The sequence below is a fragment of the Mixophyes fleayi genome, chromosome 3 (assembly GCF_038048845.1).
Source record: "Mixophyes fleayi isolate aMixFle1 chromosome 3, aMixFle1.hap1, whole genome shotgun sequence".
Classification (NCBI taxonomy): domain Eukaryota; kingdom Metazoa; phylum Chordata; class Amphibia; order Anura; family Limnodynastidae; genus Mixophyes; species Mixophyes fleayi.
This window is the reverse complement of record NC_134404.1, coordinates 71620596-71764774: the sequence shown is the minus strand read 5'-3', so window position 1 is coordinate 71764774 and position 144179 is coordinate 71620596. Positions and strand designations below refer to the sequence as shown.

General features: G+C 40.5%; 4 protein-coding genes across 7 annotated transcripts; all 4 read left to right on the top strand.

The window, feature by feature from the left end:
- Positions 1-28792: 28792 nt before the first annotated feature.
- On the top strand, positions 28793-30841 carry LOC142143143 (nodal homolog 2-A-like). Its single transcript, XM_075200855.1, has 3 exons — positions 28793-29075; positions 29629-30353; positions 30679-30841. The coding sequence occupies exons 1-3, from the start codon at positions 28793-28795 to the stop codon at positions 30829-30831; spliced, it is 1161 nt and encodes a 386-aa protein (XP_075056956.1). The 3' UTR covers positions 30832-30841.
- A 5225-nt stretch (positions 30842-36066) lies between these two features.
- Positions 36067-102109, top strand: LOC142143681 (selenocysteine lyase-like). Of its 3 annotated transcripts, none has more exons than XM_075201719.1 (14): positions 36067-36115; positions 43014-43091; positions 49623-49735; positions 51136-51236; positions 52766-52931; positions 55925-56052; positions 57437-57601; positions 65723-65829; positions 69001-69037; positions 79780-79863; positions 80597-80696; positions 82248-82323; positions 86037-87516; positions 90878-92891. In XM_075201719.1, exons 2-13 carry the CDS (start codon positions 43024-43026, stop codon positions 86212-86214), a joined length of 1323 nt encoding a protein of 440 aa, XP_075057820.1. In that variant the 5' UTR covers positions 36067-36115; positions 43014-43023; the 3' UTR covers positions 86215-87516; positions 90878-92891. The 3 variants fall into 3 exon arrangements, with proteins under 3 accessions (XP_075057820.1, XP_075057821.1, XP_075057819.1); XM_075201720.1 differs by lacking the exon at positions 36067-36115 and adding an exon at positions 36803-36870; XM_075201718.1 differs by lacking the exons at positions 36067-36115; positions 43014-43091; positions 49623-49735; ... (7 more) ...; positions 80597-80696; positions 82248-82323 and adding exons at positions 96890-96992; positions 97846-97962; positions 98092-98262; positions 100091-102109 and having other exon boundaries at positions 86210-87516; positions 90878-92173.
- Positions 102110-102410: 301 nt separating this feature from the next.
- On the top strand, positions 102411-130114 carry KLHL30 (kelch like family member 30). Its single transcript, XM_075201721.1, has 8 exons — positions 102411-102512; positions 111755-112577; positions 114585-114747; positions 115660-115746; positions 117986-118141; positions 118264-118452; positions 123017-123162; positions 128519-130114. The coding sequence occupies exons 2-8, from the start codon at positions 111804-111806 to the stop codon at positions 128774-128776; spliced, it is 1773 nt and encodes a 590-aa protein (XP_075057822.1). The 5' UTR covers positions 102411-102512; positions 111755-111803; the 3' UTR covers positions 128777-130114.
- Positions 130115-130600: 486 nt separating this feature from the next.
- LOC142143680 (erythroferrone-like) lies at positions 130601-138818 on the top strand. 2 transcript variants are annotated; one of them, XM_075201717.1, is made up of 8 exons: positions 130601-131170; positions 132296-132481; positions 132718-132829; positions 134193-134344; positions 135034-135142; positions 137343-137427; positions 137545-137623; positions 138431-138818. In XM_075201717.1, exons 1-8 carry the CDS (start codon positions 131045-131047, stop codon positions 138527-138529), a joined length of 948 nt encoding a protein of 315 aa, XP_075057818.1. In that variant the 5' UTR covers positions 130601-131044; the 3' UTR covers positions 138530-138818. The 2 variants fall into 2 exon arrangements, with proteins under 2 accessions (XP_075057818.1, XP_075057817.1); XM_075201716.1 differs by having other exon boundaries at positions 132296-132502.
- The last annotated feature ends 5361 nt before the right edge of the window (positions 138819-144179 follow it).

Here is a 144179-nt window from a genome sequence, read left to right as displayed (position 1 = left end):
CGCTTTATTTTATTTACATAGGGCATGCAAAATCCTAGTTACCCCTGCACAGAGCATTAGAATGTTCATAATGCTAGGACAACAGGTAGCCAATCAAACATCAACAGACATCTGCATGAAAAACAGCAACAATCTATGTGAAATGTGATATTGATGAAGGTTGTCCATGTAACAACAGTACATATGTTTCTAATTTGTTCTCATAAAATAAAAGGATAAAATGATTAGTCAACTGCAACCTCTATTAATAATTATTATAATAAACATACCAGCCAATGAGCCTGACATACAAGCTAACAAAAACATACTGGGGTAACCCGTTTCTCTCACACACATAAGTACAGTATGCCGCTAACAGATTTCTAACAAAGTTCTTACATATTTACAATGAGAAATTCCACATTTTATCTTTCTCTGTCACATAGTTGTTTTATTGTAAGAAACAGACAAAGACTACAGAATAGGCTTAATATGAACAATAATATAAACACAACTCAGAATTCTAAAACTAGTTACAAAATGTAGAAAGGTACAATGTGCAGAATATTACAAATATTCCAAACATGTGGAACTATGCAAACAAAAAGGAACATGAGAAATACTGTATAAGCTTTATTTGAAGTTAGTTTTGTTTCATTAACAGTGAGAGATAAACATCTAAACTTCATCATCTTAAGTGATGCACATTTTAGAGGTGTACTCTTGCCAGTCACAAACTCTTTAGGGGAGTTTGCGTGTTTTTTTTTAAAAAATAAAGTATATATTCACAGATAATTTTGATTATAAAACTGTCTTCGGGGTGAAAGGGAAAGAGGGTAAGAAGAGTGATCCCTGTTACAAATTATTTAATGGATAAAACATGCAGGATGCTGAGGTAGGTAGTGGGTTACAGTTAGAAATAGAGTAGAGGGAAGAGTGTCATGGAAGTGACGCACCCCATTAAATATGCCATATTGGGGGTGTCAGTTCAGGACCATTGCAGCAGCAGGATATTAGCAACCTGTGGAATGATTGCTCCAGTAATGATGGGAACAAGAGTGTAGTGAAGGCCAGATAGGTGCTGGTTGTTGGAGATTCCATTAGTAGGACTGATAATCTGTCACTAGTGCTGCAAATTCAGTATATTATGGATCAGGTTAATAGATTGTTGGGAGGGGCTGGGGAGGACCCAGCAGTCATGCTACAGCTTTGAGGTAGATGGACATTCAACGAAATAGGCTATCAACCTAAAGCAGGGAGGGACCTTGAAGATAGTATTTTCTGAACTACACCTGTGCACTGTGCTACATTTGAAAGACTTCTTATACAGTAGGGACAGGCTGCATCTCAATGGGGGATTGGAAGAGATGTGTAAAAGTAATAATCTCAGTAAAAATATCAAATGTGTGATAACAAATGAAAGAAGTCTTCTAACAAAAGAGGTACAGTAGAATGAATGATATTGGAAGAGAATTATGATATCATGATTGTTTGGTGAACTTGGAAGGATGTTACCGAATAAGGCATGTTAAAGAAGTACAGGAAAGGGGGAGAAGTTTGTGTATATGTAAGAACCTGTTTAAGTTCTGCCCATGTGAAGATTAGGAAAATACAGAGTAATTATAGATACCAGCAGAAACAACGCCACCTTGTATAAACAATTGCACTGAAATTCAATTATTACAAATTGAAAGTGTAGCAAAGAAAATGTAGTTCTCAACATAGGTAATTTTAACAATCAGGACAGAAATTGGGACAATGAAATCAGAGATCTGGCAAAAAAAAACTAATTTGTATTTATTTTAAAATACAACTATTTTTTACATTTAGTAGAACCAACTTGAGTGGCAGTTAAGTACAGTTTTTACATCAGATGTACAGGCGTTTAGGGAATAGTTATCCTAACATTGGAACATTTTACTCTAGTTTCAGTAAACTAGTATCATCGTCATCACCTTTTATTTATATAGAGCCACTAATTCCGCATGCTGTACAGAGGACTCACTTACATCAGTCCCTGCCCCATTGGGGCTTACAGTTTAAATTCCCTAACACACACACAGACACAGACTAGGGTCATTTTGTTAACAGCCAATTAACTTACCAGTATGTTTTTGGAGTGTGGGAGGAAACCCACGCATACACGGGGAGAACATGCAAAGTCCTCACAGATAAGGCCATGGTTGGGAATTGAACTCATGACCCCAGTTCTGTAACTGCTTAGCCACTGTCCTGCCCTGTATGCATTTTAGAAAGTCTGAATTTAATCAGCTGAGAGAAGTATTGAAGCTTGTAGACAGGAAAATACTATTTAATTACAACACAGAAACCAAGTGGGAATTGTTGAGATATATTTTAAATAAATACTGTGATACACACAAGGTCGCAACAACATTTGTAGGCATAAAAGGCAGCCAAAGGGGGTTAAATAAAAAAATGTTGGAGGTAATAATGGAAATGGTCAAGTACCAACATTTCTCAAGTACATGAACAGCAAGAAAATTAAAGCATATAATATTGTGCCAGTAAGTGAAAATATTGGAAAATAGTTTTACAACATAAAGATGAAGCTAATCTTTTAAATATGTTTTTATCTATATTTAAAAAGAGAACAAAATCAGAACCAGGAAATTCTGAACTAGTGACTCTACAAAATGATCTAATTGGTAAATTATCTAAAGGGATTCTGAGGTATATTGCAAAATATTTCTAGACAATAATGTGACACAGTGTCAGTATGGTTTCACGAAGGACAAGTTATGCCTAACAAATATGATTAGTTGTTCTGAGTTTTAAACTGGATCTTGATAGTGTCATTGATGTGACTGAATTTTGTGAAATACTGTACCACATAACAGTCTAGTCGTGTCCGGGTGCCTGCAGTTACTGGCCGCCGCATGTATGCAGTGGCCATCTTTAAATGGACCCAGACGCCGGAGGGGTTAAGGTACCAGCACTAGATGTTAGTTTAAATGTATTTATTTAAATAACAATGTATTTTAACGCTGCAGTGCTGGAAAGGTAGTACCCAACGCCGCAGCATATAAGGAGGTAGGGACATATGTTTTAGGTAACGTAAAATAATAAATGTAAAGATGTATGTGTGTAGGCACTGCAGCGCTGGTAGAGAGCCGGCGTGCAGCACTGAAAGAGTTAATGCTAGGCGCCGGGATTGTAAAACAGTGTAAATATGTGTATTTTAAATGTGTGTGAAATGTATAAATGTTAAGTCTGAATGTGTATAAGTAATAAAATAAAAATGTACTTACCTGTCCCTGGGGGTACAGCGATGGCTGCAGGGCCCTGGATCCTTTACCCCCCAGAAGCCAGCTTTCAGTGGCTGCCAGAGGGACTAACAAACTAGCCTCCTGGAATCAAATAGATCCAGGAGGTGCAGCCATATACTGGAGCTCAAAAAGCTTCAGTTAGCGGCAGGGCAGGTGCTGCTGCCCCGGGATCTGGCTGCCTTCCCCTGGCACTAGTTTCGACCATTGGGGAGAGCCAGACCCCGGTGCAGGGTCCCTGGAGGTAGTTTTAGGTGGGAGATTTAAAAGATAAATATCCCACATCAGACAGATCGGCACCAAAGAGGAGAGTAGGGTAAGCCCCCCTCTCCCTGGCAGCTCATGGATAGGGGGGAAGTACACTCTCCCTTGCCACTTGCAGCAGTGTATAAAGGTGTTAATCTCTCCAGACTGATTCACATTCATTTGGATGGGTGAAAGGGGCAGGAGGCTGGATTACGTCCTGCCAAGCTAGTGTACCAAAACTGTATTTAAACAGCCCTGTGTTACACTGAAATATATTATTCCATCTGTACCTTTCTGGATATCACTAGTACCTCAAACTAGTGTTTTTAGGACTTCCTGAGCTAATAAACATCACTGTTTAAGAAACCTGCCTTGAAGACTATTTACCCTGCTGTAATTCCTGTGACCCACAGATTAGACCAAATCTAATCTGTTATCTGACTGATCTGAGGTTGGGACCCATCATCCAGTACCAATGCTCTGCCCGCTACCTGCAGCTCTGACCAGTGTGATATGCCAGGGGGAACCATCCACAGCAACCCTGATCTGAAGGCAAGAGGTCAGGGATACCAGCCCAGGTGTACCAGCAAGGAGTTGAGAGCGCATTTTGTATAAAGAGAAGGGAACGGTGACAAGGCAGGCCCAGCCGGTCCCCAGCAACACAATAGACAGAGTGGCATAGGAGGTCCATCCTGTCACACTGGTACATAACATGACTGCATTAGGTTTAGGGGGAAAATGATGTACAATGCAATAAATACAACTGAGGTCAGCACAATTATTTGTCTAACAAACTTTTTATACCAAGGACCATATAAAAGGAGAAGGGGTCATCAGTTGTAAATGGAAGAAAGATGGTGTCACCATGAGCATAGGAAAGGGTTCTCTACTGTAAGGGCGGTTTGGCTGCAGAATTCCTTGCCACATGGGGTGGTGATGGTAAAATCACTTACAGAATTTAAAAATAGATGCCTTTCTTATAAAAAATGATATATGTAATTATAATTAGTAGAGGATATTACAGGGTAATTTATTCGACTGTAATTTTTAAAGTAAACAATACATTTTTCCCCCTCTGTGGCTAAATTGTCAAACTGGGGGTTTTGCTTTCCTTTGGATCAAAACAATTAGAATGTATAAAACATTGCCTTAATGGACCTGTGATTTGTTTTCAAACTGTTAGCTAAGTTAATTATATATTTATTATAGTTTATATAGCACCAATAATATTACGCAGCACTACACAGAGAATATATAATAATTCACATCAGTCCCTGCCCCATTGGAGCTTACATTGTAAATGTTCTAATGCACACAATGCAAAAATGTAACAAGCTGAGTACTGTACCTGTTTGATACAATATAATTTATCAAACATTATCTATTTTTCATGCCAATATATTGCAATAACAGTGAAATTGAAGTCATTTCTCACAGACTACTTTGTGACTTTTACATGAGGCCTTAAAAGATTGTTCATTCAATACTCAAAATGAATGATGTACTTCTTGTTCAGGGTGAAAGGGAAAACTATTGCAAGGTGTCCTGACCCTCTGTACACAGCTTGGAGGGAAGGAGCATGTACACATTGTTAAAACAATGCACTTTACCTTCACATTTGTATCAGTTCATACATAACTCAGAGTGACTTGGAATGTGTAAACAGACATTTACAGAAATATATTTTTTCTGTTTTCAAAAAAAAAAAAAAAAGAACAAAATCAGAACCAGAAAATTACAGACCTGTGCGCCTGACTTATATCCAGTGCTTTTTTTTGTAAGAAAAAAGGTGCCGGAACTCACTTCATGTAGTCAATCACTGTACACACACCCACACACGTCAGTTGTGTAACGAAACATAACGGTCGCCGCCCGCAGTAAGCACTCAGCGCACGACCACACGACCAATCACAATCCGAGCAGTGTCATCACAACCAGCCCGAACGAAGTACGCATGCATCGGACTTGACACACAAGCAGCCCGCATGCACCGTTTTAATGATTTTGCCACCAACCTGCAACGCTCGACAGGGCGATTCAAGTCCACGTGGACCAAACATCAAATGTTCAAAAGTTACTTTTAAAACTTGGAAAATCTGACGAATAAAGGAACTGAGTGAGTTCTATGACCAGAAAAGCACTGCTTATACCATTGGTAAATTGTTTAAAGGTATATTTTGAAATGTGTTGTAGACAATAATTTGAGAACACAGATTCATGAAGGTTATACCCAAGTTATATGATTAGTTTTACTGAGAAATTTAAACCTGAATCTTGGGAGTGCAGTTGGTGTGACTGAATTTTGTGAAAATGTTTCCACATAAAAGTATGGTACATAAGCTGAGCGTATTATGTCCAGAGGGGAATTATGTACATGGGTAGAGAACTAGTTGAAGGATAGAAAACAAATAGTAGCTATAAATTAATATGTATTACTAGATCATCAAGATCAATACAAACAATACACACATTTGTCAATGAAGAAACAAGCAGACTTTTCAGACACAGGGCAAAGAGTAATCAGTTGTGAATTTAAGAAAAAAACTCACCATAAGCAGAATGTGTTAGTTACTGTAAGAGTGATTTAGTTGGGAAATTCCTTACCACATGAGGTACAATTTACAATTTAAGAAAAGTTGAACTTGGACCTGTGTTTTTTTTCAACCTTTGCTATATAAAGGCAGTTTATGCATTGGTCTGCTAGATGTCAGTCCAGTCCACTAGATGTCAGTGCAGTATCTCTAATAAACTAAAAATAAGGTAACAACATATTTTGATTGCATATGTTCTAAATACAACTATGATTTCATTGAATAAATGATGTCAGACAATAGCTGATATAGATTAGCACCTGGCCATAGGTGTGTGAAATGTTATTTCTGTACAGATGCCCTGTTAGAGATCCTGCGCATTGCAAGGTACATACTGGGTGGCTGACATGGTATGGTGTTGTAGTGGTGATCAGGGGCTTCCCTTAAATTGATTCATAAGCTAACTAATAGTATTTTGTGGCCTGGTGTAGAGTAAAAGGACAACTGTATCCTATACATGAAACTGGCTACTAGGTGCACTTCTCCCCTGATGTTAAGTATGGTGACTTGAAAGACCTTTCAAAAATAGCGGTAGATCTAGACCAGGGGTCAGCAGCCCTCGGCACGCGTGCTAGACGTGGCATGCAGACAACTTATGTCTGGCACGCCAGCGCTCTGCAGCTGCATGCAGCAAAATGGTGCGGCCGCGCAGCAGCACCTACCAGGATCTGTTGCAGAACTGAAGACGTGTGTGCTGACAGAAATGAGTCACATGTAAGACAAGAGTTGAATACATATTTTTGAAGTTGCACCCGGGAGCACTACTGCGTGGCAGAATATGCACCCTAAACCGTATAATATGTTTTTACAGCTTAATTTTGTTATGGTTTACAATTTTTTAGGAGTGTTACAGTAAGATTTACTGCATTCAGCCTGAAGCTGGTGAGATGTCCTCAAGCGCAGAGATTGGGCGATACATTAAGCAACATTACATTCATTTCAATGGTGTCCTGCTCCACTTTTCATCTTACTAAGCTGTAATACAGTAGCACAATTAGCGCTTACATTGCATGTAGCTCCCCTAAGCTGTGATGATCAGTGATAGTGACTATCACTGAGACACCAGCATTCAGTATCCATGAAGGAAACTCATCACCTTTCAGGTAGAAAGTTTCACGATTTCCTGTGCGTGTACAGGGACTGTTGCAATAGCTGTTCCATCACTGTCATATAATGTCCCAGGCCTTGTCATCCATACGTCCCTTCTATACTCTGTCTCCTGCCCATACTCAATTCATGCTGTCAGTCACCATAAATATACAGTACAGTGGTTGCAGGAAGGAGCACAGATAGTTGCTGTTTATTGAGTACGGTAAAAATCCTGATGGAAAATATATTGACATGAAAATCCTGACAGCCAAAATACAGACATGGATTAAATACCTAACAGTGTAAAGACAGACATGGTTAAAATACCTAACAGTGTCAATAAGGACATGGACAAAATTCTGACAATCTAAATACCTACATGGATAAAATCCCGACATGGATGAAATGCAGACAGTGAAATGCCGTCAGTCACACTGCCGGCATTAAAACGGCATTAAGTACAGATCCGGCGGCTATACAGGCGCCAGATTCTCTGGCAATAAACAGTGGCAAACAAAAAACATGTTAAAAAAAGACACACGAAAACACAGCATACCTCCCCTCCCAACTCATATTAACCCTAGTGCTGCCAGCATAGGGCAAACAGCATAGGGTCCCCCCAATTCTCTTCCAACCAGTCCTATGGTTAGCCAGCCAGTGCTGGTGGCACCATGGCAGGGGAACCCATAGCAGGGGGTCCATCTGCCATGATGACAACCAGCCCCAGGCTGGTCAGTACAGGGCTGTATTTCCTAGCGGTACCCAGTCCCATGCTGATAGCACAGGGCTCTACCCACACCCCTTGGCGGCGGGTGTGGGGTAATTAAATGGTTAACTAACCCTAATGCTGCCAGCCTAGGGCTGGCCAAAGGAAAATCAGGGGGACAAACAGCGTAGGGTTCCACCTATTTTCCTCTAACCAGCCCTAGGCTTAGCCAGCCAGGGCTGGTGACATCATAGCAGGGGAAACCGCAGCAGAGGGTCCCCCTGCCATGATGGCAACCAACACCAGGCTGGTCAGCATGAAGCTAGGTTCCCTAGGGAGAGGGGTCCATAAAAAAAATGTGCTGGTCCCCGCTATAGGAATACCCAGCCCAGTGCTGACAGCATTAGGGCTCCTCCCACACCCCTGGGCGGTGGTTGTCGGTTAATAATATGTGTAAAATAGAAAATAAATGTTTAAATACTATTTTAGTTTGTAGAACTACAAGTCCCAGCCAGCCTGTGCTGTTATTAACAGTCTGCTGGAGCCTGTAGAACTACAAGCACCAGCATACCCACGGCAGCCAGGGCATGCTGGTATACAACAAGTGCCAGCATGCCCTGACACCCAGGGCCCACTGAGCCAAGTAGTCCCACAAACTCAAATTTAAATAAACCAAACTCAAAACAAACAAAAACAAATCCTACTTGCCAACTCTGTAGTTTTCTTCTTAATGGTACTGTCTTGTAAGCTTTTAATCCAAAGTGATACCCCCCCCACAAAAAAAAAAGTAAAAACAATAAGTTTTATTTAAAAAAAATAAAATAAATAAGCCCAAAAAATATTCCAAACGAAAAACAAAAAAATAATTTTAGTTTATTTAAATTTGAGTTTGTGGGACTGCATGGCTCAGTGGGCCCTGGGTGTCAGGGCATGCTGACACTTGTGGTTCTTCAGGATAAACTCCAATTGCAGGGATAACAATGCCCTGGTTCCGGTAAAATTTAGAAACCACTTTTGGCTGAAATCACAATCTTATTAACCTGAGTTGCGGTCTGCGAGCTACAGCAGCCTACACAAGAGCCGAGACAGAGTGTGCTATAGTTACCTACTGGTCACGTTTAGTAACAGCTGACCGGGTGACCGCTCTGGGAACCTGATACTGAAAGACAGCAGAAGAAGGCAATTATAAATAAACAAATCTTTTTACTGCAGACGCGGCACAGAAAATGATGTTAGATGGCGATATAGAAGGGGGAGGAGCTCCTGTTTGAAATTTTTAAAATAAAGTCTCTACTCCTGCAGGAGCCCTCCTGTACCCCAAGGTTGCAGTGTCCCCCAGAGAAGTGGATTCAACGCAAGTACAAAAATCCTCCTTTTGACAGGAGATAACTCACAAAGTGCAAAATGTCGCAGACGCTCAGGGATTTATAGAAAAGCAGAAATTAGATTTTATTTTGCAAAGCAAGATAAATGCAATGACATAAAGAGGTGCAATGAGCAGATTTTCTGGCCCTCTTCCACTGCGGTCATTTAAAAAGCGTTGCCCAAAATCGTTGATTTTGCATTATTGTGTCTGAATAGTCTGCCCAGTGCACTTCAAAGTGTCCAGTTTCCTTCCACAGGCCAACAATACACTGGTCAGTTAATTGGCTTCTGATAAAAAAAAAAAAATTGTAAGCCTTCTATTTTTGCATGTCATGACATATCAACAAATACTCACGCTTATGTGCGACAATGAAATATTGTATAGATAGATAGATAGATAGATAGATAGATAGATAGATATGTCATTGAATAGTCACAGACAAACATATCCCTGAATGGTTTTCAGGACAAGCACTGACGACAATTTGTGGCATCCATACTATACACAGTTCTGCTTTCAGTATCAGAGTGTCTGGTAATCCTGATCAGAGACCATTTATAACAGAATATTTCACAATAAGTACTAAATCAGCCTTGTGTTATTGTAAGACAAGGAACACACACTTCACACCCCACCGACCCATCTATTGTGTGTGAAGCAGTGTAGTCTGGGTGATTTGCAAGTAAAAGAGAAATGAAAGAAAAGGGAAATGTGGTCTGCTCTAAGATCCTCAGACTGTCTGATATTCATGACAGCATTGTACTGGAATATACAAAACATTTAACAATGCTGATGGGCCTTGTAAAAGTTTTATCAGAGTGGTAGATTTATTATATATTGCTGAGCATCTCATAGTCTTGTAAGTCAGAGGATGACATGTATAGAGGCCTAGAGGGAGTTATAGATGGGAAAGAAAAAGAAGACTGCAGATGAGACAATAAGGACAGAATTGGGAAGAATCAATAGAGGAAATACCATTCTCTATTTATGAATTTATAAATCTGGAAGCGTGGATACAGCATTGGTGGAAATTGACCTGATCATATACTCTAAGAGACTCTTGACACTACTTTGGGTGCAGTAGTCTGTCAGGTCTTAGAAGATCTCACAGTTCCTTTTTATGTCTGGAAAGCCATTTTGCAAGCTAAGGTTAGTAGAGACTGAATTCTCTCAACAATGACTAAGGTGGGAATTTACACTGCCTGTTTTAAAGGTCACTCAATGCGTGGGACAGTAATGAAAGCAGCTTCGAAAGACCTTCCTTTAACCACAATTATGTATCTGTACACTAGTTTTCATAAATGTCCCCCAACTGTATCTGCTTAATAATGTTCTCTCAATTATAAATTCATATAGGGCAACATCTATGCCACTTTGTAAAGTACAAATTGACACAAGTTTAGTAGATTGCTTATATTTAGAAAATAATACCAATCAATACACTGGGCCTGATTCATTAAGGAAAGTAAGGCACAACAAAGAGTAGGTTTTCTCCCAGACAAAACCATGTTACAATGTAAGGGGAGCTATATTTGTTTATTATTTTGCACATAAGATAAATACTGGATGTTTTCTCATGTAGCACACAAATATTTTATAGCTTTATATTTACACTGAAATTTAAAGCTGATCTAAGTCATATCCTATCCCAGCTGTAAATCTGTCCCCACATGTTATATTTACCCCCCCCCCCCCCCCCCCGCCCCAAATGCAAAATGGTTTTGCCAAGGTGCAAAATTACAAATTTTTTTGCTTTACTTTCCTTAATGAATCAGGCCCAATGTTTTACACAAGCTTTCCACAAGTATTTCTTGTTCCAGTGATGTTAGAGATTTTACAGTCAGTTGTATAAATAATTATACTGTGTAAAGCAAATTACATAACACAAACAGAGCATGTTACATGATGGACGTAGGCAATGGCTGTTTCTGTATCATCCATTATTGATTTTTTTGTGTTGTATTTTGAAATTCTTGGGTTTACTTTGTATCTGTGCCTTTACTTCTTCTTATATGCCCAGTATAAGCAAGTGACCTGCCATTGAATAGAGGAAAATGACATTTCCAAGATGGTGATCAAATCAATATATAAATTAGGGATGTGCACCGGCGACTTTTGAGGTCTCGTGTTTTGTGTTTTGGATCCGGATTTTCATTATTTTTGGGGTTCGGATTTGTCTCGCAAAACACTTGACGAAAGGTCTCGGTTCGGATTTAAGGTTTTGGATTCGGATTTTTTTTGAAAAAAACATAAAAAGTTTAAAAATCAAGTTTTTGGGCTTATTTTCACTCCTACGCTATTATTAACCTCAATAACATTCAATAACAAGCATTTCCACTAATTTACAGTGTATTCTGAACACCTCAAAATATAGTTATTAGTCCAAAACATTGCAACGAGGTATCTTTCTGGACTGCGTAGTGGAGTGGTCCCCACAATATAATAAGAAAACCATCAACTGGTATAAATCGCACCGAATAAAATACCTGGACTGCGTAGAGGAGTGAGTCACCACAATATATATTAAAAACCCTGAACTTGTATGATTCGCACCAATAAATGTATCTGGACTGCGTAGAGGAGTGGGTCACCACAATATATATAATAAGATAACCATCAACTTGTATGATTCGCACCAATAAATGTACCTGGACTGCGTAGAGGAGTGGGTCACCACAATATATATTAAAAACCCTGAACTTGTATGATTCGCACCAATAAATGTATCTGGACTGCGTAGAGGAGTGGGTCACCACAATATATATAATAAGATAACCATCAACTTGTATGATTCGCACCAATAAATGTACCTGGACTGCGTAGAGGAGTGGGTCACCACAATATATATTAAAAACCCCGAACTTGTATGATTCGCACCAATAAATGTCCCTGGACTGCGTAGAGGAGTGGGTCACCACAATATATATTAAAAACCCTGAACTTGTATGATTCGCAGCAATAAATGTATCTGGACTGCGTAGAGGAGTGGGTCACCACAATATATATAATAAGAAAAGACTCAAGCTTTCAAGTGTAGTGTTTATAAAATATAAACAACTATACAGTAGTTTTAGTCAGAGCACGTCAATACCTCTTGTTTTAAATTATGACAGGGCATTTTACTTTTGGTTTAATTTCTTGAATTTGTTTAAATTTGGTTTTACTTTTTGAACATGGCAAACGACTGTTGATTGGTCACATAATGCAAAAAAAAAAGTTCCAAGATGGAATTGTCCTTGGGCCTTCACACCCACCCTTATGTTGTTGAAATAGGACATGCACACTTTAACAAACCAATCATTTCAGCGACAGGGCCTACCAAACAACTTTGGCTGAAATGATTGGTTTGTTTGGGCCCCCACACCAAAAAAGCTATTCATCACTCCCTGTACAGACTAAACAGGCTCTACTGAGGCAAGATGTCGTCCTCATCCTCAACCTCTGATTCCTCTCCCCCTACAGTGTGTACTTCCTCCTCATCACACATTATCTGGACTCCACAACCACAGGTCACTCTGTACTATCTGGAGGGCAGTGCTGTACTTCATTGAGGAATTGATTATTCATTTTTATAAACATCATTATTTCAACGTTTTGAGGAAGCAACCTCCTTCGCCGCTCACTGACCAGGTTCCCCGCTGCACTAAAAACTCTTTCCGAGTACACACTGGAGGGGGGACAACTCAGTTAAAAAATAGAGCCAGTTTGTACAGGGGCTTCCAAACTGCCTTTTGGAGTTCTACCACGTCACTACCTCTAGTTAATTTAGATTGCAAGGCTTGTAAATATAAATACTTTGAAGATAAAAAAAGCAGGCTGCACAGACTGTGGAGCTGGAAAGTGAAATTAAATGGACCACGTTACTTTGGTGGCTATCTATGCCCCCCCCCCCCCGCCCTACACTTGTAGTTGAATATAAATAAAGCAGCCTGCATAGACTGTAGAACTAGAAATTCAAATATACAAAGAAATGGACAAAGGCAGTTTGGTATCTGTCTGCATCAGATCCCCTCTCCACTAGGAGTAAAACAGAAAACTTTTCAGCCATTATATAATCTAGAATATAAATAGAAATTGAGAAAGGCAATTTGGTATCTGTCTGCATCATAATCATCAACATCCTCCTCAGCGCCAGCTACATCAATATCCTCCTCCCAGTGTACAACATTCACACCTTCATTAGCCAAATCTGTAACTGGACTGTGGGTGATTCTTCCAGCATATGCAGAGGGCGTGCTGCAAATGCTGGATGGAGTCACCTCTTCCCGTACAGTGATGGGAAGGTCAGGGTTCACAACCAACAACACCCTTGGACTCGCCTTGGGGATTTGTGATGTCATCTGTTTAGAAGGCAGAGTTCTTTGCTGTTTTGTTGTTGTTGCTGACAGCATAACTCTCTTAAATTTTTTGTAGGGGGGGGGAGGAGGGCTTAGATCCTTGGGTGAAGCTGGACCACTAGTCATGAACACGGGCCAGGGCCTAAGCCGTTCCTTGCCACTACGTGTCGTAAATGGCATATTGCCAACTTTACGTTTCTCCTCAGATGATTTTAAGTTTCTCTTTTTGCTATTTTTTGAGAACTTGGGCTTTTTGGATTTTACATGCCCTGTACTAGGAGATTGGGCATCGGGCTTGCCAGACGACGTTGATGGCATTTCATCGTCTATGTCATGACTAGTGGCAGCAGCTTCAGCATTAGGAGGAAGTGGGTCTTGATCTTTCCCTACTTTATCCTCCAAATTTTGGTTTTCCATTATATGTAGCACAAGAGAGCGTACCCCTAAGCCACACACACTCGGCAAAGCCTTTAAAAATTATATGCGGCACAGGAGAGTAGCACTGGACTTATACTGCTGAATCAGTGAACTTTGTAATAGCAGTACCACTGGACTTATACACTGCTGAATCAGTGAACTTTGTAATAGCAGTACCACTGGACTTATACACTGCTGAATCAGGGAACTGTGTAATAGCAGTACCACTGGACTTATACACTGCTGAATCAGTGAACTTTGTAATAGCCGTACCACTGAACTTATACACTGCTGAATCAGTGAACTTTGTAATAGCAGTACCACTGGACTTTTACTGCTGAATGTGTGAACTTGGTAATATTGCAGTACCAATGGGCTTATATACTGCTGGATTGGCTTTGCAAATTTGGTTATAATTATTTTTTTTTTTAATTTTTTATTTTAATTTTTTTATAACTTTTTTTTTATTTTTTAAAAACTTGGGAATAATGGGGAAATAACTATGCCCTTAGAAGCACAGAGCACAGGACACAGCACCACTGGACTGAACAGGACACAGCGCAGGACCCAGCAGCACTACTGAACTCAGCAGGACAGAGCACAGGACACAGCACCACTGGACTGATACTGCAGAATGTGTGAACTTTGTAATATTGCAGAACCACTGGACTTTTACTGCTGAATGTGTGAACTTGGTAATATTGCAGTACCAATGGGCTTATACTGCAGGATTGGTTGTGCAAATTTTGTTGTAATTAAAAAAAAATGTAATTAGTTTTTTGTATTTTTTTTAAATAACTTTTTTTTATTTTTTTAAACACTTTGGAATATTGGGGAAATAACTATGCCCTTAGAAGCACAGAGCACAGGACACAGCACCACTGGACTGAACAGGACACAGCACAGGACCCAGCAGCACCACTGACCTCAGAAGGACAGAGCACAGGACACAGCACCACTGGACTGAGCACAGCACAGCACAGAACTTAACTGAACAGCACAGAACTTAACTGAACAGCACGAGATATAGCAGGACAGAGGACCACCTAACACACCCTCCCTCTACCCTGATCAATGCCCGAGTGAAGATGGCGGCGACTAGCGGGGAATTTATAGGATCCGAGTATCGCGAGATCCGACAACGGGATTATGAGTCAGAGCCTCAGTTTCAGATTTGAATTTGGCGCCAATACCCGGATCTGTCTCGGATCGGCAACGTTCGGGTGGGCTCGGATTTCATAAATCCGAGTGCGCTCATCTCTAATATAAATAGCAACAGAGTAACATCCGGTAATACATCATGTGCTGTCCCATCAGGAGAAAACAGTGCTTGAGCTCACAGTGTCTAATCATAAATGACCTACATAATGTAACAAATATATGTAAACCAGTCCTGCCAAATGATGATATGACAGTCAATGTCTTACATAAATTATATATATATATATATTATGTACCATCTTTGTTTATTTATATAGTGCCTGTCATATGAAACATACATGAAAAGAGTAAGTATTATAACAGGTACATGGGTACAAATGAGCAGAATATTAAATGCATAATGCATGGATGCAGTTAACAGATCAATCTGCATTACATACAGAGGAAGAAACTCAGCTTCAGAGATGACAATGCGCATACAAGGTAGATGGACATGAGACATAAGGTAGAGAGCAGCATGTTTGTGAGAGCATGTGTGTGTATATAGATATATATATGTCATTGAACATATATACACACATTATATATATATATATATATATATATATATATACATACACGCACAGTGCGTCAGTCTCTTCTGCTTTCTTCTGCATTTATCCTCATAAATAGGATCCAGGTCTACCTCTGCCAAGGAGAGAAGATGACCAGCAATGAGCACATAGAGGTCAAGGACACGGTAGGCAGCCATAAGTCTAGCTATACTGGAGTGGTAGTAGAGAGGGTCATGCCGGTGGCGTTTTCAAACGACAAACACCTTCCAAGCATCAGTAAGACAATGGAGTCATCCAAATATGTCAGAACAGGTAAGAACACCAATAGGAAAACTGATTTTGGAAGACAATGGAGGAATTGCAATGAGAAATACAGCATCACAGTGTTACCTCTGTACCTGCACAAGATGATAATCTTCTGTGTAGGAAAGTGGACATTTTCTCACTCCTGCTCACCCATAGACCCTCTCATCCTCCCTCCTCCCTGTCATCCACTGTTCTCCATTTTTCTTTCTTGCAACCTTTCTCCCTTCACCCTTACCTCCCCTCTCCCCAACTCTTTCCCTCTACTGTAATTTCTCTCCAATATCTCAACTTTCTCTATCCCTCAACCCTTCTCCCACATCTATTTATTTTCTCTCCCAATCATCTTCTCACTGCACCTGTTCACACTCTCACCCCCTCTTCTCTACTGTTGTTATAATTCATTCAGTTTAGCGCGTGGGGTATCACATTGTATCATGTGACCTCCTGGTAGTTTGGGAAGCACAGCGTGGATCTGGGAGGTTAACATGCCTGGTGTCTGGGAGGTCTCCCAATATTCTGGGAGTCTCCTACATATCACAGGAGAGAAATGTACCCCATGATTTCTTCAGGATAACTGGCTAGTGATATTGTTCTGCACAGAATATAAATGTGAGATTTATCTCTAGATCTATACTGCATACAGGGTAAAAGGGGAATAACCTGCTTGCTGTTTACAGTGTAGATCTAGAGCTGAATGTCACTCTTATATTTCTTGTTTGTCAGTAGCTAATTATCATGGAGAAACAGGACAATGTCACTAGCTAGTTATCTTGGAGAAACACTGGGGAGAAGATGGCATGAATACATCAGCGTGCTGGAGAGTGGCGACCATTTTCTTGTACCACACAATCCTTACCGTTTAATGTTTTGCTTTTGCACATTCTATTAATGTTTTGTCTTTTCCTTTGAAAAGTTATTTTGCATACAAATACATTTTTCTTTTTTTTTTTTTTTTTTAATAAAGGAACCAAAGTTTAGTTATTTATTTTGCAAAGTTTGGTGAAATTGAAAGAGTGGATTTCCTTTACTGCTTCCCTGTGAAGATGAGACCAAAATCTATGTTACTGTATGAGAGGGGAAGGACTGAGTACATGATTTTGGGAGACTGCGGTTGTAGATGACAACATGTAAATGTAATTATATGTGATCATTAGTATTCAGTTAAGCGATTGTGTAAACAAAATGTATTTCTTAATAATAAATTACCGTATGTATATAGTGTAATCTTCAGACATCTGTATTTTACATCATATTAATTAGATGTAATAAAAAAAAATGGAATTTCCGCATTGTATTAACTTCTTTAAAAAACATTGGGTTATTTTGGCAGGCACCATTGGGCGAGAAACACACAGTTGTATGGTGTAGCCAGTTTACAATGGGTCCTACAATGCTAAAAACTGGGACACCCAAGTGACTTAAGGCTGGAAAGGTCTATAAATGTCACCCCTTGCTTCAAATGTCTCATAAACTTCTCCCCATTAGTCCTGATAATCATGGTGCAATAGGAGTCTGATTTCTAGGAAAATGAACATATAAATTCAGATGTTCAGTGGCAGAAAACAGGATGTACTGGAAAAACTGGGACATATGGAAGCCCTAATTTTGCATCCAATGCACATTAACCATATAGTCACTACGTATCCAATGTATAGTCACTATGTATCCATTGTATAGCTATTATACATATTCTATATAGCCGTTAGGCAGCCACTGTATGACCCTAACACAGTGATGGCTAACCTGTGACACTCCAGGTGTTGTGAAACTACAAGTCCCAGCATGCTCTGCCAGCTATCAGCTAGTTATCTACTGGCAAAGCATGCTGGGGCTTGTAGTTTCACAACACCTGGAGTGTCACAGGTTAGCCATCACTGCCCTAACACATCCCATGTATAGGCACTAGGCGCATTAGCTAACTTTGCATTTAGGTGCAAAACTTGCACAGCAACGGATCAGCAATTAGCTTTATCTCCCTTATGCAAGTTAGAAAATCAAAGTAAGAATCTCTTTGGCTGTTATAATGTAATTGCACATTTTCCACCTAACTCTAGTGATAGTTAATGAAACTTACAAAGTGGCAATGTGCTGTGAGTCATAGCAACCAAACAGATATGTACTTTCACAGTGTAACGTGTTGGGGGGCGACTCAAAGCTTATTGCTAGTTAGTTGCTGCACATTGGCCATTTGTTAGTAAATTCACCCCTATGACATCTAACGTTTGACTAAAGCTGGGTACACACTACACAATTTTCATCCAATAATCGGCTAAATCAGCCGACATACGACTGCTCGTTCAAAAGTCGGGTCAGTGTGTGCAGTGACACGATGGTCGAAAGTCTGCCCAAATGGATGATTGTCGCCTCATTTGGTTGGTCGTACTGTTTAATATTTTCGTTCCAATCTCGTTTCCGTTGTGTAGTGTGTATAAACTTACGACTGATCCACAACAGTGAGTATGAAATTACAATCATTGCTCACGACAACATGGCTGTAAAAAGTCGCTAAAGGGATGTCCGCTCTTCCCTTTATCGTCCTAAACAAGGCTAGTGTGTATGCAGTCCATGGACCGAGCGATCGGAACATCTATCGCATGTAAAATCGATCGACATAAAAAGTTGGTTGAAATTTCTGTAGTGTGTACCCAGCTTAAGAGATATATCTCCTACAACCAGCCCTGGACTGGCCCCGTGGTGAATTGCATCACTTCATTAGAAAGTGAACAGAATATATAAGGATGGCCTGCTTTCCCCGGAGTCCAGGAGAACTGCTTGAAATTTGGGAGTCTCACGGACACTCTGGGAGAGTAGGCAACAATGGACATGACACAAAAAAGTACTTTACTATCAATCAAATAGGTTTCCTTGATGAGCAGGAGAAGGACATGTGGCCTGTACATGCACATATACTGGCATATCACTGACGGCATCAGTGATGTCTGGAAAATCTGAGTCCTGAAAGAAAGAGGTGTGACTGCTAGTTGTACAATACACACTTTGAGGGACTCCAAATTAGATTAGACGTTTAGCACAGAATCAATTATCTAAAATTTAGCCTCTTTTCACCAAAAAATCCATCAAGCAGTAAATAAATAAACTTTGGTTAAAGATAATTACTGTGGAATTCTATATTTATTTGTATTTCAGTTTAAGATCTTGGTGGAACTTTTCGTACTTACAGTGTTATTGTGGTCAATGTATATAAACTGTAATTAGTACACAGCGATCCCTTATTACTATAGTCACAGTAGATGAAGCAGGAATGTTAACATTAAGACAGTGACATCTTGTTCTGTGGTCACCATATCAGCAAACTATTTCTTTATCACTAACATAGTAACCATCAGTCTATTCTATCATGTATGTCAGATGGGAGCACTTAGTGTTATACTTTGTATTGACATAGCAGGTTACTAAGATTTGTTAGCCAATATTGTTGGCTAAATTATATAGTTTTCATCCTACACCAGGGTTTTATTCATAAAGTAAGTAACTTTTTTCTCTCTGTGGCCACTAAATCACAACTTAATTATGTATCCCAGAGGCTGTAATGTTTCAATAAGTGTCATATTGAATGAGCAGCTTCATTCATATTGTACCATTTTCAGCAATGATTACATTGAAAATATAATTCTGCCTCTTGTCTGTAGGGATAATTGCTGACTCAACAGGCAATTTCGTTTATTTACATTAATCTAGCTAAGCCCAAAACCAATTTAGTGGTTTAGCCATGTGATTTATATGGTTTTTCCCAACTTTTGATCTCCCTATAGTGTCAAACTTTGTCAGCAGTTTTCTGCTGATCATGGATGGTATAAATCAGCATTAAGAAGTCCTGAAAATGACAGGTCTGACATATGTGTCAAAGGGGAGTCTCACTGCAGCCAGGAGAAGGGTGGCATCTGATTTCTGAAAGAAGGAGTCTTTGTGCCCATGACACCGACCACTCGGGGAGCCAAGATGGCTCTACCCTTCTTTGTAGTAAGACAGACCTGCTTCCCTTTAGTCTTGCATTTGTATGCATTATCCTGTTATCTCCAGCATCACAGTTAGGAGGCAGACTGGTATGAATGACACCTATACTATTATCTCAGTAGCAAACAGAATAGAGTTGGAGCAATGTCTGTCCTGAACACATAAGTCATTTCTAAACCGTATCAATAATGGTTGAAACTAAAATGTATGACAAACAATGAAGTCACATATTCTGCCTGTATGAAAGCTATATTCAGTCTATCTGTAAGAAGACGTTTCCCAGAGAAAAAAACGACAATCATTATTACTTACAAAGGTCTTTCAAAGAACATTTAACTGAGGGTTACTGTAATGTTATGTCCACCTCATGCTATATTTCCGCTTCATAACACATATTAGTTTGAAACAGAAACTTAATAAATTTTACATTTTTGGCAGCAGAATATTGATGAAAGCTGTACTGATATCACCTTCAGTGCATGATCAACCAATAGACCAGTGGTTCCCAAACTTCTTCAGTTCACCCTTAGAGTCTCCATAATTTTTTCAAGGCACCCCTCCAAAATAATTACCGAGCAGTCCCATTTTATAAGTATTTGAGTCAAAATAATGTAATAAGTATTTAGGTCAGGACAGAAAAACTTAGTAAATTGTTTGCTAAAATAATACACATAAATCCAAGGAAAAGAATATTTTTATATATTTTTTTCAATTATATTTCTGTCAAAGAATAACTTACAGCTAACATTAAGAGGAATAAGATCAAACAAAATAAAACAACATGTACAAAATCCTCATACTCTGTCCCCCCTTCATCCACACACTCTGTGCCCCCTTCATCCTCAAACTCTGTGCCCCCTTCATCCACATACTCTGTGTCCTCCTTCATCCACACACTCTGTGTCCTCCTTCGTCCACACACTCTGTGTCCTCCTTCGTCCACACACTCTGTGTCCTCCTTCTTCCACACACTCTGTGCCCTCCTTCCTCCTCACACTCTGTGCACCCTTCATCCTCACCCTCTGTGCGCCCCTTCATCCACACACTCTGTCCCCTCCTCCATCCACACACTCTGTGCGCACCTTCATCCTCACACTCTGTGCGCCCCTTCATCCTCACCCTCTGTGCCCCCTTCATCCACACACTCTGTGCCCTCCTTCATCCACACACTCTGTGCCCCCTTCATCCTCACCCTCTGTGCCCCCTTCATCCTCACCCTCTGTGCGCCCCTTCATCCACACACTCTGTCCCCTCCTCCATCCACACACTCTGTGCGCACCTTCATCCTCACACTCTGTGCGCCCCTTCATCCTCACCCTCTGTGCCCCCTTCATCCACACACTCTGTGCCCTCCTTCATCCACACACTCTGTGCCCCCTTCATCCTCACCCTCTGTGCCCCCTTCATCCTCACCCTATGCGCGCCCCTTCATCCACACACTCTGTGCGCCCCTTCATCCACACACTCTGTGCCCTCCTTCATCCTCACCCTCTGTGCCCTCCTTCATCCAGACACTCTGTGTCCTCCTTCATCCACACACTCTGTGTCCTCCTTCATCCACACACTCTATGTCCTCCTTCATCCACACACTCTGTGTCCTCCTTCATCCACACACTCTGTGCCCTCCTTCATCCTCACACTCTGTGCCCCTTCATCCTCACACTCTGTGCCCTCTTCATCCTCAACCTCTGTGCGCCCCTTCATCCACACACTCTGTGCTCTCCTTCATCCACACACTCTGTGCGCACCTTCATCCACACACTCTGTGCCCTCCTTCATCCACACACTCTGTGCACACCTTTATCCTCACACTCTGTGCGCACCTTCATCCTCACACTCTGTGCCCTTCATCCTCACACTCTGTGCCCCCTTCATCCTCACACTTTGTGTGCCCCTTCATCCTCACACTCTGTGCGCCCCTTTATCTACACACTCTGTGCCCTCCTTCATCCACAAACTCTGTGCGCCCCTTCATCCACACAATCTGTGCTCCCCTTCATTCTCACACTCCGTGCTCTCCTTCATTCCCACAATCTGTGCTCTCCTTCATCCTCACACTCTGTGCCCCCTTCATCCTCACCCTCTGTGCTCTTCTTCATCCACACACTCTGTGCCCCCTTCATCCTCACACTCTGTGCCCCCTTCATCCTCACACTCTGAGCCCTCCTTCATCCACACACTCTGTGCCCCCTTCATCTCCCTGTGCTCTCCTTCATCCACACACTCTGTGCTCTCCTTCATCCTCACACTCTGTGCCCCCTTCATCCTCACACTCTGTGCCCCCTTCATCCTCACACTCTGTGCCCCCTTCATCCTCACACTCTGTGCCCTCCTTCATCCTCACACTCTGTGCCCCCTTCATCCTCACCCTCTGTGCTCTTCTTCATCCACACACTCTGTGCCCCCTTCATCCTCACACTCTGTGCCCCCTTCATCCTCACACTCTGAGCCCTCCTTCATCCACACACTCTGTGCCCCCTTCATCTCCCTGTGCTCTCCTTCATCCACACACTCTGTGCTCTCCTTCATCCTCACACTCTGTGCCCCCTTCATCCTCACACTCTGTGCCCCCTTCATCCTCACACTCTGTGCCCCCTTCATCCTCACACTCTGTGCCCTCCTTCATCCTCACACTCTGCGCCCCCTTCATCACCCTCTGTGCTCTCCTTCATCCACACACTCTGTGCTCTCCTTCATCCTCACACTCTGTGCCCTTCATCCTCACCCTCTCTGTGCCTCTTTATCCTCACACTCTGTGCGCCCCTTCAGCCACACACTCTGAGCTCCCCTTCATCCTCACACTCTGCGCTCCCCTTCATTCTCACACTCTGTGCTCTCCTTCATTCCCACAATCTGTGCTCTCCTTCATCCTCACACTCTGTGCCCCCTTCATCCTCACCCTCTGTGCTCTCCTTCATCCACACACTCTGTGCCCCCTTCATCCTCACACTCTGTGCCCCCTTCATCCACACACTCTGTGCCCCCTTCATCTCCCTCTGTGCTCTCCTTCATCCACACACTCTGTGCTCTCCTTCATCCACACACTCTGTGCCCCCTTCATCCTCACACTCTGTGCCCCCTTCATCCTCACACTCTGTTCCCTCCTTCATCCTCACACTCTGCGCCCCCTTCATCACCCTCTGTGCTCTCCTTCATCCACACACTCTGTGCTCTCCTTCATCCTCACACTCTGTGCCCTTCATCCTCACCCTCTCTGTGCCTCTTTATCCTCACACTCTGTGCTCCCCTTCATCCTCACACTCTGCGCACCCCTTTATCCTCACACTCTGCCCTCCTTCATTCCTTTGCCCCTTAATTGCTGTTTCCCATCACCATTTCCCCTCCGTTTCTTTACTTGCCATACTTGGCCTCAGTGTCGGACTGGGGCATGAAGGGCCCACCAGGGGACAGCAACGCTAGGGGCCCCACCAGAGGGGGTGTGGCCAACCATCAAAGAGGCGAGACCAGACACTGGAGGGGGAGTGGTCAGCCCACATAGGACAGCTAGCACAATAGTGTAGTATATAAAGAATGCAGTGTGTATAAAGAGTACAGTCGTGATCTGCACCTTAGATTGGGCAGAACAGTCACCAAAAATCGGGATTATCCCACTAGACCAGGCTTGACTAACCTGTGGCACTCCAGGTGTTGTGAAACTACAAGCCTCAGCATGCTTTACCAATATATAGCAGCCTATTGCTGGAAGGGTATGCTGGGACTTGTAGTTTCACAAAACCTGGAGTGTCACAGGTTAGCCAAGCCTGCACTAGACTCAGAACATTTGACAGACTGTCCTACCTGTTCTTGTCACCACCTGTGGCTGCTGGTTTCTTTAGCTGCGGCTTGTCTGGATCCTGGAATGTTGAGGGGTCCTATTTGGAAAAAATAATGGGTACATTTAGAAAATTCCAACCAGCCCCGGCGTTAAATCAATAGGACCCACATTTAATACTTAGGACTTCCTCCAGCCCCAACATAAAAGTAATAGTATTCCCATTTAATAAACCTATTTCCCTCCCAACAGACAGCCCCTGCAATAAATTAATCACATTTACATATAATAAATATACCTATTTCCTGCAACCGTCACTGCCATTAAATAATTCATATTCACATTTAATAAATATACCTCATGCTCCTCAAACTCAGCCCCACATTCAATTAATAGCGCCCAAACCACCCCATCTTAAATTAATAGTCCCCACTATAAAATTAAATTGTCCCATCTTCACCCTACAAAGAAAATAGCACCCATTATTTAGCCACCACCTACCACACACACATTACATTGCCACAAGCCCGTTGTGCCATCACACACACATTACTGCGCCCCTTCATCACCATGATGTGCCTCCTTATAATCACACTGCACCCTCCATGCTGCTTTTGCTCCCCCCTTCTCCTGGCTCCCCTTCACACACTGCCATACTGTCTGTGCTCCCCCTTCACTCTGCCATGCTTCCCCTTCACTCTGCCAAGCTCCCCCTTCACTCTGCCATGCTGCCCCTTCTCTGTTCCATGCTCCCCCTTCTCTGTTCCATGCTCCCCCTTCTCTGTTCCATGCTCCCCCTTCTCTGTTCCATGCTCCCCCTACTCTGTTCCATGCTCCCCCTTCTCTGTTCCATGCTCCCCCTTCTCTGTTCCATGCTCCCCCTACTCTGTTCCATGCTCCCCCTTCTCTGTTCCATGCTCCCCCTTCTCTGTTCCATGCTCCCCCTACTCTGTTCCATGTTCCCCTTCTCTGTTCCATACTTCTATTTCTGTTCCATGCTCCTATTTCTGTTCCATACTCCCCCTTCTCTGTTCCATGCTCCCCCTTCTCTGTTCCATGTTCCCCCTTCTCTGTTCCATACTTCTATTTCTGTTCCATGCTCCCCCTTCTCTGTTCCATGTTCCCCCTTCTCTGTTCCATACTTCTATTTCTGTTCCATGCTCCTATTTCTGTTCCATACTCCCCCTTCTCTGTTCCATGCTCCCCCTTCTCTGTTCCATGTTACCCCTTCTCTGTTCCATACTTCTATTTCTGTTCCATGCTCCCCCTTCTCTGTTCCATGTTTCCCCTTCTCTGTTCCATACTCCTATTTCTGTTCCATGCTCCCCCTTCTCTGTTCCATACTTCTATTTCTGTTCCATGCTCCTATTTCTGTTTCATGCTCCCCCTACTCTGTTCCATACTTCTATTTCTGTTCCATACTCCTATTTCTGTTCCATGCTCCCCCTTTTCTGTTCCATGTTCCCCCTTCTCTGTTCCATACTCCTATTTCTGTTCCATGCTCCCCTATCACTTACCTTTTCTATCTGCTTCTTCCTTTTCTTCTCCTCTGTCTTGCCGGCACTCCTCACTGAACGTCGGGCGTGATGACGTCCCGCCCAGCATTCAGTACGAACGGAGCCGGCGCTGCGGTCACGTGAGTTGTTTTTTTTTTGGTTTTTTTTACTATTAAAGTTTTTAGCTCCCCCCACCAACGAAGAGGGGAGCGATTCAGGGTCGGGGCCTACCGGTGGATAGTCCGGTCCACCGGCGGGCCAGTCCGACCCTGCTTGGCCTTCTTTCTTCTATTTCTTCTGTCTTCTGGCTCTTCTCTACTGCTACTTCTCACTGAATATGTCAGATGTGATGACGTCACGCCTGACATTCAGTGAGAAGCGAGGAAAGAGGAGGATGTTTGTTTGTTTTTTTTCCCTCTTGGCCACAGCACCCTTGTGACAGCGCCACGGCACCTACATTACAGAGAACAATAAAACACTACCTAACCTACCTGTTACTAGACAGAAAAAGATGAGGAGAAGAGAAGGAGATGCCTTAGATACTGTCTGGGGGTGTTTTCTAACCTGTCTCTACCTAAATTGTAAAGGAAATCCACCAATTGTAATGACTGTCATGGAGGATTGAAGAGGAAATCCAATTCTACTTCTATTAATATTAATAGACACTTCACCTTTATCTTGTTATTCTGTTGAAAATAAATGTATCTAAGAAGAAATGAGTTTTATCTTAAGAAAATGTGAAACTTTCTGGATTTTTAATTTGCAAACTTTAAATCCAGCTGGATTTAATCATGGTTATGGGTTTATTGCTTTTTGAGAGTCATGATTACAAATACCTGACACCTGTAATAGTTGTTATATACAAGCTGCCTCCCCATATGGGACTTCATTGATTAAACTTCAGGCACTTAGAGATCTATGATGGTGGGGACCAGAGAGTATCTTGTGTGCAGTACCTTCTTTTGTATGTATTGATATATTAAACTATATTGATTGATTGATTGATTGGCTTTTCTCCTTTGTTATTACCCAGCACCCTCCATTTTCCTCTGAATCAGATCAAAGTGTGTCTAGATATTTCTGAGCTCCACTATTTCACACCTTTGAGAAAAGAGGACTCTGTTTAAAAGCTCACCTTGTGAAAAGTACATATCAGGGGGTAAATGTATCAATCTGCGGGTTCTTCGACACCTGCGTGTTCAGCCTCTTCCGCGATTAAGTTTCAAGCGGCGCTGCATTGTAAAGGGAAGTTAACCCTTTAAAATGCAGCGCTGCTTGAAATTTAATCGCGGAAGAGGCTGAACACGCGGGTGTCGAAGAACCCGCAGATTGATACATTTACCCCCTGGTGTGTAAATCTGTTCATAAAGACACATGCATTCAAATTAAAGTGTGTGTAGTCTTTAGTAACAGCCCAGATTACCAGATCTAACCTTAGATTGTAGTAAATCACAACACTGGGGTGTGTTACACCTGACTACTTGAATAATATGACAAACTTGAAAGAAAGCGGAATAATAACTATTACCTAGCCTGACGCCAAAGAACATCACTTATTTCTAGCAGACTGTTTACATTCAGACACCTTCTTTAAGACAAAAATAATCATTCTGTAGCATGTATACACATATATATATATATAAATATATACATACATAGTGTTTGTCTTGCAATATACTCATATCTTTAGTGACATTAAATAATAGTTGAAATTATACAATGTTTATTACAAATATTATGCTGTGACATAACCAGTTAATAAATGGTGCATTTTCCTGATCAAATAATTTTTTTTGTACATCGGGCAATATTTGGGCAAACTGCTTGTCCAGCTCCTGCTTATGCTCTGAGATTTATTTCTCATTGCCATACTCGTGACGTTTTACATATAAAAATAAATACTCCTAATTCCAGCTTCATTGTAATGCACTGTAAATATCATACCACAGATTCATTGATATACTCCGCATTCCTTCACTTACTGAGATCTCCTGTAAATGCACTTACACCATCTTTTGGCTCCCGGCTCAATCCCTATCTTTCTTTATTGCAATTCTCTAATCATGGTCACTATTAGACTCCCAGTCCATTGTCACAACATCTACCTATAATACTTTACAACTCAAAGCTCCTAAAGCAATTAGTGGCATCAATACTATATACAGTTCTGCTTTTAGTATCACAGTGTCTGGTAATCCTGATTAAAGATCATTTATATCAGTCTACTTCAAAATGAGAATATTAAGTACTAAATCACCCCCGTGTTATTGTTGTAAGAAGAGGAGCACACACCTTACAGTCCCTCTATTATGTGTGAACTAGTGTAGACTGAGTGATTTGTAAATAAAAGAGGAATGAAAGAAAAGAGAAATGTGATCTGCTTTTAAGATCCTCAGACTGTCTGAAATTTCAAGGTAGCATTGTACTGGAATATACAAAACATTCAACAATACTTATGGTGCATGTGAAAGTTTTATCATAGATTAGAAGATTTACTGGATATTGTAGAGTATCTCATAGTCTTATTTTTTTTTACTTTTTATAATAGAATGACAACTTGTACAAACATAATAATAGTTACTGGTTTACAGCAAATCTGATTTAACTGTATTTATGTTAGAAAATATTGGATATCTGTGTTCTTGAAAATCTAATCTTACCTGCATGTAATGAAGCTGCAACCACCATCATCATCATTTATTTATATAGCGCCACTAATTCCGCAGTGCTGTAGAGAGAACTCACTCACATCAGTCCCTGCCCCATTAGAGCTTACAGTCTAAATATCCTAACATACACACATACCATCCCTTCCATACATTTCACAGTAGCTACCTATAGAGAGCTATTTAATAGAAATGAGATTAAGTTACATCTTAAATTCAAAGAAATAGGAATATATGCAAAAGAAAAAATATATTGTAGTATATTCAAAGGAAAAATGAAATAAAGTATGTTTACAACAATTGAGGGAGAGAGATTTTAGTGAACTAGTATCATAGTATCTTTGGGAGCAAATACTAACTGTAGCCGTTTGGGGTATTTTGGGGATGGTAATTGATTGCATCCACCTGCTGTTATGATATATACAGGTAGGACTCATTAGTACAGAAGGATTAATAACCACTCTGTCAATTTAATTTATATTCTGGTATTCAAATATCACCATGTATATTCTATAAGTATTCTACAACCTGAACTAGTTATAAAAACATACCAAATCACATGTAATCCTTGACTTGTATATTTGTGGATTCAGTAATTATAATCAATTACTTGTAATAGTGCCTGCTGTCTGAATGTTGGAGTGCTGGGCCATCACAGCAGGGGTCCAGGAGGATGACAATGACTACTGGAAGCTATTGTTACACAATGATTAAAAAGATCAAAATGTGTGAAAAACCATTGAAGTTTTGTCTCCACCACTATATAAAGTTGAAGACTCTCTAGGATTCAATTCAGTCTTGTAGAATTTCAGAGCAGACAACATCTATGATCTTGAAGAGACCCAGTATGGCTTGGCTGACAACTCTCCTGAGTGTTTCGTTCATCTCCCTGGTCATTGGGAGGCCCACCCGTCCAGAGACAAACCAGGCTAGGACTTCTCTGGGATCCAGACCGGGACTGAAAGTTTTATCTACTCTAGCTGAAGAAAGTACTCCCCAGGGTCTGATGATTCCTCACTACATGCTGCAGCTGTATCAGACCCTCATTATGGGGAATGACACAGATCCATCTATTCTGGAGCCCCCTGTTCTCAGGGAATCTGATTCAGTCATGAGTCTTACTGCAAAAAGTAAGTAGCTCAATTCACATTTTTCATATACCCCAAATTGTGCTCTATGTGCAGATATAGCATAAGTGCTCTATACTTTTTCATCAGATCTTTTATAAATAGCTATTTATTATAGTAGTCACTTTAAACACGTATCATTTTATTTCCCACTTGATTAATATTGTACCTAATATGTATATATATGTATTGATTGCATAGGCTGTTTTCTCCTTTTGCAGTTCTTTATTGTTTATTTGATCAATATTCTAGTTCTTGACAACGCAAAACATTTTGAAACTCATTAGTTGATCAGCCTCATACAACGTTGATAGTCTTTATTTATGTGAAACATTTTTATGCTTCTTAATCACTCGATACAATATCAGATGTTTCAGTATTTGAATATATCACAGTCAGGCTAAATGTTGTTGTGGGTGTTGGTATATAAATGTCGGATTCACTGTAAGAGTGGTAAATAATATGACAATGTATTGTGGTGTTACACTTTGATATTTCTTGGTAGGTTCACTGACACTGAAAATAATATTTCATTTTTTCTCTTTTGCCTTCCAAGGTTGCAGTGAAATTGACCATCACTTGTCATTTTTGTTTGACATGACCTCTATCTCAAGCAACAATGAGCTGAAACTGGTCGAGTTAAGAATTAAAAGTGCTACATTAAAAATATACAATCATGTGATGATAGACATCTACCATGCCAAGGAGGGACAAGAGAAGATATTCGTTGGGACATTAAAAGCCGACTTCTCCTTGACACATGGACCCACCTCTAAGGTGTTTAATGTCACAAATATGATTCAGGAGTTTATTTTCCAAGGACATAAGTCATCCTACAGAGAAAATGTCAAGTTTCAGGACATGCCTGATAAATTGAGGTGGAGTAGTTGTGCAAGAGGGACACATCATAAAGCTATGCTTGTTGTGTTTTCCAAAGACAAGCAATCTCCTAGCCACCATGGTCACCTAAATCTCATAAAGACAGTGGAGACCTCTAAGTACATCAGGGCGGACAGTGAAACCAAACAGAACATGGACAATGGCAGACAACGTAGAAGTTGGAATGCGAAACACAGCATCATTAGGGATAGTATTCCCTCCAGACCTGTAGAATATGGAAAACCCACGTGTAGGAGAGTGGACATGTTTGTGGACTTTACGCAGATTGAGTGGGGAAACCAGATCATCTATCCCAAAAGATACAATGCCTACAGATGTGAGGGAGCCTGTCCTATACCTCTAAGTGAAATATTCAAGCCGACAAATCATGCCTACATCAAGGTAATGTGCACATTGCATTCATTATTTCTCACTGCTCTTTACTCCTATTTAATTGGCCAAAACAAATCTTTCAAAATATATTGTTTTACAAATTGTGCTTCTCCTTAACTGCTACTTCAATTACAGACCATTTTTAGTTATGTGCAAATCAAGGTCACTAAATAGTGACCTGATGAATCCACTTATGCCATCCATCGTCTCCACATCTATCATATCTATTCTACCCCGTGTCCAGTGGAGGAAATATTATAACACAATTTATAGAACAGTATTTTTTTTTTGTTACTGATGTTATTGAATTACATTTTTGTTATTTATTTTGCAGAGTTTGATCAAACTGAAAGACCCCGAGAGAATCGATTATCCTTACTGTGTGCCTGTGAAGATGCGGTCAATGTCCATGTTAATGTATGAGGGGGAAAAGATTGTGTTCAAAAACGTTGAAGACATGATTGTAGAAGACTGCGGCTGTAGATGACAGCATGAGAACGGAAATGTGTAAATATATTATGTAAATATGCTGTAATTTATTTAGGGTTTTTTTAAGTAAACATATTTTTTTGTACCATTGAGTCAGTTATCTTTATTTAACAATATAATTAAAACAGTGTTTGCAGTATTTTACTTACAAAGGTCACAAATTTGAATTTTTAGTGCTATAAAAATCCATCCAATTCATATAATTTAAAACATTTATATTGTATATCTTGAGCCACATTAAGGGTCATTTATGAAAGTGAGGATGTGGTCTCTTGTGGTGCCACGCTACTTATGTACAAATGCACCAGGTTTTAGAGAATTTTATGGGCTTGGGGGTCAAAATGAGGCCATCTGCAGGGGTGCAAAACTTTGGATTTGTAGGTGTTCCTTATGGAGTATGGATAAGGTGCATGAGTGTGCCTAATTTTGAGTCAACATGCAAAAATGTAAGTTTGTTTGTCATGATGAAATTAGTTGAAGGAGATAAAGGGTTGAAGAGGAAGCATTGGGGGGGGGGGGGGGGGGGTTCTTTTGGTTTGCATTAGGGTGCATAGCCTTAATATAATTTTTCGCGTTTCATGCAACGCTCCCAGTGGGACGTATTTTGAACCTTCCCTTGCTCTTCTGCAGTAAACTGTATTTCTAGCTGAGCCTTCAAACTCACAAAAGGTGGCTCATGTGAAACAAAATAGTCCTGATGTCCCCTCACCCTTAAGGTCAATTTAAGACACAAATAAATAAGCAGTATTTTAGGAGAAACGTTGAAATTAGAAATTAATGAAGAGGTGGTCCTAGGGTGGTAGTGGCATGGACTTTGGATTTTGTTACTGTCAGGGGCTGGCTGGGCTGGGGGACATCTGCCCCCCAGGCCGGTCCTATAGTGGGCTACCTTGGCCTAGGTCACTGGGCTATCTGCATTTTTTTTCTTTCAAATGTTCCTAATAGGCTGCCGAGTTGAGTCTTGGCCCCAGGTCTAAAATTTGCCAGCCTTTCCCTGGTTACTGCCTCCACCATGCACATATCCAGCCCGACCCACAAATCTGAAAATGATTGTGCAGAGCTCTTACTGGAACAGAGGAGTGATGTTGGAGTATTCTTTACTATGCACAAGGCTGATAATTAGGCGCATTTGTAAAAATACCAACATGTTGTAATCTCACATATATTGCAGTTTGTTAGTGGTCTTTATGGCTGCTTCTATTTTATGTTTTTTTTTTTAAATTGTATTTGGTTTACATGTGCCTGTGTGCTCGCTTTATCTTATGTGTCTAGAATGAGTAAATGGCCTGTCCTTACATAAAGGAAGTAAAAAGAGCACAGGCCCTATTTAAATAAAGGAGCAACCCTAATTCCTTCTGTTCTCTTGAAAACTTAATGAAATTATGTTTTACCAATGTAATCACACTTAAATAGCAGCAGAGTAAAATCAGTAGACTTCATGTAATGTCTGATTCAGGTCTGAGATTTATTTAAAAAAGTAAATAACTTTTTCATTTTTAATCTCCGATTCCTTTTATAAAATCTCAAAATACTTGTTTACGTTTTTATGAAACATTTATTGATGATGCTCAGTTTGAAATGATGGCCACCTCCACCCGTTGTATTAATAGTTACGATATAAAAACAAGTTCCCTATCAGATGTCAGCAGATCAATGCTCCAATCCTTCATTATTTGCTTCAGTAAATGTCACTCTGCCTACATGTGAATATTTGCTTTACATATAGGACAGGCATTTTGGATATAGTTATAGAAATAACAGAATATGCATTGGTATTATGGAAAAATGTGTTCACTGGCCTAATAGGGAAGATAATACACATGGTAATACAACTGTAAATTCTTAGCAGTTATGATTATGCTGATCATCACATTCACCAGCAACTGAGAATAGTTTATAGCAGTGGTTCCCAAACTTTTGCAGTTCGCGGCACCCTTAGAGTCTCCAAATTTTTTCAAGGCACCCCTCCAAAATAATTATTGAGCAGTCTTGTTTTAGAAGTAGTTGGGTCAAAAAAATGTAATAAGTATTTAGGTCAGGACAGAAATACTTATTTAGTTGTATGCAAAAATGCCCCCTCTGCATCCAGACACTCTGCCCTCAGGCATTCTGCCCCCTCTGCATCCAGACACACTGCTCCCTCTGCCCTCTGTCCCCCCTCCTCTGCTCTCTGTCACGATGTCCCCCTCCTCTGCCCTCTCTCACGATCTCCCCCCTCCTCTGCCCTCTCTCACGATGTCCACCCTCCTCTGCCCTCTCTCACGATGTCCACCCTCCTCTGCCCTTTGTCACGCTGTCCCCTCCTCTGCCCTCTGTGTCCTCCTCCACTGCCCCTCTTACCCTGTGTCCCCCTCCACTGCCCCTCTCACGCTGTGTCCCCCTCCACTGCCCCTCTCACGCTGTGTCCCCCCCTCCGTCTGCCCCTCTCACGCTGTGTCCCCCCCCTCCGTCTGCCCCTCATACACTGTGTCCCCCCTCAGTCTGCTCCTCTCACGATGTCCCCCTCTGTCTGCCCCTGTCACACTCCTCTGCCCCGCTGTCACACTTCTCGGCCCCTCTGTCTGCCCGCTGTCACACTCCTCTGTCTGCCCCGCTGTCACACTCCTCTGTCTGCCCCGCTGTCACGCTCCATCTCACTCCTCTGCCGCGAGCCAGCCATAGAAAAAAACAAAGAGCACATAAACTTACCAATCCGCGCGGCGCCGGGACCCAGCAGACTCCTCTCTCCCGCAGCTGTCACTGAATATCGACGTCAGTGACAGCTGCGGGAGAGAGGAGTCTGCTGGGTCCCGGCGCTGCGCGGATTGTAAGTTTACGTGCTCTTTGTTTTTTCCTATGGCTGGCCGGTGGCACCCCTGTGACAGCGCTGCGGCACCCCTGGGAGCCGCGGCGCACACTTTGGGAACCGCCGGTTTATAGCATTATCATCATTTGGTAAAGTTTAACAACTTACAATCTTTGGATCCCCATCTACTGTCTGGAAAACAGTGGATCCTGCCTGGCTGCTTTACCGTGTACTATGTAAATGCATAAAGGTACATTGCCACTATGTATACAGTGTACATCCTCTATATACCCATTACACAGCCATTAAATGGCCACAAACACATCCACTGTATACTAACTTTGTAGTTTGGTACCTAATTTGCACTGAAGCACAGAAATCAAACAGCAATTGGCTTTAGCTGTTTGATTGAAGTTTAGAAATAAAAGCAAGCATTTGATTTTCTACTCATTTTACACCCACATGTAGTGATAGTAAATGAGTCCTATTATGGGGAGGATTTACTTACAAAGTGCCAGTGTGCCATAAGCCATAGAAACCAGACTGTTTTATCATTGTCTAACGTGCTGGGCAGCTCAAAGCTTATTGCTAATTGGTTGCTGTACATTGGCCCTTTCTCAGTAAATTTTCTGGTCATCTCCAGCATTACAGGACGCAGACTGGCATGATTGACACCTATATTCTTCCATTATCTCAGTAGCAGACAGGACACACTCAGAGCACATGTGCCCTCTCTGACAATGCAGCCCCCCTAATCCTAAAAGTAAAAAGAACACAATCTGTAATAATAGTGGCCTATTTTCTTTTTCACTATCCCAAGTAGTTTTTCTTGGAAGTTGTATTATTACACAATAAATAAGGAAACGTAGAGAGTAGGACAAACCGTTTATGCAGATATTCTGACTGCCAATGGCAATATTCAATCTCTCAGTAGGAAGGCCTTTCACAGATAAGAAGTGACAAACATTACTCCATTTAATGGAGGGTTAGCCCAAGTTAGACCACAGTCAAATGAAAAGAGGGGGTAGTATGATGAGCACAAATATTTATAGATTAGTATAAGTTACCTTATGTTCCAAATCCATTATTATCACACAATGACCCCGTAACTAAGTTATTAACTAGAAGCCCAAATATAATGCCAAAATGATAAACATTAGAGATTTATAGAGGTGAAAAAGGTTCAGCAATAGACACCAGAAAACAGATTTTATTGACAATACCAGCAATCAATGTTATTTTAAAATTTTCTAGTTATTATCACCATCAACTGTAAGTATAAAGATAACAAGTGAAAGGGCACATCCCTTGCAAGTTCCTTTGTGAATGCCAAGTTACAGGGAAATAATACCCCTTAACTATAATGTAGCTTAGCTTTAGGAGTGTGAAAAACATGTTAATGTTATTAACACTACATGGTACATTTTCACTTTAGAATACATATGGAGTTTGAATCCAGGAACTAATTATTTTTACATTTCTAACAGCAGAATATTGATGAAAGATGCAAATGTTATCACTTTCTTTTAATATTCCTCAGATCAAAGGGTGTCCTGATATTTGTGCTCTCCACTATTTCACACCTTGAACAAAAGAGGACACTTCATAATCCCATCTTGTGAGACGCACAATGGGTGAATCAGTTGACATGACTATTCAAGTTAAAGTTTGTGTGTTCTTTAGGAATATTCCAAATTCTACTATATAACATCAATAACAGCACTGGGATGTGCTACAATAATATGTCAAAATTGGAACAAAAGTACAGAATAATAGCCAATAACTAGTTTTAATGCCAAAGAACATAAACTTCACAATCATTTTACCAGGCTATTTCCGCCAACTGGGCCTATTTCAGAGAAAAATATTTCTGATATAATCTGTTTTTTTAAACAGTGCAAGTTTAGTTTAGTTAGGAAGTCAGGAGCCAATCCAGGTAAAGGGTTAAAATTTGCACCTGGACAAACCATGCCTCAATGCAAGAGGTTCAAATGCATTTACAGAATGTTCATATCGGGAAGTGAAACTTCTAAAGACATCAAGTAAAAGTTAAAATGTTACTATATTTACAGATAATATGCACGAACATAAACCATTAAAAGACTGGCCTTCTATCAAAGTATGCTACAGAAATACTACTAGCTCATCGATCTTTGCCGATTATATATATATATATATATATATATATATATATATATATATATATATATATATATATTTCACACTTGAAGAAGAAACAATATTTGCAGTGACATCTCATACACAAAACTACATACAACACATGCAGCAAAATAAATTGCACAATGCTGCAGAGTGCAGGATCCAGCTTTCCCAGACTCTGCCTACACACCGGGTTCTCTTTGTACGCAGATGCTCTTTCACGTGACTTGAGACAATCTTGCTTCTCCTCTCTATGGTTTTATACTCTCTCTCTCTCTCTCTCTGAGCCCACCTCCTCTCTATGATCTTATTCTTCCTGATCTTCGTGACTATATGTGTGAGTGTATAGATTAGAACATAATGTGACATATGTTGCCCATTGCCTGTTAGACTCTGATTTACATTGTGCCTGCCTGTTGTAGTCTGCAGACAACTGGCTCACATCACCATGACTTGTTGTGTATAGTACCTGACATTATGCAGGCTTTCCATCTGCTATGGAACTACAAGTCCCAGCATTGGCCTGTCACTGGGAGGTGCGCCACAGCCTCTGCTGAGCCCCATGTTGTCTAGGCCTGGTGTATAAAGAAAACAGTTATTTTATATTTTCTAGACATCTGTGCAGGGTGTACATAATGCTTTGAATATAATAATACGTGTAAAAGGAGTTAGTAATTGAAGCCACAAATAAATAAATATATATATATATATATATATATATATATATATATATATATATATATATATATATATATATATATTTATTTGTGGCAGTAACAACTTTTAGACATCATTTATTGCCAATTTACCATCAACCTGTCATTCTTGGTTATCAAATACAATATGCAGTACTGTAAACAATTGTTTCAAAATTACACAGGCACTACATGTACTTAAATATTTTATTACTAAACAGACACATTTCCAATGCACCTTCAGATGTAATAAAATGTAAATAAAATAAACAGGGTTTTTTTCATGGCCAGTGATCTATATTCAGCAATTGAAACAATTGTCACAATATGTTTCTGGTATTTTTAACAGTCTCCCTTTTAATAGGTGCACAATTATTCTGCCCAAGTACCCCAAATAGTAAGTTTTTTTTAACTTTAGTACACAAGCTAAAATGTTATTCATGAAGTCTAGAGTCATACATTATTAACACTATCAACAGTGCGAAAGCCTCTTTTATGTAAATGTTGTTGTGGTGTCCATACTATCTGTGATGTTGTAAGAAATGGGTCTGGAAATCGAGAAATTTGTCAGCAATATTGTTGGATCTTCAATTTTATTTCGTTAGAAGATTAGAAAAACCTTTTAAGTATTAGACTCATTTAGTAATATTACATGTAGGTATAACATTTTCACTGAACAATATAAACCAATGAGACACTGAGGTGATGAAGAAATGTGTTACTATAGAGGGGGGATGTGTTAATACAGAATTAAGGGGAGAACAAATGTGTTAAAGGGAATGGCCATACCCACACGGGTGGCACACGACTGGTAATGCACACACTTTTGCATACACTTCTATTCCACTGGGAACTTTTTAACAGTGTTCAGCGATATGCCATAACTACACATGTCCTGTAATGATTTCATTGTATTTTACATGTTCAAGCAAGATAGGTGTTATTATTCTTGAGTACTATAACCCAATGTTGCCCTTGGACCAAAGAAGGTTGTGCATCCCTGCTCTAGACAGATATAGCTGACTAGTTATAATGTGCAATAGTAATATATATATATATATATATATATATATATATATATATATATATATATATATACACACACATATTAGGATGGTTCCAAAAAATATTTGTTTGAAAATGACAACCACCAAAAAGTGCCATTATATGAAAAAACAGGACAGTAATTGTTATTTTGAAATCATATTATATTTAGAACTTGCACAACTCAGCCAAAGTTTTAAATACAAAGATTACATTGCGATAATGCAGAACGGTAATTTGTTTCATAATATGTTAAATATTAATGTTTTTTTCATCAAATCACCAAGTTTACGTTAGTCACTTTGATAATGATCTCTTGATGGCAACAGATTTTGTTGGCGTGCAGAACTTACTGTGATGATCCTCCATGACTTGCAAAAGGAACCGCTTCTGTTCCTCGTTCCGTGTTATGGAAGCATTGAATTCTTGGATTAGCGCCACACCTATCTCAGCAAAATCATTTACTACCTTCGCTGAGTCTGCAATCTTCTGATTGTTTTGGTATGATTCAAGGTTTTGTCATTCTGCCGGGTCATGCTCCAAGAATTCCTCAGACAGACCAAGAATTTTGAACAAACTCAGCGTTGATCTTGTGACGAAGTTATGTAAACCCTTTGTTGCTGGCAGAAGAACTGGTGGAATACATTTTAAAGGATTGTCAGATACATCTGAGTGTTTGATAGCAGCAGCCATAAGGTTTTTTTTTCTGTTGACACTCCATCATCAAACAAACTGAAAACGACCAGTATTTCTGGAAGATACCATTGATTATTGTTAAATGCTTTTTTGGCTACCGTTGCAACTTCTTTATTTGGATACACAGACAGTGCATGTAACAAGGCAAGGTCATTCCTTGGTGATGAGCTCTGGAACCAGTATCTCACATAAATGGCAGTAATGAACAGACAAACTCCCTGCAGATGATGCCAAACTTTGTCACAGTAAAACATCCCGCGAGTTTTCCGTGACTCGCTGAACCCTGGCTGCTGTGTACTGGTTGCGGAACAGCCACATCTTGATGGAGTAAATGGCCCGGGCCATCCAGCGAGCCCGATGGATAGCTCCAGGAAATATGAAATGTACTCCACGTGGAGGAATGCCTCCCAAGAAAATTATGGTGAGTTCCAATAGCTCACGGTAATCATCTCTCGGTTGGAATTTCTCCAAATGAGCAACTGCAAACTTAATGACGTCATCTTTCCAGGGAGCAACCGCAACTGATGGCTTTTCATCTTCAATTGCTGTGCTGAATGAAGCTTGATCGATTCTAGGCTAAAAGTCTCAGAAGTGGGCGAAAAGCTCCATGTTTGGAAATGTAGAAACATGGATACTGAAGACCTTGCCCAGCATTATTTCAGAGATGTGATGTCGACAAGCCAAATTTAGTAGTGGTCGACCAATCTCAGACTCCAGCAGCACAGATACTCCACCTTTCACTTCAGTGTAATATGCTGTGGTATCAAAACATAGCCCTTGGATGTTGTCCCGCAATCCCCACTCATCTAAGGTTTCCACCATTGCCTTAGCCGGCGGTTCCCAAACTGTGCGCCGCGGCTCCCAGGGGTGCCACAGCGCTGTCTCAGGGGTGCCGCGGGCCAGACATAAAAAAAATCAAACAGAAACACTTACCAATCTGCGCGGCGCCGGGACCCAGCATCCTCCTCTCTCACGCAGCTGTCATATCAGTGACAGCTGCGGCGTGAGAGAGGAGGATGCTGGGTCCCGGCGCCGCGCGGATTGGTAAGTGTTTCTGTTTGATTTTTTTATGGCTGGCGCGCGGCAGAGGGGGCAAAGTGAGAGAGTGCAGAGGAGCGTGACAGGAGGGGACAGAGCAGAGTGACAGTGTGACAGGAGGGGACAGAGGAGAGTGACAGCGTGACAGGAGGGGACAGAGGAGAGTGACAGCGTGACAGGAGGGGACAGAGGAGAGTGACAGCGTGACAGGAGGGGACAGAGGAGCGTGACAGGAGGGGACAGAGGAGAGTGACAGCATGACAGGAGGGGACAGAGGAGAGTGACAGCGTGACAGGAGGGGGACAGAGGAGCGTGACAGGAGGGGACAGAGGAGAGTGACAGGAGGGGGACAGAGGAGCGTGACAGGAGGGGACAGAGGAGAGTGACAGCGTGACAGGAGGGGACAGAGCAGAGTGACAGCGTGACAGGAGGGGACAGAGCAGAGTGACAGCGTGACAGGAGGAGACAGAGCAGAGTGACAGCATGACAGGAGGGGACAGAGCAGAGTGACAGTGTGACAGGAGGGGACAGAGGAGAGTGACAGGAGGGGACAGAGGAGAGTGACAGGAGGGGACAGAGCAGAGTGACAGGAGGGGACAGAGGAGAGTGACAGCGTGACAGGAGGGGACAGAGCAGAGTGACAGTGTGACAGGAGGGGACAGAGGAGCGTGACAGGAGGGGACACAGCAGAGTGACAGCGTGACAGGAGGGGACAGAGGAGCGTGACAGGAGGGGACAGAGGAGCGTGACAGGAGGGGACAGAGCAGAGTGACAGCGTGACAGGAGGGGACAGAGGAGAGTGACAGCGTGACAGGAGGGGACAGAGGAGAGTGACAGCGTGACAGGAGGGGACAGAGCAGAGTGACAGCGTGACAGGAGGGGACAGAGGAGAGTGACAGCGTGACAGGAGGGGACAGAGCAGAGTGACAGCGTGATGAGGGGACAGAGGAGAGTGACAGCGTGACAGGAGGGGACAGAGCAGAGTGACAGCGTGACAGGAGGGGACAGAGGAGAGTGACAGCGTGACAGGAGGGGGACAGAGGAGAGTGACAGGGTGACAGGAGGGGGACAGAGGAGAGTGACAGGGTGACAGGAGGGGGACATTTCTGTCCTGACCTAAAAACTTATTACAATTTTTTGACCCAACTACTTCTAAAACAGGACTGCTCGGTAATTATTTTGGAGGGGTGCCTTAAAAAAATTATGGAGACTCTAAGGGTGCCGCGAACTGCAAAAGTTTGGGAACCACTGGCCTTAGCCATAGTTTTTGCGGTTCCATCCTGAAGTTTTGGAACTGAGAGCAGCTTTATTACATTCTGTCCTGAATCCAGAATAGGGAGCCTGTCAACCCGTTTTTGGTAAAAACAATGAATATCTCCCATATTGTCACTCATTGACATGACTGCAGTGCATTAGGTTATTAATATTCACTTCTATTTGTTCCTGCAGTTATACAGCATTAATAGAAATATTTATAATACATATTTTTAACATAAATTGTGTATTAGCAAAGTCACTACGTCTGATATTGTAGAAAATCGTATAACATCAAACTTTGACCATCTTGTGCAAGTCGAAAATATGCACTGAATAAAAAGATATTTCTGATTCAATGTCAGTATACCAAGTGGAACCGAATAATGGGTTGGAGAAGTATGAAGAAAAAATTTAATAAACTTTATGATATACTCTAAATATATAAAATAAGTCTGTAATCAACTCTAATATGCAACAGTATCTTGAATAATTAATAATACACTTGTAAAGAGAAACCTATAATATAGACCATATATGTTCTATACTGCAGCATCCCACATTCAGTGGAAATGTGACCACTACATTTGAGCAAACTTTAATAGCAGGTGACCTGCACACCTGCCGATAATCACAATAGTGAGCGTTCAATCTTGTCTCATAGCATAAGAGAAAAAATCCTTTCTTGTACTGCATCCCAAATGGATCTGTAGGCAAATAATGATCTCATTCATATGATTGATGTTCCATCTCAGGCTCGCTCAGCGAAGGTGTAATTCATAAGTGTCATCAAAACTATTCTTTGTTTCTGAATAAATAAAAAAAATGAAAGTAGCAAATAGACAGGCAGCAATAATAAAACAAATTCCACTCAAAAGTAGATAATACAAAATATACTTTGTGAATCATGTGATTTCAATATTTAAAATATTGTGTGACCAGCCTTGACCTATGTTTCCACCTGCATTATATTTATGCATCTCCTGCGATGTGCTTGTGGCTGTTTTCGCACACACGTCATCGTGCTGGTCTTTATCCTTCTCAGTTTTGACGCTTGCCTCTTGCTCAGGTGATATATGTCCAAAGCAGACTAAAGGGAAAGCTGCATATTTCTGGCAGGATTATTTGTGTATTTATAGATGATGTGAATGTACACATGTGTGGCGTTGTCTTGATAAAGAGCCCTGCATTTGGCCCAAAATGTTATGGGATACCTGCACTCCTCAGTAGAGGCAAGACATGAACCTGTTGCATTAATGTCTACTTTTTAGGGAAAGTTGTCTTGTTTGTGCTGACTGTCTCTTTTATTGGTTAGATTAGTGTGGCCACACTTTTAATAGACTTTGGCATGTTACAGTGTGTTACAGTGTTAAAGCTTTTATGATCACATTTATGGAAAGTTTCAACTTATTTTATTTAATTAAAGTTTATAGTCCATAGAGACTTCTCCATATACTGTATATCTGGAGACATAACACCATAATTATGGTACAAAACTATAGCAGTGATCAGAAATTGTTCTTTTCTGCTAAATCCCTGGTGAATGTTACTACATTGTTCCCTATTGTTGTCACTTAACCTGCATACAATGAGATGCAACCTATTATTCCATGTTTCGGGAGCAGTCTACTAGTCCACCAAACAGCGTTTGTTTAGCATAAGTCGATGGAGTTGTTACCTCCGCTAAATAACACATATATCCACTCTTCTGCTATAAATGTATGCACATAACTGTATGTAGCCGGTTTCATCCCCAGATTATCAGTTGTGCCAGTTTTGTGCACTATATGCTTACCTTTTTGCCCCTTGTTTCTACTCCTTTCCTACTCTCAACTTCCTACTCTTATGATTCTTACTTCCCTGTTTTGTATGTATCCTTGCATTACTACATTTTGAAAACAAACAATATAAAATATACGACATTCCTCTGTGTATTATGTACATACAACACCTGTAGATTTCCTGTATGCAGAATATGCCTTGCTACAATATTCTCAGTAGCAGTAGCAACTTCTGTAGTTACTAGGGTTATTGTTCTACTCAAGTCAAAACAACAAAAAGCATTGCTAACTTCTTATTATTTAATAACTTATTATTATTGGCTTGTGATACCAGTAGTCACCCAGCAGATTCACACAAAGCTTTAGGAGAAGTAACTATGTGACTACAGAAGGAGAGCATGGATATATGGCACTACTACCATAAAAGCATGTTTTTGGTGTTTTCTGTGGGTCACTAACTTGTGCTTATCGCAGGGTGAAAGTTACAAGCCCTCCACCATGCTAAGAGGTCAATATCAGAGCAATGTCCTATACTGTTCATTGCATTACCTATTGGGGAAACTGTTAAGGGAAATAGGAGTCATAATAGAACCTTGATGGGACCACAAGTGAAAACTTAGACCCGAGGTGCAGACTAGTGGTAATCTAATTAAAGGGCTGTCTGTTTTGTTTGCTGTTTTGTATGTGATTAGACCTGTATATATAATCTTGTCTCTTTTTTTCACAGTTTCGTGCACATGGCAGAACATTTTAGGACAGTTAAAGAGAAACAATGTCTGGAGGAGAAGGGTAACCATTCTCAGAGGTGAGGTGTATATCCATTATCCCAGGGGTGTAACGTTACACCTCTGGGCCCTATAGCAAAATTTGGGTTGGTGGGGTGGGAAATAGTAGGGGCGGTGATGCTATCTGTCCTCCTGTGGCTCCCACTCTTCTCTTCAGTGTACGTGCAGGTAGTGGCGGAACTGCCACCATTGCAGGAAATGCATTGGCTACATGTCCCCCTCACCTCTGGGCACCGTAGCCACTGCACCACTTGCAATAGAGGTAGAAGTTTCGCTGTTGCATCAGGCAACCTTTTTTTTGTGCAATTTATCTGTCATTGCCACACTCATGACATTGAATTGTTCATTATAAGCACTGTAAATGTCATGCTACACATTACTATACTCTGCATGCCCCCAGCTTCAGTACTTGCTGAGGTTTCCTGTAAATGCACTTACACCACAAATGTTGACTGGGCTCAGCCCCTATCTTTTTATATTGTAATCAACTATTCACGGCCACCATATATCGCCTTAGCAAGCCCCTAACATATAACTGTATGCAAAGTTTTCACGAGATCGCAGAACAACACAAAATAACACTTTTATAGTATTTACTCTATTTGCAGTGTATGTGTTTTGTTGTATGCTAATGATCTAGTGACAAGATAAGGGCCTTTTACATTCAGATGATTTAGAGTGATTGGCTTTTACATGCCCTTCTGGAAACTTTACTAACTGCATTGCTTCCTTTCTAGCTTTATTCCTTGATATTTAGCCATGTATTTATATATCAGGCAGAATTGTTAGCTTGTGTTGCCCTTTGTTACGACATAGTTCTGCTGTGCTTTCTGCATTCTATACAGGTGTATCCGCAAAGCAGCTATGTGTTGTAACCCAGGGCAATGGAAATAAAAATAACTATGTCTGGCTTGTTACGTCCGTAACTATCATCAGCAATAAAGATTCTCGATGCGATCACTGTGGTATACATACGCTTGCGCTCGTTGGCACCAACTCAAGCTTCAAGCAGAACGCTCTGGTTTCCAAAGCCAGAGGTGAACAATTTATACACTGTACAGGTGTAAAAAGCAGTGTCATCACAAAGATACACAGTTAGAGTATTAAGGTCCACATTCATAGGTCAAAGGGTCATAACCTCCCAGGAACTCGACGTGGCATTGGTGGATTCCTCTGGTCATTGTTCCTTCAGATTGGCAAGTGTCCTTCTCCAGATTTCCACCTCTAGATCAGTATAAACTGTTTTTCTCTTTCCTACCATTGGGGGACACTGCAAGACATTGGGGCATAGTAGGTGGGACTAGGAGTTTAGGCACTTATCAAACTTGTTTGTTCCCCACACTCCTCCACTACTATGCCCCTCCTATCCAGCTCAGACCTATTTTTTTTCTAAGTGCCTAGGAGATAGGTCACATAGGTCACATAGGTATAGGCTCCTGCCTATACTTGTGTTAGTTTTAGGTATTCCACGTTTTTTAGGAGTGAATAAGACTGCAGCTCTGTTCACTCTGGGTCCCCGCACAGGTAAGCAGCAGCCTGGTCTCTCTTGCTTTGCACCTCTGCTAGCAGTCTTCCTGAGAGAAGGGCCCACAGTTTGTAAGTCTGCCAATGGCAGCAGTTATTTTAGGCATATAGTTATATATTTATCGGCCGCGGCCACATTACTTTAAATATGGACATATATGAAGCTGTAATAGCCTCTCCTCCCCACCCGCCCGACATGCCGGCAGGTTCCCCCGCCCCTAGACAAGAGCAGCAGGGGGACGGTAACAACAATCGCTCTCATTCGGAGGCAATTCGGTTGTTGTGAAGAGCGCACGCAGCCTGGGCAGTTCATACATGCGTGTAGACTCTTAGGGCCGACAACCATTTGTTAATATGAGTTGATCGGCGATACATGAAGGCAGCCATAATAGGGGAGGATCTACAGGGGTCACTTCGTTCCCCTCCCTATCAGCTTCCTGGTGCGGACGGTGGCCATTTTTGGAGCTGGGACACGGAGACACATTGAGTTCATGCTGCTTCCCTGCTCTGCTATCCTTGTATTGTTTTACAATAGTTCTCTATTTACATTGATTGGTAGCCTGTTTATTCTGCTCTAAGATACACAGGACTACAGCTATTTTATCTGAGTCTGGGGATTGGTGACTAATGTTATGATTACTTAGTAAATAGACTTGGTAAACTCCTACGATACTGAGATTATATATACGTTTATGTATATATATGTATGTATATATGTATGTATATATGTATATATACACATATATATATATATATATATATATATATATATATATATATATATATATATGACTGAATACTATAGATAAGCGGATAATTATTTTATATCTGGTACGCTCACACTCATACTAGGTGGAGGTGGTGACATTACAGTATCTCTAGTTCACTATAATTTAGTTGGTGTCCTTAACCACTGAAGCTTTTCTACCTGGGGACCCTTATATAGCTTTACTATCTTTTGTGATAATTTGTATACCTACTTAATTACTACACCAGAAGGCGCCGTATTCCATCTCAGTTCCTTCTAGATTTTTCCTGATTAACCATCTGGCGTCTGAAGGTTGGCTGCCACCTGTACACGTGGAGGTGATCCTTACATATAGACTTAAACTGACTTCTTACCAAATACCGGGTTATGCGCCATATTGATATCTTGTAATTGCAACATATGTGTATATATATGTATGTATGTATGTATGTATGTGTATGTATATATATGTATGTATGTGTATGTATATATATATATATATGTATGTATGTGTATGTATATATATATATATAGATAGATATATAGATATATATATATATATATATATATATATATATATATATAGATAGATATATAAATGTGTGTGTGTGTATATATATGTATGTGTATATATATATATATATATATATATATATATATATACATATATATAGATATATAAATGTGTGTGTATATATATATAGATATAGATATAGAAATGTGTGTATATATATGTGTATATATGGTATGTATGTACAGTACACTGTTTTTTTATATATAAAAAAACTGTATACTGTACATACAATGCCTTTTTATAGCATATCTTACTTGCATATACAGTCATGGCCAAAAGTTTTGAGCATGACACAAACATTATTTTTCACAAAGTCTGCTGCCTCAGTTTTTATGATGACAATTTGCATATACTCCAGAATGTCATGAAGAGTGATCAGATGAATTGCAATTACTTTCAAAGGTCCTCTTTGCCATGACAATTAACTTTATCCCAAAAACAACATTTACACTGCATTTCAGCCCTGCCACAATAGGACCAGCTGACATCAGGTCAGTGATTCTCTCATTAACACAGGTGAGAGTGTTGACGAGGACAAGGCTGGATATCACTCTATCATGCTGACTGAGTTAGAATAACAGACTGGAAGCTTTAAAAGGAGGGAGCTGCTTGATATCATTGTTCTTCCTCTGTTAACCATGGTTAGCTGCAAGAAAACCTGTGCAGTCATCATTGCTTTGCACAAACAGGGCTTCACAGGCAAGGATGTTGCTGTTACTAAGATTACACCTAAATCAACCATTTATCGGGTCATCAAGAACTTCAAGGAGAGGTTCAATAGTTGTGAAGAAGGTTTCATAGCGCCCAAGAACGTCCAGCAAGCGCTAAAGTTGATTCAGCTGTGGGATCAGGGAACCACCAGCGCAGAGGTTGCTCATGAATGGCAGCAGGCAGGTGTGAGTGCATCTGCACGCACAGTGAGCTGAAGACTTTTGAAAGATGGCCTGGTGTCAAGAAGGTCAGCAAGGAGACCACTTATCTCCAGGAAAAACATCAGGGAAGTTGAAGCGCCTTCAGAAACGCCCTTACAGTAAGTTACGTTAGTCAGCCCCTTCCGCCCCCCCCCCCCCCACCTTCCCCCCAGATATTCTAAGAAATAGACATACAAATGTAGAAGAGCTGTTGAAAGGCATATACAAGGTTATCAAATTATCTGCTTAGATTAAGTCTTGGGGCTAGATTTACTAAGCTGCGGGTTTGAAAAAGTGGGGATGTTGCCTATAGCAACCAATCAGATTCTAGTTGTCATTTTGTAGAAGGTACTAAATAAATAAAAAAATGCTAGAATCTGATTGGTTGCTATAGGCAACATCCCCACTTTTTCAAACCCGCAGCTTAGTAAATCTAGCCCTTGGACTATTTTCTTGGCTAGGTGTGGGCTAGGAATTGGTTGCATAGACTAATGTTATACTGTCATGGATGTGTCTGAAGTAACGTTTCCAGATAAGATCCTGCCTCAGCATATTTGAGGTCCTATTTTTGTGTATTAGCTGCCCAAGTAACTGGAGAGGAGCCTCCTCCTCCTTATTGGTGCTATTGAAACATCTTGGGCCAGCCTGACTGCTCCAGTTGCCGCAAGACATGCCCTGAGCCTGCAAATAAACTACATTCCTGATCGTGAAGGCGGATGTCTGCCACCCGCCTAGTTAACATCTATGGCACTGTATGGTGAGCTCCCTCCCCAGATCTCCATTGCACATTGGGGGGCGCCCTGGAAGCTGTTGTCATCTAACGAAGAACAAGGCTTTAGTGCCTGGTTGCCATAATGGATGTCCGTTACTTACATCTGCTGCTCACAAGGCCCTCTATATTTTGCACCCGATACCACCAGCAAGAGGAGGCCAGCTGTACACCCTCTTCCTCAGCCAACGTATGAATGGTCTTTACTGCTTGCTGTGTGGCCAGCGCTGAATAAGGACTCCAACAGAAAATGTTTGTAGGCATCGAGACTGGCACCTATAAACTGCCTTACTACTGTGTTGGGGACTGTGAGATCTTCTCAGTGAGTGTTACCTCTATACATTACAGTGCCCACTAACATTGCCTGGCAGGAGACAAATGCAGGGTTTGGGCCTGCTGGGGATTGGCTCTACGATCCCGTCCTGAAATTCAGTTTTTACCTTTAACAAGTGTCCAAAACAATGCAGGGAGCTGATGCTAGAGTAAAGCTGGGTACACACTACAGAAATTTCAACCAACTTTTTATGCCGAGCGATTTTACATGCGATTGATGTTCCAATAGCTTGGTCCATGGACTGAATACACACTAGCCTTGTTTAGGACGATAAAGGGAAGAGCGGACGTCCTTTTAGCGACTTTTTACAGCCATGTTGTCGTGAGCAATGACTGTAATTTCGTACTCACTGTTGTGGATCGGTCGGAAGTTTATACACACTACACAACGGAAACGAGATTGGAATGAAAATATTAAAAGGTACGACCAACCAAATGAGGCGACAATCGTTCATTTGGGCAGACTTTTGACCATCGTGTCACTGCACACACTGACCTGACTTTTGAACGAGCGGTCGTATGTCGGCTGATTGAGCCGATTATTGGATGAAAACTGTGTAGTGTGTACCCAGCTTAACCTACAAGTCTTCCCTAGTTGGTTCTCTTTGGAAGGCGATGAAAGAGGTTTGGTAGTAGCCTCTGGAGGAGATCTCTCTTTCTTCTCCAATGCTCTGGATTATATACATCTATTTGTATACAGAAAAGTAATCTTGAATACCTGTGCCTGCTCCCGGATAAAGCTAGAGTCCAAGATTTAGCAGGGTTCAGATATTTTATCATGTACCCCCCTGATTTTGTTAACCCTATGGGCACCACCAGCCATCAGTCATTGCTTTCCTCTTGACAAACTCTGCGCTTGCCATCAGAGTGCTCTCAGGAACTCAATCCTTTCTGACCCCTCTCCTGATACCAATTTGGAACACCTTTAACCTTTTTGTTAGTAGCCACTAAAGTGGAGTGACCTGCCCCGGGATGACCCTTCTTTCTAGAGTTGGCGTGCTTAGATGCTGATGACCTTTTCTGACTCTGGCAGCGGGATGTAGTTAATCTGTCGATGCTGCGTTTTTTTACTGTATTAGGCTGGCGGCTGTGTTGTGCCAGCTGGCTGGTGGTGACAATGTCGACATTGTGACTGTGGACTTTACTATCTAGGCACACTGAACCTGACGACATTTATGACTGTCAACATTTTTGTGTCAACAGTCTGGCTGTCGACAGGTCATACCCAGCCTCTGGCAGCTTAGCTCTGTCAGCCCCGCATCTTCTAACATGGACAGCACGGTGGCTAAGTGGTTAGCACTTCTGCCTTACAGTGCTGGGATCATGAGTTCAATTCCCGATCATGGCCTTATCTGTACGGAGTTTGTATGTTCTCCCCGTGTTTGTGTGGGGTTGCTCCGGTTTTCTCCCACACTCCAAAAACATACTAGTAGGTTAATTGGCTGCTATTATATTAGGGAATTTAGACTGTAAGCTCCAATGGGGCAGGGACTGATGTGAATGAGTTCTCTGTACAGCGCTGCGGAATTAGTGGCGCTATATAAATAAATGATGATGATATTGATATTTGTGGTCTGTTTATTTAATTTATATGCAACATTACTAAATTGTGTGAAAAATAATGTTTATTTGTAGAAGCATATCCTGTAAATGTCATCATAACCAGAGTATGTTGTTCCCTCCTTTCTTCAGTAAGGTCTACTTAGACTACAATGCAACTACTCCTCCTTCAGCAGAAGTGGTGGAGGTAGTGGCAGAGGCCCTGAGAGAGGCATGGGGTAATCCCAGTAGCAGTTACAATGCAGGTGAGATTGTTGGAGGTGTATGCCACTATTCAGTGTACCACCGTATTCCTTAACAGAAGACAGCCTGCTAGAGAAAGTTGATGGGCTTGTTAACATTTTACAGTTCTTAGTTGTCCCCTGACCTGCATATACTTAAAGGCTGAAAAATTATTGCAATTTCAATTTAATTGCATTAAACAGAAACTACCGTCAGAATTAATCATGAAAAGGTATAACCAAGACAAGAAATTCATTAATATAGATGAAACAAGCATTCTTGATTAGTACTCTGAGTCATACTTTACTTCTTTCAGGCTAATGCATTGTTAATGTAGGCCATAAGCCTGGTGTTTTAGGCCTATCATATTAACGTGTTTCGTCATCTGCAATAACATTTGTTACATGTGTAGTTCACCAAGTGGAAGTCTTTAAAGTTTAAAAAGCAATCTTGCTAAAGTAGTTAATGCTTGTCTACAGCTGTATTACACGTGTAAGTCCCATCAATTGAAGGAATTAGGTAACCACTTCTAGGGAAATGGCTGATGTTCAGTGAAAACAAAGAAGCCAGCTTTTTATTGCAGTTTTCTAAAGAGATTCATAAGAAATTGCTTTATTTTCCACAATAAGGAATTATAAATTTGCAAATGTTAAACGTTTACACATAAAATTGTGCCACTAAGCAGTGTGAGAGGGACAAAGGCAGTTGCACAGTTTGGGAGAATACTTTTTCTCAATTCTGTGTTGGTACCACTAAACAGAGTTGTCATAATACTACCATTATTACTAATCATTTTTATTTTTTATTATTATTATTATTATTCTTTTCCAAATACGTGAAAAAGATATTCACAATTATTATTTTAATTTCATACATTTCTGACTTCAATTGAGCATATCTGAATCTTCTTTTATGCTAACAATGTAGTTTTTAGTCTATGCTCATTAACACAGGTGATTTCGAGCCTCTGAAAACTGCCTTATAACCGCTCCCTGTGTGCTACACAGCCATTTCAAGTATATACGTCCCCTATACAGAGTGGGGGAAGCTATTTTATGTGCTGAACCAATATTCATGAAAATATAACCATCAGCTCACTAGGAACCACTGACATCTCTGAGGTAATAATCGCACAAAATGGCTGCTTCTACTGTGTGTGGGCGATGGCTACTCTTTATCCCGACCACTCTCATCTCCTACAAATATGGGGAAATAGAATAAATAATATTATAAAAACTACTATGTCTATATGATATAATGGCATGAAGGTGCTCAGTGGACAGAAATAATCTCCTCTATTAAATACATGCATTAGGGGGACAGATACCTTACATTATTTATGTGTCTTCTTTTCATGACTGAGGACTTTATTCTGTATAGAGATGAAGATGTCTCATTTTTTCCTGTAACCATTAAATTGCAGGTTGCAAGGCCAAAGAACTGATAGATGAAGCACGGGCACATATAGCCAGAATGGTTGGAGGACAACCAGAAGACATCATCTTCACCTCTGGAGGAACAGAAGTGAGTCCAATCATTGTAGAGTCCACTTACACTGAACGGATGTTAGACATTTTAACTGCTGGCACAATCTAGATTAGGAATATATTGAGCTTTCCATTAAGCTGAATTAGGGTAAGCACCTAGGTTTGCTTGTAGTATAAACCATAGCAGATATGTTCTTTTGTGCTGCAACCTGCCTACGTTTGAAGCAGTTACACCTATTTTATGGGGAAGTGAATGGACTTTTGAGCCAAGCTGAGTTGTCTGCTACGTGCCTGTTTGCACCAGCCGAGAGAGGACTTGGGAAGATCATGGGTATTCTTTTCTTCTTGTTATTATTATTATCTATAATATAAGGCACTGACATATTACGCAGAACAGTACATTGAGGGGATAATGGCATAAATGACATACAAAGACATGAAGCAGAAGGTATAGAGAAAGATAGAGAAGAAAGCACATGCACTCATAGTGAGATCACGTGGATCCATAGAGTCAGTTCATAGACTGCCGAATGAATACTCACAAGTGTATGTGCTTTCTGCTCTATCTTCCCACATGCATACTGAGCATATACGAACATCTGCATTTGACCATGTATCGCTACTGGAACCAAAAGCAGAGAGTTGCGCTGACCACACAGTTTAACACCTCGTGTTAACACACAGAAGTAAATCTGGGGAAACACTGTTTGTCAAAGACTCTGTAGAACTTGTGAACAAATCTTGGAACACATCATCATCATCATCACCACCATTTATTTATATAGTGTCACTAATTTCGCAGCGCTGTACAGAGAACTCACTCACATCAGTCCCTGCCCCATTGGGGCTTACAGTCTAAATTGCCTAACACAGACACACAGACTAGGGCCAAATTCTGTTAGCAGCCAATTAACTTACCAGTATGTTTTTGGAGTGAGGGAGGAAACCGGAGCACCCGGAGGAAACCCATGCAAAAACACACAACCTTGTTGCAAGGAAATAAGAAACACATTTGTTGACACATAATAAAGTTTCATTTCAACACGCAATCCTAGATTTTTCACTCATAGATTAGTCACAATACACGCTTATTTTTACCCCTTATCTTGTCCCTACCTGCTCCCCCCCCCCCCCCCCCCCCTTCACTGCGCCAATACACTCGATCGACCACTATTATCAGGCTGGACTTCTATATCTGATTGGCTGGAGTGTGAGAAAACCACTCAAACTTTTACATGTACTTTTGGGACGCAAAATTCTAACCAGCTCTAAATCAGGCTCTTTATTCACATTTTTCATGTAGCTGTTGTTACCTCTTATCACCAATTTCTACCTACAAATATGACATATTAAACCTTAATACTTAAAAAGTAATGTAGAAAAACAATAGTTGGCATTTCTACTGTGGAAGTTGCTTTTGTGTACAATCAACAAACTAGTGCCAGTATATAATCGGTATATGTACACCTAATGAGCTGCTATACAAATACACTCTTATGTATTGTGGGTACATTGCTCTACCTAGCAGTCTGCCATCACAGTTACATTTAAACATTCCTGTTCTAGGCCAACAACATGATATTGTTTTCAGCTGTGGAAAATTTCTACATGACAGCCAAAGAAAGTCAGAACAAGAGTGCGGACAATGCTTTACCACACATCATTACCTCAAATGTGGAGCATGATTCTATAGCACTGCCACTCCATCACCTGCAGAGGGCGCAGAGAGCCGGTGAGTGTCTGCTTACATTGCCACTTGTACCTATTCAAAGGGCTTAGATAGCTGGTGAAGTTTATAATTTATACCCTGAAAATTATTCAGCTGCAGGGGGCACAGACTCAGTGATTACATAAACCCAACAATAGCAACACAGAGTTATATCCAATGTATCTAAAACATGTTGAAATAGCAGCAGTAAGTGTAATTAAAATATATATTTTGTATTTAATTAAGACGTTCTGTTTTTTTGTTATACTAGTGTAGTCTATGATTCTGTTCTATAGATTGGGAAAGGACACCTGGGGACATTTTTGACAGCTGGTGTTGCCCAAATCAACCAATTAGATTCTTGCTGTCATTTTTGTGTTGCAGTTTAGAAAATGAGAGAACACACTGAGTAATTTCCATTCATCTCATTAAATGCGTTCATAATTCAGTGATTTATTTTCTTCCTAAGAGAAATAAAATATAATAGTATGAAAATGGATTATAGTCTGCAGTACAAAGCAGAACCTACAGTATAGAAAACATTAAAACAGCACTTAAACATTTTCCACCCTCTGAGTATATTTTTCAGATAATTTTAAGATGGTAAAACCTTTCTATGTTTAGATGATTTTTATATTACTAGTAATAGGATACATTTAATTTAACATTACTGAAAAGATTCAGATCATATGTGAAAAAGTAGAGAATAAAAATTCATTCTGCAACGACCAGTTATGAAATTGTACAAGCTATCTGGTTAGTTATGTAGTTTAAATAAGTAAAAACCTGTCAGGAGTATTAAAGTATATGCATAGCTGACAGCAGCAGCAAGGATATAGGCCTAGCTGCAAAATGTTTAATCACCCATATATAAAAAAGGCAAACGTACATGCACAGTGCACCTTTGTCAAAGCATATATATTATAAGTGTACAGTGTTAGTAAAGTCATGTTGTGCCACTCATCCTATTTCTGTAGTTAATTTGCATCATTGTAACAAACAAAAGCCTGGAAATTCTTATAGCACCTAATTAATCATATAGAACTAGAAATAGATATACTTATGTTGGGTGAGGCCCTAAACTGTTAGCCCTGCCCACAAACCATTAAGCCCCTCCCCTTTACACTGTTTCAAACAACTGTAGTAACTAGCTACAAATGGTTTGGGTGAAGGAAGAGAGTGGGCACAAATTCAGCTTTAAACCCCACCAAATACACAGTCGTGGATGGTTTATAGTGATTGAGAAAATCGTTATAGGAAACGTGCTGCCAATTAATTCCCACCATCTTTCCACACCTCTATCTCTAAACAGCTATTGGTTTTGCTTAATAGTTGTTATTCGTTCCTGTCCGTCGCTGAACTCTGATTGCCTGACAGAGCTTAGTGCAGAGCACGGACAGTGGTATCAGTAGCAGATGGTATCACCGCTTGTAAGAAAGCTGGACAGGTCAGCACAAGAGGGCTGTATATATGGCACCTGATATGGCTGTACATATTAATCTGACACATCAATGGTCCTGTACATTAGTTATGCTAATGTATGGCTCTTTACATTACTTTTGCCATCAGTTATGTCTCTGCATATTAGTCTTGGTACCGGGTATGTCTCTGCATATTAGTCTTGGTACCGGGTATGTCTCTGCATATTAGTCTTGGTACCGGGTATGTCTCTGCATATTAGTCTTGGCACCGGGTATGTCTCTGCATATTAGTCTTGGCACCAGGTATGTCTCTGCATATTAGTCTTGGCACCAGGTCTAGCCTTGCACATTAGTCTTGGCACCAGGTATGTCTCTGCATATTAAACTTGCCGCCATGTATGGCTTTCACTAGAGCCTGCTCTGCTAGCTGCTTACTGAACTGGAACTGAACATAAACATTCTATGCAGACTTGTGTAGTCAGCTCCAGTGCAGTGAACATATAGCAAGATAGATTCTTTGATACAAGAGAGAAACAGGAGGCATGAACTATAACTTTGGCAAGTAATGTTCTATCATACTCTTTTAAACCATCTACTGTAAAATACACTTTATACACACCTCATTATACACTGCGAACACAAATGGTTAGAGCCTTACTCCATTATGTACAACGCGACAAGGTAAGTGCTCATCATTATTAGCCATAAGTTTGTCTTACAACTACACCTCACCTTTTTAACCTTCATTTAACGAACTGGTATTTTTTGCTAATGTTACTAGAGTACAGGATAGTAACTCACTGCAGAAGGTCTTGGACAAATAGAAGTTGGCTAGATAGTGTAAAAAATGTATGGTGATGTACTTAGACCATGGTAACAATTGTACTGCCAATGCATTCAATTGGACATTGCTGGGTGATCAGAGACTGACTTAGTAATACTAGTAGATGGAAAGCTGAGTAGCAGCATTCAGTGTCCAATATCTGCTGCTTATAAAATCCTGGCATTGTGGTATAAATTCACAAAAAGGAAATAGTAGTCTACCATTGTATATATAACTGTCTAGACTGTATTGATAATTATTAGAGTAGAAGGCTGTATGTCTGTTGCATCTTATATTTTTAATACAGGGCATCAGACTTCCAGGAGAATTATGATTTCAGTAAGATGCAGCTAATAATTTGTAAATAATCATTATGCCTTGCAAAGCTAGCTAATAATCTTAGTGTCAGTTTTATTGATTGCTGAACTGTCAGGAATGCTCCTTAGGGTGAGTTAGGGGGGAAATCAATTTCACTGGACGTCACAGCGATGTGCGGCTGCACTTACTTTTGAGTACTACAGTAGCCGAGGATTGCTGATTGTCCTGCAAACCTTTTTGGGATTTGAGTCAAAATCAGTGAGATACATTGCTGTGGCACATCACGGGGAATTATTTCTCCTCTTAGGATTCTAAAAATGTCTTATTCACAGGAAATATATAAAATAATGTTGGTCTTTGGAATAGTTCAATTGGAAAGTGATTATTATGTACTGTGCAAATACTTATCATCCTTAACCTATGGCAACACCCTACAATTTTTTTTTCTAACCTAGAGGTGACCTTTGTGCCAGTCTCTGCTAAGACGGGGCGGGTGGAGGTAAATGATGTTGTTGCAGCTTTGCGTCCGAACACATGTCTCATATCCATCATGTTGGCAAATAATGAAACTGGAGTCATCATGGTGAGTGAGCATTTGCAGGGCTTTGTGTATAAGTCAAGAGCCCAGGACAGAAAACAAACTGGTGCCCCAGCATGTAACTTAATTAAAATGCCATTTAAAGATGAAACCCCGCTTTGATTTGGGGTAATATTTGTCATTTTGCTCCATAATAATGCACTTTGATCAAGAGTTCCAAGATCATCTTTATAAACACCCATATATTCTGGATCCAAGTATATGTCTTTTGGAAGTGGTACTCAGACTCAACTCCTCTGATTACTGCTTTTTTATGATAAGAGTATAAGTGACAGATGCACCGACCAATGCACCTCCCCTGTACTAACTCACCTATATTGCCAGTGGTTGCCAAGATACATTTTAAAAGTTTTTGTTCCCTAAATAAAGAGCAATAGATACTGCTTTACTCAAGTGCCATTTTTTCTCTGAATGGGTTAAATATGTGATTTTGGGGGTTTGTAAGCTTTTGTATATTATATTATAATATATTATATTATATATATATATGTATATATATATATATATATCTATAATATAAATGTCTAGTGGCGTGTGTTAGTCTGTCTGTGTGTGTGTGGAAAATATAAAACCAAGCTGCAGCGCCACCTGCTGAGCGGAGTTATACACTGACCTACTAAATTCTTAGTGTGTGTGGAAAAAAAAAATCAGAAAGGGCTGAAATTTGGTATACTAAGATGTTTTTAATTTGTTAATTTAATTTGTTAATTGTTAAAAGTGTTTATAAAGATTTAAAAAATATATATATTTCTTGAAGGAGAAGTGACAGTTGGGAGTGGTTGGTGGTTGCCGGGGGTGACAGTGGGGAGTGGTTGGTGGTTGAGGTCTGGGCTATGGCCCAAATGCATGACAAGAACCTTTTTAACACCTTAAGTAGCTTGATTTGACTAGAATGCATGAGTATCATGCACGGGTTAACTTGTGTGTGTGTATATATATATATATATATATATATATATATATATATATATATATATATACACATTTTTTTTTTATTGGTGGTATTTATTCTTTTATTTGTTTTCCATTTTTACGTTTTATCTGGTATGTGTGTGACTGTAGCAGTTTTTTTCTTTTTCTTCTGCATCTTCATATTAAAAATGTATAAACCATGCCATTATAAAATAAAAAATAACACTTTATACAATTATAACAGTATGGCTCTAGAGCCTCTGAATCGGGAGCTATTGCTAAACATTAACATTTCCCTAACATATCCTGTTGATCCGCTTCAAAATATTTGCAGTAATAAGTACATTCACTTTTGATGTTTATTCTGGGTTTGTCATGTATGTTGATTCATTTATTAAATATGTGAACTGTGATAAATATTTGTTCATACTAACTTTTTGCTGACTCTTCCCTGTAGCCTTTGGGTGAATTATCAGAATGTCTGGCGCTCATTTCACAAGAGCGTACGTCACAGGGGCTTCCCCAAGTTCTGTTGCACACAGATGCTGCACAGGCTCTGGGGAAGATCGGTGTTGATGTTCAAGAGCTTGGAGTCAATTATTTGACTATTGTAGGACACAAGGTACTTAAAAAATGTTATATGCTGTAACACTTATTAGAGAAATCCTTTAAGATCATTTTGTGATGCATGTAATTGTTTTGTACATAGTCACGTTGTTACTTTATGTATACATAGAATATCATTTTTATTTCTGAACTCATGTCTCTGTTTTACATACAGTAAGACTTACATAAAAATAACACGATACACTGATCCACAGACACAAATATAATTGTTATTCTGTGCTTCTGAAAACAAACCTTTTACTTTCCTTTAGTTTCTCTATTTGTTTAGTATTGGAAGTTGCAAATACACAAGCAAAAGTTTGAATTACAGGTTAAAGGGAAGATGTACCTCATTTGTTAGTAGTGTGTGTGTGTGTGTGTGTGTGTGTGTGTGTGTGTATATATATATATATATCTTATTTTTTTATTTTTATACATTTTGAGCAAAACATATGTACATAAATAGTTCTACACAAATAAGTTCTTTGTTTGCCCGAGCACTTGCTTTCCACCCTTCCTCTGCTAGCCCCTGCTCCATCCTTTCGTCTAGAGGCTCTTTATGCCTATACCACACCATGCCCTGTGATTTCCTTGCGCCATTCCGTTGCACGGTCTACCTTCTCTAATCCTCCACCACAACTCTCTTTAGCTCTGATGCTCCTCTCCATGCACCCGCATCACTGCCCTGCTCCCTTCACCCGCATCACTGCCTCACTTTACCCCATCACCCTGCCCATATCATCTTCCTGCTCCCCATAGCTGCTGGTTACATCAGTCCTAACCCTGGACCCGCCCCATCCCCACCACCTGCTCTCGCTTCTCCTGCTGCCATAATACTCCCCTCCCACTTTGTACCTCCAACTTCTCCAACCTCATTCTTATTCCTCCTTTTAACCATCTCCTTCTCCTCCTTCCATAGTTCATTCCATTGGGCTCTATCCAACCCATCTCTGCACAGCTGTATCTATTTATCGTTCCCCCAGGCTCTGCATCCCAGTTCATCGATAACAGCTGGCTTTCTCACTTCCTTTCCACTGATCAACCCACTCTAATTCTCGGGGCTTTTTAAATCTTCACTGAGGTCTTTTGGCACTGCTGTCTCCAAAATCCTCTTGTCTACTTCATCCAATGCCTTTACCAAATGGACCTCATTTCATACCCATTGTGATTGACACTCCCTTGACCCCATGTTCTCCCTTCTTTGAGACTTCTTCAAAGTCAACCTTCTTACCAATCTCCTTTCTTTCTACCTCGCCTTTCTCCCTCCTCCACTTACACCCTAAGCTCTGCACGCCCAGCAACACCTCAACAGCCTTGACCTTATCCTCTTCTCAGCCTTCCTTGAACTACTCCTCTTTCCTATTTCCTCCCCCTCCGGCTATAATGCTGCCATTTACCTCTACAACCCTACAATCTTCTCTGCCCTTGATGATGTCAACTCTTTTCTCTGCCTTGCCCCATCTCCCACCCCGTCTTCCATCACTGCTCACGAATTTGCCACTGCAATAGCTAAGTTCACACCATCCAACATCATATCTCCTCTCGACAACAGCCCCCACACACACTCTCTCTTCCACTCACTTTGCCACCCTCAGTTTCTTCCCTCCTGTTACTGAATCTGAGGTGCTCACTCTCCGCTCTTCCTCTTCTCCCTCAACCTGCTCCCCTGACCCAGTTTCCTGTCAACTACACCACTTAATTTTCCCCAATGCATGCTGCCACTTTGATTACCTCTTCAACCTATCTCACTCTACTGGTGTCTTCCCCTCAGCCTCCAATCATGCTCTCATCTCTCCTTGCCTCAAAAAAACATTTCTTAATCCTACCTCTATCACCAACTACCACCCTATTTCCTTGTTACCTTTGCTTCCAATCTCCTTCTGTAACAATTTGTCTACAACCGCCTAACCCACTTTCTCTACGTCCACTGTCTTCTTGGGTGGGGTACAATAGTGCGACTAACAAAACTCTGACAACATTTGGAGCTGCATGGTAATGGCGAAGCTGTCATTTGCGACATACTGGTAATCCCGTCTGTAATCCCATCTATTCTTCCTGCTATTAAGGGGCAATGCAAGGAGGCGCCAGCTGTTCAATGTTTTTTTACAAAGGCTTGTACATTGTACAGGCAGCGCCTCCTTGCATTACTATATAAACTGAGGAAGGCATCCTATTATGGTATATTGATTGATTGTGCTTCTTAATCTAGAGATTTTTTGGTTTATATAGTAGTGGGTTGTCAAAAAAACCAAACCTTAAAGGAGCAGCAACTAATCAATTAATTAGTCCTTTAGGAAAGATCTGTGATATGTATTAAACTATTAACTTAAGGCAATGAGTGTATAAGTTTAGTTTGGTCAGCGTCCATTAACAGTCTACTTGGGTGGACAGCAGTATAGGAAACCCAGAAACCCCTTCACCAAGGGGATGTGGAGGAAACATCTTCCATGTCCAGAAAGGCAAAGGACATCCCTTCTTGCTAGGCTGGCGAACACTGAATGTAACAACCACAGCCAGTGTAAATAGCTCTCATCCTCTCGAAGTAACAGAAAGGCCGACACCTAGGCTGTGTCTGAGTTATATCGCTTGTGGGGGAAAAAAAGCTCTGGTCCCTATAGCAACAGTAAAGAACTATCTAGTTCTCAGGAACCAGTAAAACCTCTGAGTTCTTTTTTAACCTGCATCTGCTGCCCAGGGGCATAACCCTAAGGAACGCCTGGCAGTTTAGGAACACCTCGCTGCTGTAAGGAGAAAACCTGTGGGACAGAGATAGCATCCAAAGATGCTTGAGTGTAAGAACAAACTGCCTTCAGCTGCATGTGCAGATTTAAGGAAAAATATCCTGTATGCACGTATTTCCCCCCAGAGTGAGGGTACTCCCTGGGATTTAAGTGGTTCTAGAAAGGCAGGCAACGGGAAATCTACCTTGGGAGAAGACTGTCCCCTCTAGATTCTTCCGGGGGTAAGGGGGAAAAATAAAATAATACTTACAATATCCCAAAATTGGAACTTACAGCTGAAATGGTGGAAAACAGAAAATCTCTGTTTCCTTTTTCATGAAAAAAAAAAAGAGATGGTTAGAAGACTTGGTAACTGCAGATACCTCCAAGGCTAAAATCTGCCAAATACCTGGGACCAAGTCCTCTACACCGTGTACACTGGAGGCATCCCCCACCTCATAAGTATCCGTCCTTTCAGACACGTGAACAAACTACCCATCCACCTCGGAAGAGAGAACTGAGGTAGAAACAAAGGGCTGCATCAGTTCAGGAATATCGTGCTTGCCTGGTTTCCTGTGGGGGAAGCTAGGGAGACGTTTCATGAGGAAGCATCCCTATGCAGACCTATAACTGTGAAGCCCCACTAGTGGTTAGCACATGCTGTGAAACAGGTATGTGTGTTGAATGCTGAGAAGGAAAATGGTACACCCACGTATTAAGATAAATAAAGCTCCAGGTCCAGATGGCATATACCCAAGGGTCCTTATGGAGTTAAACTCGGAAATAGCTAGACCGTTATTCTTAATTTTCAGAGATTCAATCTCATCAGGCTCAGTGCCAAGGGATTGGCAAATAACAGATGTGGTGCCGTTGTTTAAAAAGGAGACGAGTTCACAACCAGGGAATTATAGACCTGTAAGCCTGACATCAATAGTGGGGAAACTACTGGAAGGTATTTTAAGGGATAGTATTCAGGATTACTTGGTGCGCAATAAAATTATTAGTGGGAATCAACATGGATTTGTAAGGGATAGGTCATGTCAAACTAATCTAATTAGTTTCTATGAGGAAGTTAGTGGGAACTTAGACCAGGGCAGCACAGTAGATGTGGTCTACTTAGATTTGGCTAAGGCCTTTGATACAGTGCCACACGAGGTTGGTTTACAAAATAAAGGAACTTGGTCTAGGAATCAACATTTGTACTTGGATCGAAAACTGGTTAGAGAATAGGGAACAGAGAGTTGTGATAAATGGAACATTTTCAAATTGGTCAAAAGTTTTAAGTGGAGTACCTCAAGGTTCTGTGCTGGGGCCACTCCTTTTTAGTATATTTATTAATAATCTTGGTGATGGTTTAGAGAGTAAAGTTTCTATTTTTGCAGATGACACTAAACTCTGTAAGGTAATAAAATCATAGCAAGATGTAGCTTCTCTACAGAGGGACTTAAATAAACTGGAGGATTAAGCGGCCAAACGGAATGTGAGGTTTAACATAGATAAATGTAAGGTTATGCATTTAGGGATCAAAAACAAAAACGCAATCTATTAATTAAATGGAATTAGTTTAGGAGAATCTATAGTGGAAAAGGATTTGGGAGTGCTCGTAGACAGTAGACTTAGCAGTAGACTCAATGTCAAGCAGCAGCTGCAAGGGCAAACAAAGTATTGGCATGCATAAAAAGGGGCATAGATGCAAGGGAAGACAGTGTAATTTTGCCACTGTATAAATCGATGGTAAGACCTCATCTTGAATATGCAGTACAGTTCTGGCACCACTCTATAAAAAAGATAATCTGGAACTAGAAAGGGTTCAGTGAAGGGTGACAAAATTGATAAAGGGTATGGAGTCATTAAGTTATGAGGAAAGGTTAGCCAGTTTAGGCATGTTTACTTAAGAAAAGAGGCGTCTAAGGGGAGATATGATTACTATGTACAAATACATTAAGGGTCAATACAGAGATCTCTCATGGGAACTTTTTACCCCAAGGACTATACACAGGACACGCGGTCACCCCCTAAGGTTAGAGGAGAGGAAATTTCACAACCAGCAAAGGAAGGGGTTCTTTACAGTAAGGGCAGTCAAGATATGGAATTCATTGCCAGGGAAGGTTGTGATGGCAGATTCAATAGATATGTTTAAGAAAGGGTTAGAGAAATTTTTAGCAGAAAAGTGTATCCAGGGACACGACCATTAATTAAAATGAAGGATAGTAGTGGATATAGGGTAAAAATAGGACTGCAATATTGAGTCTGGGGGGGATTTTCACAATTGAAACAGATTGGCGGTTGCTTACTCTGGCTCAATTTCAAATACAAGTGCAGGATCGCAGGAGATCCAAAATAGGTTGAACTTGATGGATAGGTGTCTTTTTTCAACCTCATCAACTATGTTACTATGTTACCTCCTCGGTCTGAGATAGTACCTGAGTGAGTTCAACTCAGGAAGTCATCAGTTTATACCCAGCCTAGTATAGAGATGCACAGACTCTGTAAGCTTAGAAAGTCTTTCATCAGCCGAGCTGCTGGTACCCTACACATAGTGTGAAAAACACATGAATACACCAGGAAAAAAATATTAATGTAAGACCCCACCATAAAATTAAGAATGCAAGGTCCAACATTTCATGTAATCCTGAGTTTGTATGGTAGAGTGACAGATAATCTGGACACTCTAGGTAGAGTCACACCCACACACTAGGAGCCTAAGCAAGGTAGGACAGTGTGAGGCAACAAATCAGTATAGTAGTACAACCCATCTTGTAAGCAAACATACCAGCTGAAGGAGAATAGAACAAAAGAAATAACACAAGTGCATGGAAGATGGCTTTTCCACCATGGATGCCCACTTTACTCTCCGCTCTGTCGCAGTGGCGGCCCATTGCATTTCCTCCGAGAAGGATATCTGCAGCAGCAGCGTTTGCCCATCTGTGCAACAGCATAGTGTTGCACCAACTGTCCAGCAGACACCTTAGTCTTGGAAAGAGAAAAGGATAACCCAACCTAACTTAAATATAAACAAAGTATTACAAAAAAAGATGAGCTACGGACACTGTAAGTTTCAGCTGTCCTGGGACAGTATGGAGAGAAGTAGTTCTAAACGGAGAACCGCACCATTCACATTAGTGTTGTACAGACTTCCCAGTGGACAGTGTAGTATTGGAGGTCAGCTAAACTATGCATAGAGCTTTACTCACCATTCTGCCGCTGGTTCTCTCTGAGAAGGGAGAACTGCAGCAGTGGCGCTTGCCAGTCTGTTGACAACATAAATAACAATTTTATTTGGTACAAGTAAAATGTTACACAGACCTTCCAGCGGACCCGTCAGTCTTGGAAGGCTCTTTCACAGACCTATAGCGGAAATATAAACACAGAGCAATATATTAAATGATATGCATATACTGGTGCGTCACCCTGTGGGTAAACCCCATACTGAGTACAGTACATTTGAGCCCCACATATAAATTAACACCTACTACACTGTATGACAGAGGTGGTAAAGTCCTTATTGAAATTACAGCATTTGTGAGGTCAGTGCTTGATGAGAGGCCACAAGATATTTTTGCATTACATGTGGCACAAGTATATTGTTGCACAGACTTTCCAGCGGACCCTGTAGTCATAGAAGGCCCATTTACAGACATGGTACAGCAAATTACAAATACCAGAAATAAAAGAATATGAGGCCTCCCCAATTATAACACTATAACTGTATAATAAGGTCGTAAATGAGCCAGAGGTGAAAACATTGAGTGTTAACCCAATACTGCATAAAAAACAGAGAGAAAGGGGACTCACCCAACACTAAAATAAATTGTAGAACTACAATAATATGTATTTATTTATGTAGTAGTCTCTGGTGAAGAGAAGCAACCAAGGAGAATAAGGCAATGCCCCCACTCTAGTATCGCGTGTCTATACTTTGTGATGTTACCTTATAGATGCTGACACTGTCCTCTCCCTCGTGGAGACCTGCGTTGGCTCTCTGTAGCGGCCTCCATGCTGCTGCATGAGTGTGAGAGGGAAGAGCTGCAGCAGTATAGTCTGTCACCACTGCTGGAGGGAGAATGACCGCTTCCAGAAGGAAAGCCTGCCAAATGTGCCAGGTTCTTTAACTTAAAAACTTACAGTTTTGCGTACTCACATCTGCAATACCCCCAGTCAGATCATTGACCACCAGCGACGTATTCTCCTCAGAGGAGACCTGTTGCACGGTGTTCCCTGCTGCCGAGCCACGTCTTCAGAAGAAGGAACTGCTCGTTGCTAGGGAGATGGTGGCCAACTCACACTGCTCCGTTGGACTGTTAGCCCGAGCTGTACTCTCTGTAGCGGAGAACTGTTGAGGCTGCTACCTCCCGGCTAAGTCATACTCTGCAGTGTAGAACTGCTCAGTGGTAAAGGGGGGAGGCATAGTTGCGACCCGCGCACGCTCCTTTCCCTTCAGTGGCATGGCACACATGCTGTCGGAGGCATCTTCCAAGTGTGAGGAAAAGGGAGAGGGCTGCAGCACTGGCAAAGGTGCGGAAAGTCCGCAGGGTGCTCACCTCGGCTTAGGGACCCAGAGTGGAGGAAGTCCTTTCAGAGGCATCCCTGAGCCATACCAATAAGTAAAAATATAGATTGAAAATAAAATAAAACCATAAAATTAAAAATCCAGGGGACAGAGCCCTAAAGAAAAATGTCCTACTCTCAGCGGCACTTTACTAAAACTGAAGATTGCTCCTAGGGGAGGTGCATAGTAGTTTCCACCTACTACTGAATACCCAAGTGCGTCGCCATGTCCCCCAATGGCATGACAGAGAAAAATACATTGTTGCATAAAGCTTTTATGAAGCATTATATTTTACACGCAGAAAACTATAACTCTAGAAGAGTATACCTTATTACTTACACAACAAACTTTTCAATCAGCCTCTATATCCCTTAGATTGTACGCTCCTTTGAGCAGGGCCATCTCTCCTCCTGTATCCACCACTTCTAACTCTGCTCTCCAGCTACCTAGCCCTCCTCCTCGAGGACCCTCTGCCCTCCGTCCCCTTTCGCTCCCTCCTCTCCCCTCTGGGGGTCTCCCTGTCATCCACGCCCTCCGTCTTGGGCTCCGTCGCAGGCGGATCTCCCTCTCCCCTCCCCTCCTCTCTAGCTGGGCTTTGAGCTTACCGAGTTACTGTGCTTATTGTTTACTGTACTGTGCCGTCTCCCCTCGTACTGTAATCGTTTGTCCCTGTACGGCGCTACGGACACCTAGTGGCGCCCTATAAATAAAAATTAATAATAAATAATAATATATCATATAGCCCAGTTTTGTGGCCTGTGTGATATTATTTGATGGTTTCAGTGTCTCTGATGTGTGTTGGTTATTGATTTATGTTTGTGTTGTGCACTTCATATTATATACACTTTTATGATTTTTGTTTGTGTAGTTTTATGGGCCTCGTATTGGGGCTCTCTACGTTCGTGGAATTGGACACCAAACTCCGCTACTACCAATGTTACATGGAGGAGGACAGGAACGTAACTTCCGACCAGGGTAAGCAATCTTCTAAGTACAGAATTGGAGTAAAGTTTAGTAAATTTAGATACTTTTCATAACAAAATTAAAAAGTGAAATTATACCCTAATGACATTTGTATCAAGTAGAGAAAAGGAAGATTGTGACTACATGTAAAACACTGAAAAAACAAACTGGAGAGTAAAAACTTAAATTATGGAGTCACTAACAGGTAATCTTTCTTTTCTTTATTTAATTTTTTGTTTTGTTATATACAATTATGATCAGGTATTCACTTCCCCATATTAAGATTAAAAAACAATCTTTATTTGTCATTCATTAAAATGTTTTTGTATTATCAGTATTATAAAGGGAAACCAGCTTAACTTAAACTGCGTACATTTGAGACAATTTATTAATAATATTGTATGCATCAGGAGGTATACTGTTACACTCAGCGTACAGTTTTTATTTCCCAAATAATTTACAGATTTTTTTTTTTATAATTTTTTATTTTCAATGGTCAGAAAAGAAAATACAGTAAGCAGAACGATTCAAATGTATTACATACATAGTGAAACCAACACAGCAATTGGGATAAATCATATTCAAGGCAAACACTAGACAAAAGGTGACCAGTTCTTATGTTTTAGAGAGCGGTATTAAGAGTAGGGTGTAGGATCAAAAGGGGTTTTTGGGGGGAGGGGGACCACGAAGTTAAACAGTGTGAATATTCAGAGAACAATCAGGGTTTAAAGAGCCAAGAGCAATGGGAGGGGGTGCATGTCAGGAGAGGCTATGGTCATCGCACATGGGTCAGGCTGGAGGGAGCAGTAGGTTGAGGGGAAAGACGTGTTCCGCGCTTAGCCTTGGGGGCCCATACTTGGTTGGAGACATGGGGCCTGAGTCATTAAGGAGAGCAAAGCATAAAAAGGAGTAACTTTGGGAAAAACCATGTTGCATTGTGCATTGGAGGGGGAGGTAAATTTAAAATGTGGGGACAGATTTATAATTGAGGTCGGGCGTGTTCTAGATCAACTTTAAATTTCAGTGTAAAAATAAAGCTAGCAAGTATTTGTCTGTTAGATGTAAAAACAGCCAGTATTTAACTTATGTGCAAAATAATAAACTAATTTGCACCCCTTGCATTGTAACATGGTTTGTCCCGGAGAACATTTACTACTTTTTTTGCCTTACTTCCCTTAATGACTCAGGCCCATGGCCTCTATCATGGAGGTAGTACACAATCTCCTCCATGGCGGCCACGTGCCAAATCTGCTTTTTGATGGATGAAAGAGACAGGGGTAAGGTATTTATCCAATTGCGGGCTATGAGTGATTTGGCAGCTGTCAGGATGTGAGCAGTTTATTTTTTGGAGAATTCGTCCAAGTTTTGGGGAGGGTAGCACAAAAGGAAAACCCAGGGATCTTTCGGGACGGTAACTTCAAATAGAGTATTTAAGAAACTATGGACTAAGTCTCACAAGGAGGTGATTGTCGGGCAAGTCCACCAAATATGAAGCATAGTACTCCTGTGGTCACAGCCCCGCCAACAGTAGGGCGAGGAAGAGGGAAACATTCTATGGAGTCTAATGGGGGTGTAATACCAGCGGTAATACATTTTGTAAGATGTTTCTTTGAGTTTAGTTGATATAGAGCTTTTAGCTATCCCCAGTCTCATGTCCTCCCAAGCCTCATCATCTGGGGGAGGACCAAGGTCCTTTTCCCAATCGTCCTAATGAGGATTTGGAGAGAGAAGGGCAGAAGTGAGCAGGATACTGTATATTTGGGAAATCATGCCCTTGTCCAAGGGATGTCGTCAACAAAGAGTTTCAAAGGGGGTGAGGTCTCTTAGGACATAAGTTGCTGGTAGGGATCGTAAGAAATGGCTAATTTGGAAGAACTCAAAGGGGTTGATGGTTTGGTATTGGGATTGGAGTTGAAGATCTGCTGACGGGAGCCAGCAACCCTGTTTGGAGAAATCCACTGGGAATTTGAAACCTGCACGGGTCCAGTTACGGTGTTTCATAGCTGAAGATCCAGGAAGAAACACCGGGTTATGCCAAATGGGGGCTAACGGGGATATCTCAGAAAAGAGTTTTAATGTGAAGAAGTGGGAATCCCAGAGTATGGTATGAAATTTGATGAAGGGGAGAAATTTAGTGGAGGGAGGGTGATGAGTAGGTCATAGGCCCAATAAAGAGGTGAGATCGGGCAGGGTTAGGTAGGCCGACTCTATATTGAGCCATACGATGGGGCCTGAGGGGGAGTATAATGCAACAATTTGCAAGAGATGGGAAGCCAGATAGTATAATTTGAGATCAGGGAGGCCTCTGCTGCCTCCGGGAATTGATCATTTTACGATATTGGCTGAGATTCTTGGGGGTCTATGGTTCCAGATAAAGCGGGTGAGGGCCGTTTGGATGTTGGCAAGGAAGGAAGCTGAGACAGCTACTGGTAAGGTTTGGAAAAGGTATAGCCATTTGGGGAGTATATTCATTTTGACAGCTATGATCCTGCCCATATTTTACAGATTTTAAACAATTCGCTGGTGTATATTAATAATATTGATAGTACAATCTTTTTTTATGCTTTTTAATCTTAACATTGGGAAGTGAATGAATGACCATAATTGTGTATAAAAAAACAAAAACTTAAAAAATAATGAACATTACCTGTTATTGCACTACATAATTTAACTCTTTACTCTCTAGTTTGGTTTGTCAATTGATATCAGTTAAGTAGTAGCACCTCCCCGATGGATGTATCAGCTTAGATATATAAATATATATGGGGCAGCACGGTGGCTAAGTGGTTAGCACCTTTGCCTTACAGCACTGGGGTCATGATTTCAATTCCGACCATAGCCTTCCAGGGTCCAATTTAATAGCAGCCAATTAACCTACTTGTATGTTTTTGGAATGTGGGTGGAAACTGGAGCACCCGGAGGAAACCCAAGCAAACACTGGGAAAACATACAAACTCCACACAGGTAAGGCCATGGTCGAGAGTTGAATTCATGACCCTAGTGCTGTGAGGCAGAAGTGCTGACCACTTAACCACCATGCTGCCCACTATACTTTGAATAACATCTTTTGTACTGACATATTTAATATTATAATACAGTTGCGCGGTCATAAAACACTGCATACTTGGAAGATACTTTGTTGAATATGACTGATATGTAAAGGTTTTCCTGTCTTTCTTCCAGTACAGAGAATACACCGATGATTGCTGGACTAGGGAAGGTGAGGATAAAAATTCCTATTTTGTAGTAGCACTTTCCTGTTTATTATATTGTCCCAATACTGTGTATTTTACGTCCTCATTACATGACTTGTACATTACTGATTGCTACATTTCCCCAATACTCTGTATATCACCTCCTTATTACACCAGCATATTGCTTTATAGATTATCCTCATTACTGTGTGCATCACCTGCTTGTTACATACCATTATTACTATTTACATTACCTGTGTGTTACATTTCACCATTACTGTGTACACCACATTATTACCATGTACATTACCTGCATGTTACATCCCCCATTACTGCGTACACCACATTATTACATGTACATTATCTGTATGTTACATTCCCCATTACTGCGTACACCACATTATTACCATGTACATTACCTGTATGTTATATTAAAGTAATTCTATCGTTTTAAAATAAGCATTGCCCAATCAATTGAATGTGTGTCCAAAGCACAAAGTGATTTATTTTTAACAGATGTAAATAGTCAATAATTCAATACATTATTATATCATGATAAAGTACAGTACAGCACAGCCAATACCAAAAGATAAGTACATACCAATGCAATCGCTTGCGCTCGCTTGTGCACCCACGGGACCCGATGGACAATATTCTGTATAGAATATTGTGTCAGAGTTGACTGAGGCCCCAGTGAGATGCAACTAATATATATACAGTCAGTGTTTCATTGTGAACAATAGAGATGACGTAGATTGTCTCTATAGGTCCAGACGTTGGATGGGTCCAGGCCAGACAGGTAATAGGTTGATTCAATCTAAGGAATCCAAAGGTGGGGGTCTTCTCTCCAGGGGGTCTGCTCCTTTTCATAGCCAGTATCATACAAAGGTTTTACTCTCTAATATCAATAACTAAAGTATGCAATGTGCGATCTCTTCGCCGACTGCACCGGACAGCTGCTGATGATTAGGGCTTCAATATGATATCAGGCATGACACCTTTCCTATTACCTAAACCTTTAATAACACTACAATGTACATATACTCAACATATACATTATATATATATATATATATATATATATATAGACTAATAATAAACCGAATACTATCTGCTCCTGAGTTACAGTGTAACAGAACCAGTATGAAATTATATAAATAACTAACCGTTGTAATGCGAGTGTGTGCGTGCGTATTTTACCGTGCGAACGCACCACGTCACGTAACACGTGGCGTACGCTTCGCAATACGCACGGCAAACCAATATTAAACCAATATACTTTCGTTCATCCAATTATACGACTTCAACAGTCCACCCTTTGATAGTACAATAAACTATCACCTTAAAGATGTTATAAGCAGGATCTCAGTACCACGTTTCATTGTTATGTAATACAAATCCCCTTTGGTGTATGTCCACACTGTTTGTAGATCTAAACAAGTTATCATAAGAGAGAGTCTTAATCCTCTAAACGACTTGTTCTTTTACTATAAACCGTACACTTCTGGAGCTTGGAGATAACTTTTTGTATGCCCTTCGAGGGTGCAATAAAACACTTAATACATTATTTGGAAAGGTACATGGTACAGTAGAACGTGTATCAGCTATACAGAATTCTCTACTACAGTTCTTCAAGTTTAACAGGTTCTTCTGTCCAACGCATGTCTTTAAGCTCAGAATACATTTAAACACTTCATGTTCATCAATAGCATCATCCTATGTCTATCAATAATGTCATATGCAATCTCCTTCAGCTTGCGTTAATATACACACATCTAATAATGTCACCAGTTCTTTTCATCAACACTTGTGGGCGGGCTAATGTCTGTTCGTTCTTCCCAGTCTCCCAATACCCAGATTTAACAGTGATCGGCTTGTAAAGCATTGGGAGACTTCAGACTAAGGGACCTAGGTGTCCTACTTTTTCCCCTAGTGACCTCCCACCCATAGTTCGGGTACCTCAAGAATATTTAGTGGAAAGAGAACTAATCCTACTTGATATAATCATTGAGGCACGCGTGAGCACGCCCAGCACTTTGTTTGGTCTAAAACCTTACCCTCTCAAGAATGATAATCATTCTCAAGGATGCCTGCTCAAGTCCGAATATTACTGGACTGGCATCGCTGGGTGTGTCTCTTTTTTTTTTTACTATGGGGTCGCCGTACTTACGGACGTAATGCTACTCAGACAATAGCCCCTCGCACTTTCTCCAAGCTCCAAGGTTTTTCAAATTTTCCTTTACCCCTGAATTGAATAGAGTAATTGGCCGGACTGATTATGCTACTAACTTCTTCCTCCCCAATACCTCCTTATCATTACCTGAACCAGTCTCTGTCACCTGCTAATAATTAAAAGAATTAACCATCCTGAGAAGAGAGTGAAATGAGAGAACACAAAAGAGGAAAAACTACAACTTCATGCTGGACAACAGTCTTAGCCTTTGGCTCAGGTGCTACTAACTGCATCCGAGGCCTTCCAGTACAGACTCATGAGTGCCCTTGGACCCTTCTCTGAGTGTTGGCCCCTCTGCAGTGGGTGGTATGGGCACCAGTGTGTCTCTGCTACCCTTGAAGTCGTGAGGCTGGTAGCCTACACCTGGTACCTGTCTGGCAAATAACCTAAGCTTAAGAAATTACTGCTTCACGACTTACTCTCCTGATCCAACATCCTGACAGTTAGTGTGACCTTTCAGGAAACAGTGTTTTGGACGTTCTCGGTTGCTGTCTCACTATTTACCTTCTCTCAAGGTCTAACCTAGCCTCCCAGTTACAATCTCATCTCACGAGGGGTCACGAACATTTCAAAAATTGACAGGTTAGGAGTCTGCCCAGGGGTGATCTTTTGGTAGCGGGAAAGGACTAGTGGCACTTCAATCAAGTTCCAACTCTTATTCTATTCAATTCATTCTACCGAGTACCACTACTTTATGTTCATACTGGTTTATGGCTAACTGAAAGTATGTGATTTGTTACCACTACTCATACATTATACATCTATTATCAATAACATGAATACCCCTATCGTCTATTATAACTCTAGGACTATCACATTGAATAACAAAAGCTTTGAGTATGATACAGTAATACATTAGACACATTTCAATACACCTCTACCCAGACATTTTTCATTGGTACACCTGTGTATACTTGAGGATCCTGCATGGTGGTAATTGGATGACGTGTATTTGTTTTACCTGGAGGAAAACCCATCAGCAGGAGGGATATGGGATGGCTCTCTTAGTCTACCTTGTCCATCTCTCCAGAGTCCACCAGACTCCTCACCACATCTCTTCACCTTCCAGACAGTTTATCCCTCGGGTAACACAAATCTTCCTATATTAAACCAATATATGTATGCGTGCATGTGTGTGTGTGTTCACCTTTTTAAAACTAAAACAATACAACGAAAAACAAACAAAACATAGATTTGTTAGCTGTCACATAAAACCCTGCTGTCTATTTGACAGCTATGTTCTCCCTGGTGTGACAGCCCTGTATGGTTGTGCATGTAAGTGTGGACCTTACTAGCAGCTACTTCAGTTGGTAACTGTGTCACTGTATAAAGTCCTCTATGTAGTGTCCTAATCATGTGCTGGTATTGCTATAAAACGATTTCTCAGTCACCTCAACATCGCCCTCTAGACTAGAAAAAATGCTAAAGACCAATGTATATCAATCGATTTTCCCTCTGCCAACTCACATGTCATTCTCAGTACCTCATATTCAGCTACTTGACTAAGTGGGAAAGGCAAAGGGGTCTCTTTCTATAACACTTTCTTCAAATATAACAGTATCCAGTACATGTCTGTCTAACAGTGAAAAATATAAAACATGAAAATTCTACATTTTCTAGGGTTTCACATTATGTCGTATCTTGTGGTAGAAATCCTACTCCAATGTTCTATACAGAGATGCATATCTGTATGCCTATCCTCTAGCATTCTTCTGTCCTCCTGTCCTGCCCACCCTTTGTGCATCCATATAAAGGCACATTTTTGTACAGGAGGCACGAGCCAAAACAAAAAAAAAAAAACAGATATGCAATCTATAACACATGAATCGTATTTCCACAACAGAACCTTTCTGCTTAAAAAAAAATCAGCAGTTTCTATACACATGAAAACAAAACCCCTGACTGTTTCTGTAACTTATGTCAATCTAGTGTGTGTATCTCTGAATTTGTCTTATGTAAAAATATAAAAATATGTTTTAGCCCCATTGTTGAGACTGTCTAATTTTATCTCTACCAGAGCAGAGAGAGAGAGAGAGAGAGAGGTAGAGAGAGAGAGAGAGAGCGGGCGAGAGAGAGAGAGGTAGAGAGAGAGAGAGGTAGAGAGAGAGAGGGGGAGAGAGAGAGAGAGGGAGACTAGCGTTTGTATAAAGAATGAGAAATAGGAAAGCAATGAATGATGGGAATACAAAGGTTTAAATACATTAGATTTTTACAACAAAATGACAGCTGGATTGGACTCTGACTCTATGGGGAAATGGCTGTATTCATTCCACTGTTCCCCTTAGCTATTTGCTAACTATGACCCCTCCCCATACTTGACTAGGGGTTCTTAACAGTGCAATCCAGTGTCATCCGTCATTTGTTCATTAAGAACTCGGTATCTCATTGACTACATACCTTTTCAACGGACTTTTCTAACTTATAATAGAGAAATGTGAAAATGTACTCTTAGTGACTCATATTTTCTCTGAAATACATAAAACGATATTTTGGAGCAAAGTATGTACATACTTCATTGTTGGATAATGATTCTCAGCCAAACAAATTATCATGAGTCACTGCAGCCTAAAACAAAAGAGTGTTCCAATTGTCTATTGTTAATTAGTCTTTCAAGAGTAATTCTTCTATTTCTCTATCTCACCCCTTTTAAACACTTGTCTATACTTCTTTTGTGTCCCCTTTATCTGTGAAAAGAAAAACAAGATAGTTATCTTAAAACAGCAAACAAAACAAACATTTCTATTCTTTGCCGTCGGCTAGTGATTTAGGAAAACAAACATGTGACAACATAAAACAAACAAACAAAATCAACAAAGATTACTTTAAAAAAAAATAAGTTTCTTTCTACATTTTGCACCTTAATGCTTACCACAGATTAACTCTAGAGTCGGCTATATTTCTCCCCCAGAATATTAGTTGTTACAGAGTGTGCAATCAATTAAAGGGGAACCTCTGAGAGAAGTGTACGCCTCCTTTTTGGATGTCTATGTGATTTCCAACCCAGGTATTCATTCTTCTCTCTACACAGTTCCTACTCATGTGTCCCTTCTTATGGCAGTAGAAGCACGTCCCTATCATGTCTGCACAATGTTTTGCTAGGTGTCCTATTTTATTGCCTTGAAAACACTTCCTCAACTCGTGTTGTTTCTCTTCCTTTTTACAATCTTTCCTAATGTGTCCTTCTTCTCTGCAATTGTAACATCTCACTATTCTGGGTTTCCTGTTATGTGGGTTGTATTCTGGTGGTCGTGTGTGCAGTCCCTCTAGTGCTGGGATACTTATCATCATTACCCTATCACTTAGTGTCTCTTTCTGTTTGTTTATACTTTTATCATGTTCTATAGCTGACTCCCTGAGAGCACTTACAGTGGTTCCTTTCCAGTATGGTAATGAAGTTTGCACCCTTCTTTTCAAGTTTTCCCTGAGGCCATCCATTAGAACTTTAACATCAACCTCTCTGTAATATAGATTATCTTTTATGTCTGGTACCGCAGTATATTTGCCCATTGCTATCAAAGCTCTGCAAAAATAGTCTGCTGCATTTTCACTATCTTTTTGCCGGATACTAAAAATTTTACTCCAGTCCACTATCACTGGGAAATATGTGGCCAACTGTGTGATTATATGTCTAATATTGTCCTGATTATCATCCTCGGTTAAGGATTCATCCTCCTCCAACATACAATCCTTAATGAACTTTTGTATGTCAGTATTGAGAGGAAGACAGGTCTTCAATAATACTCGCCAATCGTTATTAGTTGGCTCATACACATTACCATAATATCTAATAAACTGCTGACATTTGGTCAAATCTTTCCTAGGATCAGGGAAATCAGACAAAATTGAAAATGTTTCAGACCTAGTGCATGGATCATGCTTTGCTACATGTTTTAAGGGAACATCACTATTCCTGTCTGCTTTCCCATTGGGAACTGCTGCTGTGCAGACAGGATGTAAGTCTACCAAATCACTGAAACTAGTTGCTGAAATTGCTGCTGCAGTACAATGGATGTCTCCCCCTGTGTTAACCTTTTCATTATTCTCACCACTTTCAGCAGCTGCCCCTGCTGGTGGGACCGTTCCTCTTCTTTGTCCTGAAACATTACTTTTAACGTTACTTAAAACAACATACAACTTACTAGTTACAGTTTTTACATTTTTGGTATTGGCTGTACTTCCCGCCCCGACCGAATTTATCGGGGGCGTGTTTGCGCTCAGTTCGCCACGCTTTGCAACGCACACTTCCGGAATGTTTGTTTCCGGTACGCTTACTTCCGCTGAACACGTGTTTTTCCTTACACTCACTTCCGCTGTGCGTTCGCTGCTCTGCCACGTGTTACCTTCCATTTGCCACGATTTTAAACAATGATTATGTGCATTTCTCACTTTCGTTGCCTTAATCAACCGTACTTTATCTTTTACGGTATTTAGCACCTCTGCATTAAAACTCCCTGTTGTTGGGAAAGGCCTATCACAATCTTTGGTCATTTCGACCCACGTGTCACAATACACAGTTGCGTATGCACCATATTTTGCACACATGAGAAATCTCGCTGACTCAATAAGACCTTCCTTAGGCAGTAAATTGGCAATCTCTAGCGTATGCCTAGCACCCATGTTGCACAATATACTTTCTACCCGGAACACAGACACACCGCAATGCTCTGTTCCTTCCGGCCAAATGTGAAACACAGACACACCGCAATGCTCTGTTCTTTCCACTAAATAATTTCAACTCTGTTGCTATACTCACCGCTAGAGATCTCTAATGCTCGGTGAACGTATTTCCTTTAGCCGCGTTCACTCGCTTTTCTCGCCCCTGGCGAGGGTCCCTAATACAGAAATATCACTGTGGGCCCCAAGGGCTATCAGCTCCTCGATACCCTGGCTCAACCACAAAAATCTGCTGAGTTTATTATCGCTGGGAGCGCAAGTTAATACAATCAACCTGCCTTTCCAGTATAATTCCTCCTAGCTGCTTCACCAATTCGCACTAACGGTGCGATTGGATCGCACTGCCTACCAATACTAATTATTAGCAAACCTTGCGATCTATTGGTAGCGCTTTGCGAAAACCCGGTTTTCGCATTCGGTATACCTGCCCTGTATACCGTCCTTCAGTTGGGCAATCCGCCTCGTCAGACAGCAACTGAGCACCTCAACAATAAACAGTGTATCTACGTTACAAAATCGCACACTATACACCTTTTCTGCGCAGAAAATTGAAAGTTCCCAACAACCGTAATAATGTCTCAGAGGCTTTCACAAGTAATTATACTATGCATATAATAACTATCAAAACAATTGTTCAACCACGTGGCAAATCTACCGGAAGTTTGCGTACGCACAGCAGGAAGTACACATACGCACAGCAATGCAATACACTTTAAACCATTAAAACGACAATAAAAAGAAACATTTTTCTTTCTTGTCCCTAGATTCTAATTAGCGTTCCTTCAGTCTATGCAACAACGGACATTCGGTTTCGCAACACACAGTGAACCACAGGTATTAGACGCATTACGTTCTTTCCTGCTTTATGCGACGCGTCCGTCAATCCACCCTTTGTTGAGGAACCGAATATCGTAAGCGTTGCATACCTGCCGGTAACGTAACTCCAAACTCACGAGCCCCCAAATTATTAAAGTAATTCTATCGTTTTAAAATAAGCATTGCCCAATCAATTGAATGTGTGTCCAAAGCACAAAGTGATTTATTTTTAACAGATGTAAATAGTCAATAATTCAATACATTATTATATCATGATAAAGTACAGTACAGCACAGCCAATACCAAAAGATAAGTACATACCAATGCAATCGCTTGCACTCGCTTGCGCACCCACGGGACCCGATGGACAATATTCTGTATAGAATATTGTGTCAGAGTTGACTGAGGCCCCAGTGAGATGCAACTAATATATATACAGTCAGTGTTTCATTGTGAACAATAGAGATGACGTAGATTGTCTCTATAGGTCCAGACGTTGGGTGGGTCCAGGCCAGACAAGTAATAGGTTGATTCAATCTAAGGAATCCAAAGGTGGGGGTCTTCTCTCCAGGGGGTCTGCTCCTTTTCATAGCCAGTATCATACAAAGGTTTTACTCTCTAATATCAATAACTAAAGTATGCAATGTGCGATCTCTTCGCCGACTGCACCGGACAGCTGCTGATGATTAGGGCTTCAATATGATATCAGGCATGACACCTTTCCTATTACCTAAACCTTTAATAACACTACAATGTACATATACTCAACATATACATTATATATATATATATATATATATATATATATATATATATATATATATATATATACTAATAATAAACCGAATACTATCTGCTCTTGAATTACAGTGTAACAGAACCAATATGAAATTATATAAATAACTAACCGTTGTAATGCGAGTGTGTGCGTGCGTATTTTACCGTGCGAACGCACCACGTCACGTAACACGTGGCGTACGCTTCGCAATACGCACGGCAAACCAATATTAAACCAATATACTTTCGTTCATCCAATTATACGACTTCAACAGTTACATCCCCCATTACTGTGTACACCACATTATTACCATGTACATTACCTGTATGTTACATCCCCCATTACTGTGTACACCACATTATTACCATGTACATTACCTGCATGTTACATCCCCCATTACTGCGTACACCACATTATTACATGTACATTATCTGTATGTTACATTCCCCATTACTGCGTACACCACATTATTACCATGTACATTACCTGTATGTTACATCCCCCATTACTGTGTACACCACATTATTACCATGTACATTATCTGTATGTTACATCCCCTATTACTGTGTACATCACATTATTACCATGTACATTATCTGTATGTTACATCCCCTATTACTGTGTACACCACATTATTACCATGTAGATTATCTATATGTTACATTCCCCATTACTGCGTACACCACATTATTATCATGTACATTATCTGCATGTAACATCCCCTATTACTGTGTACACCACATTATTACTATGTACATTACCTGTATGTTACATCCCCATTACTGTGTACATCACATTATTACCATGTATATTATCTGCATGTTACATCCCCTATTGCTGTGTACATCACATTATTGCCATGTAGATTATCTATATGTTACATTCCCCCATTACTGTGTACACCACATTATTACCATGTACATAATCTACATGTTATATTACCTCATTACTGTGTACACCACATTATTATCATGTATATTATCTACATGTTACATTCCCTCATTACTGTGTACACAACATTATTACCATGTACATTATCTACATATTATATTCCCCCATTACTGTGTACACCAGATTATTACCATGTACATTATCCACATGTTATATTCCCTCATTACTGTGTACACCACATTATCATGTACATTATCCACATGTTATATTCCCTCATTACTGTGTACACCACATTATCATGTACATTATCTACATGTTATATACCCTCATTACTGTATACACCACATTATTATCATGTACATTAACGGAGAGTTAAAAACTAATGTTTTGGTCTTAATAGATATATTACTTACAGACTGTAAAAACACACTTCTCAGTATTAAAGGCTTCCAATGCCCTTAGAGTGCACATGGTACATTTGTTTTCTTCCTAGTCAGTTCTTTTTTCCAAGGCTCGAGTTATGCTTTGTACTGCAGCAATAAACAGGATGAAAATAAAAAATATACCAAAAATATCACATTATGGAAACTGTAAAATAGTATGGAAGAAAGATTGATTTAGAAGCATCAGATCAGCATATGGTAGGATTGCTTTTTGAACACATGCATCCATCTGCCCAGAATCTTATCAAATTTCAAGTACCAGTTTTGAAGGACTCATTAAGCCTAAACTTTTGAGAGAGGGTAAGGTCTCTCGTTATATCTCTTCTATGGGCAGACAATTGCCTTCCTAACATCAACTAAGGTGAGTTAGGTATATCGTAATAGAATGCGACAATGTCATTGAGTAGTCCCATTAGGGTCAATTAAGGGCAGTAAAATCCAGGATGAAGATGTTAGAGTGGAGGACTGACCCACAGAGACTGGGCAGCACGGTGACATACTGGTTAGCACTCCTGCCTTACAGCACTGGGGTCTTGAGTTCAATTCCCAATCATGACCTTATCTGTAAGGAGTTTGCATGTTCTCTCCGTGTTTGCGTGGGTTTCCTCCGGGTGCTCCGGTTTCCTCCCACACTCCAAAAACATACTGGTAGGTTAATTGGCTGCTAACAAAATTGACCCTAGTCTGTGTCTGTGTATGTTAGGGAATTTAGACTGTAAGCCCCAATGGGGCAGGGACTGATGTGAGTGAGTTCTCTGTACAGCGCTGCGGAATTAGTGGCGCTATATAAAATAAATGATGATGATAATATGTTTAATATTTCAGTATAATAAATAAAGCCGTTTCCATCACAGACTATGGCTAAAAAATATGTGAGTAATTTACCTCCCTTGTTGTTCAGTGCTATGGAAATGACTATTGCTTTTTTTCTAGGCTGCAGAGTTAGTAAGCTTACATTGTGCTGAGTATGAGAATCACATGAAGGGTGTGCGGGACTATCTGGAGCAGAAATTACAGGTGAGTAAGTTCTTTAGAACAAAGACATTACCCAGAAGTGTGTTTTCCTTTTGGAGTGGTTTTGACTTTGGTTGTACAGCAGCGCCTAGATTTCCACCTAAGTGCATGGGCTTGCAGAGCATTACAGCAGGAGCAGAGGTTTGCATGGGCCTATAGGAGATGATGGGTGGAGTGACGGCATTCCTTGTTAAGTAAGCACCCTTACTGTATCTGTGTTTTCGCATCCAGTAATGCTAACTTTGGATTGTGGGTTTTGCTATGTCTGAGCATACTCTTCCTTCGATGTAGCTTTGAAACGTCGATTCTTGTACCTATTGTTAAATCCATTTCTCCAAACCCATCTGGGTACACTGTGCTCCACTTTACGCTCAGTGTTCAGTTCTGTGTATTGTTGGGACTGTGTATTTATTTACTTTTCTTATGTTACCCTCTCCTTTGGGGCTTCGCAACTGAGGGACATTGGGGATTTGAGAGAGGAGGAGCTTCAGTTCAGTTTAGAAAATTAACCCTTATGTGTCATCTTCTGCACCCTCACCACAACCCCATGGTAGCAGTGTCCCCAGATGGATTTAGAGAAATGGATTTAACGGTAACTACAAAAATCGTCTTTTATCTGTATTATTGTATAGTTTTTATACAGTTGTTATTGTGGATGTGTCACAGTTAATCAGAACACTACATCCTAATGATGTAAATTGGGGATTTGACTTTGTGATATATTTACTTTTTGTAGGTTGTGTTTGGAAACAGGATCAGGTTTAATTCCCACTTCCCAGGCACAGCACGACTTCCTAACACCTGCAACGTGTCACTGCTTAGACCATTAGTCTCGGGTGAGCATTCTCAAACTGTCTCTGTGACTCCCTTTATTTCTTGTCTTTCTTTCATACTGATATGTCCTGCCTGACTCATAAAAACATCACTATCATGGCTCATGCCATGAAGGCTCTGCTAAGTCTGTTTCAACAGGATTACTGCAGTAGTTCCAGTTAACAATATGATCAGATTGCGTGATTACATCAATTCAAGAGACCGCTTCTTCATAAATCCTTATCACTCTGCTTATGCCTAGCGGCTCTTGGCTTTTGCAGTGCTCGGAGTGACCATAATCCGTAGGGTGATCAGCAGATGTCACATCAACATTTGGGACCATGCTAAATTGTGGGGCTTCAAGGGGTGAGGAACTGTGACAAAATGAGTGTGATAACACTGAAACCAACCTGTTTCTCACATAATGTGGATTATAGCAAGTATTTTTTTATAGCCCTTGCTTTTGTTCCCCAGCTCAACAGACTACAACTGTATTGCCTAATTAAATGTGGCTAAGGGGAAATTGTAGCTCAATTGTGAAGCACTACGGAATTTGCTGGCGCTATATAAATAAATGTTGATGATTGTAAATATGTATATTGTGTATTGTATATTGATGATGTGACATCGAGGTTGTTATTCATTGTCCTTAAATTGAAGCCTGGTGGGTTATGGGTAAAGATCAGGTGGTCTCCAGGATACAGGTGAGGGGGCTGGAGCTGCATTCACCCCCCTCTTTCCTCTACAGGAAGCATGGAACAGCTGGGGACCCTGTGACATCACAAAGTAGTGTAAGGGATTAATTTTAGGAGAGGCTGACTGCTACCTTATCTTTGGAGAAGGGGGAAGCCAATTGGTATCCATAGGACTAGTCCAGACGTTTTGTATGCGTCCCAGCAGGGGGCTTCTGTGGAAGCACAGCTCATCTCCACTCCAGCCCCCTGATCCATGATCTACCAATGTTTAAAGAGAGAGAGGCCGATTGAGGGGGGAAGCACTGTGGAAATTTGACCCTAGAGATAATGCACCACTCCAGAGGGGGAGGTGGTGTTCATTCTGGGATTTCATCCATGAAAGGTGCAACATCTGGTTTTGGGTTGTCGTTCTCTACTAGAGTCTACATATGCAGCTGAGAGAGATCCATGGGTCATCAAGACTGGTCAGCCAGGTGACTGTAACTCCTTAAGCTAGTGGGGTAAGGGACAGATGATGTGGTAAACTTGCCTGAGATTTATTTACTGCATGTACATAATAATCTAGTGTTGTTTTTATTACAATAAATGTACTGTTGTACTTTTCTAACTGCATTTGCCTGAGTGACTATACGAATCCTAGAAGGTACTGGTAGACTTCCCTGGCATAGGAAGGCATCCGTGGGTGGCCAGCCAGCGTGAAGTGGGTAGCATTGGGCCAGAAAACCCGGTATCTTCACAGGGACCAATAGCAAAGTAATATTATTGGGAAGTGAGGGGATTTAGCACAGGGGTTAATTACAGTTGGAAAGTTTCAACCCCAGCTCAATGGGAATAATCTAATGTGTAAACTCTCAACCCTTGTTCATATTTTGGTTGCAGGCCGTGAATGGCTTTCACATTGTCATTATCTCCAAGCGAGCGTTGGAGCAGCATGTCACTCAGATCGAGGGGACAGGTATGTGAAACCATAGAAGCTGAGGTGCCATATGTATCATATATGTAATGAGTCTATAATTTTCTGCATATCATTCTCGAAAAACTGTTAGCATTCCGAGGCAATCGCTGTCATCCCATGTTCAAACTACTGCAAATGTTCAGGTATCCTTGTTCAAACTGTATGTTTCAATGAATTGCTAATAGAAGTTGTCATGACCTCTACAAGGTACAATTGGCAAAGTAACATCTTATTGCAATTTTAATGCATAGATTTTATTTGTATGCAATTTTTTTTAAAAACATAAGAAACTGACACGGAGCACAAAGTTTTGCATGTGCAAAATTCAGTCAGTGCTATTATTCTTTTTGTTTTGGAATTTTTAATTCTCTTCCTTGTAAAAAAAAAACTCAGGAATATTTCTGGTCTCATTGCTTGAGCAACATATCTGAGACATTCCTCCAGATTCTCAAAAATGTGGACACTGTGATGGCCATTCCAATATATTTATCTTTCTCTCTCGAAGTATATTTTGAATCACTATCGTTTACCAATATCCAACCTGTTCTTAGCTTCAATTTATTCACAAACTGTAGGCTTTTATAATTCACTGATATTTAGTTGAATAAAGTCTATCGTCCACCTGAAAAAAAATTCTGTGCCACTTAAATGCCATGATACCCCAGACCATAGTTTGTATAACACTCCCCATGTTTTATTGTGACAAGTTGTTTCCATACGTCACACCTTCTTTCCCAAATGTTTCATCTGTGGCTGTAGGAATTGATGAATTAGTTATTAGGCATCTTGGTAATGCAGATAGAAAATGTTTGATGTTAGCCTGTGGGTACAGTCACCTTCCAATCAGACCAACAGACACCAGTGATGTCATAAATCATACGACCTGTAGACCCAAGATGGAAAGCTCTCGTCCTATTTGGCTGCCCACAGTGGATAAATTGGACAGTGATACTGTCACTTGGTGCTTGGGCTGAGGGCCAGGAATGATGTGTATGTGGCCAATTTGAATTGATTAACACCCCTCCCCTTAAAAAACCACTAGTCCCCACAATTGAAACTTTCATATATGAACCATGAAGATGAATATAGTAATCCCCCGATGTTACGCTGTTTGATTAGTGCTTTTTTGATATAACGCTGTTTTTGTTTTATGATATATGGCTGTTATACTCTTAAAAAAATTGATGTTATACTTGGGTAGGGCATGCATAAACAAATGAGGAACACAGCTGTAGCCGAAAGCAAAACAAGTAGCAGCGATTAAAGTCTTGCAAAATAAATTTGTTTCTGTAAGTACACTACTTACATATAATACAATAAATTATTTTGTTTGTGTCCAATATGTTTGATAAACATATGTACAGTACAATACTGTAGTTAATAAATGTTGTTGTCAACTACTATTTAGTTTTAGTTTCTTTCATCAATTATTACTTAATTTTGATATAGTTTTCTGGACCTTGGGAACAAAATAATTGATTTCTATTCATTCTAATAGGAAATCAATATTCGTTTAGAGCTCTAGTTTTCAAGAACGTATTACTACCACTAAGCGGGGGATTGCTGTACATTGTTAATCTGACATTACACAGCAGCTCTGTTATAGAGTAAAGTATTACCGCCCCACTTCACTACAGACAGCTGCAACTCTAACCTCTAATGCTGGTCAAAAAGCTGAGACTCAGTCACTGTGATATCACTGGCCCTGCCTTTGACATACAATACTGTGTAAAAGGTTTAGGCATGTGTGGAAAAAATGCTGCAAAGTAAGAATGCTTTCAAAATAGAAGTGTTAATAGTTTATTTTTGTCTATTAACAAAATGCAAAGTGAATGAACAGAAGATAAACCTAAACGAAATCAATAGGGTGTGGCCACCCTTTGCCTTCAAAACAGCATCAATTCTTCTAGCTACACTTGCACACAGTCATGGATTTGGTAAGATTATAGTCAGCTGTATGATTAACCAATCATACCAAACAGGTGTTAATAATCATCATTTTCATATGGAGTTTGAAACACAGTCATTAACTGAAACAGTTGTGTAGGAGGTTTAATACTGGGTGAGGAACAGCCAAACTCTGCTGCTAAGGTGAGGTTGTGGAAGACAGTTTCATGTCACAGGTCATACCACCATGTCAAGACTGAGCACAGCAACAAGACACAAGGTAGTTATACTGCATCAGCCAGGTCTCTCCCAGGCAAAGATTTCAAAGCAGACCGGGGTTTCAAGATGTACTGTTCAAGCTCTTTTGAAGAAGCACATAGAAACAGGCAACGTTGTGGACTGTAGACGCAGTGGTCAGCCATGGAAACTTAGTGCATCAGATGAAAGACTTATCGTGCTTACTTCCCTTCGAAATTGGAAGATGTCCAGCAGTGCCATCAGCTTAGTACTGGAAAAAAAAACAGTGTACCCAAGTACACCCATCTACTATTCGGAGAAGTCTGGCCAGAAGTGGTCTTCATGGAAGAATTGCAGCCAAAATGCCAACCTTCAATGTGGAAACAAGGCCAAGCGACTCAACTATGCATGAAAACATAGGAACCGGGGTTCAAAAAATGGTAGCAGGTGCTCTGGACTGATGAGTCAAAATTTTAAATATTTGGCGGTAACAGAAGGCAGTTTGTTCGCAGAAGGGCTGGAGAGCGGTACAATAATGAGTGTCTGCTGGCAACAGTGAAGCATGGTGGAGGTACCTTGCAAGTTTGGGGCTGCATTTCAGCAAATGGAGTTGGGGATTTGGTCAGAATTAATGGTGTCCTCTGCTGAGAATTACAGGTACTTATCCATCATACAGTACCATCAGGGAGGCATCCGATTGGCTGCAGCAGGACAACAACCCCAAACATGCAGCCAATTTCATTAAGAACTATCTTCAGGGTAAAGAAGAACAAGGAGGCCTGGAAGTGATGATATGATCCCCACAGAGTAACACTATGTGTTGTTTGCAAGAAACATGGTCACCTAAAGGTCAGCTGCTGAGTGCGGAAAGTTGAAATGAATCCGCTGTAGAAACAAAGTAATTAGCAGTAGGCCAAAAATGCTATGAAAGAGGATGGCAACACTTCAGATATTGAGGCTGCCTTTAATAACAGTATAATTGCATCTTCAGTGCATACATGGTGTATTGACTCAGGAACTCCTAGTCATATGACTATTGACAAAAGCTTTTTCTCTCACCTCAACCAAATTAAGTCGGAAACAGTTACCATTGCTAATATAATCTCAAAAGGAATTCGGGAAGGTCACCTTCTCTGCCCAGTCTTCCCTACAGTCACCGGACAGATACCAGTAAAGAATGTACTGTTCCTAGTCTAGAAAGCAATGTTTTGGAATGAATTCTGTAAACACTACCTTAACCCAAGCCAGAGTCAAGGTAGGAGAGGCAACGATTGAAGATGTGAATTAAAGTTAGCAATGAAAAGTTGAAATCTCTCAAGTGTTGGTGTTAAAATATTGTTTATTCATATACTTATTGCCACAACTGCTGCACTGTATGTGGGTTTTTGTTTGTATTCCAAAAATAAAGAAGAATACTAGAAACAGAAAGTTACCAGAGATGTGTGTTGCTGCAGTGTTAGAAGCAGCTTATTAGTTTTCTTCTTCAATAAAAATATCTTCTTTGTAATGTCCCAAGTTATCTGCTGCCAACAATTAGACAAAGAGTTGACCATATTTGTATGTAAATGAATCCCCTATTTTTCCCACAGCTGTTCCCCTGTGCTGTTGAGCAGTGGCGTTCCCCCAGAGGCTGCGCGAGGTGCAATTCGCTTGAGTGTGGGACGTGAGACTTCAAGAGAGAATGTGGACTTGATTGTTGCGGATCTCGAGCAAGCAGCACAGAGACTGGAAAATAAAGATACTAACAAGGGAGATCTGAAAAACTAAAAAATGGTTCTCTTAAGGACAGTAGAAAGAATGCACACACAGCTAAAGTTACAAATCAATAAATCATAAATTAAAATGAAGAGGAGGGATCACAACCCTTTAATGTATTTCTGGTTAATAGAAGCAGAAATACTCTGATTTCTAAGATGTAATCTTAAATATGATTTTAACCTTGATAGTTCAGTGATGTGTCCTTTATGCTCAGAACATTCCTTTTGGTATAAACCTTCTCAATGGGTATCTCTGCATATCACTTAGTCTAAAAAAAAGCAGTATTGTACTGTATCAGGATAATAACGTTTCCATGATAAACTTGTACTGGCTTGCGTGATAGTTGTTGTGTTCCACCACTTTATTGTGTGCATATCAAGAACCATGCCAGGTTATTAAGCATAGTATAAAAAAATGTATATAGAAGCCAAGCACTGTAAAGGAAAGCTAAAGATTGAACTGCATTATATTTGATCTTTCTGTATTGTACAGTTACCATGCTTTCTCGTTTTGGGCTCTATATACATGGGTATTGAAAAACTAAACCTTGTACTTTGCCCGCACTTTGAGCAGAGAGCTCAAAGCATGTTCTCAAAGCCTCCCTACAGCATAGTGTCCTAAATAGTGTGTGTGAACACTGCAAGTAATTTTGACTTGAATGTGAAATGAACCCTTTTCAGAAAGTGTGTGTATGTTTGAATACAAAACAATACAATAATTTTTGGACTATGATTGTAAAAGTTTGCTTAGCAGGCTTTGCGTTGAATGTCATTGCCTATGTGTACAAGCCCTTGCACATAACAAAAGTTAAACAGCTCCCTTAATTCATTCTGCACTATAGACTGATACTGATGGCCTAAGCAGAATTTGTTATTGGTTATATGAAGAGTATAATAACAGAAAGCTTACTGAAATCACTGTAATAATATTTGTTTTCAGCCATTAGTTATCATGAGAAGGACAGGAGGGATGTGCCTATAGAACAGATATTGTACAGACACCAAGAGCATAGGAATGTGCAACTCAACAATGAGATTCTGATGCTAAGAATGTATCTCACTGTATGTCTCTTTTGTTATATAAATGCATCCTGTATTTCTCACTTTCTGTGCTTGCAATTGCTAACTGTCCATTAAGAATATGCTAAAGGTATGAAAAGAATGCATTCATCTATATATGTTTGGTTTTGGACTACATTTACAACACACAATGGGCCTGAGTCATTAAAAAGAGCAAAGCATAAAAAAGGAGTAACTTTGCACCTGGGCAAAACCATGTTGCATCGGAGGGGAGGTTAATATATAATGGGAGGCAGGGCCGGACTGGCCATCTGGCACTTCTGGCAAATGCCAGAAGGGCCGATGGCTATATGGGCCGGCCCAACTCCCCCTGTCTTCTTGGTGGCTGGTGGTTCCAGGAACCAGCCACCTCTGCTGCGCGCTCCCCAGCTCCCTTCCCCGTTATGCTGTGCAGCCAGTTACACTGGTGAGTTTCCTGTTTTTTTTTCTAATTTGTTTTTTTTTTTACTGAAGAGGGGGGGGTGCCCGCGATTTTCGGGGGGTGCCCGCGATTTTCGGAGGGGGGGGGGGGTCGCGGGGGTGCCGCGATTTTCGGGGGGTGCCCGCGATTTTCGGAGGGGGGGGTTGCGGGGGTGCCGCGATTTTCGGGGGGTGCCCGCGATTTTCGGAGGGTGGTCGCGGGGGTGCCGCGATTTTCGGGGGGGGGGGGGGTGTCGCGGGGGTGAGAGCCAGGGGGTGCTGGGAAAGGGGATGAGAGCCAAGGGGTGCTAGGAGAGTGGGTGAGAGACAGGGGGTGCTGGGAGAGGGGGTGAGAGAGTCGAAGGGGGTGCTGGGAAAGGAGGTGAGAGAGCCGAAGGGGGTGCTGGGAAAGGGAGTGAGAGCCAGGGGGTGCTGGGAAAGGGGGTGAGAGAGCCAAAGGGGGTGCTGGGAAAGGGGGTGAGAGAGCGGAAGGGGGTGCTGGGAAAGGGGGTGAGAGAGCGGAAGGGGGTGCTGGGAAAGGGGGTGAGAGCCAGAGGGTGCTGGGAGAGGGGGTAAGAGAGCCGAAGATGGTGCTGGGAGAGGGGGTGAGAGAGCCGAAGGGGGTGCTGGGAAAGGGGATGAGAGCCAGAGGGTGCTGGGAGAGGGGGTGAGAGAGCCGAAGGGGGTGCTGGGAAAGGAGGGGAGAGAGCCAAAGGGGGTGAGAGCCAGGGGGTGCTAGGAGAGGGGGTGAGAGAGCGGAAGGGAGTGCTGGGAAAGGGGATGAGAGAGCGGAAGGGGGTGCTGGGAGAGGGGGTGAGAGAGCCGAAGGGGGTGCTGGGAAAGGGGATGAGAGCCAGGGGGTGCTGGGAGAGGGGGTGAGAGAGCCGAAGGGGGTGCTGGGAAAGGAGGTGAGAGAGCCGAAGGGGGTGCTGGGAAAGGGGGTGAGAGCCAGGGGGTGCTGGGAGAGGGGGTGAGAGAGCCAAAGGGGGTGCTGGGAAAGGGGGTGAGAGAGCGGAAGGGGGTGAGAGAGCGGAAGGGGTTGCTGGGAAAGGGGGGGAGAGCCAGGGGGTGCTGGGAGAGGGGGTGAGAGAGCCAAAGGGGAAGGGGGTTCTGGGAGAGGGGGTGAGAGAGCCAGGGTGGTAGGGGGTGCAGGAAGAGGAGTGAGAGAGCCGGGGGGTAGAGGGTGCAGGAAGACGTGTGAGAGAGCCAGGGGAGTAGGTGGTACAGGAAGATGTGTGAGAGCCAGCGGAGAAGGTGGTGCAGGGGGTTAAGTGAGAGGGACAAAGGAGAAGATGGTGCAGGGGCATAGGTAAAAGAAAGTGTAAAGGGAGAGACATCTTAAGAATGGGAATGTCAGGGATGCAGCCATCATAAAACACAAGTAGTAATGAAGAATGGAAATGCACAGAGGGGACAAGTGTTAAAAAAACAAAAAAAAAACAAGCCTTCATACTCCATTCACTTATATTTTCTATACCCCCACTCCTAAATTTCTGCTTCGACCACTGCCCTCTATTCCTGCTCCCGACTGCCTGTGTGAGCTGACAGCTGCTGATCCCTCCTCGCCCAGCGCGCCCAGTAGGAGAACAGAACACAGGATGCCATAATCAGGTAAGTTCATATATTTTCTCGTGTGCAATATGTTTTTAACCATCCTTTCTTGAACTGGGGACACTACAGCGTATCCAATAATGTTTAACACTATGTATTGCTCATTATTGCGCTGTAAAGTTTTTTGCATATTTATCTGTACAGAGATTTTTAATTAAGAGGAAAAAACATTGCTTGTCATAAATTTTATCTGTAATTGTGTCAATATATCTATTTTTGTTTGCATTGTAAATGATGTATTAAGCTGCTCTTGGGAGACTCACACTCAGTATCTGATATGCTGTACCAATTTTTATTTGTGAATGAGTTTTTATCTGAGCTTTACTAATGATTTGGGGGCACTACTATGCCATAATATGATTTGTGGGCACTTCTGCATGACCGAATATGTATTGAGGGTAATACTATGTGGCATAATATGACCGTGGGGCACTACGATGTGGCATAATATGAACTGGGCACACTACAGTGTGGCATCATATGAACTTCTGCCAAAGGCAAGTCTTTCATTGTTGAATATGACGGGAGCCCAAAGAAGTTGCTGTATCGGGGCCCAAAATTCCTCTTGTCAGCCCTGCCTGTGAGTCAAGGCGGTAGACGCCTCCAGGTAAATAATCTAGATGTTTCCTATCTAATCAAACTGATGGATCACATCCAATTATTTCTCACCCACCTCCTCTATCCCCCTTAATTTATATACTGTGTTATTTAAAATGAATAGAAAAGACGCATATCCAATTACTGTAGTAAAACAAAAATATTTTTCTGTGACATTTTGCTGTAGATGGAAATACTTTTAATGCGGCCGTGTGGGTTCAACTGATCATTCAATAGTTATGTTTTTTTTAGATATATGTTAGTTTTATTTCATGTGGAATGATTCATGAAAATTCTGCCATTACTATTTAATTGAGGGAATAGGGTACCTGTTACCTATATGTGTGTGTAAGTACTCTGTTGGTTGTTGCTATTTTGTGGGAGATTTGAAAAAAGCAAAACATTGTTTCCTACAGTGGCGTCTGTATAATTGGTGGTATTGCTGTAGTATGGGGTGGCGTGCTGGTGGCAATGTTGTAGTGTGTTTGGTGCTTAGTATTGCTAATAAGTAGGAGAGGGTATTGCTATAATGTGGGGGGTGACGCTGGACGCTGTAATGTGGGGGGTGATGCTGAATGCTGTAATGTGGGGGGTGATGCTGGACGCTGTAATGTGGGGGATGATGCTGGACGCTGTAATGTGGGGGGTGATGCTGAATGCTGTAATGTGGGGGGTGATGCCGGTTGCTGTAATGTGGGGGTGATGTAGTATGAGTGTGTGTGGGGGGTTATTTATTGCTGTAATTTGGGTACTAATAATGTATTGTCATGGTGTTTATTGATGTAATTGGGGTGCTAATAATGTAATGTTGAGGGTCATTAGGAGAAATAAATACCCCCCCCCACACACACACACTCATACTACATCATGTTGTACTGCGCCAGCATCAGTGTGCAACAATATAGTGCATGGAGCCCACAACACGTGGGCCTGTGTGCTTTAAATGCCAGGGCTGATTTTTAGTCCCAGTCCGGCCCTGATGGGAGGACAGATTTATAATAGGGGTTGTGCATGTCCTAGACCAGCTTTAAATTTCAGGGTAAAACTAAAGCTATCAGTATTTGTGTGCTACATGAAAAATAGCCAGTATTTAACATATATGCAAAATAATAAACTAATATGCACCCCTTGCATTGTAACCTGGTTTGTCCAGGAGCAAACTTACTCCTTTTTTTTTTTTTTTTGCTTTGCTCTCCTTAATGACTTAGGCCCAGTATGTGAGCAACATTATTGCTTAGAATGCAATTAGCAGGTTGATACTTTTTGTCTGTTTTTTAGTTGTTATGGAGCTGTACACTGCTAAGGACTCTGCGAGACAGGGGTAGGATAGGTGCATCACAAGATAGTTATCCATTAGATTGAAGTCATCGTTTTGATTGATGTTTGTAATCTGTGGTGCAGGTAGATATATTAGTCATAAGATGGTCACACTCTCTGCAATACGTTTTATGGGGAAGACAGCCAAACAATCAGGTCCGATAGTGCGATTGGCACTGATCTGCTTATTTGATTGTGGACCAAACAAATGTATCACAATGACCCAATGTAATGCGGCCTCTCACACATGTGTAGCTAGCTTTAGCTGTAAACTGCACTCACTAGAATATAGACAAATATAAATATAGACACAGACAAATAAAACTGCCATATCACTAGGATAGTACTATGTTTACATTGTGTATGTGACAGTATTCGTTCCACTGTAGTAAGGTGCCATGTTTTATAATAGATATTTCTTAAATACACAACTTTAATATCATATCCTATGGTAAATCAAATAATAATCTTAGTCTGGCATTTAGCTTCAAAGCCCATTATTCAATTTTGAGCAAATAATGTATTTTCCTTTACAGCTAAAAATGTTAAGCTTAACTTTACATTTATATTTGTTATATTTAATTTATTTGGCCATACACAGTGTTTTTGTAAAATTAAGCTCATGGGGATAGACCCTAAATTTAGAACTGTGAGTTTGTATAAAAATTATTTATACTGAGACGTGTAACATGCACATAGATGTCTGTCCAGTAAAATGCATATATTTTTTCTCTCTGTCATCAGACATTAAAAGGTAACAGACACTGAGAGTATCCTTAATCATTAATGGTTACTTGACCAATATTGTTTCCCAGGTAACTGTGGACCTCATGGTAATATCGCTAGGGAGTTTGGTAATAAAGCTGCTCTACTGGCTGGACAACACAGCACTCCCCCAATGAGCTCTACCGGCTAACAATAAGATATCTCTTACACGTGATGATACAAGCTAACGACTTCCATCAGTAAGTACTGTACACACACGTATTGCTTTCCCAGAACAAGGCTCTGAACATAAACTAATCTGTATCACTTAGAGAGATTCTGTACAAGGAACCTAAAGGCTCTTCACTACTTATATATTACAGCAATAGCAGTCCTAAAACAGAAGGCTATAAAGTAGCATTTCCTTACAAAACCAAACAGCTGCATACCGAACATTGCATTTATTGTGAAGTTGATACTTATCACTGCTGGTCCTGCAATCTAGGGGTGATAATGTCCTAAAGATTGGCAGTGGGGTAGGAATTCTAATCTTACATGCTCAGCTGTCCAGCTGGAAATGGAACCCTGAGTACCTGGTGGCTGGTGTACAGCCTGGTTCCAGGTGGCTAGTGTACAGCCTGGTTCCAGGTGGCTAGTGTACAACACAGAGCTCAGTTCCTGCTGGCCATTTTACTAGATCCTAGTCACAGATCACAGGTGGAGAACAAGGGTGTGATTAATTTATGATTTAGCTAGTTAGTGCTGTGAAGGAAGCTTAAATAGCTGGGTTTGTGTTGTAGATGGGGCAACTGACGCCAGACAGTGGCCGTTGACTAGTGAGGGGTCCGAGTGACTAGGTAAAAGGATTTGCATGGAATTCTAAATACTTCTGTTCGTTTGATTGCTCGAACTACAAGAGTTGCTGTCTGTACCATCCTGACATACATGAATAAAACTACAGCAAAGTGGTTCAGCAAATCTGTGTTAGCATCAATTGTTTGGCATACTTTTCATACTACCTATAGAAACTGTACTTACTGAAGATCTGCACTGGAATTGCTACACCGCAACCATAGCATAGCTCTACTTAACATAAGGTGTGAGAGTTACTTGTCATTTGTCCATCTGGTATATTGCTTGATTCGAACAAATGGTTGGTATTTAATATAGAGTACTGCAGCTACCAACTCACCAACAAACATAGAACCTTTTATTTGTGTGGGCTAATTGTGATGTTTCCTATATAGATTACAATGCACTTCACTTCAAATTACTATTTTGCAAGTAGCAGTTTATATTTAGACAGAAAAAGACTGTTTGATAAGAGAACAGGGAAGAGCAAGCAATGAATGGTTTGAGGAGCTATAGCAGTGGTAGGAAGGATTTGTAGACATCTCTCATAACAGTAATAAGCACTTGACAACATTATTGTACTATACTGTTGAAGCTCCTGGATCATCCTCTTATGATGTAACCCTATCCAGATATCATAGTGCCTGTTGCTCCATTATAGACATAGTTTATAATATCCAAAACCACCAGAACAGCCGCACAGGCTCAAAGATATAGGAAGTTGCAGTGAGTAATGTGCAGAAAGAAATGTAGGCGACAATTGACTCTTATCAGTTCATTATCCAGTGTTGTCATTTGGTTGGCAAGACGACTCCCAAACAAGACCGCACAGCCTAAGAAAGTATGATACTGCCCAAATACCTAACTGGTAACACTTTAATACGCCACTTATATATTAAATGGCAGGCCCAGGTGCAGTGGTCGATACGTTTATATAGATATGATATAATTTTCATAATAGGAAAATAATATGCATCATTTGGCTGCTGTAAGCATTAAATTATGCTGATGCCCCCAATTCCTTGTATGTGTATTATGCACACATATGGTTAAACACTTACATAGAGAACAGTAAAATGCAGTACAGAATTTGTATATGCACAGTGGTTCCCAGTAATACATGACACATAGGTCCAGGGGCATAACTAGTAATTTGGGGGGGCACAAGGTTTGTAGGAAGGGGCACCCCCCTCATTTACCCTAGAGGGTTGACCAACCATCTTCTCTCATTGGCGGCTGCTTTGGTGCATGCTAGTCTGCACTTCCTGCCCAGAGAGGAAGGGAACATCAAAGGAACTTTTTCTTCTGATCTTAGAATGCCTGTTCACCTGCACAGCATTCTGGGGCTTCAGTTGTGTTGTCTGCAGTCACACAGAAGGGAGCACATCAAACTGACTACTCACCATTGACCTCACACTATTCTCTGAGTCCAGCGCTCAGTGGTGGTGGCAGGGGGAAGAAGGGCAGCATGGATGACAGCGACATGAACCCCAGCAGCTTTGGGAACCTCAACTGTTAATAAGTGTCCATGCACAGGACAAAACTCATAAAACTGTTATTAAATTTATCTTTAAACTCTGTCTTGTGCTGTCACAGCCACTGACCATGTCTCTGCATTTCAAACAAATGGGTTTTGGGGGGAGGTTAACATGAGCACCCCCAATCATTTAATAAATTTGGCTCCTATGTTTCTCATGTCTGGTGAATTTATGCTTGGGGGTAAATGTATTAATGTCCGGATTCTTCAACTCCGGCGTGTTCAGCGTCTTCGGTGATTAAATTTAAAGCGGCGCTGCATTGTAAAGGGAAGTTTCCCTTTACAATGCAGCGCCGCTTTAAATGTAATCGCCGAAGAACCTGAACACGCCGGAGTTGAAGAATCCGGACATTAATACATTTACCCCCTGGTGTATTGTGCTGACAAAAAGTGCTCTTTGTCATTACATGTGTAAAATGGTAAAATGCATATCTTGCTGCTACATAAATTGGTACAGATAAGCAACTGGATAAACAATATTTATGCATCGGGACTTTTAATGTCTTCTTCCGCCGCATACAACGAGTGATCAGAAGGACAGGACACACAAACAGGTACAAAGAGGTCAGATTTCTGGTGACCTGCCAAATTTCCAAGTTAAATATTAATGAGAACAAAATCACTGCGAGATGTAGACTGATTCTCTGTTCTTGGTCTTCCTGTGTCTGACATTCATTTATCACCATAATTCATAAGCCTATAATGCAGGCCTGTCCAACCTGCGGCCCTCCAGGTGTTGTGAAACTACAAGTCCCAGCATGCTTTGCCAGTAGACAACCTGTTGATAGCTGAAAGGGCATGCTGGGACTTGTAGTTTCACAACATCTGGAGGGCCGCAGGTTGGACAGGCCTGCTATAATGCATCCTCCTCAGCATTCTGTTTGAGCAATCTCGCCCCTCAGTATCATCTCTATTTTTCTGGCATATCTATATAGATCACTTTGTTTTGTTTTGATTAGTTAAAGTCAGAATGGTGATTTGTAATTGACGCTTTGAAAATGCCGCCTTTCCAGCAGTTTTTTTTTTCAGTTCACCCTTTCATATATCTGCGGTTTTTAAACTGCCCAACATAAACTGCAAAAAACTTTGATTTTAAAAAATCACAGCTTCTTACAATCCCCCCTCCAGGGGCTAAATTTTTCAAGCTGAGGGTTTGAAAGAGTGGAGATGTTGCCTGTAGCAACCAATCAGATTCTAGCTGTCATTTTGTAGAATGTACTAAATGATAACTACAATCTGATTGGCTGCTATAGGCAACAACTCCACTTTTTCAAACCCGTAGCTTGACAAATTTACCCCCAGATGTTCAATAGATGGAAGTTTCAGTAAGCCTAAAATACAACTTACATAAAACACCTATTGGTAACATTTCAAATATAGTCTTAAAAACATCAGAACTGAAAATATAGGAGGTAAAATTGTAATCATGGAAGGGGTGTGTTATTTCCTATGCACTTTAGATGTCCTGTATTAAAACCTATTAAATGAAACTACAGACGTTTGTCTGAGTCTGATAGCTTCTACTGAGCTGCATAGTAAATATACTTACAATCCCTAAACATTTATTATTGTTTATTTATATAGCACCACTACACCTCCTAATTACACAGCGCTGTTCAGAAAATACTTAATCATTCACATCAGCCCCTGTAGCGTTGGAGCGTACAGGCTAAATTCTCTGGTACACACACACACACACACATACATACCAGGGTCCATTGTTGTCAGCAGCCAATTACCCTACTAGTATATTCAAGTCAATCTATGAGAATGTTCAATTAATATACAGTATATATAAAGGAAGGATGCAGAACTGTCCAAAAATATCTTGAGTGTATGTAAATAGATGTCACATTTCCTGAGACTATTTTCTGTCATCTCTGGCTCTCCTTCCCTCTATCTGTCAGTTCTTTGGGAGCTGTGAAAAGCCTTTATTTCCAGTGACCTTTGCCCAAGGCGCTCAACGTGTGTCTCATTTCATTAATGAATCGGATGTGCCACAGATCTTGCCTTTTAGTTACATGATCTCCCCATCTACCAGTCCAGGGGGGCTTTTTGTAAGTGACAATGGGTGGGGGAGGCAGTTAAGCGAATCAGTAGCACAATAAGTGCAGGTAACATATCCCACATGCCTATAAAACCCCCCTTCTCCCAGACATCCTACACCGAGGTCCCCGCCTCCCTTTTGCACTACACCTCAATTATTATTGCTACAAGATCCCCCACCTGTGTCTTCCATAGCAGGTAGGTCAGCTGAGAGAGGCACAGAGACAGACAGGTTTGTTGGGAAAGGATAAGCGTCAGGCACACCGTCTGCTCCTTAATGGGAACACAGGTGTTTGGGGGAAGCAAAGCATGAAGCATTTTGAAGGTTAATGATGTGTGAAAGTGAGAGGGGAGCAGTAGACTAATAGAATTTACATTACCGATAGGTGTGTAAAGGGGGAGGATAGGTGAGGAAGAAGTGACCTGCAGATCAACAGGAATGAAGATAAAAACCTGATGAAGGGACCTGTGATAAACCATGGAATAGTCCAATTATTTTATGCTTAAGGTTATTATTACATCTGTAGATGTATATTTCCAGTGTCATCATGGAGTCCTCGGAGCAAGCAGTGATTTCGGAGCAGAGGTTGGGAAGACGCTATATTTCAAAAGCCAAGATCGCCGCACTTTTCTCCACCACCACCGTATGCAAACTCCAGAATTAACCTTTTAGTTTCTTCCTATCATTTTCTACTGTTTTACTTTTCATTCATTCCAGTGTAAGACTTAAATGCTCCCAGCATATGCATTTCTACATGTTCCTCAATAGCATTGTCTTCCTTTTATTATTACCCATAACAATAGTTAGCCTTCCAGCCTGTGCTGCACTATTACATTTTGTAATATGTATCTTTATTTCAGGCTGCCCAAAAATTATTCACTGCTAAGTCTGGGAGTTTATGACAAACTTTGGTTTTTGGGCCACTACAAATTAGGAAGCGATGTTTGGTGTCCACATGTCATGGGAGTTAGTGTAACCTTCTGAACCTCAACTATGATTTATGTTTTACTTACAGCTACATTGGCAAAATATAATTGGGTCACATTTATTAATGAGCATAGACTAATTTAAAGAAAGATACCAAACCCATGCATGTGATTGTACTAGGTTGTGGTTTGTTACTCAAACTGGTGTACATCAGTTTTTGGTCGCACAGAGCAGCAGTACATGTTAACTGCAACTTTTAGATACAATAGGGTTATAGAATTAATGGTGACAGGTGTACAAGGATTTGGGCTTGATACATTTCCTATTTCACACTACATATTAGTCTGTCTGAGGCTTTTTCTTATAGTATACTCCTTTTCTCACTTGTATCATTAATCACAATAAGTCAGATTAGACATGTGCAGTATGTGTACCTTTTATGTATGTATGTATGTGTATATATATATATATATATATATATATATATATATATATATATAAAACTTTATCTCTCTTTCTCCTTGTCATGTTCTCTTGTCTACCTGTCACTTACTGATCTTTTTATTTAGAGAGGTCCACGGGGAGAGTCGTCTGGGAAGCTACAGGATGTGTTACGACTCCCAGATAGATCAAGAATAAATCAGTGTTTCCAGAAAGCAAGAATCACTGGGATTTTTCTTCAAACTGTGAGTTTTCAGTGATCTAGATGTGCTTCAAGTCAATACATTTACATTCAGGCTCTAACTCTAAATTAATGTATCTGTTTTTTTAAATAAAGTGTTTAGTTTTATCTATGCTTGCAATGTAATTTCTAGGCAGAACGTGCTGACAATCAGGGAGAAGATGGCCTGTTTGAGTCAAGCTCATCGGTGGACTTGGATGCTTTAGTACCTACACATGATGAACAAGGGAGATCAATACCAGAGTGGAAGAGGCAGGTGATGGTCCGTAGATTGCAAGCTCATCTGGAAGAAGAGTCCAAGCCGGTAAGACCAGTGGCAATAGCAGCCTTTCAGTACAATTTATTTAACTATGCTGCACAATTTGTAAAAGACAGAAAAACTTCAAGTGCATATTTTAATTCCTTTTGGCCTTGTACACATTTTAGCATTTAATGCTTTTAAAAGCACTTTTACGCTGATATCCAAAAAATTATGCAAGGGAACGGTCCTGTACACACACACTTTCTGATGATCATATGCTTTGTACCATATCAAGTTCAGCTATGCCTGCAGCGTGTAAAAGTGTGAAGATAATGCACATTAAGTACAGTGAACTATGCTGCAGACAAGCTTTGAACACTGTTGAAAGTGAGGACAAGCATTGTCTTTCTTTCAGTGTCTGTGTGCACAAGCCCTTACTACAAATGCTCTATTTTGGAGGTTTGAACACCTAGACTAAATTACATGTCTAACCTATCTCACTGTGGCTTTCATTGCTGACACAATTATGGGACTTTTAAAACAATTAAATTCTCAAATCTATAGGTCACCTGTTACTGACCTTTGTTGCACTCCACTGTTCCGTTGCATAAATAAAATGGCAATAAATGACATTGTTCTAGGACGTTAGGCCCATTCATTGTCTTGAACAGTTTGGAGGTTAGTTGGGCATATAAGTATATAGATTTATAATAATAATAAAAACAATTCTATAATCCTCATACCACCAGTAGGACGTTATTTCTTCATTGTTCCTTTTTCATTGCAAAGCCATCCTAAAATCTTCCTTTGCATGGTTATATTGCACAGTAGCCAATTATTTCTATCGACATTTACCATTGCCTGATAGATTCTTAAGCAATATCAGCAAGTGAAGCTGGTTTAGATGGAATGAAATCCAGCAACATACAATCTACAGTTGCCCACTATTAAGGTCACTGAGATCTTCTCCTTAAGTCATGCAAATAATTGCAGCCACAACAACATCTGAATAGCAGGTACATACGTACACAATGGGCATGCTGCAATGTATTTTAGTTTATGTCTGCACTTACTACCCGAGTATGGTAGTCCTGCCCCATTACCTTTGTGTTTTCTTACCTCTCTCTCTACCTGTGCTGCCTAGTCCTCTTCTCTGCTTGTTCAATGTACATTTCCCTGTACCCTTTCTTTACTTACTCCCTTGGATTTCTCCTACTTTCCCATATATAGTAATTCCTATTGTCCTATCCTATATGCCTATAGTCTCTCCATCCATGTTATTCATTCTGACAATCTCTCCCCCCCTGCTAACCGATATACACGTAAATTAACACACCCCGGCTCTCCTACTGTATTTGTCCAGTATCTCTCTTTCACTCATGAGCTCAGCTGATGTTTGACAAAGGCTTCTCTGTAAAGGGAAGTAAACTGATGCAAACAGAAGAGTAACAAAACACCAGAAGAAGTAGAAGCCCAATGTCTAAATCTATTGACCATATAACAATGACACAGAGAGACTTGTGAGTTCAAATTGCAGTGAGGGCCTTTTATGAGCTTGGACAAGAACCTCTATGACCTCAAGTATTGGGCACAAAAATCAAACTGAATTTTTTAAGGGCATAGATTTCCTCCCCAAGCCTGCTTGCAGAGTACACATTTTACAAACTATGTACAAGATATGTACTGCATGTATAACATATGTGACTCCATTCTTGATTGTAAAGTGAGCTCCCCTTTCCGAGACAATACTACTGTTACAAGTAGAAAGGAGGAGCAGACCAACAATTTCATTAAGTATAATTATATGTATGTAATACTTCTTTATTTTTTTATCTTACTAAAGGTATATTATCCATAATCCTATTCTTAGTTTTACTGCTTATTTTCATAGGGGGAATTATGTTATTCCCATTCCCGGAGTGCCCTGCTGGGCCCATATGGTGAGCTAGTTACTGAGGAGGAGCTCTGTATCTTTGATGGACAGATGGAAGGACTCCGCCGCCGCCGAGAATGCCAGCAGTACGAGAAGGAACTAAAGAGGCAAGTGAGACAGCTGCAAGCCCTTCTGCCCACACCTTTGATCAACATCAGCATCAATCCAGGTCTCCTTGAGCAGAGAGAGGACCCAGAGTGGTGTGCATGTATGTCAAATGTGATCAACAGTATGTCTAATCTTCTGTCCATTACTAATGGAACATCAGACTCTGCTAACGAGGTAGTCAAAAAACAAAGAATTTGTTCTCCTTCACCATCTCCAATGAAAGAGCTTCTACAGTGTGGGGTGTCAGTGCAAAGCCTGAGGGTTCAATTTGAGAAACAACAACAACCACGTGGCCAGTCTGCAGTCAAGTCACCTAAAGGAAAAAGAGAGTCAGATGATTGCTGTGATTCAGGGATAAGCTCAGAAGAATCTCCATCTATCAGGGATTCTCCTGTTCCCCCTCGAACATTGAGGAAAGAGCGCATTGTCCTATTGTTTCTAAGCCACTGGAAGAGGTCGGCATATTCTCTACATGCTGCAATAAGGGCTACAGAGAGCACAGACACCAAGGAAACTGTGGCAGACAATCATCATTATCAGAATACAGAGAATTCAAATTACATTCCCAATATAGTCCAAAGAATAGAAGACATGGAGGCAAAAAAATGTGATGCTGCAATATCAAACAGACAAACTCTTAAAAATGATTCAAAAGAGAGGACCCAGAAAGTAATATTAAGCATTGAGGGAAACGAGGCTATACCCGAGAACACTGAGGGCAGTCATGGAATAAGGAATGGACAAGATACTTTGGGAGGTGGAGTTTCTCCTCATGTAGGTGGACTTCTGGAACAACTATTAAAGCAAAGAACCACTGTTCAACGCCTAATTGGGAATTGGCGGTCAGTTTCCCCAGGTACCTCTTACTCTTCTAGAGACTCACCTGCTCTTCAGTCTCCTGAACATATTCTGTCAACATCTCGTGGCCATACTCCTATTAATCATGACAGTCTTACACTGGACTTGTTCATGTTGGGATACTTCAGACTTCTTGAACAGGATCTACCAGAAGAGGAAAGGCGGATGAGACATTTACTCTGTTTTGAAGTTTTTGACCAGCTGGGACGCTATGGCTGGCCTACAGCTAGAGAATTTCACTGTACTGTCTTACAGGAGATAGCCACTGGACAGCGCACGTGGTCTGATGGCTTTGAGGACATCAAAGCTCGATTTTTTGGCCCTGGCACAGAACGCATAGAGAAGGAAAGCAAACTTCCCCCGATTTCTGAGGGCCATGATATATGTCAGTGCATTGAGCGAAGTTTCTCATTCTGGAAAGAGAAGGAGGCTGAAATATTTGGAGCAGACTCCTAAAGCATGATTAATATAGGGAGAAAATGCACTATTCACTATATTCTTTCACAGGTACTTTGACTGAACTGATTACAAAGACGCTTCTGGAGGACAATGTACTTTAGCTGATCACGCTATAAGAGCACGTCATAGTCATGCGTGTGTATATGACTGGCGCTGCTGCAGGGGTGCAGTGACCCTGGGTCTCAGAGCTGAGGATGCTTCTCCATCTGCTGCTGCTGAGGCATGTGCAGTGAGAACCCTATTAGATTTCACTTCTTCTCCGGTGGATGGACTGATATCGCCTCCATCCACCCCCTATTGTGAAGTAGGGCCCGGTGATTATATGTTACGCCCCTTTGTGTGTGCAGATGTATGTATATATATTTATGTATGTATGCATGTTATATTACTATAGTGTCACACCACGTTTCTATCACACAGTAGTAATTACTTGTTTCATGTTTAACTAATGTAACTCTTTAAATATAATTGTAAGCAAAAACAACTATATACTCATCCTAATACGGAAAAATATCTTCAGAATCAAATGTCAGTGTGACTGATATACCTGCTGAAAAATAAACATATGTTTATTTAATTAATTCAGGAAAATATAATAGGATGAATTCAGTTTTTAAAAATTGTGATATGTATTTATGACATTAATAATACTATGGATGAATAAGACATAAATGTATAATAGTGTAGGTTGTGAGCACAGTTGACTCTTCCATACGACCCTGGGACCATCTTGATACCTAGAAGTATTTGTGTGTTCAACTTTAAAAATCTAAGGAGGGGGCAGCTGTGAAGGGTGAGGAATGTGAGGGACTGACTGCCATTGAGTGGACCATCTATTAATAACCCCAGTGAGTCTTTAGTTCAGACACACTCTAGAAATACTCTCCTCTATGTAACGGCCAGAGGAGCTGAACTGAAAAGACAGACAGTCAGCCGAACTGAGCTTCTACCTCTGGTAAGTTATGGGTGGAAATGGTCTTGTGGGTAATTGTTGTACTTGAGGAAACCCTGTCTATAGAGAATGGGCTAACAACAAGTTGTCCTCTTGTGTAATGCAGGTTACCACAGCGATTAGCGCATAGTTTTACTTCTTACATATGTGACAGGTTATTTGATTAGCAATGTTAAAAATTTCTTGCAGCATTTTGACATAGTATGATTCAGGGCTCATATAAATTGCCTATGAAATCACTGCTTGTTAAAAGTGTAGACAAAACCTTTTATCTATCTAAGGTTGCAACAGAGCGTTCAGTGTGTGCTTTCAAAGCTACCTGCAGGATAGTGTATTGTGTACATAATGAGTGCCAATATAGAGCTCCATTATATTGTACTGCCGGCTGTGCTAAACTTGACGCTTAGCGAGCGAACGCTCCTCAGAAAGCGTGTGTGCACTGTCAGTGGTAAAACACATTTGCCAGGCTTTAAGAAAGCGCAATGAAGGTGTAATATTAACACCCTTGTTTATGAGCTCTCACTCTTGAGCAAGACTATCAGAAGCAAGTAACCTGTCACACAGTGAGCTGTGACAGCTGTGCTGTATGGGTTACAAACCTGTAGGTTTTCCTCCAGACATTATTTTACCCATGTTTACATTAATATTGTACATGCTCTGAGCAGCATTTTGGTATGAAGATTACACCCTTTTTATGTGACATCTATCATTCTTCAACATATGTGTCCCAATAGCACAAATGTGCCTATAGTTCTGCTGCCGAAGTGCATAGGTTTACAGGGCAGCAACTGATGGGGAGGCGTCCTTGTCAGTATATGGGGTTAAGCGCATCACAGCAAAGCTTTGCAAAAATTATTTTTTTTTTATTTTGAATTTGGGATTATTGATTTGAGACAAAGGGGTGTACAGGGCACATTTTTTAGGGGTGTTCCTTGCTTTGTTGAGGGGGTGCACACCCATTTTCAGCTTTGAGCTGGTGGAGATTGGGTCTCGTCACCTTTCGCCCTCCAGTTTCACTGTGGCAGAGAAGCACATTTATATTTGCACTTTGCCCAATGTAGAACAAAGCTTTAAACATAGAAAAGTGCCACATGTAATAAAGTTGTGATACTTCCTGATGTTTCCTCACCATTGTGACTAACTTAATCCATGAGGCTAAATGAAAAAGTGTTTTAGAAGAAAAACTGAAAGGTTTTATTTAATGAAAGCAGTCCTAGGGGTAAATGTATCAAGCTGAGAGTTTTTCGGCGGGTTTTAAAAACCAATCAGATTCTAGCTATCATTTATTGAGCACATTCTACAAAATGACAGCTAGAATCTGATTGGTTGCTATAGGTAACATCTCCACTGGTTGGAGTTTTGCACAGTGCACCTCTTCAGTTGATTCCGCCTCTCTGCACACCTAGGCACGTACCTAGCTTGTAAGTCCATCTCCTTAAGAGAGCAGGTATGTACCTTGGTGTGTGCAGGGCACTGCTCATTGGGTAGCCTTCATAAATGACCTCCAGGGTTCAGTATGTTTAACATCATGTTTTTGTGTCCACGAAGTGGAATTGAAAGCCCAAGTCATGTGTATAGCTGCTTGCCGGGTCTCACGTGTGCATGTTCTCTCAGACTGGCCTGGCAAAGCAGCTAGTTAACTCTTACTGCTCCGGGCCTGTATTAGTGAGGAAGCTGAGTAGTGCTGATAGATTGTTGAAATAGGTCATTTTCTATCACCACCAGGGGCGGGCTGGGCCGGGGGGCAGGGGGGCATCGCCCCCCCGGGCCGCTCAGACTCTCTGCTTTTAGTGCCGGCCGGCCGCCCCCGATGTTATTTCTAAGGATTTTTAGCTGATCAGATGCGGCCGCGTCAGCGCACAGGCGCCCGCATCCCATGACATGGGCCGCATCCCGTGTAATGAGATGCGGCCGCCTGTGTGCCCCCCGGGCTGAAGTCTCCCAGCCCGCACCTGATCACCACGATAATCATGCATAGAAAATTAGCCTTATCACTGATTATTAGATAATAGACCCCCCCCCCCCCTAGTTTTTGTGTTGTCAAGGAACCACATAACAAAACATTTATTGTGTCTGACATATAGAAAAGCCACAGGTAGGTTATGAGAGGGAAGACTGTGTCATCTTCATCTATAAACGTCTGTTTACAAGAGTATTTATTTAAGACATCAGTACACTGCATTCCTACAGGTAGACACAGAGGGTCTCGTGTAGAGTTAGGAGCAAAGCAGAACAAGGAACAAATTTGCTCCTGGACAAACCATGTTGTAATGCGAATGGTGCAAATACAGGGAAATGCCCGCTGCTTCTGTATGCAGCACTCCAATACTAGACAGCTTTATTTTTACACTGCAATTTAGGGTTGAGTCCCAAAATATGCATTAAATAAAGAAAAGAGGCAAAATAAAAGGTGGCAGATCCCCTTTAAGGAAAACATATATTTATAATTATGCCTTTTATTTTTGATTATATGGGTATTAATTATTCTGCACAGAAAACCTTTTTTATTGACAATAGCATCAGTGAGAATAGACTGAAAGGGAAGAAAATATATTAACAATGCAAAATCTTTAACAAAGTGACTCAGACATAAGAGACCCTTTGTTTAATTCAACATGACAAGCACTACAAATATATATATATTGGGGCAGTGTTTGGAAAAGTTGTACAAAGAAAAAAGTTCTGCCCATGGGAAAGGGTGAAGCCTGTCAGTGATACCTGTTCTATTATGTTATTGACATCTCAGGATAGCAATAACAGATTATTACCACTAAACGTGTTATTTTTTTGGGGGGGGAATTCAATTGGCCACATTAGTGTAAAAATGAACGCGGCCTGCGCACTATTATATTTCGGTAATAGTGTGCATTATTATCATTAATATGGTAATTTCACCACCGCAAGCAGAAATGGGTGTTAATTACTGTATTAACGGTAATAGGTTTAAGGGGGGAATGTGTAAAGGAGTTTAAATGTATATATTTTTAATCATTTTTATCTGGGTTTATTTAAAACATTTTTTTTTTTAACAAATCTGCACTTTCAGTTCCCCGCATCTGCAGACACTGGTCCGGCAAAGAGGTACGTTAACCCTTACTGCTGTGGTCCAGTATCACCGGGGCGACAGTGTATTACAACAGCTATAATTTTCAGGTTAAATTGCAGTGATCAGCGATTTTTTATTGTGGCAATAACAAATCAGCCTTATTATTGAAGAGATAGGCCCCATAATACCCATCTCTACCCTCCTAGAATGAGCACTAACGCTGCTCTATATCTGGTGTACAGGAAACACCACTCTTATTTTGGAACTTCATTTAGCAGTCACTTATCATTACAGATTAAGCCTGACACGGTATGAATGACTTTGAGTGGACATCACTCTGCCGAGCCTTTGTGTCAAGCTTCATTTCCTTTGCATAGTACAAAAATTATTAAATGTATCATGAAACATTGTTGTATTAGATTACCGGTTTGTCTCTCCATTCACAGTATGAATTATTAATCACGGCTGTTTCTAAGACTGAGCTGATTGATGTTATTTGATGCACTGGCTGCATGATCTGTGACTTTCTGTCATTCTTTTTTAATCAATACATTTTTTGTAAGACATTTATAAGGTTAAAGAGGTGAGATCGCAGTATCAGAGTTAGGTAAACGGTACATATATAATAAAGCACATAAATAAATGAAATCATTAAGTAGGACAAGAGATGGTTTAATACTGACAAATATAAAATATATCAAACCTTATACTAATAGACAGTAAGCTGAGTGGCAGCGCTCAGTGCCACGCAGCTGCTGCAAGGGCTAATAACACCCTGGCATTTATAACAGTGGAGATAGATACATGAGAAGCACACATAGTGTTACTGCTCTATACTAGCAGAACTGCAACTTGAATATGTCTGGGTCATTGTCTATAAGGGGCCTATTTATCAAAGATCTCTCCCCTCTAATTTAGAGGTAAATCCCCGAAAACAGCAGTTTTCGGGGACTTACCACTAAATTACTATGTATTATTGCAGCATCGCAGCAGATATCTCAGATATCTGCTGCTTTGCTTCTCTCATCGGTTTACTGAGCACTCCCCATAACAGTGTATGGGAAGTGCTCAGTAACGCTATGTATCAATGACTGATACTTACTTTTCAATCATGGTAATGTACGCCATCTGAAGCTGGCGCCATCTGAAGCTGGCGTACATTACCATAATTGAAAAGTTTCACTGAAAACAGCGCTGCTCTGACGAGCAGGGCTGCACAGCGCATGTGTGGAGGGATCATGTGATCCCTCCACACTTGCCTCAGGTTCCATCAGACAGGGATCTCTGTGCGCATGCCCGAGTTTACTGGTCGGCGCATGCGCACAGGGATTGAAAGAGGGGCGAGCAGCACCGCAGAGGGAGGAGAAGAGAAGACTTCAGTGACAGGTAAGTGTTAATCTTCACAGGAGCAGCCGTTTTTCGGAACGGCTGTTCCTGTGTTGATTTTTTAATACATATGAGAAACTTTTCAATCCGCATCTATGCGATGAGGATTGAAAAGTTTCATTCATATTATGCGGTCATTGGTAAATAGACCCCTCAGATTGATAGAGCAGAAACTGACAGGGTTCAGAATGATTGATAAACGGAAGCTCCTGGACACTTATGGGGACCGGGCTTAATGATGTGATTGCGCCATTAAGCCCTGCCCCCCAATATTGAATGCCGTGAATTTCATTTTTTTATTTTAGGGTTGGGGCCTCTCCTACACTTGTCACATGACCTGTCCTCCGGGATAGGTTTAAAAAGTATTGTTACCATCAAAGCCACAGAAACAGTCCTGACTTTGAGAAGGGAACTACTTAAAGTGCTCTCAAGACAATAATATAACAAATGTTTTCTGGTCATGATAGTGTAATAAGTTGTCATTACATTCCTTACAAGTATTTTTTAGTGGTTTAATGATATATTCTAGCAGGAATGGTTGTCACATTATTATCAAATACTTTTAAAAGAGATGGTCTACTGTCCTTGACTGAGTGATGTGTCATATCCGTAGCTGCATCCACATAGGAGGCACAGTTTCCCTGATAGATATTACTAGTATTGGCCACTGGATCTGAATAGCAGGTTTGCTGCCGACTGTTGCTGATCCCAGCAGCACCATAAAATTCATCCTTAGATATAACTATTCATACCTCCCAAATGTTGCCCTTTTGAGACTTGCATGGTTGGCAAGAATTAAAATCAATTTCTAGGGACACAGCTATTGGGCAGGTACATCCAAACACATTACATATGATGCTTTCTTGGTGGAAATTCATGCCCTACAATACTCACCTTATGTTTTTGAACTTGGTAGTAATGTAATGATTTTGTCTGCAATTATGAAGTTCAGTCATACACTACTGCCATTTCTAGGAACGTAACTCTCCATGGTCAATGTTTTGAAACCTAGGACTGTCCTTGGAAACTAGGAACAGTTGTCATCTATGGAAATGATGTATAGAACTGTATGGATAAATTCCATTGGTGGAATGTCTGTACACTACGGATTCCACGATTCAGTACATTCATCTCACCTGTCCACGATGTCCTATTCTGGCTGATATGTTTTCTAATTGTAGTAGATTTGTACTAGACTTATATTGTTTAGCAGTCTGACAACAAAGATGTCCATTTGTTTCACGTGTATTTGTACATTTTAATGGACCAGCTGCATTATATCTAAAGAGAAGTGGAACTTATAACAATGGCACTGAACTATTGAACTTTACTAGGCTTCGCCATTTACCATTAACAACATTAAAACAATTTTGTTCAATGGATTATATCCTATTATGGATCACAAGCATGTCATAAAAGGTCTGAGGTGGTAGACTGAGCCTTGATGGTGTCAGGAACCTCTCCCCTAGCATTCATCACTGCAGTTTGGTGAAGTGCGTGTACAGTGGGAGCTGCAAGGTGTCATGTAGTTTATCTCAAGCTATGGAAATGGCATTGAAATACGGCGATAAACGAACAACTAACCTGGTACAAACCAGGAATTACCTTCCATCAACAAATTAACACGTTATTGTTGTGCCCCATAGAATAAATTTGGGGGAAGGCCCGCCATCGCCAGTCCACCCTCCCGTAGCCCCCAGTGCATGCTCTGAAGACCGTAGTAGCCCCAGTAGTAGTGATAGTTCTGTCACTCTCTTCTGTTATAGTTATATATAAAGCCATTAAAATGCTCAAACATTATGCTTATGGCATGTAGTATGTGGCAAAATATTTAAAATGGGATGAAAAAAGTTGTCTAGAAAGAAACATTAAATTTAAAAATATATTGTTTTCTCGTGCTCACTATACATACATTTTTAAATTGTCAATATTTTTGTAAATCTTTAAACCACACTTTGCTCATTCTAAAAAAAACAATTCTATATCACTTTTCAATTTAAATAAATAATATTATTATTAAATGTTTAATTTTATACTATATGCAGGTGAATAACACTTTATGATTTCCAGTTTTTAGCAACTGCACAATTGGCAGATTTTTTGCCAATCAAGCCTGTAACAAAAGAAGAAACCACTTGCTGCAACAGGTACAAAAGTGGAATTTACATAATACAATATACATTTTTTATTTTTTAAAGATTCCTTATTTTAAGTTTTCAAAAATAAAATTGACAGCTGAAGAACCCCATGTTACCAGAAAAAAAAATTAAAATCAGAGTTCAAAAGGGCCAGGAAAGAGTCTACTAATGTTTCTCAAGTATTGACAAACATTGGAAGGAGATCTAACAGGTTAAGATGTAAAAATAAATGGACTCAAGTGTCAAAAACATATTCAGTTTCTCAATTTTCCAAATTGGTTTCAGCTGAATAACTGGCTGCTGCTGAATCTATCATGTGACAAAGGAGTTGGTTATCTACCTCTGTGTGTGCGTTATAGGGGTATGACCTGTAATTTTATAGAGGTAGTTGCTCATTAAGCCTCAGATAAAACGGACGAGGTAGGAGAACAAATCAGAGGGATGATTAGATAAGAGCAGAAGGAAGGAGGGCATTGGGGAATGGGCGTGAAAAGTCCAATCCTGGCAGGTCGTGTTGAACTATGTCACCAAGTCCTGGTAAGCTTGTGATCATGTACATTCTACCCAGGGAACCCGGATGGCTATAAATGTGCAACGTTTGGTTAAGAGATACATTTAAATACAGGATTTCCAATATTTGGGATTAAGTGCTCTGAGAGGGGCTCATGTTAAGTTGAACGTAAATTTTTTTGTTTTAATCTATATTTATTTCTTTATCATATAGCAAAAAAAAGAAGACACCTGTCCATTTTCTTTATGAATTGTGCCTATTTTAAGTGTCTAAAAAGAACACTAATAAGTGTGATATATAAAAATGTTTAGTTTGTAACTTTTTAGCACTCAAACTCAGCTTCAAGGACAAATTTGGTTCGGACTGATAAAAGAAAGTCAATTACGTACATTTCATCACACAATAAAAAATTTTGTTTACTTTTTGCAAACTTAAATAAATTCACTTTGTACATAATGAACATGTCGGTGGCACTGTTGATTACTGACTATATTCAGAATTATGACTGCAAAGTGAACACAAAATTGTAGTATAGAAGAATATGAAAATTTGACAACCAACCTATACAAACTTGCCTTCATATACCAGTAATTTACCATAAAACTGTTTAGTAAGGCAAATTCGCATTTAATTCTGGATAAACTTTTTTTTCTGCACATTTGTTTTTATTATACATCTTACAGTGACCATCATAAAAATAATACAGGATAATTTAAAGCTCACATACAGAAATAAACCAATACTGGGATCATCTTACTGAGGCCTTCTTACATAAACTCATAAACAGATGAATAGTAGGCTGTCACTATCTCTAAGCTACACATTAAGGTGTATGCACTGGCTATGAAACTAAAAGGAAGGCAAATGAAATACTGTATACTAATTACACACAGCTTCGAAATGCAGAGCTGTGATGAATAGAAGTCATAAAAGTTTAATTAGAATGTTCTGCTCATTAACTGAAACAGTATTATGGGCACACAAAACATCACACACACAGCACAGGTAACTGTGAGAAGACGTAATGCCCTGAGAGATTCACAACATAAAGGCTCCGCTCTTTTCATTAGTAATTCATCTTCCTAATGTCGCTAAGCAGCATTTCTCTACATAGGGGAGTACTTTACCTCCTTTTTTGCCATGTCCCATATACTGTATGAGCTAGATATCCTGGCCATTGAAAAGGCGTAAGAATTTTCACATACGGTAATACCAATCACTACTGATCATTGTTATTTTTTCTTTAAAATCCATAAAAGGCATAAACGTGCTACTAATCTGTAGATAACACTTAGGGGCGTATTCAATTGTCTGCCGTGACCGCTGAAAAACGAGCGCGTTAAAACTATTACCTTTTATACGGTAATTACTCGCTCAATTTCAGCTCGCAGCTCCCTGAGCGCTCGTTTTTCGGCGGTCACGGCAAACAATTGAATACGCCCCTTAATGTATACACCGATCAGCCACAACATTAAAATTACTGACAAGTGGAGTGAACAACATTGATTATCTTGTTACAATTGCACCAGTCAAGGGGTGGGATATATTAGGCAATAAGGGAACAGTCAGTTCTTGAAGTGGATGTGTTGGAAGCAGGAAAAATGGGCAAGTGTAAGGATCTGAGTGTCTCTGACAAGGGTCAAATTGTGATGGCTGGGGAAGAGAATCTTCGAAACGGCAGGTCTTGTTGGTGTTCCTGGTATGCAGTGGTTAATACCTGCCAAAAGTGGTCAAAGGAAGGATAACAGGTGAATTGTCATTGGCACCCATAGCTCATTGATACATGCAGGGAACGAAGGCTAGCCTGTCTTGTCCAATCCCACAGAAGAGCTACTGTAGCACAAATTGCTGAAAAAGTTAATGCCGTCTATGATAGACAGGTGTCAGAACACACAGTGCTCTGCAGCTTGCTGTGTAGCCACAGACTGGTCAGAGTGCCCTATTTCATAAAGTTATTGTATTGAGCAGAAAAAAACATTTTCATATGATGTTTATTTTGTATGTTTTCTATTAATACTTGCATTTACACATGACCTGGGAGTGTTTATACTGTAAATGTGTCCAGGTTGTTAATAAAAGCCATATAGGAAATTTGTGTTATTGTGCAATTTACAGTGCTCAATATTCTTTATTCTATTCCTTTGTTCTTTTCATTTGTTTGCAGAATTTCCAATCCATGTTTGGTCTCCTGTAGAGGCTCCTCAGAGGAAAGCATGGTGAGGAACATCGATGACCTGGAATTCTGTCTCCCCTCTCACTCAGACTCTATTCTAGCAGGTCTGCAGTCTCTGCGTTTTAACCCCCAGCTCTCAGATGTTACACTGATAGTCCAAGGACGAGAGTTCCCATGCCATCGTGCAGTGCTGGCTCTCTGCAGCCAGTATTTCCATGCCATGTTTACAGGAAACTTCCAGGAAAGCATCTCTGCTCATGTGGAGATCAAAGAGGTTGATGCCGAACTTATGGAGACCTTAATTAATTTCTGTTACACTGGCCGTCTCACCATTAACCAGGTAAATGTAGAGGGACTGATTCGTGTCTCAAATCAGTTGAATTTCCCTGCTGTGCGCAAGGTGTGTATTCGATATTTGCAGCAGCAGATGGATGCCACCAATTGCCTGGGCATCTGGGAATTTGGTGAAAGACATGGCTGCCCTGAGGTTACTGCAAAGGCCTGGTCTTTCCTACAGGAGAACTTTGAGGCTGTATCTCAAGAGGAAGAGTTCCTACTTTTGCCACATGAGCATCTACTTCGTTACTTGGGTGATCCACTGCTACAAGTAAGGGAAGATCAGAGCCGGGCAAAAGCAGTTCTTCAGTGGGTGAGGCAGGAAAAAGAGAGCAGAGCTCCGTACCTCCCAGAGTTGCTGAGCATGGCCAGACTATCAAGCTTGACTGATCATGACCTGCAAGAGCTAATGGATGCTGAGCCGTTGATTAGTGAATCAGAGACATGCCGAGCACTGATTACCAGGAACCTTGGGCAGGTACTGTACTGAGATGCACAATCCACCATGGGGCACACCAGGCTTCACCTGTTCTGGATGCAATAAAAGCCAGGCCTGCTGATGTTTTCTTTTAATAGCAGTGACAATTAGACATGATTCATACACCCTTATAATTGGAACAAAGACCACACACACAGTACTATCCAATGGTTAATTTAGTAACGACTAGCGTTTAATGGTCAGCCCCACACGCACACAGATATATATCCAGTAGCCAGGAGCAATTACATGATTCTCATTGTATAGTTGATGATTTCACTTCACTATTTCTCAAAAACACTTGGTAATTTTACAGTGTATATTCATTTCTCCTTAAAATAGTCCACAACCTGCGAGTCTCTAATAAATAAGTACTGGATAAAGTGTGTGGCTCTCTTCATCCTAACTGGTGCCGCATCATCTGAAAAACATGCCCAGAAAAGCTGTACCAAGTATTTTCTGCATTTTACTCAGACACCCATTCCTGGACATGCTCAAATTAGGTCCATTGTCAAGGCAACAACATGCAGTTGCTATGCAATATTGCTTTTACCAGCAATTATTTAGAACGTTGGCAAAATTCCATGGGCCTGATTCATTAACAAACCCAAATGGATGTGATGTGTGCTTTTAAAAAAAACGCACGTACATCGGGCATACTCCGTATTCAACAAGGTGCGGATGTAAAGATATTGCTGAATACAGGTTTAGGTCTGCTCTGCTCTAACAGACAATATACTACAGGATGCGTCCAATACATATATAAAGTCACAAAAGAACACACAGAAAAAAAACTATTCAATTCCATTTCCCCTCCATAAAATACACTTATTAGGGTGTTTTAAATGCATTTTTACAGTTGCTTCTGATTACAAATACATGTTCTGTCAGACATACGCAACTGTCATCCCTATCACTCGGCACTTACACCTGACCTGTAGCTGGTACAAGTGATATGGCAGAAAATCACGTACCTTAGAGTTGCCCAAAGCTGGAATTGGATATTACTCTGGAGCTTTGCACACTCTTACTGTACATTGACTACGTGTATCAGACCACTCTCTGATCCGCCCATGAAATCGTAGGCTGTAGTAAGGTCCTTTGCGCTTGAAGATGTATTGGACATTGCTGCGTTCTCCGACGTATACTCTGGTTCTGAGCATGCGCAGTGAGATTTTACACAAAACAAAGAACGTTCTTAATGAATCAGGCCCCATATATTTTTAAGAATCCAAACATCTACAGCATTTAAATTGTTCTGTATTTTTACTGGGTGTATTAATGTTTGGCTTTGCCAATTTTGAGAAATAGCTTATTAATTCTGTGATATAGCAAACATCGGACATACAGCTCACAGGTGGCTCCTATATCCAAATCGACCTGGATATTTGTGCCTGGTTTATCACATATCGCCTGCTTGCTTCTAGCTTGGGTTATTTTCTGGTCTCAATTTTCACTCTCAGAGGAGTTTTCTGTAACTCTTAACCCTTATAACCTCTCACATCTGTGTCACCTTTCACTGGTGTGTTAACCTGATGAACTTGTGCAGTGTTGTAGCCATCTGACATCAGTGTCAGCTCTCACACCAGAACTGTCCTTTTACCTGGATCACCTCTACTAGCTCAGCGGTGCTACTTGTGTAACCCATATCACCTGTCAGGGCTATCATCAGACTCCTCACAAATCTCTCCACCTGTATCTCCTCTCACACACTCTGAGTTATCAGTTACACCTCGTGTCACATTTCCCACACCTGTCACCTTTCAAATGTGTGTCGCCTCTCACCACTATGACCCTTTTGTTGTCTGTGTTCACACTGGCAATCATAGCTGTATCATTCAATGGATGGACAGGATTATAGGCAAACTGAAAACAATGGTTGTAATATTAAATAATAATAATATAAGTGGGAGAAGATTTGGGGGAAGAAGATAAGTGGGAGAAGATTTGGGTTTAGCGATGGCAGGAACTAAGGTTTTATCCAGGGTTCTTTTTCTGCACCTCCAGATGACCAAGGGCTGTACTGGGCAGACACCAGTATCTCTCCAACAAGTACTGGTAGTGGTAGGCGGAAAGGTGTTGGAGGAAGAAGAAGATGAAGATGAAGATGAAGAAGATGATACACCGCCTAGGACATCACCAAACTTTGCATATTATAATCCCAAAACTAGTAAGTAAAATCTATTTAAAGTCTGAATCCCCCTTAAACCCTCTGGGTCAGTGTCAGAACTACCATTAGTGCGGCAGGTGTCATGAACCGGGGCCCATGGAGATACTGGGGCCTGCTGCATGGCAGATGCAGAGGGCTGGTGGGCCCCGGTTCCCTCCTCCCTGCACCGGGGCCCATGGAGATACTGGGACCTGCTGTATGGCAGATGCAGAGGCTGGTGGGCCCCGGTTCCCTCCTCCCTGCATCGGGGCCCATGGAGATACTGGGACCTGCTGTATGGCAGCAGGCCCCAGTATCTCCATGGGCCCCGGTGCAGGGAGGAGGGAACCGGGACCCACAGAGATACTGGGGCCCGCTGTATGGCAGATGCAGAGGCTTGTGGGCCCCGGTTCCCTCCTCCCTGCATCGGGGCCTACAGCTCGCTAGCTCCGCCTCTGGGTCATTTATTGTATCACAGTAATTACCTGCTATGTATCATTTATCTCTCAGTTATAGTGTATCTAACCATTGGAACTGTGAGGAAGGTCTCTCACCCCCCAGCCACATCATGTTATTGATGCCACCAGGACATTAAACACTGAACACCATTAGCTTCTTGTGCTGGGTGCTTGGAAATTAAACATAACTTATATACTGACAAACTTCTGTACACAATGAAACAAATGATACAACTTACTATACTAAAATACAAATATCATACAGCACAAACCAGCTGATAAATACCCTTAGTGGGTACAGGTATCATTTAGATTAAAAGATCTTCAGGTAGCTATGTAAATGATAATAAATATTAGAAACTATATTAAATATATTAGACCCAAAAGCAGAAAATGACATGAAATAAGGGGGATTAAATACAGCAGATGGTCATATTATTTTTTCTTTTCTGACATGCTCTTAATTCTATGGCAGAAATGTGGATGGCGCTTCCAGATTTCCCGGATTATAATAAATGGGGATTCTCTGTCACTTCGCTGAACAATGATGTCTATGTTACAGGTGAGTAGGACACAGGACAAGGGCAGCAGAGATTGCCTTTAGTTGTTTTATGAGTGATGTGATGTGTTTTTATGAATGATAGTCCCATTTCACCTGTGCATCTAATTCACTGTTGTAGAAATGTGCTGTAGCCCACAGCAACTTATCACATTATAGCTGTTATTTTTCTACCACAGTTTAGAAAACCAAAGCTAACTGATTGGTTACTGTGAGTTACAGAACATCACATTATATTATTTAATATGCCCCACTGTATTTCCGCTTCATTGCATCTTATGATATTAGATTTGTCAGTATAGACCAGGCCTGGTCAACCTGTGGCTCTCCAGGTGTTGTGAAACTACAAGTCCCAGCATACCTGGCTATCTACTGGCAAAGCATGCTGGGGCTTGTAGTTTTGCAACACCTGGAGAGCCACAGGTTGGCCAGGCCTGGTTTAGACAGTAGAGGTCATTTGCAAAGTGCACAATGGCTAATGTGCAGAGCAAATCCTTTTGTGGGCCTCAATCTGTGCAGATACCACTTAATTACCACCAAAGTGCATTTAGTGGAGAAACATAGCAGCAATTGCAGAGGACCAGTGTGCATCAGCAGATTAGAACAGTTCCTTGTTAAGTCAAGAGTAGGTGCACACGTGCGTCTTGTTATGCAAAGCAGTCGATAAACGTAATTTAATTTTGCATAGTAAATCCTTGCAGACATGTAACAGCGCTAAATAATTAAAAAATGCAAAGCATGATAGATTAACTATAAAATCACTCTCCCTATGGCAGCAGTCAAATGAATAAACCGGGAACAGTTAAATCCAAAACAAGAAATGTATTACTCTTATACAATAGCATATATAAAACTCAGTGCATATATAAAACAGATACGACACTCTTGAGTAAGTTGAGACCAGTCACAGTTAAAATAAACTCACTGTCCACTGATGGCACTCCCGTAGGTCTTGATAAAAACATCCATTGGTTATAAGTTTCCTTAAAAGCGGTATAGTTCTACCTCCATCTGTCGCCATTCGCTCCTGACAAGGACTAAAGTAAACACAGCTTAGCATGGATAAACAGACACGGTGAATGACTTAAATGATGTGTTCTGTGTTCTGCCATAGGGAGGGTGAATTTATAGTTAATCTATCAATGGTTTGGATTTTTTAATTATTTAGCGTTGTTAGATGTTTGCAAGGATTTTCCAATTTTAAGTGAGTTTGGCATCATCCCTCTGTCTAATACAGCTGCTGATTTATATAAGGATTTTTGCATACACCTCCGTTGAATTGATCTCAGGACATACATCTTTTTGTCTTTATCTTTTAAATTTGTATAGTGTCATTTTTTTTTTTAAACGAGATAAAAGGGTGAACAATGTGCATTTTTGGGGTGTTCCTTGCAGTGTAGAAGTGAGCCCAGAAATTGTCATTCCAATGACTTAAATCTTTCACAGAGTTTTCCTAGATCCTATCTCATCCAGAAACATAGAGACCTTTGTAGTGAGCTGGATGGATCATATAGGCACAAAGATACACAAAACCCCAGGTGTGTTTTGTTGAGTGGGCTTTGCATTTGGTATACGACTTCCAAAGATGTATGTGAAATTCTTGAAATGGCTCTTAGGCTTTCAAATGAAAGTAAGAATACAAAAAAAATTTGTGGTGACAATTTGGGGATAAATGCAATAGGTAAATTTACTAGATAATGACTAAATATGACTTGTATATTAATAATATTACTGATATGGCTTACTGTACATAGTGTGAAGTAAAACATATGGAGAGATAGTATTTTTTTAAACAAATTGGATGTATGAATTATTTAATAAAGAAGTGTGTTTGAAATCACTATGTTCCCACATCAGAACCTGATATCACTATGCTGCTACTTATTTTTATATTCTGAGGTTGATTCATGTTGGCTTAACCCCTCCCATTTGAAACTCCTCTACACATGGACAGTCATGAGTTAGGTGAGCTGAAATACTTTGCGCTGCTGGTGACATGCTAATGTTCTGATACTGATTTGGCTACAGGTTCTTCTAGCTCCACCCTCTTCATCTTTTACATCTCAAGAATAAATACTATAAGTAATACAATCTCAGTTAAATGCACCTAAACAAAAAATCAAAACCATTCCACATATTGACAAGAACTCATTAAGATAGATGGCTGGATGACAGCTGTCATATATATATTTCTATGGCTTTTAGATAGGAAATTCAACATTTTCCTCTTACTATTTCCTAGGTGGCTCTCGTGGTTCTCGAGATGATTCTTGGTCCACACGTCAAGGATGGAGCTTTGCCCTGAATGAAGGGATATGGAAACTATTATCTCCTATGATTAATCCACGAACCAATCATGCTAGTGCATCTTTGAATGGGGAGATATATGTTATAGGAGGTCAGATTTCACAATACATATCTAACACATATTTCTTGTATAACCATCAGCATTTCTTCAGCTGTTACATTGACTAACATAATTTTAACACCAATAGTTATTGATGCTCCCTTTCTTCATAGGAACCCTGCAGGAAGTAGTAGAGGTGGAGTGCTATGACCCTTACAGTGGAACATGGTCCCCAGTAAGCTCCGCCCAGAAGTATGTCAGCAACTTTGCTGCTGTCGGGTGCAGTGGGAAGCTGTATTTGGTTGGTTCCTGTGCTATAAAATACAATGCACTGACCCTTCAATGCTACAATCCATCTATAGGTATCAAATGACCATCTTTTATTAACTTAACTCTCCTCTCAGTAGCTATCTCTATATTTAAAACCCACATCAGACATCAGTTTAGGCCTGTTCCAGAGGCATAAATACCACTAGAGCAGCCAGTGCAGATCACCAGGATACCTGATCCATCAGCGCCCACATGCGCAACATTCTTTTCTTTCTGCGGGCGACAACATTTGCCCCAGAAGACACCCTACAGGGGTCGCTGTCCTGCAGCTGAGGGTGCTGCCCCCTTAATTGCCGTCCATATTGCACTGCCTGCACTACATTTACATTAAGCCTCAGATAATACACTGAATTCACAGGTGACATGTAGCAACCAGCCAGTGGCACCAGCTCAGCCACTGTCACTGGACAGTTTCACTACATCCTGAACTGTCTGCCAATCATAGCAGAGCTTATATTCTGACCTACTGCATGCTTCCTCTCTTCATCCAACTGCTCTCATTGGCCTGTGATAATGTCTACTCCACAGATGAAGCCACTTTGACAGACAAATCCGTGTGCTATTGTGTAAAATTAGTCATACCTGCAAAAATCAAGATGTGCAGCGTCACTAACAAAGATTTTGCACAGCGTCTTAGCCATTTTGCACTTCATAAATGAGCCCCACAGACTTTGACATACATTTTTTTAAAAAAAATGGACACAAAGTTTTCTTAATGCATGTATTATACATATTTGGGCTATGCACTACAACATATATTTCTTATAAAGAGGGAGGAGAGAAAGAAAAGACAGTGTGGTTTGAGGCACTCCGTAGGTGCTTGATTAAAATTTAACTTTTATTAGGTATGATTAAAATGGAAAGTAGATGAGCGAAATAATAAAAATATAGTGAACTGTGATTTAAAATTGCAAAAATAGGGGGGGGGGGAAATTTTTGCAAGGTCTCACCAGTATCCTAATACAAATACAGTAGTAAGCTGATATAGCGCTGATAATTGTATCTGTCAGATGCTAGATGTCAGATAATTCTGTTTCCTGAGATTGAGAGGACACTATGTGTTGATAATAACATAAGGATATTATGCTCCCTAGTTTACATAGTAATTTTGATATATAAAACATAAAACATCGTCAGGTAACTCAAATCTGCAGTGTATCTCACAGTGATATGTATAGTAACATAGCGGGATAAGTCGATTGAAAGACTCCCGTAGGCTAGTAAGCCAAGTTTGTATCAAGGAGAAACTCCTTGAACTCCTAACAATAATGTATGAATAAACAATGCGGAATTAATAAACTCCCACAGGCTGATAAGACAAATTATGTCACAGAGAGGCTCCCCCTGAGAGCTATATAAGAAATCCCACTGATTACTTTAAAGCCGCATCAGGCTCTGGTAAGCTTAGCGGAGGCATCAGAGGTAACAGATATTATAACCAGGAATCGCGGGGTTGTGTGAAAATTCCCTACCTAAATAAAGACTAGGGAGCGATTCCTGGCAAAGATAATAAATAGTGTCACGGAGAGACTCCCGCTGAGAGCTGTTTGAAAATCCCACTATTCACTATGAAACTGCATCAGGCTCTAGTAAGCTTAGCGGAAGCATCAGAAATGACAGATACTATGGCCAGGAATCGCGGGGTTATGTGAAATTCCCTACCTAAATATAGACTGGGGAGCGATTCCTGACAGAATTAATAAAGGACTGGTGAGACAAAACGCCGACGCGCGTTTCGCTCCGTGGCTTTTTCAAGGCGTCTTGAAAAAGCCACGGAGCGAAACGCGCGTCGGCGTTTTGTCTCATCAGTCCTTTATTAATTCTGTCAGGAATCGCTCCCCAGTCTATATTTAGGTAGGGAATTTCACATAACCCCGCGATTCCTGGCCATAGTATCTGTCATTTCTGATGCTTCCGCTAAGCTTACTAGAGCCTGATGCAGTTTCATAGTGAATAGTGGGATTTTCAAACAGCTCTCAGCGGGAGTCTCTCCGTGACACTATTTATTATCTTTGCCAGGAATCGCTCCCTAGTCTTTATTTAGGTAGGGAATTTTCACACAACCCCGCGATTCCTGGTTATAATATCTGTTACCTCTGATGCCTCCGCTAAGCTTACCAGAGCCTGATGCGGCTTTAAAGTAATCAGTGGGATTTCTTATATAGCTCTCAGGGGGAGCCTCTCTGTGACATAATTTGTCTTATCAGCCTGTGGGAGTTTATTAATTCCGCATTGTTTATTCATACATTATTGTTAGGAGTTCAAGGAGTTTCTCCTTGATACAAACTTGGCTTACTAGCCTACGGGAGTCTTTCAATCGACTTATCCCGCTATGTTACTATACATATCACTGTGAGATACACTGCAGATTTGAGTTACCTGACGATGTTTTATGTTTTATATATCAAAATTACTATGTAAACTAGGGAGCATAATATCCTTATGTTATTATCAACACATAGTGTCCTCTCAATCTCAGGAAACAGAATTATCTGACATCTAGCATCTGACAGATACAATTATCAGCGCTATATCAGCTTACTACTGTATTTGTATTAGGATACTGGTGAGACCTTGCAAAAATTCCCCCCCCCCCCCTATTTTTGCAATTTTAAATCACAGTTCACTATATTTTTATTATTTCGCTCATCTACTTTCCATTTTAATCATACCTAATAAAAGTTAAATTTTAATCAAGCACCTACGGAGTGCCTCAAACCACACTGTCTTTTCTTTCTCTCCTCCCTCTTTATACTTAATTGTTACAGTGTTGGGTGCACCCCCCCGATCAGAGTTTCTCTTCGGGTTATTAAGCAATTATCATAATAAGTGCTTATGTTATTTTCCCTAGTGCGGTTTTCTACCCAAGCTCTTGAACATATATTTCTTATTTTATCCTGTTTAAACTAGTTATAAGGGTCATTTACTAACCACCAATAATGCAACACCAGAGCACAAACGCTCTTTAGCGCCATCACATAACTAGTTTTGCAGAATTGCGTGTGGTTTTACACGGATGGACATACATAAGTGGGCCATTCCTTGCTGACTATGAACTTAGTGCTTGGATAGTCCTAGTTTGCACCAACATGCTGAAACAAGATTTAATTTTGGAGAATGAATTAATAAAATGAGGAAACGGAGAAGGAACATTTAGAGGGATGTTCTGAGCCTTATGAGAGGACGCACAGCCTTTTATCTCACCTCAAATGACTTTAAGGTAGCAGAAATCAGGTCCCGTCTCTATGCCTGTAACCAAACACATTTTTCATCTCTAACTTGCACTTCTGCTGGAAAGCTCATTTATTTGTGTACCCTGATCAATGAAATAAAAGCTTCAAACACACAGAGCCATAACTAGAAATTTTAGAGCATGGGACAAGAAAGTAAACTGACACCCCTATAGCTCAGTTGTAACCAGGTTAACCTAAAATATTCATTACCCTTTCGCCTTCCATCAGCTTGCTGTGTAGGTGGATGTCCTTCTTGCTCAGCCTTAGTTACGGCCCTGACTCAAATGTGACACATGCAATGTTAGATTATAATAATATAATAATAGTAATAATAATCCTGAGTCTGCTCAGTCTCATAAATTAGGCTAAAGAGTATTTTAGGAGCAAAACTAAAGAGTTGTTATGAATAAAGGTAGTTCTAAAGCTGCCGTATGTTAGACTCTAATGTGATGTTTTTACTGTTTTCATCGTGAACATTCTCTGGAGTGTCTGCAGTATCGATAGGCAGAGAGAGATTTTCTGGGACTAGTTCCAGGCACCAGGATATGGACCCCATCAAATACAGTAGCCAGACAATTACACACAGCAACGCCTAGAAAGAAGCATAGCGGGTACACACTTATTAAGTAAATTAACCTAAATAATGTAAAACGTTTGTCCCTGTGGCACCATACACTGAATTAGGCCCATAGAGCACAATGAATAAGACACTCTGTTGGCATTGCCAGCACAAACTTTTATAATCATGGGTTCTATTTAACAGAAGAGAGAAACCCTCTCACTAAATCTACAGTTAGGTCATTTGTAGAACTGAAGCTGAGATGTCTCTATGAAACAAGGTTGCAGTGCCTGACCCAGTAGAAGCACAATGATGAAAAATCACACACAGTTCTTTCACCTCTTTCCTTTTCCCTAGACGTTATTATGGTACTCACAGGTAATATTGAAATAAATTGTATAAATTGTTGTGTACATTTCGGGGTATATGGGCTGCTTACCATTCTAAAATACCTCCATCATGTATATATATGATGGTGAAGTACTACCACATTACTAATAGGAACAGAAAACAGTCCTAATGTTATCATCTCCCATGCTGAGCGTTGGTCCCAGGGGTTTTAGAGGAGACCTGGATCTCAAATCCTCTTCATTCCAGTACTGGCTTATCTTGTATTACCAGAAGCACAACATAAGAGATACGCCAGAATCCTGTCTAACTCATTAGATAAAACATAACCTATTGTTTCTGTGCCCTATGTTACAGAAAAGTTTATTATTATTGTTAATATATGTATAAATAATAAGTTATTATGAAGAGGTTAAGCATAGGAAGGAAGAGCTCACGTCTTCTCATGTTCTACAGATAGCTGGTGTGTCATCGCATCTCCATTCATCCCAAAGTACTTGTCCTCTCCTCGCTGTTGTACCCTGGGAGGAGCTGTGTATCTGATCGCTGACAACACCAAGAAAGTCTTCATGTATCTTCCAGAGGTCAATCTGTGGAAGAAGGTGAGCACCGTCATGTGAATGATTAGGAGTCATGGTGACAGGTTTTAAAGGGAGTATGTTTTATAGTCTGTAGCTTTTGTCACAATACTCTATTGATTCTACCAGCAAGAGTCCCAGGAAAACATCAAATGAATTGAAAAATAGACCTGTTTCAACAAATTGCTCAGCTGGGTTTTTGTAACAATGCTTATTGCCAGTCTGTGGCCACAAACGGTAATATGTTAGTGTTAATAAAACAATGAAATTAAAATTATTTTGGCTCTTCATTCGGGACTCCTTAGGTATCGAATGGAATTTTGGATCTTTACTAGCATTTACCGTATATACTCGAGTATAAGCCGAGTTTTTCAGCACATTTTTTGTGCTGGAAAAGCCCCCCCTCGGCTTATACTCGAGTGATGCTCCAGTACCACAATGCACGGCCATAACGAGGGAGGTGCCTGCCTCCATAGCTTCAGCCCTTAAGTTCCGCTTAAGGGCTGAAGAGAAAGAAAATATTAACTTACAAGAGTTTGGTGCTTGCTGCCATAAGTTCCGCAGTGGAACACATGTGCGTTCCACTGATAGGAAGTTCGGCATTTGGAACGCACATGCGTTCCACTGCGGAACTTACCACAAGCACTAGGTTGATTTTTTCTCACCAAACTCTTATAAGTTAATATTTTCTTTCTCTTTCTCTTCAGCCCTTAAGCGGAACTTAAGGGCTGAAGCTATGGAGGCAGGCACCACCCTCGTTACGGCCGTGCATTGGGGTCCTGGTATATTGAATACAGTCACCATCATCGATTGGTGGTTGTATTATCGCAAATAAAACACAATGAAATGTCTTGTGTTGTGTGTTAACACTTCATTGCCTATCTCCCTCTAGGATTCAACAAGGGGATGTGATATGTCTTGTTGGTATTTTCCCCCATTAACTGTATATAATGGATTACCGGTATGTTGTTGTTATATCTCGAAGATGCAATTAGAAAAACACAACTCCATCATTTTACTATAATAACATTAGTACATGTGTCTCTTCTGTTTACTGTTTTTCTTTGAAATAAATATTTAAAAACATTTAACCTACTGATGCCTCAATTAATGTAATTTTATTGGTATCTATTTTTATTTTTGAAATTTACCATTAGCTGCTGCATTTCCCACCCTAGGCTTATACTCGAGTCAATAAGTTTTCCCAGTTTTTTGTGGTAAATTTAGGTGCCTCGACTTATATTCGGGTCGACTTATACTCGAGTATATACAGTAATTAATATTGCCACTAAAAATGTATAAGTGTAATCCCTGCTAGCTGGCTGGGTGGTGGTAGTATGCAAGGATTAAGTCCTGCTTTGTAATATTCTTAGGTCTTTTACCGGGTTGTCTCTCCTACCTCAGGATCCTGCGGGTTACAGTTAGCAATCAGGTGCCCCTGTACATGCAGGTTTGATGACGGTAGCACCAATGTAATGCAAATGCAGCAGGTATAATGGTGCACAGCTGACATGCAGGAATAAATAGGCACCAGGTCAGCTTATTTAGAAAACAATCTTTATACTCTCTGACACAAATCCCTTAGATGCAACAGGTTATTTTTTTTAGTTAAAATCACTTCATATCTTAAGCAGGGCTGGACTGGGACTAAAAATCAGCCCTGGCATTTAAAGTCCACAAGCCCACCTCAGTTCCAGCAGGAAAGAAACCGAGGTGGGCCTGCGCGGCGGCACCGAAAAAGTCGTGACCACATTGTGTTGTGGGTGTGGCCACATGGGGCAATGATACATACATTCAAATAAAACATTACATGTATCACGCCCTCCCAGCCACATCACGCCATCCCCCGAGGCAGGGCCTTCTTTTCCATTGGGCACGATGGGCAGCTGCCCGGGGGCCCCATATGCAGGGCTCTTAATGAGAATAAATAATCCTGCAAAACAAAAAAACCTGCAAAAAAAACCTACAAGGGTCACTGAGCAAGTACATCTATCTATGTCTATCTCTATATATCTATATCTGTATCTGTATACATCTATATCTATATCTAGGGGCCCCGGTGCACTGCTTTGCCCGGGGGCCCATAATGTTGTTAAGATGGCCCTGCCCCGAGGCACATTATGACACCCCCAGCCCACTGTACTTATCTATGCTTCTGGTGCTGCTGACATCCATCAGGGTGGGAATTTCCTGTAGAGTGAGCAGGGAAGCTCTTAGTCTCACAAGATTACCAAATCTTGTGAGACCTAGAGCTCCTCGGCTTGCTCTGCAGGCTGTGTCCTATCCAGAGACTTGGAGCAGCTATCCGCTCCCTCCTGCTAACCAGAGCTGGTTTAACGCTTGGGGGGCCTGGGGTATTTAAGACAGGGAGCCCCTATTATGTAACATGGCTATCATTTTAGACAAATGTTAGACAAATACACAGGCAATACTGTGTGCAATACTGTTAGTTGCACGCAGCTCTGCCTTCACAAGCAGTACAGTGTGAAGCAGGACATACCTCCCAACTGTCCTTGTAGTCTGCCCAAATCTCACTAAACGAGACAGTCACCAAACTTCGGGACTTCCCCACCAGATTCAGGACAGTTGGCAGACTGTCCTGCTCTCTCCTACCTGTCTTGTTACTTCCACCACCTGTAGCTCCTGGTGTCTTTAGTTCAGTTGCTGCTTGTCTGGATACTGGAATGTTGGAGACCCTATTTGGAAAAAAAATGGGTACATTTAATTTAGAAAATTCCAACCAGCCCTGGGGGTTAATGTATGAAAGTCCGATTTCTGCAAGTCGCCGGAAATCGGCGACTTTGCAGTGAAAATTGAAAGGGGCGATGGCTTGTAAAGGCAAACTTTCCTTTACAAGCCATCACCGCTTTAAATTTTACCTGCAAAGTCGCCGATTTCCAGCGACTTGCAAAAATCGGACTTTCATACATCTACCCCCTGGTGCTTAATCAATACAACCCATGTTTTACAATTAGGCCTCCCTCCAGCCCCAACATTAAAATACTAGTATTCACATTTAATATAAATAGCTGCTGCTGCTGATGATAAAAAACCTATTCCCTCCCTCCAAACAACCCCAGCAATAAATGAAATAGCATTTACATTTAATAAATATACCTATTTCCCGCAACATCACTTCCATTAAATAATTCATATTCACATTTTTTTCCCAAACAGCCCCACTTTCAATTAATAGCCCCCAAACCACCCCAGCATTAAATTAAAGGTCCAATCACCCTATCTTACATTGTTAGGCCCTAATATAAAATTAACCCACATCATCCCACAAATAAAATAGCACAAATTAAATAATTAGCCCCCACCTAAACTTCACCATTAAATTAATAGTCTACCTCCCACATTATATTAATATTCTCCTTCTTCCCTCATGCCTGAGTATATGCCCCCAATTGATATTATGCCACACAGTAGTACCCCAAAATCATATTATTCCACACAGTAGTGCCCCAAAATCATATTTTACCACACAGTAGTGCCCCAAAATCATATTTTACCACACAGTAATGCCCCAAAATCATATTTTACCACACAGTAGTGCCCCAAAATCATATTTTACCACACAGTAGTGCCCCAAAATCATATTTTACCACACAGTAGTGCCCCAAAATCATATTATACTACACAGTAGTGCCCCTAAATCATATTATGCCACAACAGTGCCCCAGTTGATATTATGCCACAATAGTGCCCCAGTTGATATTATGCCACAATAGTGCCCCTAAATATTATGCCACAATAGTGCCCTCAATTTATATTAAGCCACAATAGTGCCCCCAGTAGAAATTATGCCACAATAGTGCCCCCAGTTGAAATTATGTCACACAGTAGTGGCCCAAATCATATTATCCCGTCTTTTGTGTGGCACCTATTCTCCTTTTCTCCCCCCCCCCCGTTTTTTGTGTGGGACCTTTTCTCTTGTTCCCCCCCTCTGTTTTTTGTGTGGCACCCTTTCTCTTCTCCCTCTCCCCTGTTTTTTTGTTTGGCACCTTTTCTCTCCCTCCCCCCCGTTTTTTTGTGTGGCACCCTTTCTCTTCTCCTTCCCTCCTGTTTTTTGTGTGGCACCTTCTCTCCTCTCCCCCCCCATTTTTTGTATGGCACCTTTACTCTTCTCCACCCCCCGTTTGCTGATCTTCTCAGCTTCTTCTCTGCCCGCTCTTCGTCAGCTGCCTTTCAGGACTGTACTGATCACATGTGACCAGGAAGTGTCGTGCACTGACTGCTCCAACCGGCCCATCTGACCATGGACCCTTCTGGCATTTGCCAGAAGTGCCAGATGGCCAGTCCAGCCCTGGCCCAAACTTACAAAACTATATTTTGTTAAAAAACATGTTAACAATGAAAGTTTACAGATTACACTATTTTTGAGACCATGATATTCACAAAATAAATAAAAAATTATGAACTGAATCATTTCTTTAAAAAGAGGACATTGTTTCATCAAGATCACAGTAAACACAATGCTTTATGAATTTGTTTGTTAAATGTTATTTAATCCCACTAAATAGTAGATATTTCAGCATCTACTTATTGAACATACAAATGTGTTGTTTTTAAAATGCTTTCATTATATTTTCACTTTAGCATTTATAAGTCTGAGTTCATGTTCATCAATGATGAATGTGGATTTATATAATATTGATCTGTATGACCTTTTACATTTGCTATAACACTATAAACATATTTTTTTTTAGCATATTTTCATAATTCCACCTGTCCTTCATTTCCTAGAGAGTAAATAACTACCAAAGGTCCCAATCTCCAGGCACTTCACTTGTTTCATGTTCAGAACTCCCTATTATGTTTATAGTTCACTGTGGGAGATTGCGGTAACTTCTTGGTAATATCATTTTATTTCTAAAAAATGAGGATTCTTCCACTAATCAAATAGAGATATGCAGGTGTAATTCTGTCCCATGTGAAAGTTATATTTTAAGAGCTGGGACCAGCTGTTCAGTGACTCTTTATAAGTGGTAGTATGGTTATCTGTGCAAATTCTAAACCCAAATCTTATGCTTAAACTAGTGGGTCTCAAACTTTCTCAGTTCGAGGGACCCTTAGGGTCTGCATAATGTTTTTAGGGCACCCCTAAGCCAAAATAATTACCAAGCAGTCCCCCGCCTTTTTTTTTACCACCGGTCCTGGTCGCGGCACCCCTGAGATCACAGCTGCACCCCAGGGAGCTGCGTCGCACAGCTTGGGAACCACTGGCTTAAACTCATGTGTAGTTGGAATATTGGTTATGTTTATATCTAATGCATTGGCATACAGCATGTAGATGGGTAATGTTTTGTTTGCAATTGGGAAAATTATACTGACATACTTAATATTGAGCTCACAACGCTACTCATGTCCTCTTCAGGTGCAGCTCCTGCATACTCTTCATGAAAATGGAGGTATGGCTTCTGTCGGGTCTCACATCTATGTGACTGGTGGTCACTGGCAGGGCATGGCGCGTGAGTACAGTGTGGTGATGGAATCCTATAACAGCTGTACAGATGTTTGGTCTCGGAAGGGGGCCCTCCCGAGCCGCTGGATGTATCACTCCACATCTGCCATCTTCATGGACACCTCACGCTGGACAAGACTATTCCAAAGACAGTCGCAGTTGGAGGTTTGACAATGTCATTTCTTAAATAATGACAAGGGCAGGATATGCATTGAATGGATTATTCAGATAAGGCTTAACCACTGACCGTGGCACCCCTAGGCTCACAGTCTTATTCTGGCACAGAAAGAGTTACTCATGTCCATTCACTTGTCAACCTGCTGATTATGTAATTTATTTCACAATCCTGTCGTTATATGGTGAGTATGGCAGGTGAATTCCATTGTTGTTTGCTTAAGGCTAATCCATAATGTTAAACTGATATGTTTTTATATTTTATATTTTATAACTTTTAGTACTGTATGTAGAACACTGAACTAAGTATGGCTATACAATGCCAATGTTTTGTACCTAAAAGAAATGCAATAGTCATTGTATAACCCTGCTCGTTATAATTGAGAGAAAATAAATGTATAGAGGAGCTTATAGAGCTTTATAGTTATTGTTTAACTTTATTTAATAATGGTCTTTTGGGTTAAGGGAATAGCCCTGTTGGTTTTAAATAAACCATAATAAACGCTTGTTTTCAAATAGACGCTTGCTAAACTCTTGTCCTTGCAGTTCACTCTTCACTCAAGCACTTAGAAACTGCATTATTTGTAGGGACTTTGCAGGGCATTTGCTGTTTTAAATTTGCCGTACAAAGTCGACGAATATCTGTGACTTGCAAAAACTGCTGGTTAATACATTTACCCCCATGACTCAACACCAACACGTCCCATAGACCATGTGAACAAAAATAATAAATTACTTTTATTACACATTTTAATGGCCTTTGATTTATTTATAATACATGCAGATGATATACATCAGGGCAATAAGATGAGGAATGAGGAAGAGTGTGGTTACTGTCTTAAATGGTCAAACCTTCTCCAAGAGCATAGCATCAAGATCATAGTCCAGTGTGGGAACCAGTGAGTGGCCAAATTGGATGAGATCCAGCCACCCAATGACCAGTGGCATGGAGGTGTGTTAGTGTGGTTGGAAGATGGAAACACAGCATCAGTCATCTTCCATCCACAGTTATCACATGTACAATAATGACCCTTTCAATCTTGCAGGCATCTCAATGTGTTGGAGTTAGAAACACTGTTGCATTGGGCCAATTTCCCAGTACCGCAGGGTGTGTTACCGTCATTAGACACTCAGTTAGTTATAATGAGTGAGCCCTTTACTCGCCACACTTGCCTTTTATCTTTTTTCCCTCAATGTTGACCTTGTTTTTTTTGATTTCTGGGTTTCATTACTTTTTTTTCCTCTACTTTGATATCCGAATGGAAGACTAGTGAATGCCATTATGCTGTTTGTATGTAGACATTTTGAAAAATGATTTAATAAAATGACAATTATATTAAATTATTTGGTTTACAATATAATTATCATACGCTTCAGCCAGACGAATATATTAAATCATGTTCTCATTGTTTGTATGTATGAATCACAATATCAGAAAGATAGACAATAATTCAATGGATCACTAAATAAACCTATAGATTACAGTAGTGACTGGTTTAATGATGATTACGTACTTTGTTGGAGGTACTTGGTGTCCACACACATACACAGAAAAATACATACTCTCACACACCCCATAACATTGGATTTATTGAGCCTATTGGTGCTTGTAAATTGCAAGCAGTCCACATACTCCCCTTCTTGAATATTAAACAGTGGAGTTTTTATAGTATACACTTTTTTGATGTGTTCGTACTCATTTTCTGTATTGAACCTCTATAAAGTTATACACCAAGATGAGCCAGAACGGATGTAAGAGACATGTATTACTCCTAACAGCATTTCAAACTTCACACAAACTAAATTTTCTTCTAACTCTGATTCTTGGAAAAAAAAACAAATGCACTCAGTTTCTGTGCTTCTCAATGTGTGCGTGTGGGGCGTTGGATACACTGGACTGTTATCTAAAGTAAGAGGACAAGACAGCTACAAGCTGGAGATACTGGCAGAGAGGAGACGACAGCAAAGGGGATCACTGAAGTGAGCGCAGCGTGTAAAGAAACCTATATATTTTACATGAACAATTTAATGTAAGGGATTTATTTTCCGAGAGCAAGGATAATTACACATATCTCTGCATTACCATCATATTATACAACGTGTTTACACTAGATAGAGGTATCAGTGTGCATTCTTTTCTAGACCATTTGGCATGACACTTGTATGTGGACCTCTTATACTGTAGAGTCCTGAGATTACTGTACCACTTTCTGAGTATTAACTGTAGAAAACAGATCAGCATCAGCCAGTCAGTATCTTAGGGCCATGGATGCAGAAGGCAAGCCTATCCCTCTACGCTGTGTGCTAATGACTATCAGTATGGGGGTGCTCCTAGTCCTCCTCAGCGCTGGACCTGCCTGCACCCATAAGAACAGAGGATCTAAATTTCAGGTAGGTGCTTCATATATATCATTATCATCATCATTTATTTATATAGTGCCAGCTAATTCCGCAGCGTTTTACAATTGGGGACAAACACAGTAATAAAACAATACTGGGTAAAACAAAGAGGTTAGAGCGCCCTGCTCACAAGCTTACAATCTATATCCACATACATTGCTTAGTAAATGAATACTATGGTATACTTATTTACAACTACATTATTACTTGGAATTGGAAGAAAAATTTTGCCTGTATCTATAGTAACGGTTTCTGATAATTAAGATTGCGTGTTCTCTAACATCATATAGTCTTCCATCATAGTTATACATAACTTATTTACTATTTACTATTACTATTGTTTTTTTTACTTGTCATATGAAATTAATTCTCCATTCCACTTGTAGTTTCCACACAGTGTATATATTGAAGTTGTATAGACATGCAGTGGGAAAGTGAGATTCTTTTTTTACATCAGTAAAATGTCACATATAGATTCAGGACAAACAGCTTAGAAGGTGTTAAGTTCATAGTCACTCTACTCAGACACGTTTGGGGTTGGCCCATCAGTAAGAGGTGTGTACTCACTGACTAGAAACCTTGGTCTCAGGACCAGTGTCAGGGTGAAGGAAGGTGACATGATAGGATGTTTTTCTGCAGAGAACATCACATAATTGGGCAGGTGACACTTTCAAAGTATGCATGTTTGAGAGGGGTATAATTGTGCAGCATGACACCGAAACTGGTGTTCTGATAGGAACAACGACTGTATGCTGTAGTATCTGTATATATACAGTAGATACAGGCAGCAAACAAATGCACATTAGAGACAGGTTTAGATGTGTGCATAAGCAAACAGGGCCACTCTCATTACGCAGGTAAGTGCACTGTTCTGCTTCTCATTCACTTGATAAATGACATAAATATGTCAGCAGAAACAGAATAACTTATAAATGCTATTTTAGTAGATTGAACTATAGCTCATAACTTATAGCATATCATAATATTGTGTCTAGACCATTTAAGAGTAGAAAGGTGAGAGATGTCATTTTCAGGTCACATGTTCCCTCTGCCGCATTGTTATACAGTGATCCTCTATTAACTATAGTAATAACACAATCTGTTTTTTGTTTGTAGGATCAATCTGTCACAATACTACCGTCACTAGGGATCCCAGTGCTGACAGCCCCTCAGGAGACTGGCTCTACATTAGATCAGCCAGTAAAGAAAGTGTCAGCAGTACAGAGCCCCCCATGGCCGCCCAGACTTTCCTGGCTGATGTTTCTCAAACACTCCGACCGTGGAGAAAAAAGCAAGCGGAAGGTACAAGGAGACAGCCTCAGAGTGAGATACAGCAAATTTACTATTTGTATAGAACATAGTCATACTGTGCCATCTACTGTTGATCTAAATAAATTATGTCTTTATAAACAAATGTGATTGTTAACTTGAAATGCTGCGATTTTCTGCCCCTCGTCCTCATTTGAGCTGGCAGAAGGAAAGGGACAACGATCTGTTATATTTCTACAGAACACCTTAATAGCCTTGTGTGGTTTCAGCATCACCGCCCAGGCCCAATCGGCCCCCCAGCTCCTCCAAGACATCTAAGTCACCCACTCAATCATGTTTTACGTGAGAAGAAACTGCACCAACTTCTACAGCTTCTGATTGGTGAGTACAGTTATAATCAAGTGATTATTTCTTTACTATATCTGTTCTGCTGTACACAACGTTGTAGACCAAGTGATGCTATTTGTTAATGGATTTTGAGTACATACTGCACAGTATGGTAGGATTAACATAGCGAATTATTATTTCCCTATGATAAAACACGTAGAAGCCAATACAAGAGTTCCAAGTATATTTAGGATGTCTGTTATTTGTGGAAGCACCATTTTTATAATACTATACAGAATCAAGGAGAAGGGATGGGCGATAGGAAAACATCAGAACAACCTGATATAAATCAAATGCAATAATGACATTAAGGGTATACTTGCCAAGACTCCTGAATTCCAGGTAGGTCTCCTGGACTCCCGGAAGAGTAGGGCAACTTCCCGCATCTGCCCATTTCCTAGTGAAGTGGGTAGCACTAGAGCCGCCATGATGCGATTCCCTGAGAATTGTATCATTTTGGTCTCGTCACCTGCTGTAAAATGATGCATGTGCATCATTACGTCATGGGGTAAAATGACGCTATTCATCGGGCACCGCTACCTCCACCCATACCAGCCACCTGCCCTTCCGTACAGCAACAGCCAAAAGCTGACAAGTATGATTAAGGGTATATTCCTTATCGTGTGAACTTACAGTTGTTTCAATTTAATAATTATAATAATAATTTACTTATATAGCATCTTTCTAGTAATAGGATTCCAAGCACTTTACATTGTTGCAGAGGGTGTGGCGGACATCTGGGCACGCTTAGCTGCTATTCTATGGAAAAAAAAGAATGATGAAAACAGTATTATCTGCTCCAAATAATCTCAATCTTTAGGACACGTATCACATATGCAGTCACTGACTCAGTTTTACCTTGGTATTAAAAACACAAAGGTCCCTGAGTCATTAAGGTAAGTAAAACAAAAAAAGGAGTAAGTTGTCTCCTGAACAAACCATGTTACAATGCAAGGGGTGCAAATTACATTTTTTTTTTTTGCACGTAAGTTAAATACTGTCTGATTTTTCATTTAGGACACAAATAATTGAAAGCTTTATTTTTACACTGAAATGTAAAGTTGGTCTAGGACATGATGTACCCCAAATATAAATCTGTCCCCACATTTTAAATTTACCTCCCCCTCCAATACAACATGGTTTTTCCCAGGTACAAAGTTACTCCTTTTTTATGATTTGCTCTCCTTAATGATTAAGGCCCAAAATGTCTTACAAAGGTACATTGGTATTAATACTACAATAGTATGATAATGTTTTGCATTAAGAGCACATATTTTCTTTTATATATTACTGAATACTGGTCTGGCTTTCCTACAGTAATAAGACATAAACATTTCCATAAATATTTATTTGCTAGACGGCCTGCTGAGACAGAAGGATGGGGAGTACACTGCAGATTACGGACATACTACCGCTAAACTCCCTTCTAAATTACACGCAGCCTTTAGCTGTAAGACTACCAGTGATATCCACCTGGAACCTGGGAACATGAGGGAACTCTACCAAAGGGTGAGTCAGTGGAGAGGGATACCTCAAGGTAGAAAGATAACTGTCGCTGATTTCTTTTAATGCACATGTAATATTCACTACCACATGAATATGAACTCAAGTTTGAAGTTTGAGAGAAAATAAAGTAATTTTAAAACTCAACTTCTTCTCAACAAATAAATGACACAAGTATCTAGAACAAGGGCTTTGGTCAGTGTGCTGTGTGTGGCTCTTATATTAAAGTAAATGCTTGTGTATTGGACTAGAGTCAAAAGCTAACAGTGTAGTACTACTAGTGTAGTGTTGCATAGAACCACTGTGCCAATTTTAGCTTTCTGCTCATAAACAGACTCAATCCAAAATAAGAGATCACCTTCAAATATCTTCTCCTTTCATTACTCACTTTAATATGTTGTCTGTAAAATGTACATAGTCTGCTCAAATACAGAGTACACATGGGCAGGAGCTATGTGCACTCCCTGTTCGCTCTGCAAAGGTAATCCATTTGAATATACTTCAGTAAATTCATTTGCCCCTTTGTGTCCCCTTTTGTCTTAAATTTCCTCATTGCTAATTTTATATCCTGAATGTTTAGACACCAACCACCTTTCCAACAATAGAAACTGCAATACAATACCATACATGAACCCAGCTGTCCTGGCTCCCTCCGTTACACATTACTAACACCATTAATGTCTGTTTATCTGAAGCCCCATTTAGAGGGATCATTTTACAGAGGATCTGGCCTGAATCTCACCAGTGGTCGATACACTGCCCCGTTCACTGGACTTTATGCTTTCTTTGCAAGTCTCCATATTGGTGAGTCACAGATTAAACAGGATGTACAGAATGAGCCATCATAGTAGATTATAGACCAGTTATTCTTAGAAAGGATGGCCTGGAAGTGTCCCAGTGTGGAATAATGTATATAACAACTGTCTTTCTAATTCAAATGTATGTGGAACTTGATAAAAGTTTATAATATGTCATGAGATAGAGTCAGTTGCCGGATGAACAGATCTGTGTCTAGTTAGGACACATGGAAGCTGGAATGAACATTCTGGTGTGTCATACCTCTGCTTCTGAACTGTCTTATTGTATGTGTGCTCAAGCTGACCTCAGATCTGATCCTGGTAACCCTATGTATTTGGCTATCTGATGATCACTCCAAATGCCCATGTAGTTAATGGCAGACCAGATTTCCAAATGTGTCCGAGCAAATCACTCACAATTGCAATAGACAGATTTGTTAATTTTGGCCAGGAGACAAACCAATATTAACCCACGTCTGTCTACTGTCTGACTCCCTTGTACGTCCTGTCACGTCTTTGGCTGCACTCCGTGTGAGTCCCCATAGCATTACTCACACTCATCTGTGCTACTTCCATGTATTACTCCATTTATTTAAGGAATCTGTTGCGCCTTATAAATAATAATTTGGGTCTTAATTGATCATACTAGCCAACTAAATCATTGGGTGTAGTCAGTTTAAATCATCAAGCAAAATGTTTGCTTAGAATGTTTACTTTTGAAAGAGTTTTAACTTATAAACACCTGTTCTCCCAGTCTTACCTGCATAAATAAACCTGTGTGTATATAACACAACTAATTCTGTAGCCAGTAGGATGTCAATAAGAACAGACATCACCCAAGGTCAGCTAAGACACATGACAACAAAGATGGAGTATTTTTATGGACAAAAAAATTAAAAGAAAAGCCTGGTAAACAGAATTTATCTTAAAGTATTACAGTAAAGTGTTTAACCTCAGCACAATGTTAATTTGGAACAGCTGCCTTGTCAAACAAATCTATTTGTCCATTGATGCGGTCCAAACTTTTCCTTTCCGTGGTCTGTCTATATGTACTCAATAAACAGGCCAAAGTCACTTGTCACTGCACTCATTATGAAACTGTCTGATGGTGGAATAGCAACATATAAAGGCTGATTACACCTAGCTGTGAGGACTACTTCACATAAACCGTTATATAACTGCATCACTTAGAATAGGGTGGAAACATTGATATTGCTTATCTAGATTTTATCAAAACATTTCACAATGTTCAACAGGGAGCTTATACGATGCAGAAGTTAATTTGTTTCTTATGTAACTCAGGGTATTTGATTTGCTACAGGTTATCTGCTAATGATGAACACAGGGAGATGAGGTTGGTAAGAAGTAGAGTAGTGCATGGTCTAAAACTAAGTCCCATTTTTTTATTTAGTGGCACAGCAAAGAAATGCACTTGGGGGGAAATTACCCTTTCATGGATTATTATATTAGAGGCTCACAGAAATTACAGCTTAGTCTAGTAACAAGTAAGGCTACAAGGCCATTGGGCTACATAGGCAGAAGAGGAAGGTTTCTTTGTTTCATTTGGCTACAGCAAGGTTCTATATCTGTGATACCACAAGCAAGGTTAAGGGCTACTTTAGATCTGATGAATTTAATATTAATTAACTGTGTGAGTGGAGAATATATATTAAATGTACTTACTAAGCAAAGATTTAGCATAGTATAAATCAGTTAGAAGCAATATAATGTGACTTGATAGCACAATTACTATCTACAATTTTAGAACTTTATTTTGAGACTTAAATGTAACAATAATACATGTATTGACACTATTGTACATTCACACCTCCCATATAAGGATTAGAAGTAGATAAAAGTTCCGTCAGACAAATAACAGATGGCTATCACAAAGGTCCTAAAAGTGGACAGGACCATTATATAAGTTGTTGGGTCCATGCTTACCAGAATATTTTTGTCTCACCTAATGGCAGAACCCTATTTATGATTCATTGTTTCTATGATTTTAACTGCGACCACCTTAAAATATTGATGAGATATTAAACACAGGACAGAAAAAATTCTTCCCTCACAATCACCTTCTCTAAAATATCTTCAGTTCTGATACGCTGCAAAGTCTTTTGCATACATACTTGGGATTTTTAGTAATATTGTATAGGCAATGTCTATTTCAGATTTATGAACCCCGTTTGTCATTTTGTTTGCAGATTTTCAGAGGAATACACAAGAAAGGTCTCCTTATGGATTCCTGCGTGTGCAACTTTGCATCCTGTCTCTTTGCCAGGATAACTTGTAAGTATTTTACAAAAAAAACTTAGCTATCTGCATTACTTATTAAACAAATCCCAGTCTAGCTTTGGACACTATGAAAAATGAACCATTATGTTCAAAAACTGTATTTTTCTCTAGGTCCCTGCAGCAAATCAGCAGTTTTACAGGCAATGAGGCGGCAGCTACAGTCACCTTGAATGGAATGTTGTATGTGCAGGTAAACACCAAAATAGCAGACACGTCTCACTCGGAAACTGTCTTTTCACATTACCGTGCTCGTTTAACGACCTTGCTAAAATCTCTTTTGGTTTTCCGTTTACACAGACTTTTAATTAATAACATTTTTTAATTAACTATGGTCTAATGTGTACAGACCTCATTTTCCTTTTTCTCAGCAATGTCTGCTCCAGAATTTCTCAACACCAGTCCTAACGCACCCCCAACAGCTCATGTTTTCAGGATTTCTTTTATCAGGCACAGGTGACAGTCTACTTGGCTGGGTCAGTAATTATCCTACCTGTTCCACAGACAGAAAGCTCACACACACCCCTAACATGAGCTGTTAGGGGTGCGTGAGGACTGGAGTTAAGAAACACTGGCCTAGTTGAATCAGAACTTCATATAAAATATCAAAACTAACTGAATCCAGTATAGGTTTTCATACATGCTGTATAATGCTATAGACACACAGGCGTTCGGGGATGCTGCCCATGAACAGATCTGACACATGCATTCCACATCATTTCAGGTGCCAATTGATAAAGGTCTACTGCAATATGACAAAAACTGGCCAGGGTGTAGTTCGCCATGCTGCATGGCAAACTGTTCCATGAATGCCAATGATAACAGAGATAATACTGCGCTATTTTTTCCCCCACCATTTTAAGACGTTCTGCTCCGGATCTGAAAGCGAAGAATGCACTAAAACACTCCTGGAGAATGTACCCATAAGTTAATTAGAAAGCATATTGCAGTGATTTAATTTCCTGTATCACCTAATCTAAGATTGGTCTATTCTCCTCAGGCCGGACAGTATCTCTCGCTCTTCTTGGAGAACAGAATGGACTCTTGGCTTGTCCTAGTGAAAGGCTCTGACTTCAGCGGTGTACTGCTAGGACAATGATCTAGGCCATGATCCCTGGAGGAACATTATTTAATGAAACCAGACTTTGTGCTTCTCAGCAATGTCAACCATATTGTGTTTGTTTTTCTCTAATTAAAAAGACTAATTTAAAAATGTGCTTAAAATAAAAAAGAATTACAATGTATACATCTACCAGTGCCATCACTGATACATGCCCGTGGCTAGTGTCAATGCTGTTCAAGAAAAAAAAAATACTTTAATTTCTTCCCTGCAGGTTAAGAGTGTAAAAAAAAAATGCTTTCCCTGTCTGAATCAGGGGAAAGGAATACCATATCATTTCCAATTTGACATTAAATGAGGATGTGCTGATTCAATAGATTGTACATACATTTTACTGCATCTAGCGTGGATATAATTTTATTTTACTTTTCTTTTACTTTATCTTTTCCACAACCATTTTCTGTTCAATATATGTTCCTACATTACTCATAACATATTTACAAGTGTCTAATATATTAGACCAAAACCCACATTTATTAGGGAATAATTTATCAGAATGGTATTGTCTGTGTAATGTAAATAGACCAATTTGAACTAGTTCTTGGCAGGAAGATTAGTATGCATCTTCTGCAGAGGTGACCCCCCACCCCCAACCACACAAACTGCATAGACAATGATTATTGGTAAACAATAAAATAACTTTAATAATGGCTCTAACCTTCACCCTTCCTGCAACACCAACCTTTGTCCACATTGCTCCCTCACTTCTCTACCTCTAATGCACTTTTTCCTTTCTATATTCACTAACTAGCATCCTCCTCTTGTTGCAAGAACATAAAGGTCACACATCTTACAATTATCTATCCTAATTTTCTCTGCTTCTCCTAGTTGGTGATGTGTCACTTAATTCAGATACCCCTTGCTTTTCCCATACACATATATCAGATAAATACCAAAATTCAGCAAAGCTCAAAAGCAGCATCACCTGTCTGCCACATCTTCCAAAGTCCTTTGAATTTACACTCTGTTCCACTAAAACTCAATGTTATGGCAATAACAGAAAAATGGCCGACACACTCAGACACTGCCTCACCTGCAGCCCTTTCACATGGTGGCCTCCATTTCACCCACACCCTCAGACCTGAAAGCAGACAAGAAGGTGTGTTTGGACGACTTCTCTTCCCACATTGCACATTCCCAGTTCTACCAACTTTTGAACTACATGCTATTCAGATTTTTAATTCATTATCTTTGCATGTTGCTCTAATCTACTGCACTCCTGGACCACACAAACAATTTCTTGAACATTTCTCTGTATGGCTCCCTCACGTTTTATCTTCTAACAACCCCACTATCATCATGGGTGATTTCCGCATCCCCACGTTCCAATTCTGCTTTCAAAACTACACTAACTTCCTTCCTCAGCCTTTCCTAGTGGATTGAATCCGCTACTCATCAGGACGACCAATGCCTTAACCTGGTATTCTCTCTGTACTCAGTTTCTGATTTCTTTAACGCTCCATTCCCCCCTCTCAGAATATCACCTTATCAGCTACAAGCTCTCCAATACTTTAATCTCTGCTGTCAAACTCTACCAAACCTCCTCATACCTGTTAAAATCTTAACTGTTAATTTTCAACAGTTTTCCCACCTCTTTCAAACACCTCCGATCCCCAATTTCTACATTCTCCTCTCCCGATATAGCTCATTTTCAAACTCCAGCAACAGCCCTTGATCAAGAGACTCTTAATACTCTGTGTCAACTTTGATGTCAGCCATGGCACATAAAAAGAACACAAAATCTTCAAAATTTCTCAAGCAGAAGGTCACTGGCGTAAATCTCAAACCTCTAATGATTCTCAAATATACTTCTATTTACACCTATTGAAATGCTATAGACACTGCTACACAAATATACTTCCACTCACTCATCTGTGGTAAGGCTTCTAAACAAATACCTTTTTAAACACATGTAAATCACTTCTTAACCCTCCCATCCCAAACCCTCAGACTACTCTCAGTGAAGATCTTGCTTCCTACTTCAAGGACAAAACTGATAAGATTCGACTTGAAATGGTACCAACAAGCAATCAGCTCAATTCCCTTCCAGCACCATCTGCCACACTCTTTATTTGATCCAACAAATGAATATAAAGCATCTCTTTTCTTCCTACTCTACCCACTGTCCTCTTGATCCTATACACTCACAAATTGATAGATCCTGGACTCCTGTGCTCTAACTAAAATCTGCAATCTTTCTCGCTCTCTCCTGGTATCTTCATGTCATTATACAAGCATTCAATGATTATTTTTTAACTCAAATTACTGTTCCATTAGCTCCCATACCCTTCCAAGCTTCAAGAGAATTGCCTACACTCACCTCACATGCTTTATTTCCTCACACAACCTATTGAATCTCCTTCAGTCAGATTTTCATTCTCAACACTCCAGAGACTGCATTGATTAAGGTTGTCAATTCTTTGATCACTGCTAAATCTCAAGGCCAATACTCTTTTCTAATTCTCCTGCATCTCTCTGCAGCATTTGACAGAGTGGACCACTCTTTTCTCAAACAACCGCTACAATCCCTAGGTTTTAAAGACCCTGTCCTATCCTGGTTCTCATCCTATCTAGATCGCTCTTTCAGTGTTAAAGTACCACAAGGCTCAGTACTAGGCCCTCTGTTCTCTATCTAATCCACTTCTCTTGGAAAATGATACCCAAATGTATCTATCCTCTCCTGATATCTCACAATCTGTGTTGTCCTGTCATACTTTCTGCGATTTCATCTTTGATGTTCTCTCAACAACTCAATCTTTCAATAATACCTCCACTTGAAATTACCTGACAGTTCTATTTCTGTTGAGATGACCATAAATTCCACCCCGCAAGCTTACTGCCTAGGTCTGGTCCTTGAATCACAATGATCCTTTGTTCCCCACACAGATTCTGTATTTAAATTGCAGCATACATCTAAAAAAAAAAAAAAAAACATTTCCAGAAAATGCACATCTCACAAGACACTGCAAAACTTTAAATTTATGCAATCAACACCCGCATTGACTATTGCAATTCCCTCCATACTGGTCTTCCCTAAATCAGACTCACTTCTACAATCTTTTGCGCGCAGCAGCTAGATTGACTTTCCTTGCAAATTGTTCTTCCTCTGCTGAGCCACTCTGTCAGTCTCTACATTGGTTGTCTTTTTTTCACTGAATCCAATATAAAAGTACTTCTACTAACAAACAAACAAGGTCAACAATAAAACTGCACCAATATACATTATCTTAATTGTTTCAAAAAAATCTCCCAACTAGACAGACCCATTTTGCACAAAATCTGCATCTCATTCACTCATCACATGCTCCCATTCCAGTTGACTTCTTAGGGCTGCACCCACTTTGTGGAATTCCCCTCCCTGCATATTAAGAATTTCCTCTAGTCTTCAAATGCTCTCTGAAAATCGACCTGTTCAGGCAAGCTTATAAAATTCTTAACCACCCTAGCTTACCCTATTCAGACAGTTTACACAAGACAACAACCGACAGGATGGACCTCCTATGTCACCCTGTCTGTTTTGTTGCTGGAGACTGCTTGGGCCTGCCTTGCCACTGTTCCCTTTACTTTATCCCAAATATGCCCTCTCACCGCAGTAAGAGGGGCTTTTGCTGCTGCCACCAGTGGACTCCTTTGCAGCGTCCAGAACCGCGTCTTCCTGGGTAACTCTCACTGCTAGTGTACCCCTTTGCTGGTACACCTGGGCTGGTACCCCTGACCTCTTGCCTTCAGATCAGGGTTCTGTGGATGGTTACCCCCTGACATATCACACTGCCCAGAGCTGCAGGTAGCGGGCAAAGCGTTGGTACTAAAGTGCTGGGTCCCAACCTCAGAACAGCCGGATAACGGATTAGATTTGGTCTAATCTGCAGATCACAGGAATTATAGCAGGAAAGTAGGCGTCAAAGCAGGTTCCTTAAGCAGTGATTTTTATCAACTCAGGAAGTCCTGAAAAGGACAGTTACAAACTCACTAGTTTGAGGTACTAGTGACATCCAGAAAGTACAGATGGAATAATACATTTCAGTGTAAATCAGGGCTCCTTAAATACAATTTTGGACACTAGCTGGGCAGGATATAATCATGCCTCCAGCTCCTTTAAGAAATCCAGACTGATTCATGCAGCCTGAACATAAATGAGCCTGGAGGGGGTTAACACCTTTTAAATTGCTACTAGAGGTGCCACTACGTCTAAGGTTTTCGATTGAATGTTTACCATCAGGATATAACATTTCTATAATCTTGCTTTGAACGCAATTTAATTTGTAAAATTCACATTCATCTGCGATCACTTCCCTAGGGAGTCTAGCAGCAAGTATAATTACCCCCTCCTGTCTTTCAGGCTCAGACGTTTTGGTCACTCAGAGATGAAAAAAATCTAACATGAGATTTCCTGTCTCTAGACAGTTGCAAAACCCAAATATGACATACAGTCTCCGAAATCAATACATTTCCATACAAACACATACCAATAAAAAAAGATAAGTACATTTGCAAGGGTATAAATTGGTGCCTACACCACTACTTGAAATACATTTCTACAATAAATTATTTCTACATGATCCAGCCACAAATAAGAAATTTATAGGTGATCCAGCCACAACAACCCTTTGACCAACATTGCTATGTGACTGAATAATATAGCCCACTAAGCACTTTTTACCTTTGCAATAATATTTGCCTAAATGCAATATGCAGCACTTAACCTGATGTATTAATCTTCCATTGTCCTACAGATTGTAATCTTGCGAGCATGGCCCTCTTTCCTCTCTGTATTCCCTAGTATAGTATTACTGTATTTGTTCCCAATTGTAAAGTGCTATTCAATTGCTGGAGCTTTAGAAATGTTGATGCTAATGATACATGTCTTCTTACATATTTAAATGTGTAACAGCAACAGTCTATACAACAGCCATGTGTTAGCATTTTCTTATCCAGTCTGGAATCTGACCAGAAATAAATGAAATTACATAATTTTCTACCTGTTGCAGGCCGTTATCTAAGACTGGCGACACATGGGTGCAGTGAATGTCTGCTAATTTATAACCCACATTTTTATGTCCCGAATTCATAAGACTGCAACTTATCAATTAACTAGAAAAAGACACAATGGAAATTGATACTTTGTTTTTATGAATATGAACCCGCCAAAAGACTGAACTTCTAGACAGATTTAGCACTGAGCCAGATCAATTTCTGTCCATAAATCGAAGTGTTTTTCACAATCTGTTTTATATTTATATTTCTTAATATATATTATATATAAAAGTGTTAAAGATTTATATATTTACATCTTATGCATGTATAATAGTGTGATCATATGTCTCCAACTTATTCCTCCATGTTATGCTCTAGTTGTTAACTTCTCACCCTGTTTTAGACATTTATCAAAGCACAAGTTGTCAAATATCAGAAGGTAGACAGAAGCTTATGCTTTGAGATACACTGATCAGGAAACATCCTCCCTCTCTATATAGCTGGACATTAAAGCACGAAGAGTTACCAAGGAGAAGCGCAGTCACAGGGAGTTTTACCTACAGTAGAAGTCTGCATGCTGTTATGGTTATATATGTTCATGCAGCCTTAAAATATTATTCAGTCCAAATCATTGCTGGTAAATTAAAATTGAACA

Excerpts from the sequence above, each read along its gene's own strand:
- LOC142143143 (XM_075200855.1), top strand. The coding sequence starts at position 28,793 with ATGGCTTGGCTGACAACTCTCCTGAGTGTTTCGTTCATCTCCCTGGTC. Across the intron at positions 29,076-29,628 it reads CATGAGTCTTACTGCAAAAA|GTTGCAGTGAAATTGACCAT; the intron begins GTAAGTAGCTCA and ends TTGCCTTCCAAG. Across the intron at positions 30,354-30,678 it reads CAAATCATGCCTACATCAAG|AGTTTGATCAAACTGAAAGA; the intron begins GTAATGTGCACA and ends TTTATTTTGCAG.
- LOC142143681 (XM_075201718.1), top strand. The coding sequence starts at position 92,148 with ATGATACAAGCTAACGACTTCCATCA. Across the intron at positions 92,174-96,889 it reads CAAGCTAACGACTTCCATCA|TGTCATCATGGAGTCCTCGG; the intron begins GTAAGTACTGTA and ends GTATATTTCCAG. Across the intron at positions 97,963-98,091 it reads CTGGGATTTTTCTTCAAACT|GCAGAACGTGCTGACAATCA; the intron begins GTGAGTTTTCAG and ends TGTAATTTCTAG.
- KLHL30 (XM_075201721.1), top strand. The coding sequence starts at position 111,804 with ATGGTGAGGAACATCGATGACCTGGAATTCTGTCTCCCCTCTCACTCA. Across the intron at positions 118,142-118,263 it reads GGAGATATATGTTATAGGAG|GAACCCTGCAGGAAGTAGTA; the intron begins GTCAGATTTCAC and ends CTTTCTTCATAG. Across the intron at positions 118,453-123,016 it reads ATGCTACAATCCATCTATAG|ATAGCTGGTGTGTCATCGCA; the intron begins GTATCAAATGAC and ends CATGTTCTACAG.
- LOC142143680 (XM_075201716.1), top strand. The coding sequence starts at position 131,045 with ATGGATGCAGAAGGCAAGCCTATCCCTCTACGCTGTGTGCTAATGACT. Across the intron at positions 131,171-132,295 it reads ACAGAGGATCTAAATTTCAG|GATCAATCTGTCACAATACT; the intron begins GTAGGTGCTTCA and ends TTTTGTTTGTAG. Across the intron at positions 137,624-138,430 it reads ATGGAATGTTGTATGTGCAG|GCCGGACAGTATCTCTCGCT; the intron begins GTAAACACCAAA and ends TATTCTCCTCAG.